The sequence below is a fragment of the Streptopelia decaocto genome (genome assembly GCF_964273445.1).
Source record: "Streptopelia decaocto genome assembly, chromosome: 1".
NCBI classification, from domain to species: domain Eukaryota; kingdom Metazoa; phylum Chordata; class Aves; order Columbiformes; family Columbidae; genus Streptopelia; species Streptopelia decaocto.
In genome coordinates this window covers 76,182,258-76,326,436 of record NC_138663.1, presented here as the reverse complement: position 1 = coordinate 76,326,436, position 144,179 = coordinate 76,182,258, and the positions used below count along the sequence as shown (strand labels likewise).

Below are 144,179 nucleotides of genomic sequence, written 5' to 3'. Positions count from 1 at the left end.
TTGCTGGACCTGTGGTGCTGGCATCCTTGTGCCCAGCCTCATCCTGCCTTGCTGTCGAGGGTTAAGATTGCGGGGTGACAATAAAACCCTAGCAGATGTATTGTTAACCCCCTCTCCCCCCCACTTCCCCCTTTTGCCCCACCCTCTCCCCCCTTCCCACTAAGGACAGGCGATCGGGAGGGAAAGAAGGACAGAGAGAAGAGAGTTGGAAAAATTAAAGATGTTTTACTAATGCTACTAATAAGAATAGAGAAAATAATACAAAATATACAAAACCAATCTTGAAAGTCTCAGCAACTGCAGAGCTGGCACCCAAAGTCCTGGATTGGACTCTGCAGCCAACCGGAGCTGGATTCAGTCTGTCACTAGGCCTCAGTTCTCAGGGACGACTGGCAAGATCCTCTCCTAATGTCGGCCATAAGCAGAAGGGAAAAAGGGAAGAGATCCTCGTGATCTCCCACTTTTATATGAAGTATTCACATGAATGGAATGTTATACACAGTTGGTCAGTTTCCTTGTCACTTGTTTCTCGTCGCCCCTCTCGCGAGATGTCCATCCATGCTTATCAATAAGTTTGCATTCCATTGCTAGGTTTACCAAAACATATGTCTGGTTCTCCAGGAAAATGCAGTTAATATGAAGGCTTTAGCTGACAGGCAAAATTCACTGAAAGAGAAACTTGTTTTTAACAAAACCAGGACACTTGCAGACTGGGCTTCCCAAAAAGCCCCAGACCTATGCTATAGGTAGCCTTATTGCCAGTCTTGTTTCTGACTCTGTTTCCTGGATAATTCTTGTAGCAACACTCCAGGCAGCTCCACCTCTGGTCAGGTCTACTACTGTTCCTGACTGGACTCTACTGGACATATCCCAGACCTCATGTACATCCATCAATGGAGCCTCCCATTGTCATTTCCCCTGGGCTCTGGGGAAAGAGGGCCTTGCATGGCCTGTGCTGGCACCACCCTTGGTCACAGCTCATCACCCCCATGTAGGGTAGCCCCTATCAGGCTGTCACATCACATAAGATTGAGATTAAAAAACCCAAGAATTTGCATTCTGACCTGAATAACAAGATCATGTAGAATATCCAAAAAGAAACATCTTTCCTCTTGATCTACTTGCATGTTATGTATGGACAGCCCATCCTGACTGGACACAGTTAATACTGCAGCAAGGCAAATATTGCTCATTCCAAACATGCAAAAGAAGAGATCAAAGGCTTGCTTCAAAACACTTAACTGTGGTTTTCAAAGGCTTGCAGTCAGGAAACAGTAAGTACTGCAGGCAGAAAGGCAGGTAGGACACAGGTTGTGGAAGTTCAAAACTGAATTCTAACCACTGACTGCTACCACTACTTACAGATAGATGAACAGGACAACCCGAGATACACAGAAAGCCCACTGGAAAGTACCAGAATACTTGGAACTAAGGGAACAGCAAAGTTGTTAGAGTGGAGGAAAAAAAAAATTAAAAGGGGCTGATGTCTCAAAATATCTTCAGATGGTCAATTATTCATATGCACTAATGGAGAGGACAGATAGCAATATTTCCAGTTCAGCATCAGCATATACTTAAGGTGCTGTGAAAAAGCACCAGAGATGTGAAACAGCTGTCAGTCATATTGCAAAAGGCCAAGATTAAACTCCCCTCTCAACCAGCAGTTTTACTCTAAGGATAACAATCATGAATCAGTCATTCAAAGCCCACAGAGGGATTGTTCCTGGAAACCGCCCTTAAAAAAGGGCCAAGATGGTTTCAAAACACATACAGACAAAACCACATGAACAATCTGCCCACAAACAGATATTAATAATCTGCAGACTATACATACATAGAAAGACTGCTCCAAGCCACACTGGGTGTGGGGCAATGAGCATATCCTCCTATTCTGTTTTCTCCAGATGAGTGGCAGAGGATCTCACTAACGTAGGAAATGGATAGGAAGGTAACCTCCTCATACCTCATCACAAAGGGCAAGTCCCAGAAAAGTAGGGATTTATTTACAGTCTTCTAAAGTCCCTGACTGACAGATGGTCCTTTAGGGCTCCTCAGTCTGGCACAGCTCAGAGCAGCATTAACACTTCCCAGAGCTGGGCTGACCCCACAGCAGGAAGGAACCAGGGAGTTGTATCAAGTGCCAATGACAAGATGACACCATGCTGTATGAGGTACAGATGACCTCATTTTCTGCTGAAGGTGGCATTAAGGGAGCAGTGTTGGTTTGTTTTGTTTTCCCAGAAGTGGGATAATGAAGAAGGTTACTTTTTCCACCCTCCCTCTCCTAAAAACAAAATAATCCTGGGAAGTACTCTTCAAGAGGATATACTAGACAGAAACCTAAATAACTACCTTTTGTTCTTCTGGAAATACCTTCCTCCACCCTTAGCAACCAAACCAGGACCCCATATTGCCATTCTAAGTTAAACATGGGCCCTATTGACTCTTGGGAGGCCAAGATTTAAACCTCTCTGTTTTCATAAAGCAAAACATACATGCTTGCAGAAATCACTCTCATCTGATTCATTTCCTCTGGCATTGTATTGTTAAGTTGTTTAAACAAAATGTTCAGTTTTCTCCGCATCCTCCCCCTCTCCTCTAGGGCCACTTTTTTTCCCCCAGCTGGGAGAAAGTCTGACTTTCTTAATAAGCCGTTACTGTAGCTAATAGCCTAGAGGGAGAAAAGCCCCCTTGTCAACCCTGAAAATACCATGTATTAGCTCTTGTAAAGTAGACAAATGAAAGCAGGAACACATGTTATACATTAGAGGCTCAAACTTTGATGGTAGGCTGCTGCAGCGTACTCTTGAATTAGTTTCACCCCTACTTCATGGGCTTCTCAAACTTTCTGAACTTTAGCCATTAAATCTGGGTTTATATCATTCAGTTTCTGAAGTTTTCCTTCTAAGTGGAGGGAAAGAGCTTCTGACCACAGAAGCCCCACTCTCATCTGCTGTGTTCTCTAGTATTTTGCAAGATGAGAGATGAATTGAGACAGTCTTAGGAACAAGTTGTAGAAAACTAGTCCACCATAACCATATAGCTTTTATTACCACAACCCCACACACACACCTCACTGCAGCCATGCATCTGCTGAAAGAAGCCAGTTATCTGACTGCAAAGCCCCATTTTAAGGGAGTAACCTATATTATGCCTATGGTCCTTGTCAGACTCAATTAGAGACTACTGTTGGCAAGAGGGCAGAAAGCAGGAGAAGACAAAAAAATTCAGCAGAAAATATAGTATTTACTATACTTTTCAAGTCAACAGAAGACAAATGTTTCAGTTGCAACCTACTGCTTCCCAAGGACCGAATACATACATTAAAAGTAATATAAAACTGTTCAGGCCGTACCTTTCAGCTAATCATTTATAAAGGTCAATAGTAGGCTTTAACCCCAAGTAATGAAAACATGGCTTAAAAATGCTTTTATCATCATGGCCAGATTCCCCATAGCCCTGTCCTATGCAGCATCTCTTGCTTTTCAAAGTGAGGAATGACTTGTCACCACAGACATGCCAGGCCACATTAGCCTTAATAACTTGAGGCTTTTAAAAATAATAGATCACACCCCATATCACACCATGATCTTGGTGCAAAGCTGCAAATTACAGGACAAGCCCGTGGTCTTCTTTCCACAATACATTGTGATAACACATCAGGGAAAGAAAAAAGAACAACAACAAGATTTGGGATTGAATTCAAAAAGGGGGAGGGAGGGCAATTGGGAGCTCTTGGATAAACTTTCTTTCATATGTAAAAGCATCTTTGCTTATGCAACAATACCAGATATTAATTCTCCAAGAAACATCTTTCAATAACAAGCTCCAGTTACTTGTTTTACATTGAAAAACCCCGTGTGATACTTCTTGTTGCTGAAGAGCTGAAATGCTACTCCACTGAAAAGCAATTTTATTCATTATTATTACACACAAATACATGTGATATGAATTACATTGAGTAGCTGGTCAAGTGAATCATTGCTTTTTCTAGTTGCCTCAAAGCTTTATTTGCAACAGCTAATAGTTTTTGCTTCAGATGCAATCACTCTTCTGGAGTGACAGTAAGCGCTAGCAGAGATTCAGACAGACGGCCCAAGTGCCCTGTGTACAGAGACAGAAGCTGATCCCATCTCTGCAGGGAAGGGGCAAGGGAGATATAGCAGTCAGTGTCAGAGAGGGGGAATGCTCAGACTCCCTGGCTGATGAGATTCACAGAGCTCTTTAGCACGCGTTGCGCAGTTACATCATACATATCACTCTGGTTCCAGCAGTCTGCTTAACGCATCAAGAGCTGCTGTGGGGGAAGAGGAGCGAGCAAACTCCTCATCAGAGTGACCTCAGTCAGTGTTGCAGCCAAGCCTGTGAGGTCTGGATCCAGAACACCTCCTCCCAGCATCCAGATCTAGAGCCTCAGTTACTGCCGTTACAGAATGAGGGGCCAACAGGGACAATAAATAAATAAAAATCAAGCTTCAGCTGTGGCCATCTCCCTCATGCACAAAGCCTAATATGCTTTGATCTGTGTCCATCTGTCTTTAGTACAAGAACAGTCCAGCCAGCAACAGAGATCTTTCCCTTCATGCCAGGGAAAACACTTCTTGCTTTTGGTATTTCTCCCCCACACCTTCATTAACCTCACTTCATGCTTGAAAATAAAAACAAGAGGGAAGAAAAAAAATCATTCAATAACAGCAACGTCAGTTCAGCAGGGAAAACAACAAAGGCAGTGGAACACAGGGAGGAAAAGTTTACATATGCGTAGGAACAGCCAAGAAAACCAACTAATGAAAAAACAGAAAATAAGCAAATCTCATTCTGCCCTACTCACCCGCTCCCCAGCTGCAAACCAGCCAGGACTTTGTGTCAACGTGGCGCAGGTGCCAAAATGTCCCACTGGCAACTATCCAGGCAGCCTGGGTTTTTTGCTCCCCCCTCCCAGGCAGAGGGAAGCAGACATTTGGCTTGGGCAGTGGAATAGCCTGGATGGTGACAATATCCATACCCTGCTATTTGCTTTGCTTGTGGTCCATGAGGCTCCCTGCTAATGAAAACCACAGAGGGAGATGTCCCAGTGGATGAGGCTGCTCTTCCCACGACATGGGTGAGCAGGAGGCAAGAGCGGGCAGTGGAAAAGGAAGGGCAGTAATTGCCGACTGATAGGCTGTCCTTCTGCCCCAGCTGCAGGAGGAGGTGACAGCAAGCTCATACCTCCTTCGTGCCTGTGAGTACTCATGCCATCTAAGTGCTGCCCTAAGCCTCATGGAAGGGGCAGCCAACTCACAGCCTGTCCCTAATACATTCTTCCAAAGTGTTTTTTGTTTTTTTCTATCACTAGAGAACCTTTCATTTCTCATTGCTCCTTTCTACTCTAAGGGCTTTATCGTACTCTATGTACAGTAAGCACCTTGGATTAGGAGTGCCTCACACTGGGCAATAACTGTCACAAGGCAACCACATAGCATCTCACCATTGACAGCCATTTAAGTGTGGTGGCAACAACTTTCTGCAACAGCATTCTAGCAGTAAGTAATCCATAGCTGGTGACAGCTTCAATTAATAGACTCAGGAACTGATTCTTGCTCAGATAAGGCAAATCCCCAACTGCCATCAACTCAGGCTGACCTCCACTAATGAAACCACCTCATATCCATCCAGGCTTTGAGATCTCCCTCACTACCCTGAATAATTCTACTGGGAAAAGCTAAAACACCTGAACAGGTCATAAACAGCGGACTTTGTCCACTCATAACTAAACCTCTGCCTCCACACAGTGACACAGAGGCTCCAGGGAGGAAGCCCTGCTTTTGTGCTGTAATACAGAAACTCCAACAGGGTGGAAGAGGAGGGGAAAGAGGCAGAAGCCCATATGGCCTATACTAGCTATGCAGGAAACCTTCTACCCATGCCATAGTCAGCTCTTACTCAGGTCTACAAGATAAGGTGGGGGGGAGGGAGGAGGCAGAGGAAAAACACTCAAACAAAAGCCGTTGCACCCAAAAAATCCCACAGTTTTCTGTGTTCCACTTTCCTCTGGAAGCAGACAGCCACACAGTGTGTTGCAAGGGACTGGCCACATTTTGTCTACCTGTTTGCAACCCTAGAGTGTTCGGAAGCAGCTCTTTCTGTCAGAGATGTTTCTTTTTCACTCTGCACACAGGCTGAAATCATGTTCTTGTTGCTGTTTCTACCCCTGAATGTACCTGGGGTCAGATCAGTTACTGAGGAGCACTGGGCTTTACCACAGAAGATATGAAAGACTAAAATAAAGGCATAATGCACTCAGGCTTGCAGCAATTTCCCAGAAGGTATGCAGGATTATTCAAAGTCACGTTCAGGACAGGACTGAGCAACAGAAGACACTCTTGTTTCCTCTGTCTGAAGAAGACTCCAGTTGTCTTCTGTTAGCTTCTTCATTCTATGTACCTTTAATACTACTGGTATTTGCACAAGATATTAAAACCAGCAAATGCCTTCGTTGCTCCCATTCAGATAATTAGCTTAAAGTGAACAATCCTGCTTTTGGCACTAGCACGTACCCTGTGCCTCCGAGGCAAGGTTGAAGGCTTCTTACTGTGCATTAGCTCCTTTGCAATGTGCATACAGAACAGGAATTCCTTTCTGGCCAATGCTAGAAAGCAACAGGTTCCCTAACCAACAGGTTTAGCTCTCATCTCACCTTGTGCAGCTCTGTGTTCTGGTGCATAGAGTGATCCCACACAAAACAAACCCCACATGAAAGGCTCAGAAAAAAACTCTAACCCTAAGCAGTTATTGGCATGAGTCTTACACTGTTTCCGTAGAGTCTCTTCTCAAAGTGAATGGCTGTATAAATGAAAATAAATTAAGGAAATAGTGTGTAGACTATGCCAGTGTAAGCTTAAAAGGTAAGTGAAGTTAGTTACTTTAAAAATAAAAGGCCTTCCCTGGGGTAAGACAATCCTGATAAATATTCTCACATTTTCTTCCCACTTTCCAAAAGGCTGTGCAACTCCAGCAGCCTCTTGTCCGCCTGTGCATGGAACCCAAGCGACAACCGTTCAAGCAGCCTGTTTTAGCCAAAAACCATCTAAGGCAGGGAGTATCTTGCTTTTAGACAGAAAACACATAGATGCACTAAATATAGGACACAAGCATTTACAATCGACCTGTCCCCAACCTAAGCCAGTCTGGGTTAAACATCTAGGCACAAGGGATGGACAGAGCCATAGCTGAATATCTGTCCTGGAGACATCGGTGGCATTAAAGATGGCTTATGAAAGGCTTGTGTGAGGATTCAGGCCTACATGGCTTTCCACAAGCTTATTTTTTTGCAGAAGCCACCAATATTGATGTACCTCATGGCCTCATAATTGGCTTTTCCCCACCCAGCCGTGCTCTGAAGCTGTTCTTGCTTGCCTAAGGGTAAAGAGATGGAGAGAACGACTCACTCAGGTCTCTAGAGTACAAAGCCATAAGCCTAAACATAGAACCACTCCTTTTCCTTTTGTTGAACTTTCATTGTCAGTGTCATGAGTGTCATTATGGATCAGCAAGGTGACTACCAAAACACACAAAGGGCTTTTTGTCTTGTGACTTTGACGCCATTCTCTCAAGTGTTTCTGTCATACAAATGCTAATGCATGCTTTGCTTGTTCTTTTTAAATTCATGCACAGGAAAGATTTCTGTTGCCAAATTGTTATTTTAGTAGTTTCATCAGAAAACAAAAGCAGACTAAACAGAAAAATTAACCCTGAGGTTTCAGGAGGAAGCTTGGAAAACATGAACCTGGCAATACTGAGCACAACTAACAATTTTAGGAATACTATTTTTAGCATAGTATCTGCAGTTTGACTTACTGACATTTCAAGAACTTCTCTTTCACTTTCCTTTGGCCTCAGAATTTCATTCTTGGGTGTATTTTCTTTCCAAAAGGAAACAAAAACGATCACAAGTGATCTCAGCTGTCTTCTCCATCCCCTTCCATTGTTCCTCCCCCACTAGCTCCTGTGCCTCAGCTGTGGTAAGTTAACTGACCAGAACCAAAAATCATCATCTCGGCAGGGAAGAAGTTCTGCTCATTTACAAGATGGATAGAGGCAGTTCCAGAACTAATAAGAGATTAAACACCCCTCGATCCTGCTGGGGTGGGAAACCATCAGTCCAGGTGGAAGTGTTCCCATGATGCTCACCAGGAACAAGATTTAATATTAAAACACATTTTAATAATCTAAGTGCTGACAGACCCTTTAATGAAACAGCTCTAGCACTCAGTTAATAGCACGTTAAATAATAATCTAGCCCTCTAAGCTTACAGCACAAGACCATTAGTAAAATCTACATCTCTCAAGTAACTTCTTCATGGAATTTAAAAACACTTAGCAAATATTAACGAATTAAGCATCACATCATCTTTTAAACTAAATGACTGAAATCACCATGATAAGTATTGGCTCTTCCTGCCTGTACTTCAGGTTATTCAAACAGTTTGCTTTCTCATCATTCTCCTCAGATACAACACCCGCTCTTCCCTTAGCAACCAACACAGTTGAACCCACTATAGATGCAGAAGCACGCAGACATTTTGAATCAATGAAGTTAAAAGGGTTTTTTCACCTTTTACAAGCTCAGTCATTGCAAAGTCCAGTATTATCTTCCCCACCATCAGCAGGTGGGCCCCAGAGAAGTAAGATTGCACGCTGGCCATGAAGGTCAATCTATATTGGATGTTGTTAGAACAGAAGATATGCTCCAGAAAAGCAGACTTCCCAGCAGCCCCACTCACTGTGCTTTGGTTGATAAAACAGGGAGGCTGAAAGCCCATAGAGCAGACTGCTTTCAAGTGAAACTAAACAGAATGATCAGCTCCATTTGCTAATGGATATTTAGTCAGTGTATGAAGCTAAGAATAGCCCAAAATACATATACTGTAGATACCAGGTCCTAAGCAACAGTTATTTTGTGCTACAAGTCAGTTCCTATTGGGCTACTCAGTTTATTAATAGAGATATAACCAAAAACAACCTGCTCCTCGGAAGAAGTAAGTGCTGAGACTCTCTAAATTCACAGCTTATCAGGGTAGGAAAGTCAAAGCATCAGAATGGAGTTTTCAGTTTCTTTCACACAGCAATTTGCAGATTAAAAAAAAGCTTGCTATAACTCACACAGAGGTAGAGCTGGTTGCCTAGGGCAGCCAGCAGCTGATGGAGCCATGGCTTTCTTAGCACTTTGAGAACTCCAGAGAGCCAGCTAGAGTAATGCCCTTGGAGAAAAGGGCCTAGATCTATAGGGTAACACCTCCTCCAGCCCTGACAATTTTCTCTCTTTCCTGCATTAAGAGAGCACTTGTACCCCCAGCAAATTTAAGTTCTACATATAATGCTGGGAAGTCTTGAGCCACATCTACTCAAAAGATATTTAGTCCTCTTGTAGAGGACCTGTGACAAGTTATCAATAAACAAAATTAAGACGTGAAATGGAGCAGAGCTGGCACACATAATCTGACACTAAGCAATAGCCATCATCTAGTCACTAGACAAACATACCTCTGCAGGTATAAGTAAGAGCAACCATACATTCAGGCAAAGTCGTTCAGTGTCTTATACCACAAGAGTTACCTGAAGTCTAATGGAAGACAACACTGGCCAAATACAAGGCAAGAAAAAAAAAGTCTCTGCCTGGAAGCATCAGCAGCTGTCACTGATGCAGCAACGAGGCACACAGGCTTAATTTGGCACAATCAGTACCAAAGATAGTTTAATGAGTCCTAGTAATGCAGAGATCCAGCTGACAAAAATTGTGAGAAAGCCTAGAGCTAGTACAAAATTGTGCACTGTAGGGAATTTCTTGCACTGTAGCATTTAAGAATGTGGCCATTTAAATGCACTCTTACACCAGTGCTGCAGTTCAGTTGCATTAATCTGTGCTAATATGTTGTTGAAGGAAAGTCAGCTCTGTGGGAATAACAGCATAATTAAGAGGCACTGAAAATGCATGTTCTAAGGGCAAGGTTATTTTTCTCACCTGCAAACAATCTTGCCTTTGAACTTGCAGTTGCTGTTGGCATCGCAGTACCTGGTTCTGTAATATCAGTCACTGGAAAAACTCATTCTTGTGCCGAATGTTTGGGGGCATAAGGAGGAATAAGCTGATGTTGGTTTTGTTTGGGTTTGTGTGTGTGGTTTGTTGTTTTGTTTGGTTTTGTTCTTTGTTTGTGGGTTTTGTTGGGGGGTTGTGTGCTTGTTTGTTTGCTGGTTGGGGTTTGTTTTTTTGTTTGGGTTTGTTTTTTGTTTTTCGGTGAATCAATTCCAGTGAATACTGTTGTGAAAGCATAAATCACTAGCATGGGGAGACAGGGATAGAGAAGGCATTGAAATTTTGTGTGACCAGTGTTGCTTTTTCTCTCAGATACCCTAATTTGGGTCTGTTGAGTAGCAGCCATGGTAGCAAGGAGGCAGAGCCATCGGAACAAACATGCTCTCTGGTCACCTTCCTGCATCCCTGCTTCTCCTGGTGCCTTTTGCAGCATGTGCCACTGATCTCGGTGAAAGCAGGATTTCACTCAGTGAAGCTTTCCAGAACAGAACTTTCAACCTTTAGGGGGTCAGCATGCCCAAGTACAGGTCTGCTAGCCTGTAGGTTAGATTTATAGATGTCATAGAAAGGCAGAAGTTTTTGTTGTTCTTTTAAAATGCACCCATTTGACCATACAAAGAGAACCAAGTGGGTGTCAACAGACTTACTCAGATCCTCCTTTCTTTGTTTCTTAACAAGTCAGTTGGAAGCCGCTGCTTGGCTGAGAGGAAAACAGTTATTTCCATTAGGACCCTCTTAGTCACCGCTTCTTTGCTCTGAACAGACCATCAACCATTGTTTTCCTCCTCACTTTGAAACTAGTGCTAGGGGCCACTTTTCCTGAAGTGACTGTGGAGGAGGATTTTGACTTCCTGGCTCAACTTCTGGCAAGGCTTCCTGCAGGGTGGTAGCCTCAGGTAGATACCAGCGTAAACTTCGCGTAGATAAGAGATGCAATTACAGTGAACCCTAATTCAGCAAGAACTTTGAGAGTCCTCCATTACCAGACATAAACTGTTCTTTCTGGGAGCCATAGAGGGACAGAGAGTAAACAAATCACACATTGTCACTGAAGAAGATTAAAACCGGCTGCTTGTTTATTTTTAATGAGTGGAAACTTAAAAAAAAAAAAAAAAAAAAAAAAAAAAAACAAACCACCAACAACTATGTAAAACATTAGCCTGAGGAGCACAGAATTTGGCCCAAGATCTTTCCGAATTTCACTGGCATGGTTGAATACACGCTGCAAAAAGACAACTGTGTCATATAACATAACCCATTGCTATATAGAATATGTATCTAAAGGAATGATTCAGTTGCTGAAGGCACTACAGAGGCAAATAAAGTTCACTAGGTAGAGTTTGCTTAAATCTTGATTATGCTTCTTTCTCAGAAGGCATCTGGTTTCTCCAAACTTGTTTGGAAAAAAAAAAAATCTGCTTTATAATAATCAGAATTTTTCTTCCACTGAGCTGTATTGTAAGAGAACTTGTTTCTAGCCTTGTTCTTGAATTGCTGTTTGGATTGTCTTCGAACATGACTTGTGGCCTTGCTTTTCCTTGAGGTTCACCGGACTGGGGACAGGACCTGTTGTTATCCCTGCCCTTGCTCTGGTCACAAAGCTCAGATCCGGTGGGTCTGTGCCCAGTGGCACAGGGAGCTCATGGTTCTGGGGTCACCCTCGTTCTCTGCTTGCCCTCCTTGCACAGAGCAGGCTCCTTGGGCTGCTCCCTGATGCTGTTTAGCTCACTAGTGCCCTTTTCTTGGTCTAGGAATTTTCATGCTGTTGTTTGTTTGTCGTATAACCAAGATGTTGCACAGTTGTGCAGTAGGTTTCTCACTGGTAATATGAAGGCAGAATACTTAGCAGAAGGGCTGGTCACCTCAAGAGGTTACAGCAAAGAATTCAGAATTCTTGATTTCTGTTATTCATGACACTGTATTCATACTAAACTAAATTCCTTGTTTTCCTCGTACTTCACACTTACTGTTTCCTGGTAGGAGTAACACTACTTATCTACTCGTTGGCTTGTCAAAAAGATTAAATATATTTTACATTTTTTCAAAGTTTCTAGATGAAACAAAACATCACCATTGTGAAAATATACATTTATTCTTGCACTGCCGTCACAGAGTCAAGTTGCTGTTATTATACACAAACACCAGGGTATATTCACATCTGATGTCTACACAGAATTGAGGATGTGTAGAAACGCCTGGGGTTATGCTGACACTGGATACTTCAACACCCTGCTCTATGGTCTTGAAGTCCCAGGACATTCAGCAAACAGTGATACCTCCAAGAAACTCCTGATGGCTTGTTGGCAAGGAGAAGAGTTATGAGTTTCATGAGGCTTTTGCTCTTTTTTTTTTTTTTTTTTTTTTTTAAATAAGTGTACAAAGAACAAAAAGCCAAGCTGTGAGAATTTACCTAGAGATGCATAATAGCTCCAAGGCAACTCCAAGCCAAGACTGCTGTTGCCCCAGTTCACATGATGGATGAGTGACATTTTGTAGCACACCAGTGCTGTTGATTCAACAGGAGCTAAGCTGAAATCTCCGTGTGTCACTCAGAATAAATGTCCCCTGACCGGAGAGCAAAACCTGCCTGATCAGTGCCCGAAGGATGCAGTCCTGAAGTACACACTTCACTGCTATTGCTCATTAATTGAGAATACCATCCCCATCACTGGCTGTTTCTTCTGTATTGTTATTAACCTTTATAGGTTTTCCTGGTGCCTAGAAGGCTTAATTGAGTTTGGAGAGACCATATGCTAGGCAAAGTATCAGTAAAGAGACAGCATCTGTCTCCAGGAGTCAAAGGGCAATACCTCTAGGAGCAGGGAAAAGAATAATATGCAAGTCCTTTCACTTTCTGCCCTGGGACCTATCCATCAGGATGCATTATCTTCCCCAACTCAACCCAAAAATCAAGGTGACTAGCTTTACCTCCCTCTGTTTAACATGGAAACTGCTAAGGTCATCAAAGTCCAGACTGCTACAGTCACAGAAGATATTTCTTAGCCAAACTGGTTCTACAACATATGCAATAGACAAAAATGCTTCTTGGTGTTCCAAGACAGAAAAGACAAAAAGTCACAAATAAAAGGGGAAATGGGTGTAGTAAATTGCCACATTGCTAAAACCTCTTTTTCAAGATTTTGCTTCTAGCCCTGGAGAACTGCTAGGTTGCTTTCCAATGCAGTGTTTTCCTTGGTGTTTTGCTTTCCTGTCAACAGGTGTTTAACTGGCTAGTCTTCATGCTTGCCTCTCACACAACAATCTTGGATCTTTGAAGAAATAATACATGCACTCAGATGTTGCACAAATAACCATGTCGTGTTTGCCAATTATATTCTGCTTGTCTGTTGTTAACAAAGCATGCAATTTCTATTTTCCTGTAATAAATTCAAGCATAATTATCTTGTAATCTTACAGGTATAAATGTAATTAAACCCGAGAAACATAGTAATAATTACTAGGTAGATACCAAAGACACTGTGTTGATCCTAAATGCTTCTGCATGATGCTAATCATGCTATATGGTATTTGTATTTCTTTGATACTTTCCATAATATCTTTGAGAAGAGCCACATGAAACTGATTATCTTGTACATTATTAACTGGGGACTTCAATTTAAATTGACTTTCCAGCTTGCGAGGCAAATCACAAATCTTACATGGGACAGCGATATGACAATTTCATTCCTAGATAAGAATGCAAATGTGAGACTAAGCTATGAATAACAATTGTAGTCACTCACGCCAAAGTAGTTTCATGTTAAATTGCATTGCTTGGTGATTTTTTTGAGATAGCAGATATTCCTATGCCCTGCATCTACTTCCTGACAGGAAATGTCATCTGTCAAACTTCCTGCTTGCCACAGTGGGGAAGAAGAAGACAATAAACATGTTCTTTACCAGGGCCGTTGCATGACATGAAACATTTGTGGGGAACCACTCCCAGGTGGGCAGGAAGAACAGTGAACAAACAGCAAAAAGTGTTGAGAAGAGACACGTACAGCAAGGAGGACAAGGTCAAAATACATGGGACAATCTCTGAAAAAAGTTCACCTGGACACCCCTTCATTTTCTAACACAGTATGAAGTTGAGACCAGCATGATTTTATGGGTGTTCCTGTACTTTCTGAAGACATAGCACAGTTCAAAAACAGCAGTTTTTAAAGCCCACAGAAGTACTCATGTTTTAGCAGGAAAAATAAGGACTTCTCAAACATATCCTAAGGTACAGTCTTCCTAATAGGAAAAGCCAAAAGGTCAGAGTTGTTAGGTCACCTACACCTCTCTATAGAGGAAGGACAGGAGGTGAAGGCCCAGTGCATCAAAAAGACATTTCTCATGCAAATGCACACATGAAGGCAGCAGTTTTATTTAACTGTTAACAGAAAGTCTGCTGGTTTTTCATCTCCCTGGGGCTCATTCCCACTTCAACTGCTAATATAGCAATTTATATTGAATTGATTCTCATCAAAGTTTGCTGATCAGCATCTAGACGTTCAAGCCGGCAGCAAGTCTTGAGTATGGATTTGTCACAGTCAAAAGCAAGGCTGGGATATTTTGAATAAGCATGCACGGCCCATTTGTCATCTGAATATGAGAAGTGTAGTTACGGGTAGCAAATGCCAGAACGCTGAAAGGTTGGAGACTCCTGAGAACCCTCCCATGAGTCAGCTCCCCTATCCTGTGAGCCTAGGCAAAGCAAAAGAGAAAAAAACTCTGGATGGTATTTGCATTTCAAAAGCATTTACATTTAATTTAATAATATTTGTAATGCATTCAGTGAATAAGCTGCAGCAAATTTCAACAAACTCTTTTATACTTAAGCAAACCTGAGCTCCCAAAGGGGCTGCCGACTTGAGTTAAAGGCCCAAGCAAAGCAGAGGTTTACATGAGACAACAGAGCACTGGGGGCAACGGCACGGTCCTGCTGCCTACTGCTTGCAATGCCAGGCTGTTGACCGCTGCTGCCCACATCAAAAGCAGACCCCAAATGAACTGGGCAGCTGTAACTGCTGTCTAGGGAGAGTCAGAGGAGGTGTATTCCTTCTTCAGGAAAAGCAGTCACCCTCTCATCCTCCCAGGGTGAGAAGGAAGAGCAAACCGGCTTTTATTTGCATCCTTTCCTGTCTCTGTACCCCACAGTGGCTTTGTTGACCCCCCCTCCCAGGCCATGTCCTCTTGCCTCCTGGACAGCAGAATTCACTGCTACCTGAACAGCCATAGAGGAGGATGTCTTTTTAAAGGTCAAACACCCCCACACTGGCATAGGTGCCATTTCCATACTGTACAAATAACATTGAGCCTATACAGTCGGTGAAGAGCACATTAGGCCAGCTGTTTTTTAGGGGCAGTGGATGATGCCACAGCAGCATGGTTGACACAGGCTGTGGGGCAAGGGCAGAAACAGGGTTCTTTAGCTAGCCAGTGTTTCTTCTTCTCTTTTGGTGCTGATGAGCCACTACCTGAATGCTGGCCAGACCCCAACACATGTGTAAGCACCAGCCACAGAAAGATGTCTCTGTGAGCCATGGGTGTAAAGGATCCATCCTCACCCAGAGCCAGGCATGGGAATCCCTTCTACCCTGATGGCAGTGAGCAAGCAGTAATTTATGCCCAAGGCTATTGCCAAATTTGGGTGGTGCAGAGCACACACAACAGGAGGCTGAACACCTCACACGTGATGGCACCTTGCCCATTAGCAGCTTTCTGTAAACACCCCAGACAAAAGGAACCTGTGTGCCTCCTTCTGAAAACCCAGCTTCATTTCTTACCTACTTCAAGGCATCACGATGTGCACGTTTTGCTGCCTAAGCTCTTTCCTGGCAAGACTCAGTGACATTGAGGGTTCCCTTCAGGCCCTCATCCTGCACGGGTTTACCCTCCTTCAACATTGAGGGCAATGGCAGGCACCCCACCTCTTCATGGCTCACCAGAAATTCAGTGCTGACCTCCTGCCCTCTGTATATGCACAAAAACCAGCTTTGCCTAGTAATGAGTTAGGATTTTTCTCAGGTGTAGGGACACCAAAAGAAAAAGCAAGCAAAAAAACCAAACAAATAAACAAAAACCACCTGTTCCCTGAGAGCTGCCGTTTACCTGGGGCTCTTGCCCCAGGCCTGACCAGAGCCATGCTGCAGCCACATTGCAGGCAGACCCCTGCCCAGCCCCATGTCCACTGGTTGGGACATGCCCCTGTTCCTGCCCTGCATATGGGCCTTGTCTGAGCCCCTTACAGCCCAGGGTGCCCCCTCACCTTATGGGGCTGTGGTCCTGGTGTAGGTCAGGGGGGATCTGCCCTCATCATTGCTCTGCTTAGCTAAGAGAAGTGACTTCTCCTTGAGGGGTGGGGAAGTGACTTTCCTTAGGAAAATGGCTTATCTTCTATACAAGGCAGAAGAGAACAAAACTGGTTTGGTACATTAAGTCCTCCAGGGTTTTGTTGTTGCTGCTAATCACTTTTCTTCTCTTGATGCTTGCCACAGGTAACTGCTTCTTGTCAGGATCAGCAACTGTCTCATCTTCTAAATGGCAAGCACTAGATAAAGGATTCATCTGCCTGAGGAAAGTGAGAATATGTGACCATTCATCAATCCTAGAAGACAACTTAGCAAAGGCAGGCTACCAAGCTATCAACTGTTGCTTTCACAGAGCCTCAGACCTGACTCTTCAGTGACAAGTCTCTCTGACTGATGGTGTATAAGATTTAGTTCCCCTTTATCTCCTGATATCTGAACTATACAAACTCTAAAATTTTATCTTCTGTTGCATCACCTTATAGAATCATAGAATCTTTTAGGTTGGAAAAGACCTTTAAGATCTGCCAAGTCCATCATGAAACCATGTCCCCAGGCATCATATCCACATGCCTTTTAAACATCTCCAGGTATGATGACTCAAACACTTCCCTGGGCAACCTGTTCTAATGTGTGACAACCCTTTCCATGAAGAAATTTTTCCTAATATCCTATCTAAACATCCCCCAGCACAACTTAAAGCTATTTCCTCTTGTCCTATCTCTTGTTACTTGGGAGAAGAGACCAACGCCCTCCATGCTACAACCTCCTTTCAGGTAGTTGTAGAGAGTAATAAGGTCTCCCTTCAGCCTCCTTTTCTCCAGGCTAAACAGCCCCAGTTCCCTCAGCTGCTCCTCATCAGACTTGTGCTCTAAGCCCTTCAGCAGCTTCACTGCCCTCCTTTGGACACACTTGCTTTGGATACACTTTGCTGCAGCCTTCATCTCTTTGGCTCAAAACAGTCATATGCCCCCTGATCCAAGACTGCAAACTGGTCTGTCACCTCGATTCAGGATGAGAGACCGTGTAACTCAGCTCAGAGACTTCTGTGATATCCCCAGAGAGATCTGTTCTTCTTTTTCCTTCCCATGTCAGGAAATGCTAGGTCTCCCCAACACTTCAAAAGCTCATTTATTAAGCTCATTCAACAAGCACAGCACAAAGCCTGCAATATGTACTTTCAGTAACATAACGCAATCATTTCTGCAGTAACTAGCCATTCCTAAAGCACATCATGTTCCCCACAATCATCAAGCAAGAACAGCTCCCAGCTGCAAGGTAGAGTCTTGTTTCGCTTTGAACAAAATCCTACATCACTTCTAATATAAGACTCCAGAGCAAAGAAGGCAGAGATTTTTCTGACGTAGCACAGCTGCTCCAACTCATTGATCCACGTGGGACACTCAGAAACCCACACAATGGTGCTTTGTTACTGATACTGAGACTGTTAAAAGCAGTTGCAACACAACATTAGCACCTCAAAGCATCTACAGAGAACCAGGGCAGTGTAGCGAGCAGGCTGGTAAAATACACATTAAGAGATAAACTCTTCTCCGAACAAATGACAAACTAAACATGCAAGGAAGTCATTGTATGGAGTTATTTTGATGTTTAACTGGAGGACACCTGAGGTAGAGTGAAGAAAGGTTTTCCACAGGAACACACAAATGAATTTGGTTGAATGGAGCCGAGTCTTTAGTTAATGTACACTGATGCAGCTCTTGTGAGTTAGATGAAAGATGCAAGCCTACTTTCACCTGAAAAGGAAGTATATGGAACAAAACATATGTCTTTAAGCACTGTTACTGAGTGTTGCTACCCTGATATCTCTGACTTAAGCAGTACAGCAAGCATGGGTGACCCACAAATAACTGATGCCACTGTTTCATGTATATGCAAAGAGGGTGAAATTCACCCTTAAGTAGGAAGGTCTAGGTATCACATCTCAGTTAAGCCTTCAAAAGACATTTTAGCTGATACACAGATGTCACGAATTAATTCCATCCCAAGACAACAGTGTTACAGGACCAGGCTCTTGATCTAATAACTTCATACCTCCAAAGGAACCCCAAAACTCAAGATGTCAAGAAGCAGCTCTTATTCTTGGCTAGGTGTAGCTGTGAGCATTAAAAGATGATGACAAATCTAAATCCTGATGAAAAACTGCCAGAAGCCCAGAAAGCTGCCAAAGTAGAGTAGTCAGGCTTTCACATAATTGCAAGTCGTCCTTTCTCAAATGCCCAACCTGATTGACCAATTAAAGTGTTTAATTCTCTGAGAAAGAGTCTATCATTAACTGTAATTTGTTCTAGTCTCACCGGTCCTTTCATGCCTGCCTCTGGTGAAAGAACCATTATGTAAGATCTCAATCTCCATATTATAATGTGAAATTTTTGATAGTTTGCTATAAATAGGAATTGATTCATAAGGAGAATAATGAATTCATTGCCAGTCCTTTAGCAACTACTTAATGACTGTCAAGATACATTAAACATCCTTTGCCCTATGCTGAGGCCTGAGCTTTTTCTTGGCTAACATATCTGGCTATATTCTGCACTCAGTGCATTAATGCTAAGTGAAAAATAGTCTCAGTGACTATGAATAAATTTTAGAGTGCTTTATTTTGTCATAAATGATCATTATAAATGGTCATTATAACTGAACATTATAAATTACTTCCAAAAGAGTTGATCATATTGACTAGATAATATATCATCATTGAATATAAAGAAAAAAAAAAAAAAAAAAACAAATAACAAAACAAAACAAATCCAGGGCAGCATATAATATTCTCACCAGGTTCTCCTGATTATTCTCAACTAAAAGAGCATGTCACTGTACTAGACCCCATACAAGTTAAAGGCACTTTTTAAGCTGTACTTTATTTAGGCTAGCTGATTAGTGAGATAATATCAATTCATTTGTATCTTTACCTTCCTGAAACCTCACTTTCAACCCATGTCCATGTGTCAGTGTAACTGCCAAAGTGTATTGACCACTTCCTTTAATTTCAGAATACACCAGGTCTTGCTCAAAGGTCACAGACCATATCCTCTGCTCTTGCCCAGCCTCTCCTTTTGGAATCAATTGCAAAGATTGAGCCCAGGGTCTGAGAGGACACACAAACTCCTTGATCTTCTTTGCTATCCAGGTGCTGCTTTATGGCAGGCTCATGTGTCCCCAGGGAAAGGTGCTGTGAAGATGTCCAAACAAAGCCTAAGATCTGGCCATGGGGAGAAGGACAGCCAAAGAGACAGGAAGAACTTTGTTGAAGGTTGTGCGTATCACACCAGTGTTCAGTTCCAGCTCTTGCATTTACACAGTCCAAGGAGGATTATCTGTTATGCTAGAAGAACATACATCCATAGTATGTATTTTTAAAGAAAACTGAGTAGAGCTAGGCAATATGGTCTGCAGGGAAGGTCTTTGATGTACAATTACACTACAGAACATTAGCCTGCATAATATATGTTGGTACTGGGAACAACCTGGAGGCTTCTCTGTGATCATTTATGAATTCAGCATAAGACATCATTATTTGTTATGTGCACTGGGTACATACAGTGTGTTAATTCAATAGCATGTTACCAAGAAGTGCAGGGAGGATGGATGACTACAGTCCAGATTATCGTCTCTCAGTACACCTCCAGGATTACTAGGTTGCTACCTTTTCTTTTTCATTTCTCCAATTACTTTAAATAAGCTGAGAAAGCACTGAAGAATTTTAAAGTTTGTGGATAGCCTCAAAGACATTTCCTAAGAGAAAAGGGAATAAACCCAGACTTTAGAGTCCAGACCAAATAGGAAGTCAGAGCTAGCTAAAGAAGCCACCCTCAGAAAGGAGAAAATAGTGAAAATTGACCTGTGCCTCCTTTGCTGAGAGCCAACCATTTGCCCAGTTCCTAACATCAAGTTACCTGGTTCCTCACATTTCTTCTAAGGTCTCACCTCATTAGGTATTGACAGCACCAGATCTGGGCTAAGAAAAACATCTGTTTGCAACTTTCATATACTCATGCTAATCCCTGCAATACTTTTTCTCTCATGGTACCTAGTCGCCCACTGATCTGATCAAAGTCAAATTAAACTTGTCCTTGCAATTGTTAATGAAATTCATCCATGATATTTGAGCATGTATAGACACTTGAAACTTTACTTCGCTCAGTTCTTCTATAAATCATGAAGACACGGAAATAACAAGCCTTGCAAGATGGAGAAAAAATATATGGGGATTACCAATCAAAGAGAGAGGGAAGTCTTTAGTCAATATTCTTGAAGCAAAAGCATTAAAAATATGTATGACATTCTATATATTGTATTACATACAATAAGGAGCTGATACACCTTGCAGGCAAGTAACAGTAAAAACATATATGTTAAGCACTACTGCCTCAGTTTATTGAAGCACTCACCTTTCTCTAGAAGCATTCACTAATCAGTGACAATTCAATAATATAATCCTAGTAAATTAACACTATTTGCTAAATTGGATAGTATCACATTCAAAATATGTTATTTTCTGGCTATAACAGGCCCCATGTCCTACAAAAGATGCTTGCATCTAATAGCAGCACAAATAGGAAGAGAAGATGGAAAATCCAATTATTTAAATCCTCGTTGAAATGAGATTGAGGGAGCCACAGTAAAAAATCGTTTCAAAGCACAAAATATACCTCTATGGAAAATCTGGAGTAGTAGGTAAAGAAGCAGCTGACAGTGTGAAAATAAACCCTTCTTGGTGCCCCCAAAGCAGAAATTTATACAATGGACAGATGTAGTCTAATTCTCACACAGGTACTGAAGCATGACGTATTCCAACTAAGGCCAACCACTGTTTCAAATGTGCAGTGACTGTTAGCATAGCAAAGACTCTGATTGCTAAGTGCCATTTATCTGACAGGGGGATATGTAGGCTTCACTAACATGATTTACATTTCCCTCTCCTTTGTATTGCTTCTTAAAGGAAATGTTCAGCAGAGAGTAGCAAAAGAAAGATGTGTGACACTAAATAATATTCCTTGCAGTCACAATGCCTCAGTCTGCAGCAGAGTCTTTTCAGAGGATGTTTAAATCCAAATAATGACAGCATTTATCAGCAGATATACTATTATCAGGCCAGTTCGCTATTCTGAGACTAAGGACTATTCCAAATATTAGAGCTGCCTCATGAACACTGATGAATGTCTTTCTTCCTGCAGAGGGGTGGGAATGGAGAGCAGGCTCAAGCATGGGAGTAGATGTCAAGGAACATCTTTTGGGCTCTGCCACCAGCCTACTGGGGCACCCAGGGCAAATCACTTCATCTGTCTGAGCCTCAGATGCCTCAATGATGTGACAGAGGTAAGAATTAGATCTGCCTGAAGGCTTATGAAGCCAAAAAGAAGCCTTGAGTAGGACAGATGTTGTTTGCAAAAAAATTCCTATTTTTGTATAAATGTTGTGGCTGTTTGTAATAAAAAATCACACAAGCCAGATTCTTTTTTTTCCTCCTCATTTTTGGCAATGAAAATCTAAAGCTTGGCAATGAAAATCTAAAGCTTTTCAATGAAGTCCAAGAGAAAAAGAAAAACTATTTTTCTTCCCTAAAACCTTATTTTAGTTCTGTGAATAAAAATGACAACAATAAGAAAGTAAATCTTTGACTAGTCCCAATGAATCTTACTCATCATAGAAGAACACTTTTGCTGAAAGACAGCATATAGGAACCAAATACTGTCACAGATCAACTCTCTCTTGATAGCAGTTACGTTCAAGTCATAGTCCAGCTGACAGAATCTTGACTTTCACAGGTAAGGTTGGTCACACAGGTGGAGACAAGGTCAAGTTGTGTTGAAAGCACCTTAAAGTCCCATGCTGAAGCATTTGTTCCCACTTACACAGACACGATTATACTGAGCTGTGTTCAGGTTAAATCACTATTTTGTTTGAGCCAGTGACCCAGACATTAAATAAAATGGAGAGCTGATGGTACCTAAAACCTCTTTTTCATGATGGCCAAGGAAACCACGCCAAACCCCTGCTTATTCAACCCTTGTTTAAACATAGTTGTCACTAGCTTCAGTTTCAGGCACAGTAAAGGCTCTGAAGAGAGTGAGGAACCCAGAGCTGCCTTAATATTAAAAACAGACAAACATAATCACATTTTAAACTGCTTTCTTATTCCAACACAGAAAAGTAGCCTTACTAAATGAAAGGTCACAGCAAAGGCTACAACTACACAACAATAAGAACATACAGTGTCTGCATGTTCAGACACCCAGCACCACTGAAAACCTATTAGCCATGTTGGGAAGGAGAGGCAAAGGGATCTTCAGAACACAAACACATTTATTTCGTAGCACTTCCCCAAAATAGTTTTAATGGATGTGGTGGTCAGATGTTCTCCTTCCCCAGGGATTTCATTTGGATTGCCCAGGGTAAATGATTCTGATAATGTTGCCTCTGCTTTCTGTGGCTTGAAATAGAGTTATTTCCAAATGGACTTCCCAAGTAACAGTGGAGATGAGAGCCCATCAAGCAAACATCTATCTAAGCCTTCAGGATGCTAACCGGAAATGCTGTCAGAGGCATTGTCTGAATACACAGTCAAGAAAACACTCCTTTTGATGAATGTGTACAGACATTAGTCTCAATCATAATTTCCTTCCAAAACAAAGACCTTAGAAATGAAGCACTTGAACTCAGCTGTATACACTGCTTTGGACATGTTCATAATGTCTCTTTCAAAACAGATCTTGCTGGGCTACTTTCCTTGACCTGTCAGAAGAATAGACAATAAACTGAAGTATCCTAAATGCAGCTAATTGCTCTAAACTGTGTCTAAGCACAGAACAGAAATAAAAGGTATTTTTCTTTCCCAGCAGAAATCAGCTACAGGAATTATTCATGTGGAGGAGAAAAGAGTGTTGGTCATTTGACATAAATCAGTTCCCTTTGATGTTTGCAAAACAGAGCAAGATCATAACACATGAGCAGACTGAAATTACAGCTGCTTAAATTTATAGACTTGTTTTCATGCACTTAAAAATGAGATTGTAATGTCTAAAAGCAATCAACTGATGGTTTCGACCCACTTCTGCCTAATCACTGCTTCAGTGATGCATCTCCTAAAAATACTTGAAAATGAAACCATCAGATGTTAACAGTAACACTTCTGCATTAGATAATATCCAATCAGTGATTATGGGCAGCAGTGAAGCTTCTTAATTCAATGACTACTCGCCACCTATCTTTCCCATTTTGCTGACTGAAGATCCAGCTGTTTCTGGTTTGTATCAATGCACTTATAAGATTGGCAAGTATAGCTATAAAACTAAAAATAGGAACACGCTGCATCCCGTATCAGTCACTCTTTTGTAGAACAAGAATTTCAGAATGTTCTTGAATGGGACATAAAGGCAGAGTGGGATTTATTTTTAATAAGCAGCAGACACTCACACTAGCAATCATAGCTCTGCATTTTCTCCAAGTAACAAAAAAATGACACCCTTATTGGTGGATGGGTTGACTCCTGGACTGCTTGGCTTCCAAAATAATTGTCCTATACGGGAGTCTTTTTGATACTGCTGCATCAGTCTTCAAGCCAATACCTGCCTGCAAAGTGCCTTGGGTTGTGATCCATGGAAACAAACAGTTTGACTGGTCCTTCTTCCTCTGTGTCACAGCTTCTTCTGGGAGGCTAGGTTCACTGTAAAAGTTTAAACTAATAAAGTACATGGGAAACTCAAATCAGAGACAGCAGATTCACCCTGAATGATACTGGGATTTGTGCCTTTCTTGATGTGAAAGGCAGTGACATATACTACATCAAAGCTCAGGCAATAATTTCTGTAACCAAAGAGTGTTCCCACTCTACGGATCTCACTCGTGAGACTGCATAATGATGAGTTAGTACATGTAGATGTAGATGTCGAGATCACCATACAGCAAAATCAACTCACAATTAGGTAGGCCTGCTTTGAAGACAAAGAATGCTATTAACTTTAAAATCTTCTAAAGAAGTATCTAACCACTGACTTCCAACAGCTGAGAACTGTTTTATCTGTGGTGTGTGCATGAGAACCCTGGACACTCTGTTAACTCAAAGTAGTTTTTTTAATCACTGCTATTTTTAGATGTCTGTAAATAGGGCTACTTGAAGCTGTGACTGTGATTGCTTCATGTATTCAGGGTTCGTGCAGTATGCTGAGCTCTGTTGGCACATGTGCTCCTAAGTCATTGAGGCTCCTCCATGAATATTCACCACAGAATATTTGTATTAGTACATAAGTCCAGTTACAATGAATACAAACCTGAGGGCATGCCCAGATCAATTTCTGTCAGGTCCCAGAGGGCATTGCCTGCTATAACTGCTCCTGCCCAGTGCTCCCGTCACCCTGCCCATGGCTCAGGACCACATTTCAGCCCAGCCTGAGGCCATCAGTCTACCCAGCAGTGCCACCAACCTGTGCCACCTCCGGCAGTTCTGCACTGGGGAGTTTTGATGCTGTCAAAAGGAGGGCACACAATATCATAGGCAATACTCCAGACCATGCTCCTCAACATAGGGACTGCAGGAGGCACAGCATCAGAGAGCAAGAGGGCAGTATCGATACCTCTTTCACTTTTCAGAGTAGAGATGCTCCTCTAGATCTATTTGTACATAAAAGAAGCTGCTCTGATTTATGGCACACTCACCTGGCTGCCATCAGCTTTTCTGGAATACTGATTTCTGGTATGTAGTGTGCACAGGACATTTCTTTTTCTCCCAGCCCTTCCATGCTGCCCATGCAGTGAGCAAGCAGAGTGGAAAGCCTGTGATGCACTTTCGGCTGGGAAGATCCCCTCAGGTCCTCCCAGCTTCCTTTCTGCTATGAACAGAGACCAAAAGGGCTGCAGTCTAGCCTAAGGTACTTTATCTGACTTGTGTCTAATAAATACCACAGTCCCAATAGCAAATTATTGCAGAGAACTATTTATGGTCAGTTCACAGCCCGAAGAATAAATACCATTACAGAATTAAAATGCTTTTGAATTACAAAGCTGAAGAAATTGTGTTCTACTTTCAGGGAGACCACAGGGGAAAAAAAAAAAAAAAAAAAAAAAAGCTGACTTCATCGCAAGACCTTTACTTGCAAATTCTTGTAAGGAAGGAGAAGCAAAAGCAACACCAGCACCGCCTCCGGGGATCTGCTACAGGGTCTGCCAGGTCAGCGGGGTCTATAGGGCCCCCATAGCCTGTCCAGGAGCATTATACTTCCTAGAACTGGTTTCAGTCATTTCTGTGCCTGTTGTCTGTCTCTTGTGGCTGGTTTTCCTTCTTCCATCCCTGCTGGGTGTGGATTTACTACCAGGAGCCATAGTATTGAGCAAGGAATGCAGCCCAACCCTTTATTGTATTGTGTGTATCTGTGCACACAGATGCACGTTGGCCCAATACCCTTTTATTTGCATCAGTTTCCCAACATGGGAACTCAGTATATGATTTAGGTAGGACTACCACACATATGTCTGCATTTCGTGGATGTGGCCAGATTTTCTACACAGAAGTTTTATCTGAGAGGTTAAAAGGGGAGTTCAGACATATTCGTAGGATCTCTTTACATTTCCAGGAACTGAGTCACAACAGTATTTCTGTCCAGACAGACTAATATTTGACTACGCTGCATACTTGCTTACTCCATACATACAGACACTCTACAACACACTCCTAGTAGGTCCTACACATCTTGATTGAATCAGAATTACCGTGTATGCACAAACCCTCTGTGTAATGGATGTGCAGTGCCTTCAGCATTTCTACAACATGCTGGACCCTCCACATGTGTGCAACCCAGCACAAATGGTTATTAATGCATACTTATTCAGAAAATACCAGAAAATAACCTGGGAGCCCCAAAATAAAGGAGAATAAATTCAAAATATATTTAAACCCATCTGAATGCAAACCACAGGTATGGATTTATATTCCCCTTTAAATCTAGCAATTTTTGTGCATTGTGTATTCATCTAGCACATTGGCACTCAGAAGGCTAACAGGACCTGCCTACTAGTCTCTGTCCCAAGGGCTGCATGGTCTGCAGAAATATGGGACAAACCAGCACTGAAACTGGGCTGTCCAAAACATGGCAGTTTCAATTCAGAGAGATTTGCATGGCCTCTTCATTATTGACTCAAAACTGTGGTAAAAAGAGAGTTGAAATAACTCAGTTTACCTAGTTGCCATGGCATGGCCAGAGGACTAATCCCATGGATAAGTTATATTGCAGGCATAAAGTTCTCCCACGTGAAGTAAAGCCATGTTTACTTGCTCTGGAAACAGATGAGTTCTCCGTACTAGGGCAACCAAATGTGAAATTGGTATTCCCCGAATTGGATAGGAGGGTTAAAGCTGATTTAGCTCTGCCTGCTTCCTTGTAGACCTTTTACAACAAAGTCCCTCCATCCTAAGCTCAAGTTTTCCCTAGGTCCATGACACTGATCAGTCCAGGTCTAGATGCTAGATGCATGGTCTAGATCTGCTAGACACAACTGGGTTTTCTCCATTCCAGCCATATTTGGAGCCTTTACATGGAACCATATGGAGCTTCGTGTGCTCACAAATTATCCTTTGCTCAAATGAGATTTTCCTCAATTATCAAATATCCTTCCCTTTTCCCCTCCCTCTTTGATTCTTTTCTATCTTTATGCTCTAGGGAGATTTTCAGACATCCTGTGTGAGGATTACAAAGGCAATAAGCGCATTATGGAAAAGGAGCTTTTTGATGTACCCAGCGTAATACAAATTAGGATTACTTATAACTTTATTCTCTTACGGGTTATTACCGTGTGTATGCTGATGTACTCCGAGGTCTCTAAATAAACCAAGAGGGCTGAAGGTAATGGTATTATTTCAATTGGCACATTGAGGAATGCACTTCCCAAAGAAGAGATCATGTTTACAATACTGCTAATAAGCAAAGTTTGTCTTATTATTAGAAGAATTTCTAGCAAAAGGAGTTATCTTATGGAGAAGGACATGGGGCTTCTGCAGGTCTAATTTCTCTGTCTGTGCAAAGAGGGCTGTCCCTGACTTTGATGACTCTCTGATCTCTTTAGGTTTTAAAGTCCTCAAGGCAAGAAATGCCTTCTCATCTAGCCCAGAAGAACGAGATTCTGAGCTTGATGGAGACCTCAAAACGTTCATCTAGTGTTAATTTAGAACAATATTGTTTAAAATTTCTGTCTTTATCTGCTGGAAAATCTAGTGTATATACTATATGGTGAATCTAATTAACAACAAAAATTCTCTATCCTATCACCAGGAAGTCTGAAGAATGCAAAGCTGGATATTTTATTTTAGGCTCTTCTACTTCTCCTTTTGGTTCTGCATCACCTGCTATGTTCAGGAAGGATGTTGGTGCCCAGACCTACTAAATGATAGACCAGATGCTCAGGTAGCAGAACCTATGCAGTTCCTCTGGCTTCAGGCATTCCTATATCTTTCAGACAGGTGTAACAAGATAGTGTGTGGGGGGAGAAGTTAAAAATTAATTGCTCTATCAATGGAATGAAAATATCCTCTGACATTTTATTGTCCAGCAGAAGTGTTCAGGCAGTTATTCTGCAGCAGTGTTTGTGTTGCTAAGAAATGTCAATAACAAGGTGCAGTGTGCTGCAATGTACTTTTGCTAACAAATTGATGAAAGGAGAGAATTATTTTTAGACTGTGAATATGTGTGGGAATGCAAGCTCTAAAAATCTTCGGAGGGAAAAAGATTCCGCTGTTTTCAGGTTTACTAGTACTGAATGCCATTCTCCTATCTCCTGATAAAAAAATACAAGTGTAAATGTCAAGCCAAGCCAGTGATGACCTCTAACTCCTTTGAAAATGCCATGATTCTTTCAAAAGAGCACTAGGAGAACAGGCTGAATGACTAACTGGTAGATTGTGCCCTCTGGAAAATCCCAAAGATCATGTTGAAATTGCTGAACTTCCCCAAAGGCAGGATGAGTTGTACTGAACAGAGATGCTGCGATCTGCATAACAACAGCTCTGCCTCCCTCCAACACCACAACAGGCTCCTTCCCCACATCTGGTGCTCAAGAAAGGAAAGGAATGAAGAGAAATCTTCCCCTTCCATTTTTTCTCCTTTGAAACCTGAGCCAATTTTGAAATGTATGACCATGTTTTCCTTTCTTTTCCCCTTCACCTGTTCCCAAAGGCATAGATGTTAGCACCAGGGCAGCTGCTGAAATTCACACTGCCCTGACCCAGGAAAACATTTTGAGTTGGGAGAGTCAGAACCTATAATCCCTCTGCTGACATCCAGCCTCAGAGACCTCTGCACTTTTATTAGAGCCTCTCTGTGGGAGGCAGCGACTGGTCCACAGACAAGGCTTACAAATGAATGTAATTCTGTGTGCTTTCCTGTGCATCATAGTCTTGCAGCTCATGCTGTCTCATTTCACTGTGGTGTGAAGGGGCAGAATGTGTTCCTAGGTGAGACTGGAGATAGTATGCACACAAGTCGAGGACCACCTGGTAGAGAGAGTCATATATGGTTTCTCAATACAACTAGCACACACACCTATGTATATATATATACTATAAATAGATATGTATCTCTTCCTCTATCAAGGTATTTAAGGTTTTGTGTAACAAGTTAGCAATAATAACATTAAAATATACTATAATTCAGGCTATTAGAAAAGCTGACTGTGACCTTTCAATTCCTGCTGATTTTCAACCAGAAGAAACCTTGCTGAGGACTGCAAGGCAGGCTGTCCAGTGTCATTTTTAGCATGCCCTTTCCCCACAACAACTGAGGCAGACACCTCAAATGAGGAACCCCTTGGTCTTTAGTTTCCAAACTGGCTTAAGGTCTCTTTCTGCTCTAAGCGACCATGACTGGGGTGCAGCCAAGCTGGAGGAGACTCCTATCACACCCTGCAGACATTACTTAATACTTATTTTGTTTCTGGAAGCACTTACAGGTTGAGTCTTCCCGATGCCAGGAATTCTCAGCTGAAGAACATCAACGCACCAATAACCACATGCTCTCCATCCCTGTGGCTAACTCAGGCAGATTTGTTGGTGGTTGCTAAAGGCAACTAGTTCTGATTGATGGCTTCCATGAACTTTCCATTAGCAGGGTGGGGTCTGGGCTCTGCAGAGGGGGAGAAGCAGTAGGAGAAGAACAGGGAAACTGGAAAACCATAAAGGTACCTGACCTGATTGTTCAGACTTTACTGAGGGTGGCTTGTAACCACAGTAACATAGGGTGGCAAAGGCTCTATGTGAGAGTTTGCAAGTGATACTCGTTGCACATCTTATAAAATAAAGTAAAACAAAACAAAACAGTTTGTAAAGCTCTTTCTAATGCCTCAATATAAAACCCCTGCTCTTTTCACTTTCTCATATTAAAGTCATCCTGGTAAGACAAATCTCTTTTTAAATATTTATCAGAAGAAAAGCAAAACAGCATGAAAGAGATTTGCACAAAACTTGTTTATCAGTCTTGGGCGTGTGAGCCCATCTATCAGCCCTTTTGTGACTCTTGGTGTAGTTTTCTCTGTCTAGCTCATATACTTCAGATGATATGAAAGGATTTCAATGTGCACTTGAAACATTTTTCTCCAGATTTATTCTACCAGTATTTTTCTTTAACATGCTTATTTGTCTCTTTTAAGGTCTGCTTTACATTACATAGTCTCTTTTTTATTTTCTGCAGATGAAAAGCACAGGCATTTCCACTCCTCCCTCATTACAACACTACTTTTTGAATAAAAGCACGTCATGTGTTCTAAAAAAATGCTGTTATTACAAAGTTTTCAAAAACCTGTTGATGACTCATTGGGAAATAGTGAACAACATAATTTTCCCAGCTTTGCCTTATACCCATTCAATCTTAGATCTTTCTGCCAGAAGGATGCAAACCACTTGTAGGTGGGGCTGGTAGCTCTGTCGTTAAGATTGCTTAAGTACATTTACCAAATGTTAGATATTTTAGCAAAAATTTCCAAGCTGAATATTTCCCTAAACATGAATTACAAGGGGAAACTCTTAGTCAGAAGTTTCTCTTATCTCTAAAACCAGGGCTAAGGTATATTTTGCCTTGTCAAAATATATTGGTAATCTTTCTCAGAGAGGCCTTAATGCCCCTGCCCTTTGAAAAAGCAACATGAAATTTGCCTTTGTGAAAAACTGCCCAGTTTGACCACATTACAAGGCTTTGAAAAAAATGTAGGCAGCACCATCTGACCAGATGCAGAGCCTGCATCTCTCTGATAAGCTAAGCTTGTCAAGGGGCTCTAGGCTAACAGAATGGCGAGGTCCCTGTCCTGTCCCTTCTCCTGGCCAGATTGTCTCAGTTCCTTCCACGTGTCACTTCTCACACTCACCAGGCCCCTCTGTGGGCTCCCCTAATTCACTAATCCCACAGAAAGTGGCGGGATTAGTTTCCTGACAGTGATCAGAAGTAGGTCTGAGATACAAGTGCTGGTGAAAGATAAAGGGTGGTAGCAGGCCCTCAGGAAGAGGAGGTAGGGAGACCTCACCCTTGCTGACACTGAGCTGTTAGGCCAGCACACCTGTTCTTGTAAAAACTGAGCCTCAATAAAGCTCCACAGCTTGGTTTTCTAAAGATTTGCTGAAACCCATCTGCACTATGCACCTGTCATCCTAGGGGTGAGCAGGACTTTCATTTTAGTTGCAATTCTGGCTCCTCTAGTCCATGGATTGGGGCACCAAAGGAAAGAGCAGGTGTTCGTTCCCTCCTTCTCTCCCAGGATTTTCCTCCTCCTGAACATACCCCATGGAGAAGGAAGCTACCAGAAATGTATGGCAGTGTGAGAAGTAAGGTGGGGAACAAGAGAAGATCAGACTCTGAGACAATACCTGAGGCAAAGGACAGAGACTTGAGGTTTACAGAGGCTGGACTGGATGCCTGGGGTAGCAAGAGGTAGGCTGGGCACGACATGGGAGTCAGGTCGTGAGACTGGAGTCTGGTCGTCCAAGAGACTAAGAGTTGGGGAGAAAAAAAGATGTTGACACTGGACGGCAAGTCAAGGAAGGACTAGTAAGGATGAATGTTGGTGTCCTGGGGAGAGGGGGCTACGCCTGCACTGAGTATGTGGAGGAGAAAGCTGTCTAGCTGAGTGAGGAGAATTGCAGTGAGGAAGAGATAGAACTAGGTGTATGTATATACTGAACATACTGTTTCCATTGCCATTGCTGCAGGTATACCAAACCTACCTTAAATCTAACTGCTAACTGTAGCTGTGGGCCCTGGGAACTCACATGGTTTGCAAAACCCACCTAAGATGGTGGGTGAATGCCCAGGCAGCACAGTAGCATCCCAACAATGAGAAGGAGAGACAGGCAAGATGGTGCTTCAAAGAGCCAGGCAGAAGACTGTGCCCCTTAAAGCACATCCCTGTCTGGAGCCTGCAGAGAAAATCAGGAGTCCACTGGTTTTCTGCTATCAGCAAATACTTTGCAAAACCTGGCTCCAAAGTGTGTCATGCCTCCCCAGTTGCAAGTTCATGGTCATTCTTGGCTTTTCATTAGCCCAAAAATTCTGCTTGAGCAGAAGAGAGGATCCCCCTCCTGCTGCCAGTCACTCTGGACAACTGCATGACCTCCCATAAACAAGGCTTGGAGGGGTAGGAAAAATGATAATCCAGTGTAAGAACAGGTACTTGAAACTCGGAAAACTCCAGTTGTCAATAGATATAATCTTACTTCATTCTTTATGCATATCACAAGGTTCATTAGAGCAATAGCTTTTTATTTCTGTCCTTGTGATGCTTAGTACACAGAATGAGTGTGCAATAGGGACCAGTTTGGTCAGGTTTATTTAATGAGGCCATTGCTTTTCTACAGAAAGAGAAAAGTACAAGGTCATGGAAGTGAAGATGTGTTCAAAGTGGCTCTGAACAAGGGACCGGATAAAGGTTTCAGTGACCGTGTAGGCATGGCCTCTCCTGGCACTTAAGAAATTGTCTTTTCAGAGTAGAAATGATCTTTTCATGGTTTGTTTAGTGTTTGTGCTCAGTCATACTGTTATGCCATACTGCCATATAACCAGTCCCCAAAGGTATAAAAGCAAATTTGACCCCAAAACTGCCATGTTGGCCACAAGTTCCCAAGATTTCCCTTAACTTACCAGCCATGAAAGGCTGTTTGAACTAAACCATGGGACTAACCACTGAAACAAATGAACAGATGAAACAAGTGCTCATATGACCCATTCTAGCAGTTCTGCTTACATTGCTATATTTCAGATGTGAGCACCTCAGCATGGCTGAGGACTAGATTAATGCAATCACTTTAAAAACTGATCACGTTGGTGCAAATCAAAGGAAGGAGGAAGCTAAGCTAGCTTCATGTGGGCTACCAAGCTTTTTTCAAGAAGTAGCAACTTTGGATATACCTCATTTGGATTTGGTTTTAATCTGTGATTCAAAATTGAAAGTCTCTGTTTCATATTATTAACATCCTCAGATATTTAACCTCAGAGAAGTCTGTTTTTCCAAACTGCAACCATTAACAATTTCTTTCCAATGCCAAAATGTGTATGTATGCTTGTCTTTCTACCCACCAAACCAGGCAATGAACACTGCAGCCACTCCAATTAATAATGTCTTCAGTTAAGTCCTTATTTAGAGGAATCAAACCAAAACAAACAGTGACCGAAACCATTAGACAATCATCCAGGTCAGGCCCTTCGTGTCAGGCACTACCAATCCTTGGTGAGACTGAGGCCAAGGGAGAAAGCTGTTTCAATACACAGATGAACCTCAGTTTCTTTTGAAGACCCCTGCCAGACTGGCCATAGTTTAGATCAAACACAAAAATCATGCCACTCACTTGCTTCTCAGCCCCTGTGTGCTACCTCATTTCAGACGAAGCCTTGCTGCTTTCCCTAGTCCCTAAAATCCTGTCACTGTCTAGGTATCAGATGTTACTGCAGTATGTAGGGATGGTGACAGTGGCCCTGGTGTGGTCAAGCTTTCTGTGGTAGAGTGACAACTCTTGACCTGTGATGTTTGGTTCCTATTGTATCCAGTGGGATGTATTACAGTTTTGAAGATATTTTTTGTGGTGTTCTGTCTCTTTGCATCAAACAGATCATCATGACTTCCATCTGCTGCTCTTTACAGTCCAACAAGGACCATTTCTCTTATGACCATATCAAACACAGATTTTTCAAGCCAAAGCCATCAGCTGCAGTTACCTGTCAGACCTCAAAAAGGCTAAAACCTTCAGCCTTTGCCCTGGACTGCCTCCCTTCATCACATAACTCACAGAATCCTTCCTTCATGTTTTTCTCAGCAGCTCGATGACTGCTCAGTGTGTCGTCAAAGCCTTTTTCATGTTGTGTTTTATTAGATAATATATTATCCTGTAGCTATAATATGTAAAGTAGGATTTCACTGCATAATTTCAAAACTGGATGCATTCCTCATTTCCCCAGTCAGGTCAGAAAGCTCCTCTGCTTGGTTGATTAGAGTCAAGAAGTTTATTATAAGACAAATGACACACTAAGGTAAAAGCTATAAACACAAAGCAAATCACTTATGGCCATTGTTTCTGGTAGCAAGAGTAATACAACCTTTAAAGCTGTTTGATGGCCTGTTCCTGGCTCTGTCTTGGCCTCCTCAGGTTTTAATCCTTGTAGGGTTTAATAATGACTAGAGATGAGTTCAAATCTGCTAGAACAGAGTTTATCCCAGAAGCAAACATGGATCTGGATATGAAGTTTGCATATGTCACTATATAATTTTATGTTATATTTTGATGGTTCTGGACAGATTGCTTCCCCAGGTTTTCTAAGATACTCAGCAGAAAACAAGCAGGACAATCCTCCCCCCCCCCATATTTCAATATGAGACTTTTTTTAATGTTGGTCTTATAACACCTAGAAGACCAAAATAAAGCATGTAATATCACGGAAATGTCAGGAATATATCATTACCAGCATCGAACATTCGAAAATTGTAAGCTAGAGCTCAGAAATAATGAAATTTGCTTTCAAATAAAAACATTTAAATACTAAACATTTAAAGTTGATGTTTTTCAGCTTTTTTCTAAACGCAAGGACTAGATTCTGCCTTTTGTGTAGTGTTTGAATATACTGGGACAGAGTGTTCTAGAGAAAACAAATATTTTGAGCTATGTCAGAGTTACAGTTTTTAACCTGCAATCTGTGTTCAAAGAGTGTTTTTAAGGGGTCTGCAGAGGGTAACTAAGAAAAGCAAACCTATTTTCTGCAGTATTAAATCACTGTACAGGAACTGACACTTCCACTGTAGAAAAAAAAAAAAAAAAAAAAAGGAAAAAAGTTTAAAGGTGCTGCAAATTGTAAAAGGTTGAAAAACATGTTTCTGGCAATTCTGACTTGAGCTTTCAATTATTTAAGCGATATGAGGGCCCCAGTTCTACCAAAGTTAACCAGGATTTGTTCTAAATCCCACAGGTACTTTGGAAAGTTCAAAACAGAGTTTCTGGATGAGTGGTTCCAACTATGTACAATGTGCAGAGCTCTAAACTTTTTTTCTTTTTCTTTTTTCTTTTTATTTTTTTTGTTCAGTGGTGGTGTAAATCCATGCATGTAGAATTTAAGGCAATGCATAGTGAGCTGGCATTTTTTTATTACCTTCTGCAGACCCTTTCATGATAGTCCGTGAGCCTTGGCATTTCCAATTATACTGGCTGCCCGAGCTTTTAGTGACTTGCTCCTGTCCTTCAGCTAATATTTCTGGAAGAGATTTCAATGCTCTTTTTTGGCTTGGGACTAAGTTAGTTAAACTGTCAAGGAAATGATGAATGGAATCTGCACCCATGTGTTACCACAAAGATGCCTTGCAGACATTTCCTCAGATTTTAAGGCATCTGGCTAGAACGTTCTTACGTCACCAAATACAATAGAAGAATAGTAATGATTAGCAGTTGTATAACAGTATGCTTCTCCAAGGCCTTTTCACTTGGATGTTTATAAAGCTCTGCTGGAAGAAAAACAATAATTCACAGATGGGAAACTAGGGAAGAGGTGAAGTTGAAGTTCCTTCTTTAAGCCTCAGATCCACCTCCAGTTGGAGCCCAGAGCACAGTTCAGATTCTGTGCTCAGATCAAACCTTCACAATGAAGACAATTTTTATTCGAAATTAGGAAAACAGATTTTCAGCTTCAAAACCCCAAAGTTTTCTTGACAATAACACTGAAAAAATATATCCAGTTCCTCTGAAAGCTATCTTACAGTTCAGGACCTATAAGCATTAATTTTCCCATGTGTCTTTCTCACATTAAAAGCTGCTAAATACCAGAAGATGAGCACGTGAAACAATCAGGGTCATCCTTAAAAAGCAAATTTGTGCAAAAGGAAAGCAAGCAATTCCCAAATACAAATTATTACTTGGTGTTCCTTTTTGGCTCCTACGCCTAAGGCCAAAATCACTCCTTTCAAGGAAATATCTACAGGAAGGGCAAGGTTGCTCACACTCCGAGTCAGGCTCTGTCACTGGGTTGCTGCTGGCTGGCTGCCTGAATCCTGCCTCTCTGCTCCTCCCGCTCCTCGATGGAGCAGGAGGAAGCTGTGTATTACTCATGGTATGGGATGCTGATAGCCTAGAGTATGTCTTGCAGGAAAATATCTTTGCTCTGGCCTCTGGGACGTGCCTTTGCTGCTCCACAGCATTCCAGCTCTCAGTTCTCAGTGATGACTCCCTGTGAGTTAGGGAAAAGCAGATAATATCGGAGCTTCCCAGACCCTCTCAAGGGTTAAAAACAGAGAATGCTTGGGGAAACGGCTTGTGCTGATGGAGCATGTTACAAGCCAAAGATCTGGAAATTATTTGTGGTCTCAAAACAGTGGACATCAGGTAGGCCACTTAGGGCTGAACTTCAACCGTGTTATTTTAAAATTTTTAGGACTGGCTTAGAATTGCAATAATTAGTACAATAATTTCAGCATAAAGTGTGTTTTCTTCATATTCTTTATCTCAGCCCTCTCCCTCTCGCCCAGTTTGGCATTCACATAAGGGAAATGGTATGGATTACCCACACGTAAGAGAAACTCAGCTGTTGTAGCAATGCCATCCCTACCAGTCTCGGGCTCCCAGCCCCAGAGTGAGACACTGGCAGGAATTTCCTCACTCACACAATCTTGCTGACACAGAGGCCAAGTTTGAGCTGAAACAAACTTCCAGAGCCTCTCACGCTGCTGTCTCATATCATCAGCCTTTGCTCTTCCCTCCTCACTCTTAGCCATAGGTTTTCCACCATGATACACTGAAGCATCTCACACCCCAACCAAGTTATTAGCCTCAGTGGCTCCTCTTCTCGCTGATGGAGGTTGTGTAGCCTCCAGGTTTGACTTCCGAAATTGCTGCTCACGCATTTTCTTCGCTGATGTCACACAGGCTGGGAACACAGTCATACTACCTCCACCTCAGCCACTGTGATCTGGGCCCTTACCCTCATGGGGTCATTTTAAGTCCGAAGATCTACCAAGAGAGACCTTAGGAAGGGGTTATTTTCAGTGCAAACCTTCTTCAAATCTCCTGACAGTCTAGTTACTTCATGGGGCATCCACACTGGCTTTTTGCACATTGTGACTGTGAAATCTCTTTGGTACAGGAGCTTTTTATTTGCACATGGCTGGACAGTATTTGGCACATGCTAAGTGAAGTTAGCAGCTGCTTCTGTGATGTGTTGCAGCACTACCCAGTAAATAAGGTTTGATGCATTTGCTTTTTTCTGAGTAGGCTCCACTGCTGTGTCTCACCATGCTGCCTTCCCAAACGATTATTGCCGCTGCACTGCATTCGTTTTCCTTCATACACAGGCAGCTCCATTAATGCAGCTGTCTCACTGTATGCCGTTATCAGCTTGACTCATCACAGCAAGACCTCTAAAGCTTCCCTGGAATTTCTGGCAGATATTATCTCCTCCTAGATATAATACATTACCTTTTAATAAATTAGTATGTGCCTAACTTTAATGACCCAGGAAAATGTAATCTTTAAATTGATGGTACCCTTTTCAAAGAATTTAACCAAAGATATGTCTTTTGTAAATCGCACAGTGTATTGTAGTTATAGCCACCTTGAAATGACTGAATGATGTGATCTCCCTACAACTTAAAAGAAATTTACCTTTTTTAAAGGTATAGCATAGAGAACAACAGATCAAACCTTCCCCTCCGATTGCTTCATACAACGTAAAGGGTATTCAGGTTCACCTTCCCTTTCTGGGCTATTTTGCTGCTACGTAGTTAGAAAATGTAATTTTGGAGTTATGCACTGTAAATTCACTTAGCCATTCTTACTGCTGCATAAACAGTGCTGCCCATTTAAGGGCCATAAAAGTGCCCTCAGTCACAGGGTGGGACTCACGTGGCTCCTGCTTCTGGCACTGTTTGGCCCTGAGCATGTTACCGGTTGCAGGAAATTCGTAACAAATCCCATTTTGTGTACTGATGTGAATTTCTCAACCAGTAACTGGTATAATGGTGTTTAAGGAACATACCGTTCTTTTGTTAGGCCTGTTTAGTTTGCTGGAGTCTATGAAGGAGTTTAATTTTTCATACCCTTCATTAAAAGAGACCACAAGGAGGAGAAATCATGAGTAAGCAGAGCCATAAATACATTGCAGATGTGTGGAGTGTTCTTCGGGGACTCTAGTCAGAAATCATTTGGCCGGAGCTGCTTGACACTCCCACCAGTTTCCTGTGTTGTAGCTGTTACACAGAGGGATTTCTCTGTTACACAGAGGTAAGGTCACAAAGGGTGCACGCAGAAGGCAGGTACAAAAGGTACCTGATTGTACCAGCAGACTTTGCCAGTACCAGAGGAAAATAGGTATTTTCTTAGAATGGCTTTGAAACTTAATGCTGATCTGGGGGATTTCCGTATCTACATGAACTAGGAAGATGCAAACATATAACTTCACTCCATAGAAAGCACAGTGTTTTGCTGACACTCTAGGAATTTTCATGATATTGAGTAAGAAACATTTCTTTAACATCCCAGATGATGCCCTGCATTAGCCTGCCATGTAGCAAAACAAATCATCACATGCTTGGGCTCTGAAACTACTGCCAGATCCTGAAGAAAGCGTAGAGAAGGTGAAATTTGCCCTTTTTTCCCCCAAAGGCTAATGTGGTAACAATACACTACCTTAGCCCGCAGATAACAAGGCCTCTCAAGTCTCACATATTGAACACAGGGCTTGCAGAACAGGCCACAGCTTCACAACCCTCATCCCCTTGGCTTCCCTCTTGCACATTTATACCATAGCTCCTTGGCCTCTCTTCTTCTGTGGGACCATGCCAGGCATAGCTGTTTGTCCTGATGTATTATATCAACCCTCGCGTGGCTGTGCCTGGTCCAAGGGGCCATGAATGGGGGAATGCCTGGGGCAATGAGCTGCAGGACACGTTCCAGGGTTTCACAGGGACAACAGCCCTGCTCCAAGGCACGCTCCTCAGTTGTAGCCTATCTGTGCAGGCATCTCCCAGGGAATGATCAATAGCAGCATTCTTTCACCCACTTGGAAAGCAAATACTGACCATGAGAAAGTGGATTAAAAAGGAATACAGGCCTAGATATGCAACCTGTCCTCCCTGTCAGTGAAGGCCCGTAGTACAACACATAAAATGATAGTCTTCTGAGAACTCTTTAGATTCCATTATTTTTCATGAAAGAGAAGACAGAGTAGCCCTGAGGACACTGAGTCTTGTGGGTGTTTACAAATTGCTTGTGCTGGGGGGAGCAAACAAAAAACAAAAGAAAAAGCAAAGCAAAATAAGAATTAAAAAAAAAAAACCAAACCAAACTATTTCAGATGTATCATTGTATCATTTCTGAAATAAAGCATTGTTTTTTTCAAAGCAACATTGCTTTTATAATTTTTTTCAAGGTTATTATTCCTATGAAGTTTACAAATACTTAAAACTAGAATAGAGAAAACCACCCCTCATTTGTCCTAGAATTATTTAGATCCTAGTTTTAATGATGAGTCTCTTTGACATGGCTTGTGAAAGATAAAATATTCACATAGTTCTAGGCATAAATAAGTGTATGACTTTGCTGAACTTTCCCCAACAGTTTAGTGTGAAAAAGGGATGGGAACATTGTTTTAGGAAGAGTGCCTTCAGGTGAAAAGTCCTCAGAAAACAAAAGTAGTTTCACACAAGATCATCCTTGTAACCCGCTCACTGCTAAGAAACAAAATTCTGTCTAAACCTAATCGCCTTATAGTCAGCCTGCCTCTCTATATGTGTTCCAAGTTCTTGTTTTCTGTCATTTTACAGCCTACAGGAACTATTCTTGCTTGCCCCAAGTGTCTCCAATTTCAGTGCCAGTCTGCATAAAGGAAGATGAGATGGAGCAGACCCCCAGCTCCTATAGTTAGAGGCAGCCAAGAAGGTTTTGATCAACAGTAAAGACTGGGGGGTTGTGTCAGAAAATGTCTATTAGTGAGTTTTAAGACTTCTGTCAGGAACGTTCCTCAGATGTCGCATGCTTAAAACCATAGAAGAACCCCAAAGAGATCAAGAAGCCAAATGGTGGGGATTCAGAGTGAAGTTAAACTGTCCTCACTCAAAGGGCAGAAGCGACATGCAGCATTGGCTCCTCGATGTCCCTCTCACTGATGAGAGCCATCAAACAAAGGCAGAGTGAGGTGAGAGGGAACTAACTGCATCCCTGCAGAAAGATGATAGGTTCCGTGTGGCATTCCTGCTCTGAAACAAAAATTTTAATCCACCTTTCTCTTTTCCTTTTCTGAAGAGTGGGGATGCTCACCCCAGTACTCACATGTTATACATTTCACTAAACTGTAGGAGAATAAGTCTGTGGACATTTCTAAAATATTCACTGGGCCATCTGTAACACCATTGCCAACTTGAATCTAGGGAGAAGCCTCTTTTAAATCTTGGCAGATCAGCGCAGCATTTCAGAGAGATGCCTGGATCAGTTGTGTTATCTAACTGCAAAGTGTTTATTATCACTTTACGAGCAGTGTTTGTACAGCACAGATAAACTGAATCATAGGATGATAAAATCATAGAATCATGGAATACCAGGTTGGAAGGAACCACAAGGATCATCCAGCCCAACCTTTCTCGGCAAAAGAATTATTATCTTGTAGCAGCTTGACTCTTCATTTCTGTCTTTGGTTGAAAGGCTGGCTAATTAGTTAAGAAAGCCTTTTCTGCTACAATACCTAAAAATAAGTTAATCTCATTCGAGACCTTCTGGTTTTCCGCTTTCCTTAGTATTATGATCCTTATAACTCTGCCATCTGCAAGTACAGCTCATAGAAAACAAATTAAAAGTGATCAAGAACAAAAGACCATTCCATCTTTTTATTTAGGCATGACACCAACTGTGTGACATGAAAAAGCAAACTAATAGCAGAAGTAGTCACGGACAGGTCAGAAAAACAGGGAGCGTACAGGTTGCTTGCTATTGCTTGAAAGAATAAAAATTCGCCTAAATCAATTTACTGTGTGTTTACTGGTTTCTTGCTTGGCACGCTCTTTGCCTTTACTAACTGACCAGACCCTTGAAAGCAGCTTGGAGCTGTGATTCTTCAGCAATGGAGAAGAATACATCCACTATTGATCCAGACAGCATTAGAGGGCTGTGATTGCACTACTTTCACCTCCTGTCCTTACATTTTAATAGAAAGTTTAAGTGCACAAATGAAATATGTCTTCGTGTTGGAAATTTCTACTCTGAATTTTTACCATGTCACATAACAGATTCCTTTTGCAGCTGAGTGTTTCAGAAAAACATCAACAATTTAACAGAACTATTTTGCTGGTTTTTGACCACCTATACTTAATACTAATTTTCTTTCTGCCATTTAGCATTACAGTTCTTGTTCTGCTTTTACACCCCTCTCATTATTTATTGAGGAACTGAGCTGGTGGGCTGTCTGACATAGAAGATATAATAAAAAAAATGTACATCAATAATCAGATTTCAAGGAAATTCACTTACATAGCAGACTACCAGGCAAATGTAGGTACTTAAAAAAAAACAGAGCCATTCTCTCTGAAGCTATTACTTTCTCTCTTCCTCTGCTTCCTCTAATAAGAAATTAAAATCTATCATGTTCAGGACATTGGAATATTCATCATTCTGTTCACTGATGGTTGTGCTTCAGGCTATAAGGAACAATGGAGAAAAAACCTTAAACCAGTGGTCCTTTTCACTTTACTACAGACCAGATCCTCATTTAGTATAAAATGTTATGGGCCTTTTTGAAGCAAGGCTGACAATATGGCCCTGAACCCAAAATTAAAATCACCCTTCTCCAGGCATTATGGTTACATGCATGAACATTTTCGGAGGTTTTGTAGTTATATTTTCACATATGAGCATAATATTTCTCTTGGAAAAAAAAAGAATATTCATAGAATCATAGAATGTACTGAGTTGGAAGGGACCGACAAGGATCATCGAGTCCAGCTCCTGTCCCTGCACAGGACAACCCCACAGTTCACACCATGTGTCTGAGGGCCTTGTCCAGTCTCTTCTTGAACACTGTCAGGCTTGGGGCCGTGACACCTCCCTGGGGAGCCTGTTCCAGTGCTCCACCACCCTCTGGGGGAAGAACCTTTTCCCAATGTCCAACCTAAACCTCCCCTGGCACATCTTTCTGACATTCCCTTGAGTTCTGTGACTGGTCACTAAAGAGAAGAATTTGGTGCCTGCCCCGCCTCTTCCCCTTGTGAGGAAGCTGTAGACCACGATGAGGTCTCCCCTCAGTCTTCTCCAGACTATATTATTGTTGATCTGAGCTCTCCTGTAGATTTACAGTCAGGAGAAGGTGCCACTTGCCTTTAACCACCAGCAGATGGTCTCAGAAAGAGAGTTCTCTCCTACCAGGACTCTGTTCTTCTGTCCAATGAGGACGCGCACATACCTGTAAATACAAGTGTAATTGCGGATGGACCCTCATACAGGCACAGAAGGCTTTTGAAGATTTTGGACTTAAAAAGGCATGTAAAAGGAAGAGATGAGGGGACAAGAAAAACAGCAGGAAGAAAACTTTAATCCAAATCATAACCAGTTTATAATGCACATGTCTAAAATCTTCTCACAAACCTGCTTTTGCTATTTTCTTTGCTCTTTTTCAGTTGTGTCTGAAGTAGACCAAAAATGAAACCTCTCAAAAACAAAGTGCTCAATGAGAGGCAACAACAGGTAAAGCCAGGAAAGAGGTTTTCACAGCTCTGATTTCCAATAACTTACTTGTAAGGCATTGAACTACCCAATTATCCTAAAATAGTCATCCAATTTGTTTCTCTGTGGGGAAGCCTGGTGCACTCAGGTCATAAGGATCAGGAAATTAGTTCTTTGTTGAAACCACATATCTTGCCCTCTCATGTTTCCCAACTGACAGATGACAAAAGCAAGGAATGAAACTGAGAAAAAGACTTTACAAAACAACAGGGAAACTGGTTTCAACAAAGAAATTAATCTGCTGGATTCAAGTTAAATACAGACCTTGCAAAGCAAAGCACTGTTTTCTGCTGAAACAGATTTGCTAGGATGACCTAAAACATCTATTACAAAGCTTTGAAGATCTGTTGTACAGTGATGTTTTAGTGTTTATTCCCAAGCTTTTCCAGAAATCCACAATAAAACCCCTTTTTTTTTCCCATGCAAACTTCTTAATATGGAAACCTCAGCAACAATACTTTGTTCTGTTGTTTTTCCTTCTCCATTTTGATGTGCGCTTTTGAAAGCCCTCTGGGCATCTATTTGCATTTTCCAAAAGCTTTGGAAATCTGGCCCTAACTTACTTATGAAAATGGGACTTAAGCTCTGGAATTACTAAAGTGTTTGTGAAATTTTGCACTCTGTGTATTTTAAAGTATAGTAGACTTGATTTTGCGGTTTCAGGGGACAGTTAATTCCCATCATTTTCGATGAAGTACTGTATATTAGGAAAAAAAAAGAGGTTCTAGAATTTATTGACAAGGGCAAAATATGAAAAGGGTTTAGTGTTTCTTTTTATGTGAGTGATAGAAATCTGTGAATAATAAAAAAGAAAGCAAGTTTTTGGCATACTTTTGCCACCTTTATGGATGAACAACAAAACTGATTTATAAACTGAAAGTGAATATAGTTATATATTTATTTAAATGTATTTAAATATATTAATCATAGAGCCATATCTTACACTGGAAATTATAACTGTGCTAAATCATAAGCAATAGTACCATGACAGGCCCACCAGGTACTGCTGGTTTGTGAGCTTCATGGGGGGATATCCTAGTATCTTAAAGCTTTGTATCATACCTTGAGAGGGGATTCCTCTGTGTTTTACAGGAAAACAAACAAACAAACAAACTTAGAATCACAAAGATTTTACAGCCTTTCTGTGTATTATAAGAGAATATTCTTGTCTAAATGTCCTTGATCAGAGAAGGGCACAGATTTCCAGACATCAAGCCAATTAATTCCTACATTAAATATCATACCTGCTTCAAGTGCACGTTTCCAGGCTTCCAAATTAAAATATTGTTCTTCTCATACGTTCCTAGACAAGTCAACTATTTTTGTCCCCACCACTGGCATTTTTTTAATGTATGAGTTTTTTTCTATACTAAACCAGCTCTTCAACAGAAGACTCATTTTGCTCAGTGTGATCTTCAGATGGTTTCCGAGTCCTTGGTTAGTGTAGTGGTACTGTCACCATTTAGCTCCCCTAGCTATGGATATGAAGTGCCATAGGGATGTTTATTTCTTTTAAGTGGTGTCTGCCCATACTTTATCAGAGCTTTAGTGAGTCATTTTCTCTCTTCTAAATTGCTTGAGATTTATACTGATACATCTTGCCAGGATTTGGCTAAGAGACGATACAAAGTACTTTTCATAAAACTTAATAGGCAAAGCATTTTGTTGTCACTAACTAATATTGGTAACTTCTCCCCCCATATCATATGACATTCAGATTTCCACTTATTTGCATTTTGGTTTTGAAACTGCCAAGATTCACACCTTTCTTGCTTTTATTTGTAACCATGACAACTACAAACATACTGTTTTTCTAATAAAAGCCAAGACTCTTGTGCAACAATCTATGGAAGACAGAACTTCAAGAAAAATACTTTTGAAATTATGGTTTGCAACTGAACATGCCAGATAACTATTGATTCAAACAGGCCAGTGAAAACTTTTAAACCTGGTTCATAGGTATTCATCCGGATCTTATAATTTTATGGCTAATGCAGAGGGGTGAGATCTGCTAGTAATGTTTCACCCCTCTGAAACACCCTCCCCTCTAGATTTCAACATATTCCTCCCCTCTAGATTTCAACATATTCAACATACAAATTACAGTGAACTGAACTCCCTCTGATGGAATATGACTTTCTATTAATCAAGCAAAAACAGAGGAAAAGAGCCATTTATTAATTAACAGATAGAACCAGACTTACCTGATTCCCATTCCTGTGCATTAAACAGAAGAGCCACACATGTGAGTAATGAGTATCTTTCCTGCCAGAAGTGTAACTATCCCTGAATATATTCATACTGTGCTTAGGCTGGAATGATGACTTGGGAGAGTTACCAGGTACTACTGGTCGTACTCACAACAAAATTAAGAGTATAGGATCACTCTGGTTACTTACTCAAGGCTAGTCCCCTAATTAATGTGAGTTAATGTATGTGGCCAGGTCAGGAAGAACGAGGAGGGATTTGGATTAGATTTGTTTGTTTATATGAGCTGATTTTTATTTCTTCCATGGAACTGAGTCTTGAAACCTGCAAGTCCCTGGGAGCATCCAGAATCTGCTGTGTGAAATGAAAATGTAACATATTTCGCATCTTGGAATATCAGTCATTTGGATTTCAATGGTTTTAAGGCAGAGGTTGCATTTTTCTGTATATCTAATACAGCACATCACTCATATTCAATAAACAGCAAATAAAAAGGCAAGATCTAGAAAACACGGAGAAGAAACAACCAGAAATTATTGTTCTTCAGGTTCCAAGAAATAAATATCAACTGAAGAGAATAACAAAAGTAAGAAGAAAAAGCTTGAAGAGTGCACTTAACTTAAATTCTAATCTGATGGTTGTTTGCTTCCCCTGAATTTCAGACACCAGCTCTATAAAAAAAAAAAAAATAAAAAAATAAAAAATCAGCCTCTTGAAACGTTCATTTTACAGTTAAGCAAATACACTGCAGGACGTAAATTAACCCCACTCCAAATTAGCTTGTTTTTCTGCTTGTTGAAGATCAATTCAGATTTATTTGCTATGGACAAAATTCAACAAAGTACTTAAGCACATGCATAACTTTGATCATGCAAGCAGTCCCGTTGAGACTATTTAGATGCTTAAATATATGTACACAGTTAAATAATTTGCTGAATCCAAACCTACTTTATTTTTTCTCAAGAAGGTGTTTGCAGAGACAGAGTTGTTTTATTCCAAAAAGAGTTTACTGCAAATACATGATACTGAAAGCTGCGTTGATTACTTGTAACTGGTCACACAGAGCTGTTTCTGTTCTCAATGAGCCTGATTTTATAGTCTGGATTAAATTTAAGAGCTCTCTGAGACACTGTATTTCTCAAGGTGAAATGACAGTTGAAAGGGTAGAGGTAGCTGAAGATCAAATCAAGGAGAGGAGGAAATTAAGGAACCTCAGAAACATTGTCTTCCTGGTTTTGGTCAAAAAGGCATAATTCTTGGAAAACTTACATAACCAAAAGGCATGTGGGCCTATTTTCTCCTTTTTGTCCTCATTAAGAGCATATGCGTAGGACTCTGTGTGTGTGTGGCTGTGTGGTGTAAGGAATTCCCTGTGCAACGCCCAGCGCTGGCATCAAAAGGGCATCTTACTCCTTCCCTTCTTTGGATACTTTAATTACCTCTTTGGCAAAAACGAAGCAGGATCTTCATGGGGAATCTGCCTCCCAAAACTTCAACCAGTGATACAGACCATAAGAGGTCTCTGGTTAGATCCTTGGGATTTCCACACAAATGCAAGAATGTGCTTAAATGTTTTACTGAATTAGAGTCCCTACCCTTTTCCAACAATGTGTGAAGGAAGGATTGGCTGATGCTGAATGAAATACAAAGTATTTAGGATTACACATAATGTAACTAAATTAGGAAGTGATTGGGGTGGGCACTGAGAGAAAGGAACTGTCACAGCAGATGTATCCTAGAAGGGCACAAAGTTGTGTCCTTGCGTGGTACAACTTAGCATGACTCCATAACATCTTCCTAACCATTTTTCTGGTGAAGCAAAGCATCTTGTTCTTTCAATATAGCTCAAAGAGAAAACAAGCTGCTATGTTACATGGGGGGTGGGATTTGTAAAAATTTACCCTTATTTTATGGCTGGATTTGAGCATAATTTCCCCTTTTTTTTCTTAAACGACCATTGTCATCATCCCTGTTGGAGATAGCCTTGGTCAAATTCTACATGTTTATGCAATCCCAGCAACATAGAGATTTTATTTTCTCTTTTTGCCACCACTTCACCTTCACAAAGAGTTCAATTTTTTTATGTGAAAAATCACTCTTAAAAATGTATTTGACGCCCTACTGGCCTATCAATCTGTGCAAAAATTACTCTGAAAATTTCACTAACATTATTTTGAAGTAGCAGAGATGTGTTATCTTTGGTGCCTTCACAAATAAATTACAAAAAGGAAAAAGAAGGCTTTAGAATACTGAAAATGCCACTGTGCTTTCTAGCTGGCTATAAAGGCTGTCACTGCCAGCAAGTGAAATACCATGCCAATACCAAGCATAAACATTTTATGTCTTGTTATGCATGTTCTGAACACCCAGAAATCTCCTAATCATGGCCATTAATTTATCTTCTGTAATAGGGTGATTTTCATTCACTAATGTAAAGTTTCTAATAGGAAATTATGTAGCAAGTGAATAAAAATTATTTGTTGGGTTTAAGAAACTTATTGCCAAGCTAGCTTTCAACAGAAAATGTGATGTTTGATATTCTGGCCCCAAGTTCTGCTGAACACCTGGAATGGTAAATGATACAAACACAATGACTTATCAAGTACTTGTTTTCAGTAAACCATTAACTCCTTGAAAATGGCTTTTCTCCTTCTAACAACAATTTCCCAGGTCATACAGTTTCAATAGTTTCCCAGATCACTTTCCTTTCTTTGTATGAGTCCCTGAAAGCCTGGATTTTGAGAAAAGATCTTCCATGAGTTTTGTAGCTCTTGGTATATTTACAGGCTTCATGAAAAAAGGAAGCAGTGGTATTCTGAGCACAGTACTTATCGGGATTTTTACAGGAATATTTGGTTAAATATTTGCAACAAGCTACCTGGAAAACACATATTTTTTTCCTGCTTGTAAACTGTCTGTTGACACTCTTGAAAGTCACAGTAGAAAACACTATGTGCAAACAAATCTCATCCAGTAGATCACAGCAGAACTGGTCATTGACAACACTCCTGTCTCCTGGGGTATTCCTCCTTTCTTTTCCTTTTCTTAAGGCAAAGGGGTGTGTGTGTGTAGCTGATCATGTAAACCACATGCTCCACAACAAATTCAACTAATCTTTCCGATTTCTTCCTAACCATACCTAATTTCATGTTGTGCTTAAGGTCTTTTTCACAGGCTGCTTAGCACTTCTGCCTGTCTAAAAGAGCACAAAAAGGCATAGACGACCTTCTGTGTCCAGAAGACTTCTTACATCTTGCCAGGTGTGCTTACAAGATGATGCTCGATGGTACAAAGCCATGAAGGAAGACGTGGTCATAACCCAAGATCCAGACCTACTAGAAATATCTGTTGAAACATCCTCAAACCTAAATCTTGCAAATATTTATAAGCTCACATTCAAATTGAAGCATGTGTATGCTGTTGAAAATGTTATCCATGTAGCATCAACACAGGGTCATGTGGAAGCAAAATCCTGCTCTCACCTAGAGGATGAGGACCTAAAAAACCGAACAAACAAACAAACAAAACCCCCACCAAAACAGAAAAATAAGAAAAGAAAGTGTGCTACACTCAAAAGCCCACAGAGGAATGGTGTGGGAATATTATTAAAAAGGTGATAACAAGCAACAACAAAAGTTCCCTTGAGGACACTCTTCTTTAAAATGACCAGCATGTCCTGATCTTTGAACATGGTGCACAGGCAGCTTTGAAAGGGCCACCAGCCCAGGTAAGAGCTTGGAATGACCACTGGCCACTTTGCTGCTGGTGGCCGAGCAGATCCAGGGCGAACGTTAATTGACAGCGAAAAAGATCTGTGAATCACAGCTCTGAAGTTCATTTTCAAGCAGGTTTGGTGGGTTTTTTTAAGAAAACGGTCACTTTTCCTATTCCAAGTTGCATAAACAAAAAACTGATTATCTTCTTATTCAAAACTTTCTGCCCAAAATAGCCGCCTGCTTAGGAGCCTTTGGTGCTCTGAGCCGTTGTTTGATTTTTTTTTTTTCCCGAGGAATTTTCCATTATCAAAACCCAACGCAGAAACAATTGACAACACTGACTGCTGGCTTTCCACATTTCAGTTCAAAATAAGCACGAAAGGCATTATTCTTTCTTCCAGAAACAATAGGGGAAAAAAAAAATCTCCGGGAAAACAAAAATAAACCCAAGCCTATGCCTCAGCCAGAGCTCCCAGCAGCGTTTCTTGTTTGGGACCGGAGCTCTCCCTCTTGCGGGATCCCCCGCCCCGGCTTAGGTGGGTGCGGGCAGCCCCGCTCGCCCCGAACTGCCCCCGCCGGCACCCGCTGCCCCGGCACGCTGTACCGGCCGGTCTCAGGGCCCCTGCCGGGGGGTTATTTTTAGGTAGGGCTGTAGCGCCTCTCCTTTAAAAGGCTGCTGCCGCTGCCTGCACCGCTGCTTGCGGCGGCGGGGGAGGAGGACGCGGGGCGGACGCGCCCTCGCCCGGGCCGGCGGCGGGGAGCAGCGGCGGCGCTGGTGGCGGGGGGCAGCGGGCGGCTGCGGCTTTAAGAGCTCCCACAATGCCGTGCTGGCGTCCCAGTTCCGTTACATGTCTCTCCCGGTGAAGGGGAGCGAGGGGAGAGGCAGGAAGGAGGCGCGGGTGGCTGCTCCCGGCGGAGAACACCTACGCGTGGCTGGGGGAGAAGTGGCGGCGGCGGCCGCTCGGCGGGGCCGGGGGAGGAGCGGGGCGCCCCGGAGGGCCGGGCCGAGCCGAGCCCCCGGGCGCTGCGCCGTGGGTCGGCCGCGCCGCCCCCTCCCCCCCCGCGGGGCGCGAGGCGGAGCCGGCGGCCGTTGGGGCCGTTGGCGCTGCCGGGGGAGCCGCCGCGGGACGGGCGCGGAGCCGCCGCCGGCCGAGCGGTAAGTGCGCGGCCAACTCCGGCGCGGTGCCGTCCCGCCGGAGCCCGCCCTCCTCCCCTGCTCCCGCTGCCCTGCTCGCTCGCTCCCGCAGCCCACCCGGCTCCGCGTCCCGCCCCGGTCTCTTCTCCTCCCCGGCGTCTTTCGGCTCGTCCCCACTGCGGGGTTTGTGACTGTTCCCGGCCGCCTCTTCCCCGCTGTCCCCTTCTCTGCTCTGCCTGCGCTCACCAACTTTCCCGTCCGTGTTTCCCTCTTCCCCTCGGATTCTCTTTTTTATTTCTTTTTCTTTTGCATTTTCGGCTCTCCCGTTTTCCCTTACGCGTCTCGCCTGCCCGCTCGCACTCATTTCTGTCCTTTCGCTTCTTCCTTCGCTACTTCCCCACCCAGCTCCCTCCAGCTTTTCCTCTCTGCTGGCATGTTGTCTTTCGCCTTCCTTCGGGCATCGTGTGGAAAAGTAAAGGATATTTCTCTGTGTTCTTGGGAAGGAAGTTCAGAAACTACTTATTTTATCAGGGGAAATCTCGGTAGTAGGTTGTTTTTTGTTTTTTGTTTTTTTTTCACCTTCCCTCTTACTGTCCTCGAAAAGAACATTAAATCCGAACTTTTTTTTTTTTTTTTGACGTGGACCGTTGTGGTTTGTTTTTTTGGTTGTTGTGGGTTTCCTCCCCCCACCCCGCGTTCTGCTCCTCCAGACAGTGCCGTTCTGTTTCACGATTAATCTCTCTTATTCCAGCCCCAACACCTCTCTCTCTTTCTCTCCCCCACTAAGAAAAAAACGATTGAAAGAAAATCTGTTTTGACACCAGGGATGTATGAGATTTTTCTTTTTTTTTTTTTTGTGGAGACGAGTGGGAGAGTATTGATGAGAAGAAACTTAAGCAAATACAGTACAGTAGGACAATACAGAGGCATGGACTTTAAAGGGTAAGAAAATGGATTCTTCTCCTTGATTTGTGCAGCTGTAAACTATTGCTGGGAACGTCTGGTCCAGATTCTGGTTTGGGGCTGTAGTAGTCTGGCATGTGCCAACCTACTTTCTGTTCAGCAAAGCAGCGTTTTAATATGCCGACAGAGCAGTGTGCTAAATTGCAGTTCAGTATTGCTCGTGGGTCTCATCAGCGTGGAAAATCCGAAGTGGGGGGAAGGTGACAGATTTCAGTGTCCCCTTTAGAGTTACACCTGTCATGCATTCCATCCCAAAACTGCAGAGATGTCAGAGGTTGACATATTAAGAAAATTTCTGGAAACTGCTTACATCCATGTCAAAAAGTGCTGCTGTGTGGCTTATGAAATCTGGTTTGGACCTCACAAGCTTCTGCCTCTGCTCTAGTCAGCATTACATGTTAAAATTAAGAATGTGCTGGGCTGTGGAGAGCAAGTAAATCAATTGCCTAACGATTTCTGCAAAGACACCTGTTTCAGGTTTTTCAGTCTCCCAGTTAATTGTGTTTGGTAGTGGTGTGATTGTGTTAAGTGTTGTAAAACTAAAAAGTGATGTCTTTTTCAGTAAAGAATACATAGTTCATGAAAGTCAACTTTTCAGGTCAGAGGGAAACAATGTGGATCTTGGTTGTGTTATGTTACCTGTTTTGATAGATACCATTCCAGAATACCACAGGGTTATGTGGCTAAATTGCAGATTAAGCAAGCCCTACCTTTTTTCCTCTCTCTTTAAAGACAAGAGAAAATACCATTTCAGATTGAATTTTATTTGATGGTATCTAATTAGAAAGTGGGCTAGACATTGAACTAAAAGTACTTCTCTTTGTGTATTAAAGCAAAAAATGATTTCATATATGAGCTGCTGAGGGAACTGAAATGTCTGCTTGGCATTCATAGTGTTTAGTTGTATGCCCTTTAGAGCAACTGAGAGAGTTAAGGTAGTTCACTTCTTACACTTAATCTCTCCATCCTTCTCCTTCCCCACCCTGACAAGCTCAACAGAATCTGATCAGTTGTTTGAATTAATCTTATTTTTTATCTTTTCTGGAGATGAAAAACTTTGGGATGCTGGGAAATAGAAAAATAACAAATTAACTCATTTAAGTATTTCAAAACTGTTCCTTGGACAGTTTCTGGAAACACCACCAATAATTCTAAAGAGACAAATTAAGTTGATAAGTAGTACTTTTAAAAATCCTTTTGAGGGAGGCTCTGAAAAGGAGCATGTTAGATAGAAAGAAGGAGATGGAGTTGGTGAAGTGCAGAGCTGAGTGCTGGGGATGGTGGGTTCTGTTCCTGCTTCTGCCATCGCATGGCAGTGTGACCTCTGCCTCAGCTGCTTGCCTGCACCTCATAGGATGTGGAGGCTTTCCTGAATCTCTGTCATGTGCTTTTACACATTATTTTAAGAATAATTACATGTAAATGTATTACTCCTAGTTGTGGTTTTGAATGCTGGTCAGGTGGCAGCTTTGCTTGTGCTAGTATTCATTCTTTGAAAGTTGTGAAGTAGAACTCTTGATCATCGCCACTTATTTTGAGAGCAGCATGAGATTTTTTGCATTGCTGTAATGGTTTTGAGACTAGAGTTATTTTTATCCCCTGTATATCTCTGACAATATTGGTGCATGCTGCTTCTGTGGTACCTTAACAGTCTGCCTCAAGCTGAATTTGAAGGGCACTGTACACCTCTCCAGAAAGAAGCTCTATTAAATTGAATTGCTGGCTGGAAAAGTGTCTTGTGGGGACTGGGCTGAGGACCCTCCTCAGCGTGATGCATGCAGTCCTTTTTTGTATTGTAGAGTTTGTTGTTGTTGTGTGTGGTGGTGGTTGGTTGATTTTTGTGGGTGGTTTTTTGTGTGTGTGAGCTCTATAATTATGAGATTGGCTTAGTATTCGTGGGTTTTCTTGTTTGCTTTCTAATTTTAGTTTTTTGCTGGGTTTTGAAGTCTTTAAGATCTCTATCTTGAAATAAAATGTAAATGTTGTGTGGTTTTCTAGGGCTTTTTGAAAGCTCAGATTTTTTTGTAATTTTTTTATGCTGGGGTTGGGACTTTACAGTGTAATGGGACACATTATAATCTCAATGCCTACCTTCCTGTAATGTTTGAGACTCTAACTTTGTAAATACATGGCTCTACCCTGTTGCAGGTAGTTCTTTCTCCTTAGTGAAGATGAGAGACGTGATTCTGTAGAAACTTGCTATTAGGCAGCTGCATCAGCTTTGGGTTATAACTTACTGTCCTCTTGTGTATGTACATAGCTAGTTCTGTGCTTCTGAATCTGGACAGTTAGTCTAGTTTTAAATGCGGTTTCATAAATAACTAATTCTTTTTATCCTTCCTAACTCACTTCAAAGTGTGTGGTGATCTTGCAGCTTTGGCAAGAATAGTTTTCCTGGCTAATGAGAGGATGTTTGTGTTACTTTCGCATGTTTCTATTCTGAGGACTGTATGTCATCTTTTTCTTTATTGGTAAAATACGGGAGGGGGGAACCTGGCCAGTGTGTGCCAAGCGATGCCGTGCTGCTGCAGCTTCTCTCTCCAGTTCATTACCCATGAAGTTGAGATCACAGAACTTGTCCTGCTTGGGAAAGGAACATGGGTTTGAGCTGTAGCTTATAGGGGCTTGTCACATCTGCCACAGGGACTGCTGTTATTTCCCTTTGTGATAACGTAAGTACAGAGAACATTGCATATGTCTGAGAGGACTTGAGATAGCCACTATAAGCTTTCAGATGGGAGACACTTGAGAAATCCTCTTAATTCACCTTTCTACTTTTGAATTACACCTTAAAGGAGGGAGGAATCTGTTTACTTTCTTGTTGTGTTTGGAAAAAGCGCTCACCCACAACAAAGGCATTGTAATGCTTTCTATAGTCCAGGATTATTGAACAAAAGCATCTTGCTGTGCAATATTGTTGCTGTGCTCAGTGTTGTATGATAACATGTTTCTCAGCTGTTGTTGATTCCTCAGTGGCACAGACTTCAAAGGAATGTGCTGAAAGAGAGCCATGGCAAGAGAAAAAAACAAGTTTTGTTCCAGTGGCCTGTACCATCCATCTGTTTAAATACTTTGCTGAACTATTCCAGAGTGTTCAGGCATCCAGTTAGGACTGACAAGCAATTACAGCTGGGAATGGAGCCTACTGCAAAGAGACCACCTAGTGAAGGCTTAAACCCTACCTCCCTGCCAAGGGTCAGAGCCCCCCTGCTGCCCCAGCCAGCAAGAAGAGATAAGGCTCATCATTTAGGATATCTTTCAACATGACATTGTCTAATTCCTAATGCTATTGAGGATTTATTTATTTTTACTCTCTATGCTATCTTTAGCATGAGAAGGGAAGAATGGTAATGAGGACAGGTCATCTCTCTAGTCTTTGTATGTAACACACTAGGTCTGTAATTTAAATGGATAAATACATATAAAGAAATTTACTTCTTTTTTCCCTGAAACACGTATCTAACAGATCACTCAGTAGCAATATATATTACTGAATTAGTTTTGAAACATTTTGATAAAGTTAAAACCGAAGCCAGTTATGTTGTGCTCTTTCAGATTGAGTTTGGGAAAATATTTGGGGAAATATTCCACAGCTCAGTCCACGGTAACAAATTAACAAAACCTGTGTACTTGTGCATTATGATACACTAAGATGCTGCCAATTCCAACTATTATAATTTGTTTTTACTTAAATTCTGATATTGGAGTCCACTGTACAAGACAAGTCTCGATGCAGTTGCCAACTGAATCTTCATATTGTAAGCTCTGTGCTCTCTATAGTCCCAGATACTGGAGCTTAGAGGGGAATATTAACAGAGAGACTACATGTAAACTATTGGTAACCTGTAAAGATCCTTGAAGCTTTTCTGCGTGGCACTGACGTTAATTTTGAGGATTTGGGATGCATACTGTAGGTAATGTGTGTTTCAGTTAAGAGGGTTTAACCTTCCTTATGAATGGAAAATGATTATGCAGATGCACTAAGAGGATATTTGAGCTTTGAAAAATTGTGAGGCACTCCAGAATTTGTTTCTCACCTGCAAACAAGCAGCAAAACTCTAAAGGTAAGCTTGAACGTTGTCCTATGCTGTAGTATTACTCCTGCCTTTATACTGTGATGTGACCTTTATGCCTCTGAAAGGATAGTTACTTCTCCCAGTGTCGGGAGTTGTGATGGTGTTTTGAGATGTTGGATTTTAATGCCTTAGTACCCATTTGAAAGTAAAGGGGAGGGAAACTTCTAGAAATGTGTAATGTGACTGACTTCCATCCAGCTTCTGCCCTTGCTCCAGAGCTGATGTTGTAGTTTGAATTTCCTTACTCACTTTGAAAGCTGTACTAGGTGTAACCTTGCATCGTATTTCCCTTATTGCAACAGTACCTGATGTGTTTCCAGCATGTGCCTTGCTGTGTCTGTAAATCATCTAGGTTTAAAATGGTGAGGCAGTATTGATGCTTTCTTTTTTATTGTATACTTCCTAATGTTAAAAGAGCTGTAACTTCCTTTTGTTTCAACTGAATTGGAAGTTTTTTGCTAAAAGATTTTTTTTTTGACTCCTGAAGTGTTTGTCAATGTTTTCAAGCTGTTATTTAAAAGGGGGGTTGGAGTTTCCAGAGCAACCTTTTGAAACTTTGTTTTATCATCAGTCAGCAGTTTCATGAGCACGGATAAGGAAAGGCTGCAATTCCACTGAGCGGCCAGATGTTTTATGTCTGTGCCAAAGTGGGGAGAGAGTGTGGCTTTAGGAGTTGGAGGGTCTGTTGTTCTTGTCACTGAACTGTTGGGGGATCTTCAACAGATCATATCTGCTTTCTCTCCCTTCCCCTCCCTCCTGCCATGCCTGTACTGATAGTGATCACCTCCTTTTAAGTAAACTGAGATTGAGTGAAAAGTGTTTTTTGTTCTTTCTAAAAAGTAGATAGTTTTGTTGTCAGTTTGTGTTTCTTTAATATTACGCTTAAAACCATAGAAAAGCTGCATGTAATTTGGCGGTTAGTTAATTTATGGCCATTGTCCAGCAGATTAATGCTAATATTAACTCTGACTAGCGTGGCATTAAGTGAACAATATCAAAAAAGCAGGTTTTGATGCAGATAGATGGGGGAGTAACCTTAGACTCAAATTCCCCAGTTCTGTACTAAATTGCACCTTTGTTTGGCCCATACTTCTTAAAGACATGTGAGATCTTGATTCTGCTTCAATGTGATGTGAAGGAAAGAAAGACTGTAAGGAACTCATCAGGTGTCTGCACATGTCAAACTCTTCCTTGAGAAGTAGGAAGATGCCACAGCTAATATTTGGAAGTCGGTATTGGGAATCAAGATACCAAATACTTAAATGTGCCTTTACAGCTGTATGGCCAGCAACATTAACTAGCCCTCCTACTTGGAATAACTGGCATATGGAGAAAAGCGTATGGCAGTGGTGGAATACCCTTGTCCTTGCCCATCAGAAAGTGATTGTGTTGCCTTTTAAAACACGTTCTCAGTCATCAGAACTGTTCCCTCTGTGTGTATGCTTGCTCTGGGCTTTATCCATGGCTCCAAGTCAATCAAAGCCTTTGCACTGGTTTCATTGGGAACAAGGACAGAAACTTCCAATGAATAAGCTGTGTGTTTGAGACGATGTATTTCAAGTAGTGGAATTGGCACTGATGAGCAACAGGACTAACGCTGAATACAATTCAGTGCTTTCATGCTGTTAATGGGATAGGAATTGGTAACCTGATACTACAAAGAGATAACAAAGGCTATTTATCATACAAGGGAACATTGTTGGTTTGTGTGTTTTTTTTTTTTTTTTAAGGAGTTGGTAAATAGCATAGTAAAATCTTTTATCAGAACTCATTCTAGTGAACAAGATCTGTCAGAAAATGACTGATTTAACAAGAATTTATGAAATAGTCTGCATAGAAAAGTAATTTTCTGTCTTATAACTGGTGTTCTTTCACTGAAGTCCTGTATTTGCTTACCAGTTTACTTTATGTCCTGAGAATTTATCTGCTTTCAAACTGAGATATAAATAAAAAGTGTTTAAGCTTTTCTTCTTCTTCCAAGAATGGAAGACTTGAGGAGATGACAAAATGAAATATGTGCAAAGTTGACATAACAGATATGGTATGTGACTATTCCATGTTTCCCAAGTACAGATCAGGATGCAACTAATTGGTATAGAATAAAGCAGCAGTACATGGGATTAAGCTATTCTGTGGGAGACTGTGGAGAACTCTTTTTAGAGGCCTTTAATACAAATAGGACGGACATCTGCAAGGGTGATCGGGTGCAAGAAAACTCAGTCTGACCTTGTAACTCAAGATAATATTTTACCTTGGGCCTGCTGCTTACTTAGCCACTTGTCTCCTTTGTGTTTTTACTGAGCGCAGGAACTTGCAGTCCCTGCAGGCAAGGCTAGAACAGAAATGGAGCACAGCTTCAAGAGGTGGTATGTGCTGTGAAAAGAGACTTGACTATGAGTTTGCTGTTAGTGAACTGAAGTTCTGTGCATTTTGGGTCATGTTTTGTAGCAGAAGTTAAGGGAAGAGGCTCACCTTTCTTAGGTGGGGTGGGAGGGAGCTGGGCTCTCAGCAGCAAAGTATCACACTTTTAAAAGTACCCAAGTGGTGGTTTTGGTTTACTTAAACTTCTAGCAAGACAGAAGGGGTTTTTTTTGGGTATTTGGTTTCCTAGGACTTGCTGATCTTATGTTTGTGATGTGTTGCAAAGCGACTCCTCAGTAATGGTTTATTCAAGGCCTCTGAATACTACAGTAATGAGATCCTGACCTCTACTGCTCAGCCCTATGTGAGTGCTGGTGAGATGGGCACTCCCTTCCCGGTACCTGCTGTTATTCTGTGAACGCTTTCAATTAGTTAATCATTCATGTGCTCCGTCTGACAGCACTACCGATTCTTTCTGCTCTGCTATAAGGCTTCCTAAATATTGATTCATGAACTAGTGGCTTTCGAGGTGGTTGTTTAATTGCAGTGCAGCACTTGCTTTTTGATGGGGGAGAAGGATACTGGGATTTTCTCTTCGACACTTGCAGCTGCAGATAGAGGCATTCCTCTATTCAATTCCTCTGCTGCTGAGCTGTTTGGAGCCAGGGTTGGGGACACTTGCTTTGCTGTTTCCTTGTCCCCGAGTTCGGTTTAATTTAGAGCACCTGTCCTGTTGTGATCCTGACATCCTGTCAGTACTCATTCCCCCTGCTCCCTAGGAGAGAGCATGTTTGTTGCTGGCAGCTCTCTGCATTACCCTTATAGGAAACCCAAGCCAAGAATTTTCTAGAATTCTTCCCCTCCATCCCCTTGTCCTTCACTGACCTCTAACCACATTTTTATCTTTCTTGACAAGATTCTTAGTTTCACTTATCTGCTGCTTTTCCCTTCACTCTTCAACTTTGATTATTTTTTAGGAGCTGCTTGGAAACATTGACCATAACAGATGTGTAGGCTGTCAAATACAGTCAAATTACTTAGTGGTTTTTTTTTTTTTTAGCTAGACTTTAAAACTAAAATGCTTATGGCAGGTAAATATTTTCTGTGTACACTACTTGTCAGGACAAAAATATCTATCCTCAGAAGAGGGTAAGGAACTGCAGTGGCTGTATTTCCATATTACAATATACCAATATCACCTGTTGTAAGAGCCCTATGTTTCCTTCCCTGAGCACAAACCACTACTGTAGTAAGGGCACATAAGTTCAAGCTTTGTTTTGTGTACAAAATTTTAATGACTTTTAAAATATATTTTTGTGCTATAAGATAAAAATCTACCATAAATAGAAGAAAATAGGAAATATACTTTTCTGTTTTAGGCTTATGGTTTCCTGAGAAATGCTCTGTCACCTCTAGATTGAATTAAGAGCAAAATAATACTGCTTTTGTAAAAACATATTTGCTTTAATTCTGGGTAGCAGAGAAGAGGGTGACTGGATTTATTTAAATATATGCTGGAACATTTATTTTTTCCTTTTTTTAAGTGCACTTCGTGCTTGTCATTCTAAATGCATATGCAAAAGCCTAAATAATTAGAAATCTATATGCTTTCTGACCACGATTTACTTTAACAGTCTGTAATGATCTCTGGACAAACTGTATTTTACTTTGCAAGACAGCATTTCAAATTAACCTCCATTATTGTCAGTTTTGCTAATATGAGTGAGGACAGCATTCAGTGTAAACACCCTCTTTAAGAGTACCGTTTTTCTTCCTCTCGTGGACATCAAGCATGTGGTAGGCAGAAGACAGTTCTGCTATAACAAAGTGCAAACCGCAACACAAGGGAAGATTGTGCTGTAGCATCTGAAATGTCCTCCCTCCATTCCTGCTGTAAAATGCTTTGACCTGAGAAATGTACTTAATGTCTTCCCAGCTTTCCATCAGATGTTATATATCTCATCATCCCCTCGTTTTCAGAATGGATCCTATTGCTCAGAGTAACATGGGCAGGTGGCTTCTGTGAATAGATAATGACTTCTTTCACTATGCACCATGACCCATGTGGAGTCGCAGGTTCAGTGGGACTTATCAGCTCTGGAGCTTGCAGGAAGAGATTGGTTTCTGAGCCCTGCAATTAGGAAATGGCACTAATTGAACTTTGGTCACTATCTCAAACTGGGATCTCATGGAAAAAAAAGATGACTTTTTAGATCAGTAGATAGTATTATTTGAATCCCTGGTGATGATCATAAAGTGTTATGTCATGATGCATAGCAGTAATGTTAAGCCTCTCTTACTTGCTGGGATTTCAAGTTACTGCACAGTTGAGAATGATTTTAATATTGAGAAGGGAGCTATCTGAGATGCCTCATTCATAGTATGAACCTTAGTACGAGATTACAGGAGAAACTTCCTTTGGATATCCAACTACTATTTATCAGTGGCTTTTTTTCATAAAAATTTAAAAGGTTTAGCTACTGGATGACTAATTAGACCTGTCCCATCCTGAGCCAGAGAGACTGTTGGCGATCCCAGCAAGACAACACTGTAATGAAGTCCTGCTTTGCAGACAAGTAGTTGATTAACTAGTGTCAACATGAGCATTTCTGTCAGTATTCTGAAATGCTTAACAGCAGGATGCTATTCTAAGCCTTCAAAGGCACAGATGTGAAGTTACAATGGACAAGAAAGAGGTCATTTATGAACCTCCGTGTAATTAACAGTACCTGTGTGTTGTGGCTGTCACCTAGGCCAGGGGAAACTTCTGTAGAAGATGTTAAGCTAACCTGATTCACCTAGCACGTTGAGTGGGATAACAGCATACACATAGCTAAACTACAGCATCTCTGCTGGTGGAGAAGCTCAAGCAAAGAGAAATCTAAAAACATTCTCATGGCATACTTAACAACAGTATTTTATGAAAGATCTTTTAAGGAACAAGTGTCAAAGGAAAGGTTCATCTTGTAAGTGGACACGAGTATGTCAAAAGTGCTAACTAGAAGAGTATGTTTATGGTATAAACTTGTTAATTGGTTTCAGAGGCAGTGTGTACCTATAGTGTAATCTGAGACTTGTTACATAGATAGTGTAGCAAATAATAAACTACTGGCTACTCTTACAGCAGCTTTTCCTGCAACTTCAGCTTTTCCTACAAAGCATCAACTATAATGACCAGTGCTCTAATACTGTTAGAGCATACAGAGCTTTTTTTATGAGGGTTTGTCTGTTCTTATGCCTGATGAAACTTCAAAATAATATTCTTGTATGTCCAGTGTTGTCATCTTGCTCTGTGGTATGTTCCATGTCTTACTGACTTCTGCAACCAGTTTTAATACAGCTGTTGTAGTGTCATTGGAAAAATGGAAATAGCTGTATAGCCTAAAATGGGTCCTTTCTGCTAAGCTTGATGTTGAAGTGAGACATTAAAGCCAAGGCAAATTTAGTGAGTATTTAAAAACAAAACAAAAAAAAAAAACAACAAACAAAACAAACAAAAAAAACCCCACAAACCTGTCTTGATCACATGATTTCCTGCAATTGATTTATTCCCAATGTTGAGAACTAATACAGATTTTTCAAAGAGCTCACAAAGTAAAGAATGGAAACTCTAATGTTTAAACTTTTACTTCTTTTTAAGTCCATAGAGTAGCAAATTGATCAGAGTATCCTTTGAGAAAATAATTATCATCAGTTTTACAGGAGGAACTTTAGATTCTCTTTTGCCATCCCAATCCCATCATCTGTGTGTCTGACTTGTTACCTTACACTCTCTAGCACTTAAGATGCAAATGGTTTCTGTTCATTTCAAAGGCATTAATCAAACTGAATCCTATAGATGCACTGAGATGTTCTTTCTGTGTTTTATTCATGTTACTTAATTTCATTAAAATGGAGGCCAAGCATGTCTGTAACAGTATTGTTTGCACTGCTAATACTTATTTGCTCAGACCAATTTGACAGTGCGTGAACCTGAGTCAGAGCTTGAACATGTCTGAATTGGTAACTTGTGTCTACATTTGCCTCTTATGCAGATTTCAGATTTTTGGTTCAATATATCAGTCATTTAAAAATTTCTATCACTTTATTAACATGCTTAATTTTATTTAAGAGTTCTCTTCATGATATGGAATACAATACATTAGTCCAAAATAAACTTTCTTTGAGGACTGTAAAGATATGTGGTGAATCTTTGCATATGCTTCAGCAGTGTGAGTTGCCTGGGAAACTTTGAGGAAGAATCATCCTTAGGACTTGAGTGTGGAAGGTTCTTCTGTGGCTAAACTGGATTCCATTACCCAGGGCTTGTCCTTTGTACTTTTTGATAGGAGCACGAGGATCTCTCTACGGTCTCCTGTGCTGTAGCAAGCCCTCAGGAAAGAAGCCAGTCTTCTGACCTTCTGTGCTACCTTTGGAGAACTGTGTGGTACCACATTCCCTGCCTCTTATACTGCTGCTTTTTCTGGTTTGATCTTGAGAGCAGGCTTAGAGGAAGTGCAGTTTGTGATTATGGGCTGACACTTGGATTGATACCCTGCTGGCTGTTTCTTCCTATTTTTTATTAAATTAATTATTGCCAGATTTTGGTCAATGAGTATTGAAACTACCGAACATCTCAAGTCACCTATTGTATCTATCGTATACCTCCTGCAATCTGTATATGAAATGAGCTGCTTTGTACACGTTTAACAGATGTGTGGATTTTATTTGAATAGGAAAAAAAAAACCAAACTTAAAGTATGGATTTATGTAGGCCTGTAAAAATATGTTACTTTGTCAACTTTTGCTATTAAAGAATATGCCATATGTAAGTGTGTTGGTCTTAATGTGAGATGCTCTCACACTCGGTCAATAAATGCTCAAACTTATTTGAATTGAAGCATCAGAAATGCAGTTGTTAGAGAGCAAGGTAAACTGATCTGGTGCAACTCACTTTGAACCATAATCCCCAAACAAATACTGTGACACAAATCACTTTTAAGTTTGCTTTTGTGTTTGCTTTTTCAGGTTTGTGACAACTGATTTGTATTGTATCTTGAACTGGGGGAAAGTGATGCACTTGTGACAGTTCACATTAAACACTAATGTGAAAACCTATTTACATAGGTTATTCATATGAAACTCAAGTTGACTTTTTCCACTATAAAGACACTGGTCCCAGGCTCTGAGACACCCAGTTGCTTGTTTTAATGAGTCAACACTAGTTGACTTCTGAGACTTCAACCCTGCCTGTGTACATCTACCCATGATGCACTTGTAAGTGAACATGACTTGATTACAAATGCATTAAGTATTAGTAACAGGGGATGCTTTTTCACTTCAAGAAAAACTTTTGGAATGTGTGGAAAACTGGAGTAGCTCAGTAGCTCTGAACTTTAATTGTGAAAGTATTTAACAAAGAAAGTGATCAAGATTTGTTACTGACTTAGGGCTTATCTGAGTGTCTGAACTGTGTTCTTGTTAATGATGATACATAAAGAATCTGAGGCTTTCATTTTCTAGGGAAGCATTTTCATTCTTCAAGTCAGTTTTGAAGACCTAGCTGATGAAAGCAGCCTGGTCTGAATTGAGTGTTGGCCTTGCTTTGAGCAGGAGGCTGGGCTCCTGTGAGTTCTTTCAGCCTGAAGAGTTCTGTTTAGTTTATTTTTAAGAGGCTTTTGTACCACACAACCCCCATCAGCTGATACTTCCAGCCATTAAACCAGAGGTGGAAATAGATCCTTGCTCATAAGTGGGTTTTTTGTAACATGTTTTTACTTACCTTTATAGCACTACTACTTCATAAATGCAGAACATCTAGGACTTCTCTGCATCTCTTTTTCTGTCTACTGCAGAATCTTTGTTTGAAGAGGTGTGGAGTAGGGCAAGTTGATGGGACCCTGCTCAAAATTCTAGGGTAAGTTCTCAGCTTTCCAGAAACTGATTTTTTTTTTTTTTTTTTAATATGGAATCTAATGGTTCTGTAGTTGAATTCAGCAGACGAACTGTGTTTTAGGGAGACTTGTCACAGATGTATAATTATTGAAATTCCCTATGTATTATTTAATGAAAAAATAGCTATAAACAAGGTGAACATTAGAGATTATAATGCAAAATGTATTGACTAAGAAGAAAAAAGGTATTAGTCAGGGTACCTCTAACAAAATTTGATTTATCCGTTCGACTGATGAGACCTGTAATGAGTTAAAAATACAGACTTTTTCTATAGGAAAAGAGTAATGAGATCTTTTACTTAATTGGTGTATGTGTGTACTTGAGTAAGGTGCATATGGAGAAAAACATATGTCTGTTAAGGGATCCAGTATTTCAGATCAACTTGCTCACATACTGCTTCCTTTGTGACAGGAATAGTAGAGTGGGTGTTCCTTCATGTATTTAGACTTAGGCAGCCTATGTCACGATAAGCCTGTAATTCACTAATGATAACTCTGAGACTTACAGAAATATCCCACACTGGGCCCAGCTTGATAAATAAAGCTTCAGCTACAAGCTTTGAAGTGGGAACAGAACAACAGTTTTTTAATGAAGAGGAATAATTGATTAATACCCTGTCTTTCACCAGGTGGTATATCACCAGAATTTTTCTTGAAATTAAATCTGTGATCAAACCATTCCCCTGTCACTTTATTTGTACAGGGAAGGGGTTATTTCTGTTCAAGTACTGACATAAAAATTTTACGCTGTTGATAAAATGAATGTTGAAAGCTTATTTTCTTCCTTTCAATTACCTGATTGTTTTACAAAAAAAAAAAAATTCTAGCACATGCTATCAGGAGAAGGGAGGGGAAGTTAATGCTTCACTGTTTTACTTCTAGAGGAAATAACCTTGCAAGAAGGCGATAGTTAAAGTTTCATCCATCTCTATCCCATTTTAGGACTAAGAACACAAAGTCACTAACTGGTCACCTGTACAAAAATACTCTGCAACTGCAGCATCAGTTCTTGGAAAGTTTTGCAAATACCTGAGCATCACAGCATGTATTTAATTACCTATGTCTAGGGACCTGAACTTCAAAATATTAAGTTTCTTCATTTAAAAATCAGTAAATTAAAAATTAATTTAGTGGAACCCATACTATGAATCAGGGGGAGGTTTCAAAGTAAATTTCAGGACAGCGATATATTCTGGCATCCTCTGCTGCTTGTTTAGTCATATGCATCAATAGTTATCAATCCTAACAATAACTTGTTTTCTAAATCAAGATGGCAATTTGGAGTCACTGCAGTGCCTCAGAATTGTTTCTTGAGGATTTTTTGGTATCTCTTGCTTCCTGATTTTGGTCAAAATGTGAGAGTTGATTTAACTACATTCTAGCTTGCGTTGGAAGCTCTTAGTTTAGCTCTGTAGTCTAATCACTAAAAAGCAATATGTTATGAAGTGAAAAGTGACTATTGACGTTTGAGCATGGGACTCTTGAATATGTAGACATTATGCTGATTCCAAAGTCAGTGGACTGATGCCAGTTGAGGTGGGACATGGTGGATCTGAGCCACTGCTCAGTACTTTTGTAGATATGATCATCTGTGCTGTGGAAAGCTGGTGTGCGGTGAACACAGGTTATTGTTCGTGGGAGTAAGAGAACACATAAATTGCTCTATATTGGTGTATTACTGGATTTCAGTGTGAGATTTTCTTGTAGAAGACAGATGGGAATAGAAGAGTTAATTGTAGTAGGCCCTGTGTCTAAAAGGGTGTGTAGTTGCAATGCTTTAATTTGGAGTTGAAATAAACATTGTAGTACTTCAGTGCTACCAGCTTTACAATAATATGCAGCCTCATTGCCAGAGCTGTTGTAAAAGCAGTTGTACCGGCTTTTGTAAGAAGGTCTTGGAGGTCAGTCAAGTGTCTACCAGGGACCAGTAAGCCCTTATTACTGACCAGGTTGTGAAAGTAGGTCATACTACGCCTTTGAGAGACTAGTGTAGTAGTATCAGTTGCAAGCCATTCTATTCATAATTTTGGAGGCAATGTGTGTTGAAATGCACAGTTTTTTAGGTGGAAAATGGTGTTTAATGATCTGGGAACTCTGAGCTTGTCAAAATGTTTCTGTAGCATACTTTGGCCATCTTTTAGCCACTTGTGTCAGTAGTCTGCTGAAACAAATGGCTTCTTGATGGTGTGTTTCTCTTAAAAGGATCAATTGATTAAAGTGTTCATTAAAAGTTCACTAGTCAAGCAGCACCTATAAATCCTGTTTTCTTTTGATGTAACTTCAAATACCAGAGCATTTGTGTGCTTGTATGTATCTTTTTGAAAGGGGAAAAAGAAGCTTCTATGCTTTCACAGCAACACAGAGCTTTCTAGCCATGTCTTTTCACATACGAATTTTACACTTCTTTTACAGTGACAATTTACTGTGGAACAGCATGCTTTATTATTGGCAATCTTCTTAAAAGGGCCTAGATTAAGAACTCTGACCTACAGCTGTTATAAATAGAAGTCTTTTTGTTATATAGCCTTTTAAAATTTCCCTTTTTTGTGTTAATTGATTAAAATATGTACTGTGTTGGCTGGAGTTCCTGTTACTAATTGGGTAAAATGAAACCATAGGCTAGATACAAAAATCAGCAACATAACTCCTTGTTGAGAAGGTTGACTATTATTTTGATGGGCTCTGCCTGTTGAGGGTATGTACATATGAGTGTTTTAGCCCTAAGAACCCTGAGATTGACATGCTACTTTACTAGGTCTGTCTAAATGTTACAGAACAGATGGTTAATTCAAAAACAAGAGTATTAAAGCTGAGTAGCTAAATCTGATCTCTGAAAAATGAAGTTGCCAAAACAAGCTGCTGTATTTGATGGTAGCTGCTGAATGGGTCTTTTGTTTGATACAAAGGCAAACCTCAGTCTAATGCCCAAATGCAAAGAGATTGGTCACTTCAAAGATTTTTTTCAGCTTTTAATTTCTCTCAGAACCTATAGCTTGAAGCAGTAAGTTGCTTATATATTTTAGAGCTCCCAGAAGAGAAAAAGTCTTATTTCAAATCCATTGTCTTTCTTCTGGGTTTATCACTGTTGTCCTGGGGTTTAAAAGTAACCAAGACAAATTGCAGAAGTGGAATAAAGCTGACACCTGACTTTTAACTTGCCATGATATGCCTTTTTCTTCTACTTAGGTGGTCAGTGGAAAGAGAGGAAAAAGTCAGACGATTAGAGGAAAGGATTATTGTGTTTACAGGTAAATTCTTTTTCTTGTCCACAAATAGGATAGATATTTTGAAACAGGTGGTGTGCCACAAGAAACCTTTTGATCATCCAATCTGACCTGCACACCACAGATCAGAGTTATCTCTGAACTAGGGCTAATAGTAAATGAATTTACACACATGTGTACTGATACAAAAGGGATTAAAGCATTTATTTTCTGCATTCATCCTGTTGGGATTATTCCTTAGTGACATAATTTCACACTAACCTACTTTCCTGCTTTCAAACGAAACAGATGAGCAGCCTGATGCTGTTTATCTCAGCCCTTGGGGGTTTAAATACTTATGGATCTTCTGTGAGCTGCTGGAAGTTATAGTCACTTTTTAGGAATCTCTGACCTCACAATCCATTTTTTATGGTGGATTGAGTATTTATCTTAAGAGGAGGTCTGAATGTGACATTTGGGGTGTTATTTTTCAGTTGTGTGATGCTGTAAGATGAGCTATTACATTTTTTGGGAATACTCTATCTTGATTGAAAACATATGACATAAAGGTAGCTTGATCATTGTATAAAACTTGGAGAAAACAGTGAAATTATTTGTGTACACTTCTGCCTTGATAAATGCCTTAAAGTTAGAATTTCAGGCTTTCAAATCTTTATTTGCTTTTGCTAGTTCTTTTCATGTTTAACTGTGTATGAAAGGTGTCAGGCAGACAGGTGGAAACTGAATCCTTCCATCTGTTCAATGTACACCACAAGTATTGCACTCAGAACTGGGCTTGCTGGGTACGAATCTCAAATATTTTTATAGAGTGGATGTTGCTTTGCTTGGCCACGTTTTTAAATGCTCGATGAAATCTTGATTTCCATGGGGCTTTTTGTAGAAGAATGAATTGAGTCTTTTTTAAATTCTCCTTCTCCAAATTGGCCTCAAGACCCTTTTATTTCAGTGACTTTGACAGTTCTGTTGAAGCTATCAGCCATATCTTTAGGTTTCTGGAGGTCATGGTCTTAAGATGGGCGAGTAATTTGAAATACCATCTGTTTTTCTGATGATATGTGATTAAGGCATAGGGCTAGATGTTTCTACCTCAAGGTCTTGCTCACAACTTGAAATGGCCCCTTCAGACCTAGTGAAAGAAGTTCAGGAAGTAGAGAAACCTTGGTGAAGCTTGGAGAAAGCAATACATTAGGGAAGAAATTGGCAGAGGCACCAAAGTGTCTGTGAGCAGACGGAGTGTTGTCATCAGCTGCAAAATCAGTGTAAATACTTCCAGAAAATTACTCTTTCTCTGCTCTTGCCAAACACAAGGAACAGGAGCCATAAATACCCTTGACAAACTGTTGTAGCTGCCAGTGAGCATCCTGCAGTTGTAATCAACAAGTTGGAATTCTCCCTTGCAGCACTGGACAACAGCTGCTGTGGAAGCATTGCATTAGTGGTGATAAAATACACCTTTTTGGTTCTTGCCTAAAGACAATGGATTTTTACAGTTAAAAATTTCACAGTTCTGCTGCTGTGCTTTTCTGGGGGGGTCATATCAACAATATAAATGAGGTGGTTTCTTTTTCACTATATCTGTTATATAAGAGTATAGAAATTATAAATATTCAATATGTAGAGATATATATATCTATATGTGTGTGTATATACTAGATCACTAATGTATATGGCATCTGTGTCTCTCTTGAACTGTTGTTACCTGGGAAAATGAATGTTGGAGTTGAGAGTGTAAGATGGAGAGTGGTTTAAATTCAGAAATCTGTTTGTTCTGATCCAAATTCCATTTCCATGGAAACTGGAAGTTTAGTACTCTCGCTTGTTAACTTAAGCTGCTTGCTGGCTTTGGGGAAACTAAGTTGTTCCCTTACACTAAACCTTTTGGAATCAAGAGTTGTGTTGTTATATTAGCACCACATATTTTGTGGAGATGGAGAAATTAGAATTACTTCATGTATTTAATTTGAGAGATGCGTAGCTTTAACTGCATACAGATCAGATATTTAAGTGTTCAGAGCTCATACCAGGTTATCTAATAATTGAATTTTCATGTACATAATGTATAAGATCATAGTTTCTTTCCTGATGTGGACAATTACTTCATTATGGTGGTGCAGTTTTACAGATTATGAAGCAAACAGTGTTATTTTATTAGCTGACTGTCCGGTAATGCAGGTGTCCTCCCTTGCCTTGTACCAGCCATAGAATGATGTGCATGCGTCAGCTGCAGCAACAACTGACACATACAGACATCATGAGTCTGCACTCAAAGTGACCCTGGGGCTCAACTGCACCAGCTCATTATGAAAATTTAAATTCTGGTTATGCTCTTGCCAGGAAGGCGGAGCTGCCAGGCCCGGTCTGTGTGGAGTTTATTATGGCAGAATGGCTATGCCAAACCCAGTAGGTGAAGACTTAACATTCTAGAAGCAGCCCTGAAGGACCTGGTGGCTCTCCCTGCTTCAAAGTGGAATGGGGTTGTTGAGAAGATCATGGAGAATATGAAGAATGTCCCACTATGTTCAAGATGAGAGTTGACAGGAAAAACTTGCAAACCTTTGGTTAATCAGTAAGTGTTTTGTCTTGTGAGAAGGTAACTTTCCAGTTCTTGAAGCTTTGGCTGCTTAAGTGAAACCTTTTCTTATTAACTTCAATGTCACTTGTCAGTGTTCCACTTTGGCTTACGGCTGTTTTAATCACTGCAATTACTATGTAAAAGCAAGTGCTCTTTATGGATTGGCACTTTTGTATTTTGGTAGCTTGTACCATTCACTTTAATGCATACGAACATGACAAGAGTAAAAGTATATTGAACGTATGGGGAAACAGCATTATGTTAGAGATTCGTAGCCAGAAATGTGTTTACTTTTTCTTTGGTGTGGAATAGGAGTGTAAAATAGTTCTTTAGTAGTGCCTGTGTGGTCTCTGTGGGTGGGTATTTGAGGCTTAAAATATATTCAGTTGTCAGTCAGGGCAGGTGACCTGCTTCCACATAGATGATATATTCTGTGAGCACAACTGGCACGCAGGCTGTCCTGGATGTGTATGAACAGAAACCAAATTGCAGAAAGAGCTCTTCTCAGTTTTTTTGTGTAGTAATGTGGCAGTTTGAAAGATAAGCTGTTTTGGTAGGTAAATAGTACTACTTTTGAAATTAAGAAGTTAAAACTTACAGCTTTTAAAATAAGCTACTGCGAAGTGCCATTTTGATTAAAAAAAAAAAAAAAAAGTAAGGTGGTTCTGAAGCAGTGCCTGAGATCTTGACTTAGCAGGGGTATCTCCCAAATGTTGAAGAAAAAATTGTTTCCTATTGAGAACTTAGATAAAATTTTGTGCGTTTTAGGGTTTCTTTTATCTGACAGGAATATCACTTTGTTCATTGGTATATATTTTTCCTTTGTTATGAGGTTAGTAAACTAAGTAGTCTCAGGAGTGACAAGGGAAAATTGTTTTATTTGGACATACTCTTCTGTCAGGAGCTGAAATCTTTCGGAGGTTTGTCTTCCTGCCTGGATACCCTTTTTAATTCCAGATTTCAGTGTGCTGTCTTGTTTAGATGCAATATAGCAGGCTTGCTTAAGGGGAGGTTGTCTTGGGAACCTGCAGCATTGTTGCTGTGATTACCTTGTCTGTCCACTCTTGAGATAGAAGGTTCCAGGTTTATTCTAAAATATGGGAGACTCTTCCCCGGCTGTGATTGCTGGAATTAAATTGGAATTTACCAATCTAAAACCAGGAGCTGGTAGCAAAAAAAGACATGCAGTTTTCTTAGAACACAGATGCAGGGTTGGGAGAGAGACAGAAATAACCACAGTTGAATAATTCCGTTGCTACCTGCAAAGACTAGGTGTAGCCAAGAAATCTTGTTCGTTTGTGTTAAGAGTTTAGCCTTGTGTTTGAAAGGTGTTGTCATAATGATTTGGCAATCATTTTTTTTTCTGTTCCAGCAGTCAGTCTAAAAGGTGAAGACAAGTTTTAAGAAGGTACATGTACAAGGTAAACTTTTACTTGAGGGGGAAAATGCTCCTCAACTACCTGCAGCTAAATGCAAAAACAATAATTAAATAGAGCTTCTAATCTTTAAAATCTTACTGGAAGTGCTTTAACATACTGAAATCCTTTCCTCCTGCTGGCATTTCTTATCTTGTATGTGAATTTAAATAGTAACTATGCAAACCTCAAGTAAACTCAAGCACAACTTTTCTTTGTGTGTAGCAGGTGTTATTTAAAGGGCCAAGCCAGGATATCTGTGTGCCTGCTCAGGGAATTATTCAGCTGCTGCTTATCTGAGTAAAGAGGTTATTCAGCTGCTTGTTTCATCCCTGATGTTCAGTTCTCCCATGATTACTTGACTTCTCTTATATAGGCTGCAGATTTAAAGGAGAAAAAAAAAGTAACAATGGAAAAGATGAGTATTGTGTAAAAGCCTTGTGTGACTGATTCAAATTCTTGTGAGGCTTTATTCCTCTCACAAATGTAAATGATCTTATGCTGTTTTCACTGAAAACGGTTTTCTGTCCATGTTGTACAATGGTCATGCAGTTTAACAGGTGATGTTTACCAGGGATTTTGTTATTTATGCTTTGTTCAGTGTATGTAGAAAGCTAAGATGCAGGTAAACAACTTGAGAAATGCTGAACTTTTTTCCATTTTTCCACCTCCATGTAATATGTCTAGATAATAGACACAAACTTAATAAACATGATAAATAAAGTAGTTTGGTTTCTGGTGCTATTAGTTGTCGATACCTGTAAGTACCTATCTCCTCCACCCAGAATCTAAGAGCTAAGATTCTCATTCACGTCATTCCTGAACGTAATTTCCTTGCTGTCACACTACTTACATTATACTACTTATTTTTAGAAAGCTCAAGGAGTGATGTTGTAATTGAATTACTGTGAAGAGTGATCTGATCCATTATCTAGCACATACTCAGTCCTGGTCAAATGGCTTTTAATGACATTAAATAATAACCTTATCAGTACTAGGAATATACATGTTTTCCCAGAATCATAGCTTAAGAATGACAAGCGTAGAAAAAATTAGCAGCATCTCAGTCTTGTAACACAGCAGAATGCAAGGAAGGCACTCAAGCTTTCTGGGTCATAAACATCTGGCCATTCTATCCCTAAAGTAGATGGGGGCTTGTATTTGGCTGTGACTGATTTTACTTTGTACGAGGACTTTGTGTAGTATGCTATCAGTGAAAGCAGACAAAATGTAAAAGTTCTTTCATGCCTCTTGTTTCTTCTGAACACATGCAAATATTAGTTGTTGCAGACCTGCAATTATATTTGCTTTCAGAAGATAACGACTTCTAACTCCCATCTTAAAGAAACTAAAAGCTCCTGTTGCTGAAGACAATGAGTTCATTCACACCTTGGATTAAAAAAAACCAACTGTTTTTGTCTTGTTGACTAGCTTGAAATCTTATCACAGAATGGTTTGGGTTAGAAGGAACCTCTGGAGATCAGGTTGGACTAGATGATCCACAGAGGTCCCTTCCAACCCCATGCCCAACCTGCATGTGGATTACTTCTTTCTGCTGCAAAAGGAAATAAAATTTCACTTTCTTCCTTCTTCCAGCAACAACAAAATAGGGTGAATGATGATGAATAGATCCTAATTTGTGCTTTATCCAATGAGCTGCATACCGATAGACACACCTTTATCTTTTTGAGATGGCCAGTGTTTAGAAGAATGGAAAACTGTGCTTTTAGGTGCTGCTCAGTGTTTTGCACGTGGTTTCACTTTAATGATTTATTCTTCATTTTGTTTTGCCTCCAACTCACTTTAACATTTCCTGGAAGGTGTTCCAGAATAGAGTAGCTATGGGGAGGCATATGCGTGCTTGTCAGAGATCCCTGATTTGTGTGGTCTTGAAGACTCAAATTGCTGTCTGTGAAAGGCAACTCTGCAAGTTAAGAATGAGCTGGTTTGCAGTTTCAGTAGTCATGGATATCTGTGTCCAGGTGCTTACCAGGGCTGAGGCATATTTGGTGACAAACATTTCAGTTATGTTTTCCAGCTTTGTCTGTGTTGACTGCTCCAGTAAGAAAATAGCAGCACTCTCCTGTATCTTCCACTTTCTGTGACTTTCTTCAGAATATAGCTACAATTAAATTACACAATATTCCCTGAAAATAAAACAAACAGTTTCAGAACAAATATGAGGCCTTGGTACTTATTTTTAAAATGTTCTTTAAGCTTTAATAGTTGTTTGCTGCTACCCTTATCTACAGTCATGCTGAATAAAGCTATAGCTAAATGGAAAGTTAAATGTATTCAAGAGGTGTAAATGTCTATATCTTATTTGCAGTCTCTCAGACAAAGTAAAAGTAACTATAAATAGTGCTATGGCAGAAACTGGTTTCTTGATGAACAGTGTTGCTTCAGCAGACAATGAACTGGTTCATTCTAAAGTGGTCGCAGTTGTTGACAGCAAAAGACTTTGTATTTGAATGTGGCATGCCTTTTAGTTTATGTGAAAACAAGTTTGAATGTTAAATATTTTCTGATATTTTGGAGTTACTGTTGCTCTTCCCATTTTCTTCAGGTTCTGAGGTGGGGTTTTTTTGGGGGGGTGTAGGTATGTATTATTGCTGTGATTTTAAATGAAAGTAGGTGGTGGCCTACATATATGAGAGGCTTTCTAAACTCTGAATGCTCAGACATTGTGTTTCTTTTTGGATAAAACATGCACAAGAAGATTTCTTTTCTGGATATGTTGTTTTGTTTTGTTGAATGAACTTTCAATTCTAAATGATGCAATAAAAGCAAATATTTTCAAGGGGAAATGATGGGGTAGGTGTGTTTTACCCTTCAGGTTTCCCTGTGAGGCTGTTGTCTATGCCTCAGACTTCATCTATGGCAAACCTCTTGCTATGATCAAGGGCTTTTCTAGGACTAATATGCCACAGTATTAAATATTGTAGAATTTTTATGTACATATAAATTATATTTATAGTTCAGCTATGCAATGATATCCAATGGATGATATACTCTAAGTGACAGCAGTCTTGGTTTTATTGCATTAGTCAAGTAAACCAATTTCAATTAATGTTGGGTAGGAAACAAGTCTGAAACAGAATAACTTTTCAGTTGGATTGCTACCAGCTTGCTATGCTGGCAGTACTACTGCAAAAATGTAATAATCGTTCATCTTTAATGGCAAACTGCCAAGAAAATGCTGATTCTGATTTTAATACATTTCAAAAACTTAATATATTAACAATTACATAACAACCTATTAACAATTACTTATTAATGTTGTAGCTTCAGTAGCTTGGGAGGCTTTGCTATAAACTTTTTTTGTTTTATTTACAAGAATCAAATATTAAGAATGTGGGGTTTGGTTTTGTGGTGCGTTTTGTTGTTTAATTTTTTGTGAGTGTGAATATATGATAGCTTAGTGGAATATTTCTTACCTGTATACTCTTTCTTTATTATAAAGAATTCTTTTGGAGGTGACTGAACCAACATTTTTGTCCTACCTTACTTCCATCCTAAAAATATTTTGTGGGGAGAAAAAATAGTGTAGTGATGCCTACTCACTTTTTATGAAATTGAATAATTGCTCTCATACAGGGTATTATGTCCCATGCAAAGTATGTGCTTTCCTACATCAAATTAATCTCAAGGGCAAGAAGGTCAAAAATGACTGGAGTAGAGAAATAAGATTTATATTTTCAAATGGAGGGAGAAAAAAACCCCCACCAAAACCCAACAACAACACAAAAACCCACAAAACCCACCAAGGAATGTCCTTTCTAAAAGGTATTGAGACATTAAAGGGAATAATAAGGGTGTCTGGACATACTAATGCTGGTGGGATTTGATGTTTTTTCCTCTGCTACACATCAAATATAGATAGTTCTTGTTGTTCCCGATCCTCATCACTGTTTGACATGGCCTTTAAAAATTTAGCTATCTCTTCTAAAGATCTGGACTACTTAAACTTTCATTCCTTTTCCGAAAGTTTTTCTGTTTAAACAAAAAAGTAACATTTCACTCTGCTGTTGCCTGGGTGGCTGCAGATGGTACCTTTTGCCTTCCTAGTGGAAATGACACTGGGTATATGAGCATGAATCCAGTGCAGGGAGAGGATGGGACTCCTGTTGTGTTTTGATAAAGACACAGATTTCAAAAACGTAACTGCTTTCTACCACTCGGAAAGTTGTCCTGGGTTGTATAATGCTTTGCTGTCTCGGTGAAATGTTCTGCTGTAGCCAGGAGTGCATCACTTCCATGCTGTCACTGGTGATGCCTGATGCCACTTGCTGCTTCTATCAGTTTGGTGAATGCTTGAAGAAATGCTATTTTCTGCCCTCTGCAAATATCACTGGCACAGTGAGGTGAGGAGATATCTTAATTTCTGAAGCAGCATGCTTTCCACATGCTATGTGAAACCTTTAAGTTTGGGGTTTTTTTAATGCAGTGGTGTAAAGGCTGTGTGTCAGCTATTAGATTTTTCTGTCAATTGTAGCAGTCTATTACTTGTGGTAAGGGCAGACTTGCTCCTGAAAGTGCTGGTAAAAGGCTGTGCTTTAAGCAGTGAATGCAGTCGTGTTTGATTTCTCTGCAGCACAGGTTTGAAAGCCAGTGGTCTTGAGCTGCATGTGGTTGTTGTTCTTCCCCCCTCATTTCATTTCTGAATGCCTCCTGTGAAAGTTTATAAAATCTTATTGAAGGTTTTGCTGATTACATTTTTCTAGTTCTTTTGCAAGAATTATTAGCTTTCCTGTGATAATTCTATCATAAATACAGAATTATTTGAAAACTACTTACTTAGCCTTTATATCTCTTCTTTTTCTTGTGGTCATGCCTGACTCATAGACCTGGACTAGCACAACTACACTGGTGGTGGAATAGATTTGGCAAAGGAAACCAGTACTGGCCTAAACTGTTAGATTTTTGGGGAGCAAAATGTCTTTTGTGTCAAATGATATATTGTGGTTGCAAGTTTAAAAGTGCTTCTGCCATGCTTTCTTTAGCACAGAGCATCCACTTGGCAAGTCAACATTATTGAAGTGTTGCTGCCCTTGTAGCTGGTTTTAGAACTTGACTCCAAAAAATTAGCAGTAGTTATGGTTAAACTCTTTCTTAGAAATATAGAGAAGTCTCAACACAGGCAGCTGGTGCTATGGCAGAAAACCACCTTTTATTTTACAATGTAGAATTATTTAGTTGTAGTCGATCAGGTGAAAAATCAATACTTTTTTGTGCTTCTGTCTGCAAAGAGAATAATTAGTCGCTGCAGCTGAATGTAATATTGTGTCCAACTGATGTATTGTATTATACAGTGAGCTATAAGTTGATACTTTTATCTTTTGTAGAGCTGAATAAAATTTTCATTCTTATTGATCTATTTCTTCTTTCTAGCTGAAGAGATTGTCTGATCTTCCAGTGATTATAAACAGTAGTAGCTAGTAAAGATGTGTGAATGTTGGTTTTAACTCAGACAATTAAGATGTCATTAATGTATTGAAAAGTGGTGCATTTTCTAGCTGTAAAGTGGTGTTTTTACTTCATATTTAACATTAACCAAAAATTAAGTAATATTTGGTTAATCTTAAAAGCTGTGTAAAAGTACTTTAAAGCTTTTGATAGTTTTAAACTGCAAACATGCTAATACTAAGTCATTAGTTGGTGCATTCTTAACATAGTTACTAAAGATTAAATATTGAGTTGCAGCCAAGTGTTTTTTCACAAAACATTCAGTTAAGGAGGAAGCAGTATAGATTTTTTTCACTCGATGGGACAAGAAAGCACATGGAGAAAAAAAATCCAACAACAACCAACCAAACAAAACCAACCAACAACAATGGACTCTTTGGGGATATCCATTAATCTTTGTTCCCAGTGGAAGTTTAGGTGCTTATATGGCATTTCCATAAGGACCTAATATGTGAAATATTGCCTGCTCAATGGCATTACGGAGGCTCTTTGTGAGTGATACACCACCCTGCTTGATTTGGAAGTGGATGCTATCAATAGGATAGTTACTGTTTTGTGCTGATTTCTTTGGAGGTAGAATTGTTTTATGTCACTGTGGGAATCAGCATAGGGAAGAAGGAACTGAATAAGTTCATGGTCAGTGTGTGTCTTGAGTAAATATAAAAACCTTTATGTGTGAATTTTTTTTTCAGCTCACAGCTACGGAAGATCATAAATTAGAAATTGGGGAGCATTTAAAAGTACAGCAGAACATTGTGATCCAGTGATCTGTGTAAATGATGAAAAGAATGGTGTGGAGGTGGGATAAAAGCATGTGGAACACCTGTGATGCAGAAACACTATAGATGTCTTTGAAAATGGTGTCAATAGCACACACTGCTCCTCTTTTCCTCTTGCAGCATTATAAACTGCTTTAACATTGGAAGAAGTGAGTCTGAATTATCAGTACATATCTACTCATGGGGGAAAAATAGAATGGTATTATAAGAAGAGAGGATAGGTGAAGTATCCTTCAACCAGGGAAGTTATCTTCTTAGAATACAGGGGTAAAGTACCTGTCTCACTACATTATCTTTAACATTTCAAAAGAGACTTGAGACTAAGGACTTTGATATACTGAGTTACAGTAGTTTAACAAGCTAATACCTTTGTGGAGGTTCTTAATGTGTTCTCATTAAAGTTAAAATGCTTTAGTATGAACTTCTTTGCTTCCCTTTTATCTAGTATATTTTACCTCATACTTGCAGATGGCCAAGATTAGTAACCACTAGCTCATCATGGCCTGTTTAGAAGGCTGGTTGGCAGAATCCCTTGGGAGGCACTTCTGAAGGGCAAAGGAGTCCAGGAAGGCTGGTCACTCTTCAAGAGTAATTCATACTATGGTTCCACTGTAAAACTGCTTGTGGTTAAGATGTGAAACTCTTGCTGCAGTGACAACAAGCCTTACTCTGGCCACTGTGTGCAGTGGGATACTAGGTTAGCTGAATATGTGATCTGACCCACAACTAGCTTTTCTTGTGTTGTTATTGGAAAAAGTAAGCAGTAAGTGTGTAAATTAGAGCTCTCCTCCCTTAACTTTTTATTTTGAAACCTTTAGGCTAGAGATAGTTGTAGTACTGTGACTTCAGCCCAGTGCTGGCTGGAACACCATTACTATGCTTAATTGCATATTACCTTTAGCAGGAATTATATTTGTGACGTCAGTTAAATGACTCTCCTGTCAAGTTCTTATTGTCTTCAGTTGGAGCAAGTCTAGCAACTTGTGTACTATGGTGACCATGCAGACAAAATATCAAAGACCCCTTTCTAAAAGGGAGGAGAAAAATTAGGGATGAGTACTTGGAGCAATAGATGGGAGCTGAACAAGGGAACAATGAATTGGATCATTCATGTTGCTGTTAGCCAAAAATGCTTGGAACATATTGAAAGAAGGTATTGACTCCATTTAAAGCAGTAAAGCCAGATAAAATAATTCCCAGCTGATAAATCTATCTTTTTCTCATAATTGTTGGAATCTGCTAGGTTAAGTCCATTTGCAGTGAGGTTTGCCTAGTGGAGTAGTAGACTGGTTAGTTTGTAAGGCAGTATGCAAGCAGGAGCCTTTATCTTTTCCAGTTTGAAGACCTCTGAAGATTTTTCAGTAGAGGTAAGCCCAAGCAATTAAACACTTGCTGAGCTGGTTATAACTGTAGCTGTATGTGTTTTATTCCAGTGGGGGGCATGGGAGGCAAGTTGTTTATTTACCAGTGGTCAAATTCCAAAGTTTTGCAGCACCTAATCCTGGTGTACATCTTGCTTATAATGCAATATTTGAGCTGCCAGTCATGGGAGAGCAATTCTGTCATTGGATAGCTCAGGTCTGTGGTACATTTTCATTCAAGTAATTTCATTAGTTTCCACTTGGTCTCTTAAGATCCTTTTATTAAATCATATGAAGAATAAAGGAGGAAAATACACATTTTTCTCAAATAATTTGCAGAAAGGTAGCACTGTACTGCAGGGTTTGTGAGGAAGAGTTTGGACACTACAGAATTCTTCTACTTATAGTTTGGTTAGTTCTGTGCCATGACCGTCTTGTGTACTCGTAGTGCTACTGTTCTGATGTAGCAGCAAGACAGTATTTTTTAAATGGGTTGGGATTACACTTTTCTAGAAGCAAGCTGTGCATTTATTGTTCTCTGGAAGCCTTTTAACTCTCCCTATGGTCTTTGTCATTTTCAAAGATCAAAACATCCTATTCAGCCTCATTTGTCTCTGATACTTGCTATTTCAAAAACTGTTTCATTGTTTGGGAATGTTGGTTTTGAAAAATATGCACACTTTGCCATATTTGAATGCTTTGTATATGGACGGGTTGCATTTGCCCTTAAGGAAGAAGCTGTCCTAAGGCCTTAATTAGTTGTTTCTTGGCTTTCATTGAAATAATGGAAATTGCAAGGGAGTGCTAATCAGTTTTAGTGTAATCTGAATGGGATCTGGATCAGTGTTAAATAAAAACATGTCTAAGTCTTGGGATAGTAATTTCATTTTTCTTCCCCTGTATTCCTCCCAGCTGTATGCTGGCTGAAGAGTTAGATTTGTAATACCTTATAAAAAATGTTTGCAATTTTGCAAACAAATAACTAGGCTTGGGAAGGAGGAGAAAGGGATTTATTAAACTGTGTCTAGATGTAGTTGAAAAAAGAGCTTTGTTTTGATGAGTTACAACTTTGTCAACCCTTTATGTGTTCCTATCAAACAGACTTATTTTCATACATTAGCAGATCTGGACTGCATATTTTTTTTGGCCACTTATGTTCAGGTTTCCAGTGGCTGAGAAGTACTCTGAAGCTGATGAGGATTTTCAGATCCCAATGCATATTCAGGGTGATATGTGGAACTGCTTCTTTCAGCCCCCTCTAAGGGTCTTCACACTTCTCCTGGGAAGTGGCAAACACCTATTGAAGCTTCATGCCTTCCATGAAGCGTGTTGTTGCAGTGAAAGAATAAAACTTTCCATGTGCTGGTATTTACGTGTTGGCACGCTACCATTGCAGTACATCTTCACAGCATGTTTGCCTCTAGAGTTTGCAGCTTTTTGGCTTTGAGCTGCAGAAGTTTGATTAGCAGCTGTAGTGTGTGTGTGTGTGTGTACCTCCCACGTGTCCTTGCAGCACATGGGACCTTTTCAAAGGGATTTGGGGTTTTGCTGGCTGGTGCTCCTAAATCAAGAGAGAGGTTGCCAAAGAAGTCTGAAAGCAGCATAACAGGCATGATAGTATTTATTGCTGTGTTTCTCTTGATCCTTTTTTTGTTTTGTTCTGCTAATGGCAGCAGGATTTGAATCCTGCTTTTGAACTTTGAAGACAAGCTTTCCATTTTCTCTGGCCTATGTTGAGCACTTAAGTAGTGAGTCTGATGTTCCCCTACAAGAAAAGTAAATAAGCAAATGTTTTTTCAACTGTAAGGAAAGATCTTTGGATGTAAGTGGTGACTTCTACCTTGGTCTGACTGGACTTAATGTGAGGACTCTATTAGTCAGTGAGGAAAAAAAACTAACAAAGAGAGGATTTCCTGACTTGGAGTTTTCATGAAGAAAAGGCTTTGGGGTTATAAAGGCTGTCTCTGTTTCCACTGTTCCAATGTTTGGAGAGTCTGGTTAGCCTGTAGCTTTATGACATTTATTTACCTTTGCTATACAATATACTTTTTAACCAACCCATTATTTTATTTATTGTAACATACCTTTTTTTTGTGGTTATTTTTTTATTTGACTTGGCAATCTTGAACAGTCATCTATGAAAATAGCTTCTCCCATCCCATCCCCTTCATTTACCCAAAAGTGTAAATCCACTGATTTTTACACTTTTCAGAGAATTAAAGTACTGAGTGGTGGGGATCATGTTTATGAAGAAGGCTTGGTTTCTTTTGTTGTTTTAGTATTTTCATTATAACCACCATTAATTAGTTGCATTTCACAACCACAGTGGCTTGAGATGTGAAGCACTGGCCTATACCATAAGCTGAACTGTAGAACATCTTACAGGATAGCAGAAGCAATAAGCTAATAATCTGCCAGGTTCAGTTTTATTTTTTCATAGGGATTAAAACAATTACACAATATGAAGCAACTTGTGAACTGTCTGCTGTTTAAATTAATACCATCTATGTATATTTGGAGTTTTAGTGTCATAGAAATATCTTCAGGGTTGTGTTAATTCCCCTCCACTGTAGGCAGAATATCTTGAGATTTGTCTTATTTTTGCCTTTCTGAGATGAGCAGTCTGACATTTTTCTCTAGCCAGTTAATGAACACATCTGATTTTTCTGTATGTTTGAGTTAGGATCTTTAAAATTAACCCTCTGGTATTGTGGTTGTGTTTTGTTTTGTTTTTCCCTCCCCAGTGTGAGCTAAGATGTAATTGTCATCCTAGGTGATTTAAAGACATAGTCACCCTGTTGAGAACTAGGAACTAAATCCCAAATATGTTTGCATTAGTTGTAAAACTAATGTAATCTTAAACTGTAAAGCGTTGCTTTCTTCTTGGTTAATAGTGGCCTTTTAAATGGTGACTTATGTTGCCAGTGACACAAATTAAGTTTTGTAGTAGGTAAAGCAAAAACTTGCTATTTACCTTGCTATTGATAGAGTGCTATCAAACAAATAAATATCAAAGACTTTAGTCGCATAAATTGTCACTTGAGCATTTCCTGGTAGCTGGGCCTTAGTTGGCACTTATTCTACCAGATAGTAATTACCTACCAGTGAGTGTCTAACCAGAGATAATCATTACTTATGAAACTGTTGTGGGAGTCTTGATTACTTTCTACAAGGGTTCTCTTAAGTTAATGTCCTCTACTAGATAGACTATATGGCTTTACTTACTGTTGTTTGAGATGGAAGTAATGGTTTGTGGTAGAGAACTAATTTTTTCTCAACCTCTCATTTATCTTACACTTGCACCCATGCAAGGTTGAAGCATACTTGAAATGCATTGCACTGGGAGGATTGCTTCCAGAGGGTTGATTAAGCTTCTTTTGAAGGAGTGCAGCAAAATCAGCTGCTTGTCTTTCATTGACTCACTGCTAATTGCAAGGAAAGAAAAATGTAGGTAGTTTGGCTTCTATTGATGACATAATGAAGAAAAATGAAAGCTCTGAAGAAAGAGAAGTCTCTGATTATGTAATAGCAGTAGCTGTTATAAAATGTTTATTCCTTTGATTAGTAACAATTAAGAAATGGTGTATTATGATCCCACTAATAACACTTCCTCACGTACTCAGGAAGGGGGGACATGACAACACAGGACACACAGATGTTGGCTGAAGGTCTGATGGAAGGTGCTCATTTTCAACAAGGACAAATGGCTAGAAATCTGCAAGCTTTAAGCCCTGACTTTGCAGGTGCCATCTGTGACTGTTTTTACAACCATGAAATGCATAACAGCTGTATACTTGAGTATTTTACCTTTTTATTATCTAGTGTGTGCTTTGAGTTAGAAACATTTGAAGTTCATTTTATAGAAGCTGACTATTTGCAGACACAAGTTACCTCAAAGAGTGCTAACTTAATGAACTAGCTGTGTTATTCTTGTACTGAAATTGAGTTACTTTGAGTGTGTTCCAATATATACAACAAAATGACGTGGTGTCTTCCACTTGTCATGTGCATCAGCACAATAAAACCTGAAGTAGTGAGTTTTTTTCAAAACTTCATTGAAATAAAGATCTTTTTACATATTGGTAATAAAGTAAAGTCTCTTTGGTCCCTGAGCACTTTAACTTTTCCTTGTCTGCAAAAGCCCACCAAGGGGTGGGCTTTCCGGTGTCTTTCATGACTGGAAATATTTTGTTTTGGTATAGTCCTTTCCTTGCAGATGACCACATCTGGATTTGGTTCCTAACCCAGTTCACTATAAATTGAGGGGTGTCCATGTGGGACAGGAAGAAATGGAGCAGGTAGGGAGAGTGGTACAATTTTTGGCTGCAGAGTTGACTTGTGCCTTAAAGTGTCAATAGAACTATGTGCATTTGAAATAGGGAAAAGATGTGCTTGTGGAATCAAATGTGAAGGCTGTAGTGCACTGTATGCAAGATGGCAATAATAAAAGAAAGCACTGTAGGCCTTTAGAAAAGGTGCAAGTGTTCTCTCTCTCCCACCAGTTTTTTTGCCACTACTGAACTTAACTTTGTCCTGTGCAATTACAAGAAGGTGGGAATTGGGAGGGTTATCAGGAGTAGCTTAAAAGTCTCTTTGCTAAGTAAGGATAATTGAAGTTAACCTTTAAACCCTTTGGGAAATCATTCTTTTGGATGAGAACCTTCTTGTATCAAAGGGGTTAGTTGAAAATGCAGAGTGATGTTCCTGCTAATGTTAGAGACACAACTGACTTGAAACTGGATTTTTTTTTTTTGTTTGGATTAATGCTAAATCAAACCAATTTGAATTCACAAATAATCTGCAGTGACTGTTTCATTGTAATATCTTAATTATTTTCTGTTCCTGATGTGTATTCTGCGAACTAACTTACCTCAGTCCTCATATGAAAACAGACTAAATCATCAGATAAAGTGATGCTGTGTAAACAACCTATGGAAGCGGAAAAGAATGGTCTTTGCTTGCAAAGATGATGGCAGTCTTTCAGGTTTTTTTTAAAAATAGAACAAGCTCTTCAGAATTGACTGTAAATTGCTCTGATGTGGAAACAGAAAGTGTCTGGCAGTGCCTAAAAAATGAAGAATGGTTTTCTCAAGAATCGTGATGTTGACTGTATAAGTGAACTGAAGGGACTGTTGGATTCCGCCTGTATTGCAAACACGGGCTGCAATGCTAGAGTGCTCCTTTGCCACTAGTTCACTTGTAATGCTGGCTGGGACAGATGCTCAGTGGCAAAGGATGAGAAATCTTACTTTATTCTTTCACTAGTTTTGCATGTGTGTCCTTAACTACACTAATGCAAATAAAACAGAATCCTATTGCAGTTTTTTCTCAGTTACTGTCAACCAGATTTATCATCAAGGAAAGAAATTAAACCAATGCCACATCATTGTGCTACCATTTTTAGATACTACCATGTTTGTTGCCTAAATACATGGATGACTTGTCCAGCTATATTTTTCTGGAGATGTGCATGGTTAATGACATACACATTTTAACTGGAATTGTTCTTTTAAAATGTCTTCCTATGTTTCTAGCCAATAGGATTTATAACAGTGGAAGCTAAATCAGTGCACTTTTTGGCTACCTACAACCCAAACAGGTCAGTGGATATGTGAATACACAGACCTAATAATGATTTCTGCTAAATACCACTTGATTGTATTACCTCAGTCTTTCTCCTTTTAAAAAAAAAGCTTTCCCATACATGCTTTTCTGAGAATCAGTGCAAAATATTTTGTCATCTGTAGGTATGGCAAGAGTTTGATGCTGTGTTTAAAGAACTAAAAGTCAACTGTACAGTTTGTTTCAAATGATAAGGCAGGCAGGTAAAGTGGTGGAGCTGCTCGCTGTCCTTTAAATCTACAGAGCAGACTTTAATCATGAGCAAAAAAGACTATGGGTGAAATTTTTTTTTCCATAACACAAATTCTTGTTATGACGTTACACCTTCTCTACTGTTATGTTGGATTGTGAAGTGAGCCTGCATACATCTAACTACAGCAGTGTGGCCAAAGTAGTGGCTCCTAGCAGAGGTCTCTGATCAGCAGTGTCTAGGAGCCTTAGCAGTTCTAAGCCTGCTGTAGGAAGAAGACAAAAGCATGCCTCCTGTCAGTAAGCATAGTGCTGCAATGCCTGCTGTTCTAGAAACAACTTGCTGACAAGAAGAGAAAATTACTGGTTTCTGTGCTATTACTCTGGTATTCTTCTAAATGGACTTGTGCAGAATGTGAAAAGGGATGAGGGACTAGTGTAGTATGCGCACAGTCTGGGGATGAGTCTTGATGGCTCTCTGTATCAGCGTGCCCTTTTGATCTTGGATTAATTGTTACAGTGAGTTTTAATGATAGGTGTTGCCAAGTAAAATGTTAGTACTTTGGAGGAAAACAATGTACCCTACCTGTGAATATTGTACTTCACATGATGATGTCCTCTTAGTTTACATGTTGGGGTCTATTGGTTATGTTGTTAAAACAAAACAACAGCAACAAAAAATAACTTCCAGTGTTTGTTTTTTCCCTTTTTTTCAACAACTGGAATTCTAAAGGTTTAAAACTGTTTTAAACTAATTCAAGCCTGTTGTTCCTGGAAAAAAAAGTACGGAAAGCAGATGCCCTTCACATACTTGCAGGGAGAAAACTGACAGGCAGAACTCCTAAGATCATCATGAGAACTTTAAAAAAATATATCTATTTTTTTTCACTCTTTTTGTTTTACCTATCAACGTGATGTTTGTAGCACTTGCTCTTCTGCACTTTAGTTGAGCTTAAAGAACTAGGATACCATGTTTGTTTTAGGGTTGGATTTGAAGAGATTGTTGTCCAATTCTTTCCTCTTCCTGAGAAGAGATAAATAGTAAGAAAAAGGCAACCACTTTTCTGACTTATGTAGGAAGGGATGTTAATGCTGTTGCTTCTGCTAACACAGGATATGGCTTAAAAAAAACACACAAAACTACATGGGGATCAGAGACATGAGCTGCTTACTTGCATGTGACCACAGACAGGTGGTAATGTATGCAGGACTTGAGTGCTGTGGTCAAGCTGGCCACAAGCAGACATAGGACAGAATGATGCATTGAAGTCAGCACTTGGATGGTTCCTCTGTCAATTCTGTTTGAGGTGTCAGGTTGCTCTGGGGAAGAGGGAGAATAAGCTTTTTTTGATCTTGCTGTGACTGGCTACCTTCTACAGTCTGTGTGCAGCAAAAACATAAACAAATTGATGCTCCTTTTATATTCTCCTGATAATGTGTCGTATTTCTGGTTTGTATCAGTCTTTTCTGCATAGGTAAGAACGGTAGCCTGGATGGGCTGACACAATACTGTTACTTTGGGAGCATGTGCTGTATATCAGCAGTGTTGGATAGGACAGAAGAGTTGAGCTAGCAGGAGGGAAAGCTACTTTCTGCTCTACGCTGGTGCACCCCTAAATTTTCTCATCAACCTTTCTTATATTCCATCTTGACATTTGATATGCAGGCATGATCACATCTGCAGACCTTCATGCTTTTTCATGAGACTTCACATGAGGATGCTGTGTGCACTAACTGATTTGTGACAGGGAAGGGTTTTTTTTCCTTGCTAGGAGCCGAACACCAATTCCAGATTTATTTTTACATAGGTTATTATATAGCTGCTGAAGGATAACTTTTGATTAACAGTGTGTCGAGGGTTAAGATTGCGGGGTGACAATAAAACCCTGGCAGATGTATTGTTAACCCCCTCTCCCCCCCACTTCCCCCTTTTTGCCCCTCCCTCTCCCCCCTTCCCACTAAGGACAGGCGATCGGGAGGGAAAGAAGGACAGAGAGAAGAGAGTTGGAAAAATTAAAGATGTTTTACTAATGCTACTAATAAGAATAGAGAAAATAATACAAAATATACAAAACCAATCTTGAAAGTCTCAGCAACTGCAGAGCCGGGCCACCAAAGTCCAGGATTAGACTCTGCAGCCAAGTGGAGCTGGATTCAGTCTCTCACTAGGCCTCAGTTCTCAGGGACAACCAGCGAGATCCTCTCCTAAGGTCGGCCATAAGCAGAAGGGAAAAAGGGAAGAGATCCTCGTGATCTCCCACTTTTATATGAAGTATTCACGTGAATGGAATGTTATACACAGTTAGTCAGTTTCTTGGTCACTTGTTTCTCGTCGCCCCTCTCGCGAGATGTCCATCCATGCTTATCAATATGTTTGCATTCCATTGCTAGGTTTACCAAAACATGGGTCTGGTTCTCCAAGAAAATGCAGTTAATAGGAAGGCTTTAGCTGACAGGCAAAATTCACTGAAAGACAAACTTGTTTTTAACAAAACCAGGACACAGTGCTGAGAAGATAATTGGGACCATCTGACCCAGATGTGGTGGAAGGCCTCCCTAGCTTGCAGCACCTGATCTCCCTCACTACTCTGTCCAAAACAAACATACCTTTCACCACTCCCTCAAGGCATTTAGAAATCCATCTGTACTTTGGATATGATGATTGTGACCTTGAGGCTAATAATTTATAGCTGTAGGCTCCATGTGATGTCTGCAGTCTTTCAGAATTGTTGTTACCTTGATAGAAACATAAGCTAATGTTGTGTATCTCTCATTAGCTCAAAAAACTGACCAAAATGTTCTGACCTTGTTAAAACTACAGATATGTCTCCTTGGAGGTAATGACTCAATCTTTTGAGATTACCCTTTCCATATTTTTTCTTTTATGGCTAATCGCTACTTAATTTCAACAAAGCCACTTTAAAGATTTCCTGCTTATGATTAAGGATGCTGCTTTCCTGTATTTAGAAAGGAAAAAAAAATTTGAAAAGCCAGCTTCATTCCTTTTTTTAATGGTGTTTCTCCTTAAGGTGTTTTTCACTGTCAAAGTGCTTAGTGTTTCTCCCAAACTTCATTTGAACAGAGGATTACTTTGTTTCATGTGAACTGGGACATAGTTCAGTAAGCTATAGAACAACATAATGATTTAAGGTAGAAAAGGATTTGTTGCGATGCCAGTCCTATTTTCCTTCCATGTGAGTGGAAGGGTCAGAATTGCTTTAGAAATGTGTGACTGAAAGAGACCTCCTGAATTTGAAAGCGATTTCTTGTTCTTCTAAATCCTCATTCTGCACTGCAGATGAGTTATGAAAGTTTAGTCAGGAAACTTGGGGGTGGAAAAAAAATCAGTGGGAACAAATTCTCAAAAAAAACAAAACAAAACATTTTGTGTTTTCATATTCTCTGAAGTGGTGACTGGCAAGTCAGTCTTGTTCAGTTTGCTTTTGTTGGTAATGCCATCATATATTTGGATGATGAATTGTCTTCGATTCTCCCTTCTTCCATCATCACTAGGAAACCCCTTTCTTCTCTGCTGGGTAGGCTCCAAAGTGTGATGCAAATAGTTGTTTGGGATAGACAGGGATAACAGACACCACATGTGTCTCAAAGCGACATTTGGGCATACAAGAAGGGTCTGTTTGAAAGCTGTTGCAAGCAAAGAAAATTAGGTCTTTGTGTTTCCTCTGTGCTCTTGAATTTTCAGCCTTGTGCCTTCTTTGAGCCTGTTGATCAAATAGGAAGAAAGCAAATGCTTTACTGTACTTTCACTTTACATGTTGCTTGCCCAACAGTGTATATATATTCTTTATGAACAGATTTTTACCCCGCAGCAGTGTAAAGCTGGCATATTGGTGTGCCTGCTGGCACAGAGCAGCAGAACTGGAGCTAAACAGAGTCTCAGGCTTATGTTTGGTTTGCTGAAGTGATGAGCCCGCTTAGGTTTGGTTTTATTTCTCTTCTTTCCTACAGGAGAGGGGGATCTTCCCACCTACAAGAGCTAGAAATCTTATGCTTTTTATGCTTTCTCCCTACCGTAGTTCCTTACATTTGCAGTGTTTATTTTCTCATGATCTTGGAATGGCATGATCACCTGCATGATTTTACTAGTTTGGAGACACCAAACAGATTATGTAGCCTGTTGTGTGGAACTGGTCATCTTGGTTCACCTTGCTAAGAAATTTGGCCTCTGGGTACGTCCTTTATTGTGGCATCTCTTAAAAGAAGCTCTTCCTTTCAGCTGCTTGTGGCCTACTTCTGGCATTTTTGTGTGCATCTCCTCAGAGCCTTGTAGGAATAAAAATGACATTTAATGCCTCTCTAGTTCTACCTACTTCTGTTAATTTTAAAAAAATTAGTTATTTTGTTTCTTGATGCGGTATGCTAGGGAGCCTAGACAGCAATTTATATTGTATCCCTACTAACAGATTCAATAAAGCTAGACCTCTTGTTGGCTTGGCTCACTTCTCCATGTTCCTGTATCTTTTTGCATTTTAACATGTTAGGATTTCCTTCTACAAGTATGTGTTGGAACTGGGGCTCCAGTCTACAAGGCTGCAGTGTGAGAACAAAGACGACTTTAGTACTTTCCTTGGGACTTCCATAAAATTAAATACATGAAAGATCTCCATTAAAATGTCTATATTGATGAAGGGAAGGGAAAAAAAGCCCACCCTTTTCCTCCAACAGTGTCTTGATTAATGGATTTATTGTTTGTACAGATTTTGTCAGGAAGCCATATGGCTTGAGGAAGACAAAAAGGAAGTGGCTGATGTTGAGAATCTGATTTAATAGGGGTCCCTAAGGACAGAATGTGGCTCTTATCCTTACTCCTTCCCACTCAGTTTGTAAAGTGGTCTGAGAAGAGCTTTAGTGCTTCAATAGAGCTAAAGATAATGCAGCCCTGTTTGAGTGGAAGTGTCGGTCCCTGCTGCTGGATCAGCATTGCAGCTACTCCATTCTCAGGTTAAAAGTCTGCTATTCTTTGCCTGTTGTGTGGAGTATTCTGGAGTAGCTAACAAAGAACAGTAACTGAAATGTTTACTGCTTGTATCTTGGCAGCTATCCGTTTGCAATAGATGAGGACAACTTTAGCATCTTGAAGCTGAGCTCTTGTAGTTTGGGGTGAGATGATATTTCTCTTCTTTACCTCCCCCTCCCCCAGCAAAATTCAAGCATATTCATCTCTGGATTAACTGAGTCACCATCTGTATTTTCCTAATCTAGCATGTGTATATGGGGATTGATAAGTAACTGAGGCTCAAGCACTGGTGATTTAACCTATATTGGATTAAATGAATGTTCAGCATTATCTATGACTACATGGTGAGTAAACCCAAGTACAGAATCTGAAGTGATTGATGTTCTATAGTGTAACTGCAAGCAAATACATTAAGGCTGTTTTAATAAGCACTTCTTCCATGTATGAAATTACAGCTTCTCAGCTGGGAGACATAAGCTCACCAGAAACTGGTTAGGGTCATTTTGGAGCTAAAGTAAGAGGCTCATGTGAACCATTAGTAATTGATAGTGGGTGCACAGGGTGGAAAGCATAAAACATCACAAAGACATATTCTGACAACTCAGGAATTTAATGAATATTGGTTTGTGAGTAAAAGCTATATATATTTAGCTGATGGTGGTGAAAATTATTTGATATGTCCCTGAGATTTCTGGAGCTCCTGAATATGAAAACTCTAAAGTTTTTGCCCATAATGAGTAGTTGTTACTCCTGTAGGGCTTTGTGTAGTGTGTGTAGTCTAGTATTTTACAACAGGCCAGTCCTTTCCTTCCAGATCTTTAGGAGGTTTTTGTTGTTTCCTGGACCCTTATGACATGCTTACACTGGAGTTGGTGCTTATTGAATCTTTTCATATAGCTCTGATGGTACTAGGAGAAAAAGAGTTTGTCTGTACAACCACTTGTCTTGACAAAATTTAATGGCTGACAACAGTGAAAGAGGAGACACTAAAAGACTAGAGGAAAGTTTTCCTGATTTAGATCTATTCTTCTATGCTTCTGTCAAGCTGTAAAGTTCTTATTCAGTGTTACGCATAATTCCTATGAAATATTATTCAGAAAGTCTTTGAAGGTTTAAAAATAACCCCTTCTTCTTGGCCATGACATAGTATTAGGCAATGTTTGTAAGTCTGTCAAAATGATGCTGTTAAACATCACTGTAATAGTCACCCCTTCCAAGCTGATTAATATTAGTCTTAATGAGCAGTTTGGGATTTGTTACCCCTTGCCTGGTTTGTTGGCTTCTTATGCGTGCATTGTTCATGATTCACGACTGCAAGAGTGTTGGGGTGTGCAGTTCAAGAGCACTTAGTGGTTTTTATATCTGGAATGCTTCTAGTTTAAGGATTATTTTCCTTAAAAAGGAAATTAGGAAAAAAGATTGTGAAATAATATCCTGTATTTACAATATAGCAGTGGTAGATGCTCGTGACTACATAATACAGTGCTTATTATTTCCTAATCTTCTGGAAAGCTGTTGAAATGTTGTTTACCACACTATTTATAGCAGGAAAATGTCACACCAGGTATAAAAGGTATCAGATGAAGTGCACTATTCCACATTTCTTTTGAACTAACTTTTAAAAACTAAAATACTACTTGTATGCAGCAGGCTGTTATCTATCCATATCTGTAGGTGCTAGGTGAACGCTGATGTTTTCTTTTCCAGAGCATTACAGGGAAGAGGGGAAATAGGACTTTACCCTCAAGAAGGTAGCTTTACTAACATATAATGTTTCATTTTTTTTTCTAGCAACTGAGCTTGTCAGCAGTGTTGACACCTATTCCTGGAGCAGCAGATTGTGCAAAGCCCCCTGTGTAAGCAGACATCTCTATCTTCATCTGCAGGTAAGAACTGACCATTCAAGTGAGAGTTTTCCTTATCTCTTCTGAAAGTACTTGCACATAAAGTATGCCAAGAACTCAAAAGCTTAAAGAACTTCATAAATATACATTCATCACTCCCCCTTTCTTCTTAAGGTTAGAAATCTGAGCAAGTTCCCAGTTCCCCTGTCCTGTGCAACATCTGTTTTCTCAAAACAGTTGTGTTTTAGAGCAGACCTGCAATGGTCCTGCCAAGTTTATCTCAATGTATATGCCCCTTCCAGCTGTGTAAGAGGGAGACCCAACACTATCCTGTTGCTAGGGAGTGTGCCCTGAATGAGAGGAGACTTTCATCCCTGGCTCTTTAGTTGTCAGACCTTCTTGGGCATCAGCTCTCAGTGCCAGATACAGCTGGGAGGTAACTTGTCAGTCAAGCAATCAGCTGTGGCTGCACATGGCTTTGGGGATTTTTTTATTTGAATGAAAATAAAAGTTCTGCAGGAGAAGTACTGTGACTAAAACACACACATCACAGCCCCAACAACCCAGCAGTCCAACTGTTTCCCATTCTTAATGTGAGCATACATTTAAAACACAGTGCTGGATATAAGGAGACATCCTCAGCTTGGGAAGTCAGACATTTCCTGACCTCTCTTTTGGATTTTTGGCAAAAAAAGCAGTAGCAGGAAATCCTGACAATGTGATTAATCTTTGATGTAGTGAAAATACCAGAACTTGGAATTAAACACTATAAAATATATACTGTCAGATTATGCATTGATATTACTTTTAATATTGCTTTGATTTGTTGTTGTTGTTGTAGTTTTGATTCTACTGTTTTATGCTGTAAATGAAGTTAGTGAAGCCAGTGATAGAAACATCACTCTTACAATGTGTTCTGGAGTCCATGAACAGAATGCAGTTCCTTCCCTGGCTTGTCACAGTTTACCTTGCTTAAAGCTAAGTTGTATTATATGTATATGCAGCTTTTAAGTGGTAGACTTCTATACCAATCACACCTTATTCAGTGTTTTCCTGTGTAGAATGCCATTCTACAGTGACTTCTATTGCAAATACAATACTTTGTAGTAGTATTCCACTGATAATTGAAGCAGGTGAGGGACCAGTATAACTAAACAGGACAAAATACTTTGATCACTTACCAAAATGACAGCTTAAGACATGTTTGTGTGTCTGAAGCACAGGCAAGCATAAGGGTACAGCAGCTTTTTCTTACTATGTGAAAGGCTTAAGCACACCATTGTTGGTGGTTCTTCTAGCCCTGTAACAACAGGCAGCAATATTGCATGACTGAAAGTATTTACTTTCGTTGTCCTTAATATAGTGTAAAATGTTCACTAGTAGAAATATATATAGACATATCTAAAATACACTCTGTATACTATGTAGAAGCTGTGCTGAAGTGTGTAGGAAGAGAGGAAGTGGCTTCAAGTTGCACCAAGGGAGGTTTAGATTGGATATTAGGAAAAATGTATTCACTGAAAGGGTTGTCAGACATTGGAACAGGCTGCACAGAGAGGTGATTGAGTCCCCATCCCTGGAGGTATCGATAAGACATGTAAATGTGGCACTTAGGACAAGATTTAGTGGTGGACTTGGCAGTGTTAGGTTTATGGTTGGACCCAATGATCTTAAGGGTCTTTTCCAACCTAAATGATTATGTGTGTGTGTACGCATATATACATATGTACAGCATTAAAATGTTTTATTGTCTTGGAGTCTAGCTTTAGAGGCTGACACAGTCTTAATTTGTCCTGTATTTAGGAGGTCTTTTTGATTATTCGTTAGAGTACTTTCAGTCTCATGTTCTAGGCATGCTGTGTATCTCTGATAGAAATCAGTTGATCTTTTCTAAAGCAGACTTTTCCAGAGTATTGATTGCTGCACACAACTGGCACAATACATTCTTGTTAAAGAATATGATGATTCTGTGTGGTGCAGTAGTACTAGCAATGAAGACAGCCCTGTTGACTGAAACAGAATACATGTAGAATACATAAAAACACAGGTCTTATTTTTCCCAGGTTGCGTTCAGCCAGGGCACGTGTCTATATGTATATATAAATGGGTGTTAACCTGTAACTCCTGGAAACTGAGCATGTGGTGGTATTGAGTCAGGTTTTCTTCTGCCAAGCTAAAATATTTCAGTATTTGTTGTGACCATTATTTGAGTAAATTACTTTCAGTGGAGCAAGTCTGTGGCCAACTGCCAGGTCATTAGAGTGTCACTCCTCTATTTGTCACTTTGAAACAAGCCATGTGATTTAAGCTCTTTGAATTATTTTATTGTGTGAGAACAGGAGGCATGTGCCTGCTGAAAATTCATCAAGGTGGTGCTTGTCTGTCCTCATATGGGCAGAGTTACTTATTTACCTTCACATGTTTTGAATAAACCAAATGTTTTCTTCATAAGCATCACTAATCTGTTGTTATTATGGGTCTTCAGTTTGCTTGTAATACAGGGCTTATTAAAACACTTCTTCCCAGCTGAAATAAGAGCCATAATAGATTTTTGTACTTACAAAAGTGTTGGGTTTTTTCAGTGTCAATTAATAAATAAAATGACAGAAAAAAAGGTTTTGGATAGTCTTTCAGTCTGTTTTCTTGACCTCTGAGAGAAGGCAGTAGAACTGGAAAACAGGACAGTGAGGATAATGAGAGATATGATCAACCTAGCAAGGTAAGAGTTTTCAGTCCAAAAGAAAAGCAGCTTAATGTAGAAGATGAGCCTACAAAATCATGAATGAGAGGAAGGCAAGCAGGACTTACTTCATTCACTCTGGCAGCACAAGAACCAGTGGACATCAAATGAAGCTAATAAGAATGTAGTTCAGAATAAACAAAAAACAAGTAATTTTTTATACTACAAGAATTTAGATCTATGGAACTCCTTGCTATGAAGCTGTGGAGGCTGAAGAATGGAAGAGAAATCCAATTGAGGCTAATAAATGTAAGTCACACCACTGAGTACAGGATCTGAGACCAGTTGGAAGCTAACAGGGCTTTCAGGAGAACTATAAAGTATTCTTGAAGCCTTTTTCTTCTTCTCTGGGCATTTGCTATAACTCCTTGTCCCTTTTATTTTTAGGGGTTAGGAATGTTAATGTCCAATGTATTTATTGTCTTTTAGCTTTCTGAGGCAAGTTCTAAGTATTTTCTGCAACAGCATCAGCAAAGGTTTCAGGTCCTGCTCCCTGTTGTTTGAAGGGGCACTACCCTTCTCACTTGTGGAGTTTCTTCCTGCAGGTCACATAGGACAGCTCTCTTTCTTGTGTTGAAACTTTTTACTTGTGCAAACTGTTTCCTTTTGAATGTCATAGTTGCAGTTGCTTTTCACTGTTTACTGGCAAAGTAAGCTGCTGCTAGTCAGAATACATGTGTTTTATATACCAGATAGTGAAAATCTTGTAAACCCTCAAGGGTGATGGATTTTCCTGTCAGGGGCTTCAAAGATCTACTGTGCAAGGTCAGCATCGGTGACCTGCTTACGGTGATGAATCCATGTTGGAGACAGATTTACAGGGCTGGATGGACATTTAGTCTTCGCCCAGTATTCCTCTTCTTGCTGTCTTCAGGTGTTGTAGATTCTCTGAAATTTTCTTCACAGCTTAGAAAAGCAGTAGTTCAGGATGAGGTTCTTTGTGAATATTAGGTAGTCCAGGACCCCTATACTTCATGAAACTTCTTTCAATCGATGAATTAGAATTTTAGTCACGTCACTGGTTTATTTTGAGAGGAGTGACTTTCTTTGATAAACTTTTTTCCTGCTTCCACACATTAAACTTTTAATATTATTAGCTGACAAAAACTGACCTGCTTAAGAAATATAGACTTATTTTTTCTTTAAAGTTCAGTGTAGGTCTCCAAACTTATTTAACTAGCATTAAGTCTTAAATGCAGTTGACAAAACCTTTGTTTTGAGAGACACTTCAGCGGCTTTTACCAGTAGCACACTACTTCAGTTTTTGGAGTAATAATTCCTTACTGGATCAGTAAGTATATAGCACTGCTTTCTTGAACAGCTTTTTTTCTTCCATTTGTGTGACCTGCAAAAGTTTTCTAACCGGTTATCCACTGTGTGGCTTTCCAAACACAGAAAGGGAGATATTACATTCTCTGGAAAGTTTAATAAGCAAGAAAACCAGACTTTGGTGTTTGAGCAATGAGACTTCATTTGTATTCTCTAGCTGTTAAGGAACTGCTGGAGTCTTTTGTGGCCTGTGTTGTGCATGAAGTAGATGTCTTTGACCCTCCTGAGCTAAGAGGTATCAGCTGGACTAAAAAAAAAAAAGTGAGTGTGCTCCTGTCCAGAGCCACATTTCTCCCATGAAAGCTGGGTGGAATTTCTTTTTCATCTGGATGTCCCAGATCATGAACAGAACTCATTCACTGATCTGGCTGTGATTTCTGCCCCTCCATCTTTGCTTCTAGTATCTACTGAAAGGAATGAAGAGATGGAACAAGTTCCCAGGTGCTTTCTAAAAGCATCTCTGGTTCAGAGGGAGTTTTTCTCTGACAAGTCAAGAAGTTCTGGTTGAGGTGAGAAATGATCTTAAAGGAAACATTCTGACTCTTTGCATTTTCGTTGTTTCACATTCCGTGTTTCAACTCACTGTGTATACCCCTTTCTCATCCTGTATTTGAGTCACTACAGGAAAAAATCCCCCAGATTGCTTTGACAATGTTATCACTGGGATTCTTGAATTTTGCTGCATTCTTTAGATTACCAAAAATGCTTTAATCTTTTCTGTCCCTCCATTCCACAGTCCCAGCCCCAGAGTTGAACACTGCACAATGTAGCTCTTGTTCTCTTGCTATCTGTGGTGCAGCTCTTTAATGACCTTGCACTTGTTCAGACTGGTGGGATAGCATAACTGAGGTTGAAGATACCACAATATGTGAATCTGTTTCATTCGTTTTGCTCACTTGTTCACATTTTTATTACGTTGCTTCTTGCTTTCTCATTTAAGCATTATGTTCCTTCCCCTTCTTATTGTCTTACGTAAATTTGTCCTTACTTAAAACTCAGATCTTGTATCCAGATCTAAATTGTTTGTTTGTAACAACTGTACTTTGAAATTCTGAAATGCATTTAAAGTTGTAATATGTGACTGCTTTTCTGAGGAAATATTCTGGTCTTATGTTTAAAAAAAAAAAAAAGTAATTCTGCCAGTGGTTTTTCCAAATCGGGATTCATTTTCTTGCCAACTGAGGGTAAACAGAAAATGGAATGTCTCTGAAGTGGAGACAGTGTGTCTGGAAACAAAGGCAGAAATATTGATAATAAATGTTAGGAGGGTGATATGTGGAAATGCCACTTAAGTGAAGAGACAGGGAAGCCTAGCTTTTCTGCTTCAAAAATGTTTGATTCATTCTTTTTTACTTGGGACATGGGTCACCACATGCAAGCCCTGTGTGTTGCAGGCAAACCATTTCATACTTTTGTTCGCTAATTCATTGAACTTTGGCAAGGTTTGCATCCGCTCACTGCTGCACTTGCTGGGCTGGCTTTTTCTGTAGAACAGTGAAAAGAATGGGATCATGCATTTCCTGTGGATTCTTAGTGTTAAGCTAGCCTCACTGACCTTTTTGAGATCATAGTTTAGTTTTTATTAATGTATTGATTACTACAGACTTCTGCAATATTCTACTATTTGTAGCAGCAACATGTAGAAGACCTCACCTGATGGATGTTTAATCATACAGAGTTGTTAAACACTTGGAAGGAAAAAATATGTGCATATTACCCAACTTGTGACAACAGCTCAAAGTTTTTCAGCTTGATATTTGTGTAGCAGTAACTAAAAATGGTGTTTTCCCAGCCTGCAACTGCAAAGAAAGTATTGATTTTTGTGCTAATTGCAATGCACATTAGTAATTTCTCTTTCTGGCAGGAAAGAAACTCTGCTTTTTAGAGAGTTGTCATTCTAATACAATCTTTTTATCCTGAAGGTCTGGCAATCCTATAGACTGCTTCCTGCAAAGGATAGCTTCACAATACTTTAAAAGGAGAATTTCTAGGCTGTGAAGAAATAGAAGTTTACCTTTTGAATTTTAGTTGTTAAAGAAACATGCTTTAGTAATTGGTATCTTGAAGTGAGGAAGAAGAAATAGCAGCTAAATGGAGTCAAATTTAAAGTCTATCTTATTTGTCAAATTTTAAAAATCTCACCTACAGATACCTTCAGATCATTCATCACTAAACAGGAAGAGAAACATGAATGCTCGCCTTCACTAAGTCTAGCTTTGTGCTTTTAAGAGTGATTTCAGACTTCTTTTGTATAACCTTTTCTAGGTCTGAGAAGGCTTCTAATCAAAGCCTTTAAGTTTTTCCAGGAAGCTGGAGAACCACACAGTTTGTCACAGAGCTGGTCAAGTCTGGCACCTGTAACAGGGTTATTACATTTTTACATTTGGACAAAGCATCCCTTTGAATTCCATAGCAAGGCTTTGTTTCTTTACCACCCCAACCCCCTGCTGAAAAAAGACTGAAAGCCCATGTGCTTTCAAACAAAACCAAAAGGTTAAGATTCCACCATATTTCTTCTAAAACCAAATATTCTGTGGTTATGTGCATCTCTTCAGGGTAAGGAAATTATTATTTAACTATTATTTTCAGAGTGGACTTTTTCAGCTCACCAGCAAAGTCATTCTTAAAACACCGCCCCCCTCCCTTTTTTTTTGAGCAAAACCAAACTTCTAAGCTTTTTGTTTCATCCCCAGGCTTTCCCATCAGTTCAGATTATTGGAAAGGAAGGGAAGCAAAGGGTTAGACTGCTGGAATTCATTGCATTATATTTTTGTTTAACAAATCAGTGGTAAGCACACTTCTAAATGAGGCTCAAGCCTCTCTCTTGCCAGAGGGCATTTGAACAGGATTTCCTAAACTGAATCTTCTCAGTTTGGTACAGAGACAGTTTGCGCCCCTCTCTCTCCATGGCCATATCTCTGGGAGATTCCTGAGCTTTGAAGTCCTTGTTGCAGGGAACATGTAAGTTCTGCACAGGAAATGAGAGGGTGTCTGGAATGGTTTTCCTCAAAGTTCTGTAGCCTGATGATTAGCACAATTTCTTGGCATAGTTCATCCTCATCTTGTCCTTTATTTAAAAAAATAAAATAAAAAAAATTCTTAAAGCGGGGTGTTGGCAGGGAACTGGTGTATGCACAGTATTTCACTAAGTGAAACTAAGTAGTTTTAGCACAAACACTCAATCTGAAGTCTGAACATAGTTTAGGAGGTTTGTAGCTTTATGTTACTTCTGCTTTGATTTGCACAAAGGTCGTATTTTTAAAGATTTTTTTTTTGTCAGATCCCTGCTTTCAAGGAGCATTATGTGTATGCTTAATTCTCCTGTGAATCTACTAGTATATATGAAGCAAAGCATGCGTTCAAGCCTTTTTAGGCTTGTGGCTCTCTCTTTGTGTTTATGAGTGGAAAATAAGATCTTGTAAACCATGATGGTCTTCATAGATTATGCAGTAAAGATTGTCATCTTTTACTGTATCTGAGAACCTCACTTGCAAAGTACAAACTCCAACACTTATTCTAATTTAGTATCATAATATATAGCACCAGTAGTTTGCTGTTATTAGTTGAAACAGATATTCTAGTGCATGCTTGGACAATAGATGTTTTATTTTGTTGGCAACAGTTTTAATATAAAAAAAGAGTAACTAAAATATGGCTGCTGTGTGTATGCCACTATTTTTCCCCATGCTGGAAAAAGTTATAGGATGTTATTTAGCACCCCATCTATCCAAACAGGAAAACAAATAATTAATTACTCTAGTCAGAGTTTTTAGTAAATGGGGAGAGGAGTGACTGTACAGTGATATTCATTTGTAGATAGATTTGGATTTTTTTTTTCTCTGGAAATAATACTCTTCCACATGTTTTTAACTTGGTTTATGCACATAAGGCTTCAAAAATGCACTTGATTTCAAGAGGCTGAGACAAGGAGGGTCAGATAGCTGTAATAATACTTAAAGATAAAATACTGTTAGTCTGCTTCCTGTAACACAAACAAACAAATTGTTTTGATGAGTGGTTCTGGTCATTTAATTATGTAAACATCAGAAGACTCACATCTGAAGTAGATACACAGTCAGGAAGATGAAACATGTTATTTACTGAGGGTTTTGTAAGGATGAAGCTTATTTATCATTTTCAAGTATTTCCAAGTATAATCTAGAATAGATGGAAGAAGCTTGCTAGAATTTCAAATACAGAAACAAAGGCTTTATTCAAGCAACTTAATGTAGCAATTAATATGGCATTGGCATTTCAGTGTAACCAGTGATGATAATGTGTTTTTCAGATCAGATGTCTTGGAAAAATGGGAGTAGTTCAGTTTTGGGGCTGGGGAGTGCTGTGGCAGCAGCTTGTTTCCCAGCTAGCTGTAAACACTGTATGCAGTATGTGTGGCTTCTTCCTTTCCTCCTTTCCTTGCCACTGAACTCTCCATCCCTTTCTTTGAAGTGAAAGTTATGGCATGCAAGTGAAGGCAAGAACCATAAGCTATATTAAAATATATCTCATTAACTTGTGGTGTCAGTTTAGCTTTCTACTCACTCTCTGTAAACCTGTATGATTTTCTTCAGTAGGAGAGTCATATTAAGGATGAAGCACTGCTCATACTTCTCTGTTGCTGACAACAATCTAGCAGTCCATGTCTAAAGCATGTGTAGGCTGCTTTCTGCCATGCCATGTTACTGATGCATTCAGCTCTTCATTTTTCATGTGTAGACAGTGTAAGCTGGAAGTACAAATAAGTGTACATGATAGTAGAGACTCTGTATCAAAAGGCTTTTTGCAGATTTGTTAGGTATCTTTGCATACTTTATGTGCCTGTTAAGTGTTGTTTCAGCCACATGAGAAGTATCTCTGCCAAAAGGAGTGTTATCAGAGATTTTCAGATGGGCTTGTGTAATTTGTTTATTGATTCTGAAAAAGTAACACAGCATGGGAGTCTTTGTCAGTCATAAATCTTTGCCTACTATTCAGAACAGGCAAGCTGTGCAATTCCCCCTATACCTTTTAAACAGGATCATAGAAAATGTTGGTTGGAAGGGTCCTTGGGAGGTCATGTAGTCCAACATCCTGCCCAAGCAGAACCATCACCAACACAGTATAAAGTCTGCTATGGATTTTGTCTGACCATGTCTTGAAAACCTACAGGTATGGAAGTTTTTGCATCCACCCTGGCTAGCCTGTTCCAGGGCTGCCCTACCATCCCACGAAAGAAGTTTTTCCTAATATCCATTTTGAATCTCTGTGCTATCCCTGGTCTTCACAGCTCCTTGGATGCTGGTTGGAAAGCTCTGTTTTCCTTTACTAGCGTGCTGGGGTCCTGGGGAAGTTAGTATGCTCAAGCTTCAAAACAAGGTGTCTTAAGACCTTTATTTCAACACAGTAATGGCTAAACCAAAATACTAGAAGTAGTGCTGCTAGCCTGGCTTCTGATGAATTTTATATATGTATATAAAACAAAAGCTTTCTGGTAAGATTTAAGACTGCGTCACATCTTAGCATTGAAATCTACTTCAGAATTTGGTGAGGAAAAGTCGTCACCCTTCCTTGTTTATTTTGTATGTGAAAGACTAATGTTGTAGTCAAAAATACAGTGGTTTTATTAAAAGAAAACAAATAAAAGGACATCAGTAGTGTGTTGTGTAGTTGACAGTCTCTAGTTTAATCTCTTCAATATACCCTTAAATAATTTCTTTACAGGGTTGTGGGGGGTTTTTTAGGGGGTGGGGAGTGAATCTTTGCCATTTTCATAGCTAAAGAATCTTATATTTTCTTTACTGAAGGATAGCTCTACAAAATACAAAACTTAAATGTGAATGCAGGGAACCCCTAGAAAAATAACTTTTAAGTAGCAGTAGTTTCCATCTTGCAGCTCGTGTGGCCTGAGATAGGGGAAATATAGGCTTCTGAGAGTAATATTAAACTTTGCATTTTCAATTCCATAGAGGCTATATAAATCTTCCCCTACGTGCAGTTGATGCAAAGGGTATGGTTGTACTGGAAAGATAGCTTTATCTAGTAAAATATAGATGGTAATGCAGTTTTATAGTGGAATCCCAAATGCCTTTACTTTCCTGGGAGATGTGTCAGAAGTACCTACAAAATTACTTTAATCACTAAGTTCTTTTTTCTGTCTCAATGCCAGTAATGTGTTATGGAAGTGCTTTATAGGTACGGGTTTTAAAATAACGTGGAAAGGGACCTGTGTGTCATAGTCTGTCACAAGTGGTTTAGATTTTGTTTTTACTGTGGCATGTGAAGTCTGTTCTGTTAGTCATGGATTCTAAATTGAATTCATCACGTTTGTGTGTTTGATGGTTTTGTGGGTTTTGTTGTTATTGTTTGTTCGTGTTTTTTTGGTTTTGTTGTCTTACTGCAGTTCTGAGATATTCATAGAATTGGCAAAATATGCTCTTGAGATGCAATAGACCCCTTTGCAGGGTTACAAAAAAGGTATAAATGGGTATAAAGATGTGCATACATTATAATAACATAACCTTTTCCTAGGTATGCCAGCAACACTTTACCTGCAAAGCTTGCACAGCAGGTTAAAAATATTGACAAGAAGTGTTTATTAGTCAAATGGGAGTAGTATCCACTCACTTGAAAGCTTCTACAAATGTACAAGATGGTATGATTTTATTTTTTTTATAAAATAAAGTGAAGTAGCAATAGTTCTTCTTAGGCAGATGGCAGTTTTAGAAACACTCCTTTTCTGTATGCAACCACAGAGGTAAACTGGAGGTTGAGCTTGGTGCATGTCTTGTTAAGTCAGGCAAGTGGTTCTGATGCTGAATTCTCTAGTTTTAAGCAAGAAGGATTAGAGCTCTGCTGTGTTCCCTTAGCAGTTCTGTTTGGTTTTCATTACATTCACTTTGCTATTTAACAAAGCTTGTGTGTGCTTTTCAATATTTTATCCCGCACACTGTGCTTTGACGTCTGACATTTGGCCTACTTGGATTGATTCCTCTATTAAGTGAGAGGAAGGTCATGCTTGTTTGATAGTTTAGACAATAAAGCTGCATTGGCAGTGATCTATGCTAAACTGGATTTGAATTGAATTAAGGTTTCCTATTTTTAATTAGGCTTTACATTGTGTTTTAGTGTGGTGCATTTTCTTCAACTTTCTCTTGCTGCAATGACCAAATGCTTGTGCATAATTAGTCTTTATGGCCTGTTAGCTGACTTTTATGTTCTCTCAGAGTCATGCAGGGGATTTGGAGTGTGTGGCTTGGGATTTTTTTGAATGCAAGTGCTGGCTAAATATTGAGACTGTAGACTGACCTCTGCGAGAGATTTCCTGTAGTCTCTACACTAGGCCAGTTTAAGGATCTCTGATCCTGACGCTCAGTCGTCACCTTCACTGGTGCAGTTTTAGTCTCTTTCCACATGTTCTTGCAGTGAGGTGGCAATAATGCCCCAGGACATAAGTAGGTTAAGAAAGTTCTGTGTAGATCTCAAACTCTGTGTTAACAAGAATCTCTTTGTGCTGCACTACTTCAAAAGTTTTGAGGGGAATCTGCCTTTCAGTGAGTGTGGAAATAACATTGTTCTGTGGTAGACGCCCTCTATTTGAGAAAACAAGTGCTTTCTACCTCTGTGTTTGGGCCAAGGCAACATCCTTGGCACTTCTGTCTGACAGAGGCAACTTCAAGGTTAAAACTATGCATAGATTAGATAACTAGGGTGGGCTTCAAGGCAAAATCCTGTTTCATAAAGCACTTGAATAGCAACATGACCTCTACAAGAAAGTTGGGGAAAAAAAACTAGAGCCTGAATATTATCTACCAACTTTTGTACTGCACTCTCCATTTCCTCTCATTTTGAAACATCACAAGGAGAAGAGTCAGCAGAAGCAAGAAATCCTGGTAGTTATCTGTTAGCATTACAGGGTGAAAGGTTTAAATGTTCTGACTGCTCCCTAGATGCTGAAATTGGAACTTAATCAGAGTTTCTGGTCCTGATTCATTCAAACAGTCAGTCTTGATCCATGAGTTAAAATCTGCTTCAGGTAGGCTAAACACTGTTTAACTTCCTGGTTAATATGCATGTGTTTGTATTAACCTGGCCTTATGTGTTGACAAGGCAATAAGAATCATAGAGCCATTTAGGATGGAGAAAACATTCGAGACTGGAATAGATGATCCAGCACTTGTCCAAAGCATGTCTGAAAATGGAGCTGATACATTGTTTTGCTTTGGAGTATGCTTTTTTCAAATTTTGCTGTCCCTGTGATATATAATATTGATAATCTAAAAGATTATCAGTGAATTATATTTTCAGGTTGTTTAGTGTGAAGGTGTGTCTGTCTTCAGGCTTTCTTTCCTCCCTTGGGTTAATGCTTTCAGAATATTAAGTAATTGGGGTTTTTTCCTATTGTTGAATAACTCACGCAGAGATATACATCTGGTCCCAGTTTTAGTCACTGTTGGTCTTTTAGAGTGTTTAAGAGATGGCTTTTGTATTTCCCCCTCTGAAAGTTAATCTAGTATTCACCCAGTGGTACTATTCTGGTGACCCTGGTGTGCACACTTTACTCTCTGTGCTTTGGGAAACGTACAGTGTAAGCTTCCTGAGTTCTCATCTTTGTTGACAGGACTGTGTATGCATTTCTGTGAAAGCAGGGGTTTTTTTAATCCAAAATCTGTAAGCAGTATTAAGGACTGAAAATTATTCCATATCATAAGAATGCCTTTAATTGCCAGGTTCATAGAACTAAAGTCCTTCTTGCTTTTTCCACAGTCTCAAGTATGTTGTTTTTGTTTGGTTGTTGTTGGTTTTTTGGGGGTTGTTTGTGTCGGGGGGGGGCGGGAAGCGTTGGTGTTTTGGGTTTTTTTTGGGGGGCGGGGGGGTGGTGGTGGTTGGGTTTATTGCCTTCATGACAGGAAGAGGAATGATACAGGCAGTCATCTGACATAATACTTGTCTAAAAATAAAAAGATTGGCATTTGGGGCCCTTCAAACAAAGAGAAGTCTAGAAACCTGCTCTCCCACTTCAGGGGCAAATGCTCTGAGCTACTATATATAGTCTCCTTCTCATCCTTGGATCTAGCATTTAAATCCAAAAGAAAGAATGAGGTACTAAAATTCCTGAGGAGGACTCTGAGCTGTGAATGTTCCCCCTCCTCACCCAGCCTGACTGAAGAGCCTGAATGCAAGAGAGATTTGTTTGCAGGTGCATATATCTTGGGGGGGTTGGGCACAATGACACTTGGTGGCTGTCCCCAGTTATTTACCTCTGTCCTTTTGCTGCACCGAGTATGGAGCCCTGGTACTGTAGGTTTTATGAAGTTCATTTGTGGAACCCAGAAAGAATGTAGCAGTGCCCAGCATGCTGTCTGTAAAGATGTCTTGCTCTTGGTTTGTCTTTACCAGAGAATATAACCCTACAGATTTGCTTCCAATCACCCAGCTACTTCCAGTCAATGTCATTCATTGCTGTTTTAAGTACTGCTTTATAAAGCTTTCCTGTCCATTCTGGAAGTTGAAGTACTGTCACCTGCAGTTTGGTTTCAAGCCTGCAACCATGTTGCTCAGATATGTATTCGGGCTCTGTTATTCTAAATAATATTGCTCCAAGTGCTCATGCAGCAGTGTATTTGTGTTCTGCGGTAAAGGCAAGAACTTGTACCTCACTTTGCTTTTGCAGTTCTGCAAGTGTAATGTTTGATGGGTGATGGCATGTGGAAGAAAGCATTTTAGAACTCAAGCAAGGCTAGTATCTGATCTCTTTTCCTGCAGATTTTCTTAGTGTGTTTATCCTTAAAAGTATGTTTTGACAGAGTGCGGCAGTCATTGTGCAGCTGACAGTGGATTACAATATTGTTTGTTTAGGATTCGGAAGCCTAGTATTAGATTGCTTCTTGTCAGCAAAGTGCAGGATATACCACATGGTGTTTGCACATGGAAACAGTATGACCCCAGCCCTAGCAGTGGAATTCAGATAAAGTGATACTGTTCTCTGATTTTTTTTTTTTTATTTCCTCAGTAAAATACATGAAATTGTATGAGTATAGCTTAATGCATTAGTTAAATGCGCCTTAGCATCATGAAAGCAAATATTTCAGAAATAGCTTGGAGGTATTATACTCTATCTCCAGATATACCTAGTATTAACACACTAGTAAAGCGAGAAAGTGTGTTACTAATGTTGAAGTTGGGTTAGTTCAGCCTAAATGTTTCAGCTTCCTGTATCTATGATCCCAATGACCCTTTGCAAGTGGAAGGACTGCAAATAGTTGAACAAGCAGGACTTCAGCTCCAAAGTTGTTTTTAATTAAAGGCTTTCTCTTTGACAGACTACTCCCACATAGAGGGTTGGAAACTCATAAGTTTCCATGCATAGAATTTTTCTTTATTCTCCTGGGAGCACAGCAGACTTGACCACCTACAAAGGATGTAGATATTACAGTGAAAGCAGATTGCTTTCTCTCCAGGCAGAGATTTGCTGGGAATGAAAATAAGAGCTGAAAGTTTTGATTGTACTTCTTGTAATTCATGTGCAACACAATTTCATTTTACAGAGAAATCTAAACTACTACTATCTACTTTTAACTGTGCTGGTTGCATACACATAGATGAGTTCTCAGGAAGTGATAGTAGCTGTTACAGAACAAAGTTTAGGCTGGTCAGAATGTCAAGGATGGAATTGCACTTGAATTCAGGTTATGGTAAAAACACATTAAAAGTGACCTTACTGTGATCTGTAGGTCAGGGGACTGGATCTCTTCCATTGAGAGCAGGTTTAACCCTTTCTTCTCAAACTGTTGCTGAACTACATTGCTTCTAAAAGCAAAAAGAGGAAACCAATCAAAACTTCGTGATGGCAACATTGTGAAGAGCTTGTTCTTTTCTTATCAATATCAGATGTAACTGTCATGGTTCATTTGGATCCCTCATATTTATAGGTCAAATTAAGTGTCATTTTATGAGGTCCCGAGGAAAGAAAACAGACACGCATGACAAACAAGGGCTCAGTCCCATTTGTGCAGACTAGTCTAACATGTGAATTCACTAATTCATCACTTAATTAATGAGGTATCTAACTCACAAGTTCTCTGGTTCACAACTTGCAATTTGTAACTTGTGCGCCTATAAGCAAAACAGTAACACAGCTGATGTCGAGAGTGTTCCTCTTTACTCCTCTGTCATGTTGTAGTCATCCCCTGTGTTGTACCAGGAAACACAAAAGCCTCAGCAGTCCAGCTGTTGTTGGATCTGCTTCAAAAGCTTTTTGCATAGGCTGATGTATTTTTACCTTCCAGCTTAGAAATTTGGTTTATACTGTTTCCATGAGTTAGCAGGTTCTGAAGAAACTACCAGACAACTAGCATGCAGTGATTATGGCTGCAGGAGACAGCAAGCTGCAGATGATAATGGCTGCATAATGACCTTTAGCTCTTTCTTGCCGCCATGTCCTGCCTATGTGCTGCCCTCACTTTGGCCTAATGGTGCTGCTGCCAACACACATCAGGCTTTAGCATGAGCTCTGTATAAGCCAAACTCTGAGCAGGAGGTGAGTGAGCAGCCACACTGGCTTGTAGACAGCTGAGCTGAACTGTCTTTTAGAGGTTCAGGGACAGTCTGCGATCTTCCCATTCCCAATGGAAGGCTGCTGCCTCATGATCCTGACTCCTCTAATGCCTTCCCTTCAGAGATGTGTGACTGCATCTCTACAGAACATGGTATTACCCTTCAAAAACAGCCTTTCAAAGGACTCAAGCATGGGCTACCTTTATGTTCACAACTTACTGTGATTTATGTAAGAACAACCCATTTTAAAATTATAAAGGTTTGAGCAATCCAGTTGTCTTGGTTTTGAATGGATGCAGATAATGTTGAGAAGGAGGACCATGAAATGCAGAGACCTGGCATTGCAAATTCTTTTACAATGTCCAATTTGCCATACTTGGTTTCTAGCAGGTAACCATTAAATTATTGTAACCACCCTAATACATTCCCTGTGTAGTATACAATAGCCTTTAGAATAAAGTTAATCGTAACAACTACATGTCTTGTTTGTACATCTATCAGGCTGCAGGATATGTTTGCTATTATTATGTTGCTTTATTCTGCTATTGTAGAGATTGCTCAACTCTGTCCATACCAATGGCTGCATTATTTACACAGTAGAAGAAAGGAAGAGTAAATGAAGTGAGAAGGTCATGAAGACTTAAGGTTCTGGAACCAACCTTGAGTTGTTGTTTGCATATTGGACTTTGTCACAATGCAATCATTTTGTGAGGAGGAATGGTGACATGAGAAGCTGTTTCTGTAAATGAGATGAGAAGAAGAAAACAGGAGGTGGAAGGTTTGTTAGGTGACTTAATTTCCAGAGGTTCCTTGGAAAACTTGAAGTTCACTCATGTAAAATAAGTACACAAAGATGATTTGCCCTTAGAATAAAAATACGCAGGGAAAACCTTAAAAAGAATAAAAACAGAAGATGGGCATCTTGACAAATGAGATGAAAACTTTGAGTCACTAGAGTACATCTGTTTTGGGCCCCTCCATTTGAGGTGTTTGAAGTGACTGAAGTTGCAGAGCCTGAGGCCTCAGCACTTGCTGGAAATTAGAGCCTGTTGAACTTATGAAACACATAGAAATATGTGCTTTGTGAACAATCTTAATACAGTTGACATTTAAACCACAGGCCTTTATCACCTCTTCAGCAACACAGATGTCCCAAAGACTTGCACTGGTGGTGGGTTTTTGTTTGGTGGTGGTTTTTGTGTTGTTTGTGTGTGTTTGTGGGTTTTTTTTTAAGTTGGCCTGCATTACATGCATTTACTGTAAAACTCAATTGTCTGCTTTTTTTTGCACAGAAAACCAAGAGAACTTGATAAACAACTTTGCTAAACATGTCCAAGCCACAGGGTGTTGAACCGTTCCCTAGAATTGCTAATGCCTAATACCTTTTTTAGAGGAAAGGATACTTTCTTTTTCATAAAGATACTTAGAAGCACATGGTTAATTTGACATCGATGTTTAATGTGGCTTTTCAATTTGTTCATTTACAAAAATAAATAATTTTAAAAACCCAAACACCACTTAAATTCTCTTTTCTGATATATTATACTTACGTGATTTTTTTTTTTAATTTAAATGTAGTGTTTTGGATATCTGGACTCATAAATGTTTTGTATTTTGGATAAATGTAGGTCTTCATTTGCTCACTATCTTGCAAGTAGCAGCAACTTTCTGTAGGCAGTTGCCCTTGAGTTCTTTCCAGGATTTAAATTGCTTGCTAGGTAATTGTGCTTAATAAGTCATACTGGCTTCCTAATGTTGCCACCTGGTATTGTACACTTCCATAGCTACATATCAATAAAGATTAAAAATCCCAGCAACCATTTCTCATTTAAAAGAAAACAGTCTGACATATCTTTTTTTTAAGATATGTCACAAAGTTCTAAATCCTTAACCCTGTCTATTAACTCATTCACTGCTGCTAATGGCTATAGCTCTCCAGACTGCACAGCCTGTCCTCCATGTTTGTATGGAGAGGAGTCCACAGAAGTGGACACTACTGTTTTTTAAAGTTTGGTAAGAAAGAACAGTGAAAACTAAAAATGTCCTGATTGTATTATCTGAGGGTTTTTTTTTTCCTGTTTCGAGAAAGAAATGCAAGCTGAACTTTGTACTCCTTTGTACATAAGGAGTATGGTGGTAGCACAGAAAGTATATCAGCACTTTGGCTCTTATCACAGCATTACTGAGCAGCTGAGATGCTGTTTTGTTTAACTTGGACTCTGTGTTCTTCAGTACCAGTACCTGGCATCCCAGGCATCTCATAATTAAGTTCAGAGACGAATGGTGAAGATCCAGCGTGATAAGATGAATGACACTAAAATTCCTTCTGGTGGGACAAATGTATTCCCAAAAGGCTTGATTAAGTTGCCAATCCTTTGGATGCTTTCCAGCAGCTCTTTAAGCAGGTCACTGTTTGTCCTGGCCACTCTAAAAAGCAACAGAACTCCCTGAAAGAAGGTACAACCTGCCAAAGTTGTTTGTAGGACACATGGAGGTGAGTAGAATAAGATTGGTTAGCATGAAAAGCAGTAGGGTCACAACATGCCACCTGTTGATCCATTGTGTTATGGTAGGCACTGTGCAGAAATAGATTAAGGAAGATGATGAGATTTAACCAGTAACTTGCTAGAGTTTCTCTTCTATGTGCATATCTGAGGCATTTTTTCAAATGAACCATAAAGCTGTCCAGTTCACTTGGAAAAACATATGAGAAATAAGAAGGGTAGGGATAAGTGTGGAAGGATTTCCAGAATGAAAATAAGTAGATCACCTATAATGTACTAGAGAAGGGGGACGGCTACTTTGCACTCTTTTTTGGCAAGTCTGCTGACTCCAGAAAACTGTCCTGACATCATCATTCTGGGCAAGCGGAAAGGATGGGATTGCTATGGGTGTGGTGAAGAGGAAGATGCAGTCATTAAGACTTGAGATGGAAGCCTTGTAACTGCGTGGCCTGTAATGGAAGGCTGTATCTCTGAAGGTGCACAATGTAGACAGTATCTGAAAATAAGACAGTATCTGAAAATATGAGGGGGGAATTGATAACTGGAAAGTGGTGCTGACTTGAAGTTGTTGTAACAGAAAAAGAAGGTAGGGACAGAAAAATAAAAACTTTTTTTCTGTATTGAATTTGAGTGAATATCCATTTTCCAGCAGTATTGCAGTCTGTGATTTATGTTTTGTTGCTGTCATTTTTTTTTTGCATACAATTCTTTTCAGGAACAACAACAAAAAAATCCTCTTCTGGGTCATTCTATGAATGCTATACATGATCTTTCTAAGACTGCTACCCAAGGGCAACTGTGTTTATAGTGATGTTACTCATCTCTACACTACTTGCACCTCCCAGTGAGTTTTGGACTTTTTAAGTGAGTTTTAGCCAAATTAAAAGAAAATTAGTGGTTTTAAAAGTACAAAGTTTGTAACAGTTTCCCTAAAATTATCAGCTGAATAGAGCAGAGATACTTATGTATACTCAGCTCCTGAAGTGATATTGCAGTTCCACATCCATTTTAAGACAGTGTGGCCAGTGGCCAAAGCAATGTAGACTTGGCGTGGAGCTGGCTGTAGCACCACCACCGCACTGAAAGCAGAGCTGGGGGAATTAAGTAATGCAGTTAGAGTATTTTAGTCCATAAGCTATAGCTGTGTATTATGTTTACCTCAGATTTTGCTCTAATAAATAAAATTACCCAAACTTAAAATTGTCTAGAGAGGGGAAAACTTAAGTGATCCAGCTGAGTCCTACAAATAGAGAACAGAAGAAGCAAAAAAGTTCTTTTGTGCTTGGGGAAATATGGAAGTAAGTTTAGCCAAGTGTAACTTTTAGAAAGGGATGGGTTTTCCTGACTCATTTCTCTTACTTGCCTTAACTGTTTAAAGACTCCTTGTAGAGAAATAACGTTCTGTTCTGTCTTGCAGATTTTCCTAGGTTGCCTAGGAAGTGACTAGAGTGACTTGAAACTTCTTAGATAATGTTTAATGAATAATGTAGCCACTCTCTGAATAAAGCTTTGAGATTATAATTTTTTAAAAGTTACTGTTGATAAGTTGAAAGTGCCTCACCTTATTTCTGTTTCAGGAATTTAATTACAGTAAAATTTCTTTTCAGTAGTCATGTAATACCATAGCTTTAGACCATATGCTTCTAAAACTTCAGCTAATTCAAATTTAAGTAGATATTTCAACTGTAAGATGTATTTTATTTCCTGTATCCTTGAGTGGAAGGGACTGGAAGTGGAGAAATGGGCTTATTTACATGCAACTTTCCCAAAAATATAGTGGAAGGAGGTGGTGTGTTTTGGCCCATACCTTGAAACACGGGAAGTACAATTAGGTTTTTGTATGTTTTTCTGAGCTTAATGAAATTTGCCCTTGGTTCACATTTGGAGTCCAAGGAACACCTCACTTTGACAGCTGTGACTCAGTGTGGCTGTAGTCAAATGACAGAGCACAGCAAATGTTGCACGTGGGTTTGACTGAAGTGTAAAGAACAGATTTGGCCTTATAAAACCAAGAGTTAAGCCAGTCCTTGCCAAAATGGAGCAGATGGCCTCATTGCCTTTAGTGTAAATATTAGCAATTGCACACAAATGTCTTCAAGCAATCCCTCAACTGGCTATAAATGTTTGCAGAGGGAAATGTGAATGGGTAGAGCTGTGTCTTCCTTGAAACCAGCTGAGAGAATGACCTATTTTTCTCTCCTTTGAAGCTAGGGCATTTAGAGGCGGAAGGCAACTTTGAAGTAACCTGTGTGTATTGAACTTTCATATAAATATTTCTCCTTCAATGAAATAGCTTGCTTATTCTTCTACTCTTTGTTGTGTTTTCTTTCATTCCCACACAGCATTTAGACCATATTAGAGATGTATGAATGTGACGCCCACTTAATGCTGCTGTTATTAATGAAGTTGTGTTTGCTGTTTTCTGAAGTGTGCTATACATTTGATACTAATGAAGAACAAATACTTAAAGGCTTTTGGAAGATATTGCAGTGTAGTAAATGTATGCCTGTTGACTTGAGATGGTGAATGAGATGTTTATTTATTGGATATGACTCTCTTGAGCTGTTTGTCACAGAATTTATATGTGGTGCAGCCTCCTTTGCTAACATATTTGGAAAAGGATATTCATCTGCCACAGACTAAAATGCATCCCAGATCCCAGCTGATAACTGTCTTAAACTCTGCCACGCTGCTATCAACAGTCCAACCCTTTTGAGAACTGTGGTGAGCAGTGAGGCTTTCTAGGATGGGTCCATTCAGTCCTGCCTCTCTAGCAGGATTGTGATGTTTGATAACTGATTTTGTTAGTAGCTGGGTGACAGAGTGAGGAAACTGTATGAAGTTCAATAAGGGCAAGTACTGGATTTTGCACCTTGGTCACAGAAACACTAGATACAGACTGGGGAATGGTAGAGGCTGGAAAGCAGCTCTGTGGAGAGGGATCTGGGGCTTCTGGTTGATGGCAAGCTGAACATGAGCCAATAGTGTCCCTGGCAGCCAAGAGGGCCAACTGTGTCCTGGGTGCATCCAGCACAGCATTGCCAGCCGGGCCAGGGAGGTGATTGTCCCGCTCTGCTCTGGTGCGGCCTCACCTGGAGCTCTGTGTGCAAGTCTGGGCAACACAGGATAAAAAGGACATAAAGCTGCTGGAAAGTGTCCAGAAGAGGGCTACCAAGTTGGTGAAGGGTTTGGAGCAGAAGCTGTATGGAGGAGCAGCTAAAGTCACTGGGTTTGTTCAGCCTAGAGAAGAGGATCCTGAGGGGAGACCTAATGGCAGCTACAGCTTCCTCACAAGGGGAGGAGGAGGGGCAGGTGCTGATCCCTTCTCTCTGGTGACCAGTGACAGAACCCAAGGGAATGGCAGGAAGATGTGCCAGAGGAGGTTTAGGTTGGACACTGAGAAAAGGTTCTTCCCCCAGAGGGTGTTGGAGCACTGGAACAGGCTCCCCAGGGAGGTGTCACGGCCCCAAGCCTGACAGTGTTCAAGAAGAGACTGGACAAGGCCCTCAGACACATGGTGTGAACTGTGGGGTTGTCCTGTGCAGGAACAGGAACTGGACTCGATGATCCTTGATATCTTCTAACTCAGGATGTTCTATTATTCTATGAAAACTGCCTGCAGATGATACTTCAGTACTAATCTTGAAACAGATTCAAGGTTGGGATTTAGTGATTAAGCCTGCTTGAACTGGATTCAGACTTTTATCAAAATAAATCGTATCTCAAAAGCTGCAAGTAAGTGCTGCATTGGATATTGTTTTGATTTGCTGAAATATATCCTAGATATAATACTTTTAACTCAAGTTTTAAACTTCTGCTTTGGAATTGTCTGGCTGAAATCTACTTAGTAGAAGCAATGATCATTCAGTCTCTCTGACTTGGGTGCTGTCACCATCTCTAAAATGCTGTTGGGTTTTTGTACTTCAAATCTATGTGGAGTTCAGGTGCTTTTTATATCTAATCTTCAAGAAGCGTATTAATTAGAGTTGTTGTTCCTGTTGAATCAATGCAAGTGTGAGGGTGTGAAACTTACTGTTAAAAGTGCAAGGTTATGTTCTTAACAGTGACCAAATAAAAAGAAACTTTAATAAGCCTTGTGTTTCATTAGCTCACCTGTTGATTTTTCTTTCTAACATTTTGTGGTGATTTGAAAATATTCTGGAACACAGCTGGATCAAGCCTTGTGGCTTCAAAGTTGTGGGTCAAGATATGAAGTGTTACAGACTGTGGGATTTGAAAGCATTAGCACTTCAGCCATCAATATATGTTCATGACAGCAGGGTGGAACTTAGTTTTCTGTAAAGACGTGTATTTTAGAGAAAATCTGTGATCATGAAGCTTTCTAGCTGCCTTGTCTCCTGTACTACAGCTCCTAAGCTGGTGATCCCCTTTTGTGCTGCAGTTAAATCATTTCTAAGTGGGATCTTGGATTCCTTCAGTTTGTTTACTTGTAATCGTGACCCAGCCTAATGAAGCAAACTGCTGATAGTGGAGGAGGAGCACTGATGCCCTATTAATGAATTTGGGGATAATCTTGGTATACTGGTGTGGCCTTCAGCTTGCTTGGTTAAGATCAGCAGGGGCAGTAAAGACTTGGAGTAAGCCTCTATTACTTCTTTAACTGGGGTGGGGGGAAAGGGACAGGAGGGGAAGAAACAGGTTGTGCTGAGGCCTTTGAGATGTCATTTGTTTCTGTGTATCTGAAAAGGAAACAAGTTACATATTAGGCAAAGATGGCTTAGAATGGCAAACAATGAAAAATCAAGAGATGCAAGGGTTGAGGTTAGAACATTGTAAGGGAAGAAGATGCCCTGAATGCAAACACACTTCCTGAAGTCAGAGATCAGACTGACAACTAAAATGAAATACTGAAGTTATTTTCAAGGTGGAATATTTTTTATTTTCATTTCAACTAATATCTTACTTGATAGAAGCCATTACCAAATTTATCTTTAAAAGAGACTGCAAAAGGTGTGGATGAATCTTTCACCTTCTGTTTACTCCTCCAGCCCCAAAGGAAAACAGGTTCATAATTCTTTCTGGTCAGTTCTGACAAAGAGAGAGATAAGAGACTTCCAATTTGATTTTTCTGTGCTGTAAAGATTGTAGCTCAAACGGAGTGAGGGATGTTCTGTAATTGAGGAAAAACATATACTGTAGCATCCCCTGCTTCAAAACAGTGTTTCTTTTCCTCGTTTTTCCCCACCATGTTGTTTATTGCATTGCACCAAGAGAAACTGCAAAGAAAGCAACAGCTCCTGGACTAGACAGTTGAGAGTTCTTGGACACAAGTCAACTAGTAATTTATCTGGGAAAATGATTTTGGGACTTCTGGGGAATTCTAGGTTATCTGGAGGCAAGATTTCCAGCAGCCATTGTTGCTAGAAACATCCTCTTGTAGTTCAGAGCTTACACAAACTCATGTGTTGGTGCTGTCCTGTCCTGCCACAGGTACTGTGTATGTACATATAGCTTGTGTGTGTCTTGGATAGCTATTGTAGCACCAGATTTTGGCCTGTTTCATACAGACATGCATTAGACCATCTTTTGGCCAGTCTCCTGTGAAGAAAATTCCTTGCTGCTTACACTCTGACTTGTTCTCAACACTGTCATCTGCATGGTTGTGGTACCTCTGGTTTGCTTGCTTTAAGCAGTGCTTATTATCTCTGAGCATTCTTCTAGAATAGTAAAAGAATAACACTCTACAAGAGGAAATCACTTAATCCCACTAAAAAAAGTTGGATGCCACCTCTGTATAAATACATTATTTTCAAAGTAAATCATACACTGATTTCAAACCCACAACCTGTTCTTTTCTAATATGTTTTTGCGTGCAGAAGATTTACACTTGATATTTTTACTTGAACCTGCTATGAAAGGTTTTTGTGTATTTATTGATGGGAAGCATCCTATTTTGTAGGATGTTTCTCCTTCATTAATCCAAGGGAGGATTTTTGGTGAATAGTAGTTAGCTTGTTTCCAGTAGAAAATAATGTATTTGCAGTCATCTTCATCTGGAAAATGTTATTTGCTTTATACCAGAATTCTTATGGTAAGGAGAATCTGCCAAATTCCCCTGTGTTCATGGGAGGGTACTATCACAGTCTTCTGGATGGCTTATAAGCTCTTTCTGGGTAGCTGAACTGGCTTATTTGTACTTGAGGTGTCTTTGTTATTTGGTGGGGTTCTTTTGTTTTCTTTTTTCAATTAAGCCTCACTTGCCATAACTAACTGTTCTTATTAACAGATTCCAGCCTGGGTGGAACAAGCTGCCTACTTGTCCAGAGCCTCATCTGGTATCGTAATAGAGAAAGGCAAGGAGTGTAACTAGGCCATAGTGCCCAGAGAATGAGAAATAAAGAGAAAGTGCCAAACTCTAGATGATGTTTGGTTATAGCTAATTATGAATGAAAGTATGCTCACTTTAAAGTATACTAAATGACTGATGACTATTTGTTGGGAGAACAGAAAGTAACTGAAGTGGTTGGTCAAAATTCTGCAGTTGGCTTCAGCTGCAGCAGAATTTTAGCCTGGATTTGAGGTACACACTGCTTTTGGATGATGTGAGCCTTCTAAAGATTAGAAATGAGGTGAAATCAACAACTTAATTTTAGCTCTCAGGGTTTCTCATACTTAACACTTATGTCAAGGACAGATAGGTTTTGCAAACATCTGCTTGGAATATCTCTTTTGCTTAAACACAAGAAAAGCCCTTTGCACTTTGTTAGTTCTGTGAAATTGCAGACTTTTTATAGTTTGTAAACTAGCTGTGAAGAGGTAGTCAAACAGTAGCATATATATATGTCTGTATATATGCTGGATATTTCTTTATGCTTAAAAACTGAACAAGTGTTTCAGAGTAAGGTATTATCAGCCAATTAGGATAAAAATAATAACTTAGGGAAAATCTGTTTAGTGCATAGCAAACAATGTAATTGAGGAGGTTTCAGGCAAGGTAGTGGAGAACAGAAAGCACATGAGAGCTGGGGCTACGAAGTAGCTGAGGGATGTCAGCTTTCAGGTGCTTGGTTCCAAGCAGAAATACCTGCCACTATGGAGCTGATCACTGAAGAACTGAGGGGAAGCTGTGATCAGAGGCATGCTTTGGCCTGCGTGCCTCTCCTCAGTAAATTATCTTTGCATTCCTATTCCCAGTTGTTGCTAAAATAAGTTATGCATAAGGTGAACTGCTTTTGAACTTAAGGGCATTGTGAAACTTTGAGTGAGCTTTTTTCTGTGACCCTTTTCGTTTGCTTCAGAGAGAAATTTGTTTGGTATTGGAGGTAAGGGTTATTTTGCCTTCTGTATTGCAAAAGCATGCTGTGCATTTTAGACACAAACAACAGGTTGAAAAATGTATTTGGGGCTGTCAGAATGGCCCTAAGTCAAAAGGCAAAGAAGCTATTAATGGTGCATGAGTTAACCGTCAGCAAATAAAGAACTGAGTGCATATGAAAACCAACTGCTAATAAAAAGGTGTTACGGAGTCGTAACTGGGAAATGGAGGTAGACATAGGGCCAAAAGATTTTTCTGGTTTTCAGATCTCTCTTTAATCTCTGCTGCATAATCCTATCCTAGAAACCAAACCCATCCTAGATTAATTTTTTTGAACTTATGATAGATTAGCTTTGCTTAGAAAGTATATGAGACACAGTGATTTCAGCACATAGATCTTATATTTCTGATGTCTGTGTGTGTTCTGGTTTTAGTGACAGGTCCCTGAAAGAATCCCATTAGTACTTGTAGGACACGTAGTCCTTTAATTCAGCCCTGCATATTGGTCTGACGAAAGCACATACCACAGGCTGCTTTGTTGTTTTGCTGTTGCTATTTAGTCTATTAAAACTATTTGCCCTGTAAGAAATGAATGGGAATATTTACCCTGAGTTCAGGCTGTTTCAATGACACTTTGTTCGAATCATTTGCCACTTTGGTGAATGTTGTTTTCAAAATTGGAAGTGTCAGAAAATATTTCATTATTAAATAATGCCTCTCTTAGTTTTTTTTCTTTTTGCCTTTTTTTTTTTTTTAATAATAATAATAAATATCTATATATATGGTAGGAAAACAGATGACCAAAACTGATATGCACTGAACACAAGACTGTACATTGAGTGCTGACGGGTGGGAAAAATACACTTGCTAGATTGCTAAATTGAGAGAATACTTTGGATGTTGACAGACAGCAAAACAATTAGAGCTGTCGGATGCTTTGCTGACATGTGCATTGTCACATGGAGAGATGGCTTATTTTGTGCCAGTAAATCTGAACTGTTCAACTCTCGGCAAGATATTAAGTGAATTAACAAAGTCCTTATGGCTGGGCTTGGAATGCGAGGTCTGTTTATTTGTGAAGACAACTGGTCCAGGAATAAACAAAAGAGGTCACTGGTGTTTTCATGGTGGCTGTTATATTGCAGGCTAGTAAAAGACTTTCTTCCGCTTAGTTTATTGGCACATTAAAGCAGTGTTACCTGACTGAAGTTTCTCTATTTGTGCACTGTTAATACTTGTGTGGTTAGTAGTTTCCTTTGAAGTATGTCACTTTATGTGAGAAAATGTTTATTTAAACTCTTTGACCTCTCTGGGTTTGTGGGTACTTACTCATGTCTCAAAAGACTGTCTGTATACACTGGTATTCTTAAACACTATCACTTTTTTGTTGATTAATTATACAAGCATATTTGAAATTTATTTTTCTTATACATTTGGGCTTACTAGTGTTTCTTTCATTTTCTAAACCTGGACAGGGGTTTGGGGGTATGTGCTGGCCTGACTTTACTGCTTCTCCACTAACATTTGTCCTATCAATGTGGTGTGACCACTCTGGGCTTTGAGGTCTCCTGCTGCTGGCTGCCATGGCTTGTCAGGTGAAGATCACTGTCTTCTGGGTCATGTGTCAATATTTGTCAGCTGCTGAATGAAGTTGTGCTGTTTTGACTGAAAATGAGTTAATTTTCTTCATGCAGTTAGAAACCTTTCTTTTTCATAGTTAGCAAGGTCATTTTTTGGACTTAGTTTGAGAAGAGAGAACACCCTGGGACAGAGTTAATGTTTTTAATTGTTCTTGTCTGAGAGCCAAGGACACTCAGTGCTCTGCCCACAGGTGTGGGGCAGTGAGAAGGGGGGCACGGATGGGGCAGAGCTTGACTGACATCCAGGCTGAGCAATGAGAGTATTCCATCCCATCAGCATCATGCTTCATATTTAAGGAGTCAGGGCCTTCCAGTTTGTTCTTCCACTCGCTCTTGCTTGCTCTAGGGCACAGCTGAGGGAGTTCTGGTTCAGAACATTTAGTTTGGTCTTTTGCCATTTTGCAGAGGCCTTTGGGCCTTTCTGCCTTTTTCCTCTTTCTTGTCTCTTTGGGATCAGCTGTTGGGACTGGGTTGCTTCCTGGGACTGGCTGCTTGGTGTGGATGGAATTCATTGAGGAATTGCCTTGAGTATCTTTAATTTCTGTTTTACATATACTGTGTTTATCTTGATCCAGGTGTCTCCCTTCCATTTTGATTCTCTCCCCTGGGTGGGGGGGATGAGTGAGCGAATATTGTGGTTGTATTGCTAGCTCAGGTTACACCACGACAGAAGTATTTAGTTGTAGAGAGGAAAACATCTTTCCATTGTATCATGAGAGCTGCACTAGTGTATCTTTCTGATAGAGGGATGTTCAGCAGGAGAAGGCAGTGCTGATTAGACTGTAAAACATGAATTGTACTAAATGTTTGCTTCCTAAGTTTTTTTCTGCATTGTTTCTGTCTCCATGTGCAATTCTGTTAAATCCATCAGCATCATCAGATTCCGTGTTTTTTGTGTAACCCTACCCTATTTGTCTTTAGTAATCTCCTCTAAATAACTTTCAGATTTCTTTCACTCTATTCCTGTAATAGCCATTTTCCTGGTACTTAATTCTTAAAAAATATTGTCTTTAGTTTTATCATTTTATCCATATTGGATTACCTGAATACGTGAGCTTCCTTTATTGTACCAACATGGTTTATTTTTCCTGTATCTGCTTAAATAAACAGTACTCTCATTAGTTTTTGGTTTGGGGCAGAAGGGAGGGTGTGTGTTTCATTTTGAGGGTGCTGTGTGTTTGTTTTAAGAAAAATCACCCTTATTGGTGGTTTGGGTTTTGTTTTGGGGCTGGGATAGGGTTTTTTATTTTTGAGGCAGTTCTTCTTGGAGTTGTTACTCAGAAATTTTTGAAATTCAACATCTCAGCATTTCCAGCTAGAAATTAACTCTTGTAAGCTCTGATGTAAGTGGATTTGTTTATACAGAAGAAAAGCAACTTCTACAAAAGCTGAGCCCATAGCAAAACCACTGGAGTTCAGATCAGTAATTAATCTAGAAGTTAACACTAGATAAACCTTAAGTAGCTTGACTGTCAGTAACAAGACAGCAGACAGCAGATGGCTGATTGCTAAATCCTGACCCACTTCCTAAAGTTTCTAACTTTATTTTTATGCTGCAAAGTTTTTCTGGCGTTTGAGTGCAGAAAGAGATTTTTGAACTCAGGATTTTTTCTGTTTCAGAAAAAAGCAACCCTCTGAACATTTTTTTTTTTTTTCATTTTCAAACTTTGGGAATTTTCTCCTTTGAAATGAGATAGGGAGCTAATACACCATACTAGCTGGTATGACTTGGGTGTTATTTCAGCAAAGGCAGCAGAGCCCATTGCTTTTTGGTTTAGTAGCATTGCAGTGCCTATGGAAAAACCTAGGATAACACTCCAGCCAAAGTCTGCTCCTTTACAGAACCAGCACAGTGCTGACAAGGATTAAACCACCTCCACGACACTTCCCCTCATGCATCTCCTTGTTTTAGAGAAAGAAAGACTGTTAACTTTCCTTTCTGGGTTTTCCAGTGTTGGTACTAAACACACAGGTTTGTTTGGACCAGGAACCTTTGACTGCTTCCATATGGAGAGCAAGGCTGGGCTCTGATGGATGCTGTAGTTAAAGATATTTCCCCATTGTCTTGTTACACCACTAGCTGCTAGGAATTACTGAAGAAATACTGGAAATACCTCTTCGAGTACCTTGAGACATCCAGGCAGTATATAGAGGAAGAGGGGCACCCGTTACTTGAAACTGTTACGAGTTCATTCCGGAGTTGTTTATTTAGTGCTCTTTCTTTTGGTGCTTTTTTGTAATAACTTTGTATATTTCAGGAAATTAACTGTCATGAAACTTCTGGTACATCTACAGAATGGGTAGGCATTGCTAAAGCAAGGGATGTTTGATTCCTGTTACTTTTTTTAAAGAAGCCATGTTGCCTCTTCTACCCAATAGATGTCAAGGTGAATTTGTTAACGTTTAAAATTGGTAATGCTTCACTATATAAACACCAGGTTTTTTCTCTTGTAGCTGCTGAGAGAAGCCTGCTGCATTATCTCTGCTATAGCTGCAAGTATGACTTGACTGATTTGCATTCATGGCTCTTGGATGATCTGGTGAACCATGGAGCTCAAAGTATGGGTGGATGGAGTCCAGAGAATTGTGTGTGGGGTCACCGAAGTCACAACATGCCAGGAAGTTGTAATAGCCCTTGCTCAGGCTATTGGTAAGTAACTCTGTCAGCTGGATGTCTCGCAACTGGGGTGAAGCTTTTTTTTATGAAGCTGAACTGTGATGAGGTGGGGTTTCACTGAGAATCAGTGGAGCAGGAACATATAACGCACACTGGGATAACCTTGCAGTGTCAACTTGCAGCCTTGATTTTTAACCTGCCAGAGGGAGATTAAAAAGAAATACTTCGAAATCTATATACTTTAATCTAGGTCAGTTTTATTCTTTAAATAATAATATGATGCCATATGTTTGAGTAACCAAGAAACATAAAAGCAGTGCAAAATAATTTGTTGGCTTTCACAAGCTAATGGTGTTCATTGAAATTATACACATTGTAAGTATCTCCGGCTATATTTAGAATAGTATAGAACAATGAAATAGATCCTTCAAGTTCTCCTTTTATTCCTGCACCCCACATAACTTGGTACTAATGAAAGGGTTACTTGAAGTCTGTTCAATATTAACTATTTGCTGAACAGTTTAGTGGGGGGGGGGAAAAAACACCTTTCGGGCTCTACTATGAGATCATTCCTTCAGCCTTGTCAGATCTTTCACAGTGATTGAGAGCATCCTGAATAAGCCTCAGGTTCACCCCTCCAGTGCTTCCTATGCTGAATCTTATTCTTTGCTAAAATTTTGTAATTGGCTTTACACACTATTTAAATTTAGGCATTAAAACCTATGTCTTAACCTAAAATTAAATTCATAATTTAAGGGTTAGCTTTTGCATTTGTCAGTATTCTGGTAACTTTGCGAGGTTGTATTAGCATTCTGACTTGATTGCAAAATAATAATTTTCTAATAAATAAGTATGCTCTACCTATATGCATCAAATGCCTTTTGAAGTTTCATTTAAAAATTGTAGGTAGTCAGTCAGTATGTCTCTCAAATCTTATATTCAATGGTAACTGATAAGTGTGCTTTTACTGTTTGTGTTAGTTACAGCTTTTCATTTAGTGCTAATTGATTTATGAATTGCTTGCATCCATATCTCATTTTCTGCCTGCAGGTTTTTTTAAGGCGTAATTATGCTAGTGTGATTACTCCCTAGTGGTGATTAAGAACTGCTACATATTTAGAAAAAAAAAATAAACCGGTTGTGATAGACTTTGGTTCTTTGCTCTCAATATCTCTTTTATCCTGTTTCCTTTGCCTTCTCCTGCAAAACAAAAAACTTCAGACTCCCAGTTCTAGGCAAAAATTTCATGTTCTCCTGTGTAATTTCTCTTTGTTTTTTTTGTATCCTGAGTTATTATCCTGAACTCTGAAAAGACTCCATCAGTCTTGAAGTGCACAGTGTTTTGTCAAGTCAGCAGACTTCCTTTTCTGTAACACATCACCAGTTCATCTGGGACATGTGACTCTTGTTCCATGTGGAGATAAATTTCAGCTGCAACCAGAGCCAAATTAAGATAATCCTTTGGAAACTCCTTCCTGAGACAAATATCCTCTCTAGAAAACACCTAGAGTAATTGCGCTCCAGTTCCTCACCGGGGCTGTTAGGACAATATTAAACACTGTATAAATTACTCTTGCATGTCTTTGGCAGGTAGGGCTTTCCCAGCCCTCCTGTCAGGCTGTTCATCAGAAGAACAACCATATGTCTGCTCCTTTGATTTGGCTATAGGTACCAGCTTACCAGGAATATTTGTCCTTCTAATTTGAATGGGAATCTATTAAAATGTATCCCTTCAGCTCTCACCTGACATTTGGTGGTGGAAAGTAGCCAGACTTAGTTGGCTACCTCCTTGGTTGGCTCTGATCTTATTTTCCACTTTGCAGTCTGGCTCCTTCAGCAGTCACATAGCTTAGCAGGACTCAGTATTATTTTGTCTGTGTTTTGGTCTGTCTGCAAAGTTTTTGAGATGCTCCTTCTGGTTTATTGTGTCTTACAGCTCATTAGGTCCTCAACTTAAAAAAAATTAACACACACACACACACACACACACACACACACACACACACCACACACCCCCCCACATTTCACTGAGCCTGAAATATGAACTGCAAAAGGTATATTACTTGTGCTGAAGCGCAGTGTCTGGAATATCCGCAAATTAACTTTATACAGCCATCTGCACCAAAGAAAGCACAAGCCAATGATACTTGTATTAAGACATCCAGAGTTCAAGAAGCCTCTCATGGACAAACTGAAGCTGCCTCTCTTCTAGAGATCTGAAAAGTAAAGCTTTACAATTTATTTCAGAAATAAGAAAGTAAAAATTATTATAGAATGGGGTGTGGTTGGAAGGCAACTCTGAACATCTTGTAGTCCAACTCTGCTACTCAAAGTACTCAAAGCACTCAAAGCAGAGCCAACAAGAGCAGGTTGCTCAGGATATGTGCAGCTGCATTTTGAATATGGCCAAGTATGCAGACTTTACCTCTCTGGGCCAGCTCTTCTGGTGCTCAGTCACCCTCACAGTCAGACTTTTCTTCATGTTTAAATGGAATTTCTTGTATTTCAAGAAATTTCTTGTCACTTGATGAAAGGCAGAGCCATGTCACCTGATCTCTTGCTGTGATAAGAGCAACAAAAAGGGTTCCATCTCTTTGCTTTCCAACTCTCCCCTGGTGTCGTGGAAATTCAGTAATACCTTCAGGATACAAAAGTATTCTTTTTTTTTTTTTTTCTTTTTCTTTCTTCGCCAAGTGCAAAGACAGGGAGGACTTGTGTTCTAGAGCTGTTATAACCAAACAGAAATAGGTGATCATGCTGGGCTTTGCCTCTTTGTAGGAGGTTCTGTGCTGTACCCCAAGTGTAGCCCAATCCTTTGGCAGTGGAGTCCTGTCACTTAATTTGCCCAGCTGATGCTCCTTGCCCTATTCCTTGCAAACTGGTATCTGGCAGTATTATCTCTTTCAGTGGAAAGGCATGTTTGTGTCTCTTCCATTGAGGCTATACTCCAGATGGATAGCATTTGTGTAAACTGTTCTTGCATTAGGATCTCCATCCTGTGTTGCTCCTTTCTTCATCATTGAGGAATAGGAAACTATTCTCCTCCAAGTTTCTGTACCAACTAAGGGGATTTTAATTTCCATTTGGCTTGAAGTTAAAGAGTTTGAATTAAATCTCAAATAAACCTCATTCTTTAAAACAAAAAAGAAGAGAGAGTTGTCTCCTTTGGTGATCCCAGCAAAACTTGTATCAATTGGATATAATTTTGGATACCATAATGATTGTGTCTCTAACTTAAAAGGAGTTAGGAATGCCTTAGCTGGAGGGAGGGTTGCTGGAATTCTGTTCAAGACAGACACAAAGCTATTGAGTTACTAGTTTCCAGAGAGTCAAATCACCTTCCACTGGGATACTGAAAAATACTCGATATTACTTTTTGAGAGTTTTATCTGGGGCTGTGCCTTTTTTACTGTTGTTTTGTGGGGTTTTTTTTAAACTTAAGCTGCTTGCAAATTACAAAGAGAAAGATCCGGCCTTATAATACAAATAAGAGAAGCGATCATTTAGTCATGAGAAACTAAGACCTCACCAAAATGTAAAAATATACCACAGCACACATTTTAAATGGAGAACCATGAGTCGTTTTAAAAATATTGTTGCCAGGAGAGATGAGCTAGATTTTATCACATCCATCATTGTCTGTTTTAAAAATGTATATTTGACAGCAAATACTGCCTGTTTTTCTGCTTCCACTAACTTTTCTTTGCATTCTGTGAAAATTGTGCCAGAATGGCTTCATGTAAATGCTGCTTGTTATTTTGGTTCCTCCTCTTAATTTGGGCAACTGGAAAACAAGAAAAAAAAAGTCATCGTTACTTTTCAACTATATCTATGGTGAGATGGCTGGTGAATCCAGTCAGAGGTCTGTTTTGCATAATAGTATATGGACTTATACTCAAGCGTGTGTGTGTGTGTGTGTGTAGCGGCTCCTCTCAAAAACTCATTGTAATACTGAGGGAAAAACAGATGGTATGTATCCTAAAAGAAAGTGAGCTTATCTTTTTAGTTAGTAGCTTAGGCAGATGTAGTTTAACTACAGAAGATTTTTTTTTTTACACTGGATTTTACCGGTTGTTTTCCATTCAAATCTAAAAAATAACTCTTCCAAGGGAATATAGCGATGGATAGCGCAGTAACAAATATATTTGCCCTGTTTCTTCAGAAGCATTCTTTTCCCAGTTCCAGCCCCTTTGAGGATTTTTACTGTATTCGTCGTGATTTCCGTTCCCTCTGGAGACTAGAGTGCGTCTTCTGTACTCAGAATGACACGTTTGTTTCCTAGAAAGAGAATATTTCAGCCTGGAGAAGCAAAGCTTGAATTTCTTACCAAAGTGCACTTTTGTTTTCTGCCTTCTCCATAATTTTCTGTGGCAAATAATTGAAATGGCAGACTTGCTTTAAATAGTGCTGTGGATTTTGGCTTTCTGGCTTTAGCACAATATCAGGAGAATATGAGCAACACTTCACTGAACAAGAAGTACAGCTGTCTCTCTTTAAAGTTAAACAAATGCAGCTGTCAATTTTTTTATTGCAGTTGAGTATTTTTCCTCAAAGATAAATGGGGTGTATTTATGAAAATAAAGCAGAGATTTGTTCATGCTGTTTCAAACATGTATTATAGTGTTGTAAGGCTCAGCCAGCATCGTATCTGGAAAAATAAGACCACTTTGTTGTCTCTTCTTACGTTTGTCCCTTCCTCCAGGTAATTTCTGCCAAAGCGAGTGCCAGAGCTGACTCTCAGACACTTTGAGAGAAAGAAAAGAGTCTGAGGTTGAATTGAATTGTAGCCTTGAGTCTGAAGATGATTAGAAAAAGGCAACAATATTTGTTGTGTACAAACTAAAGTTTTAAAACATTGAATGAATCATGTAGTTTACTTCTAAGAATCTGCTAAACTTTTGTTATTTTTGACCCCAAAATTTTATTCTCTGCTACTTCAAATAGCAACATTAAGAGGGATAAGAAGTACAAGAAAGCTGCACGCTGTGGTGGTCGCACGGTGTGATCAAATAAACTTTATGGCTCAGAAATCTAGTGCCAGTCACCTTGCTGAAAGGCATGGTGGTTGGGTGGGATGATTTATAGCAACCTGTAATGATGTGGGATGTCTAGTGTAGCGGTGGCACGGGCAGCTGAGACCTGGGCTGCTTGATCTGCTTTGACACATCTTGCTGTTTGAGCTTGGCCAAACTGCTCCTCTGCATTGTTTTACCTATTTAGGAAACGGGTCTAAAATAAGTGCGGTACTTCAGGGTGCATAGGCGGAAGGCAGTTGGGAGGGTGAAATGATGAGAAATGCTTTGTTTTTGTCAGATTATGATGAAACTCTTGTATATCCTTTTCTTTTCTTTCTTTTTTTTTTTTTTTTTTTTTTTTTTTTTGGGGTGAAAGGATAGTAGTAACAAACTAAGACTTCAGTCCTGATAAAGACACATGGTCACACTATGGGCACAGCTGTACCTAGTGAACAAAGCAAACTGCCCTTCCTGCCATTAGATTTGAGCCTGTCTGTCTCGGTGGGCATGTTTTCTTAGGACTGGACCCCTGCTCTGATTTTTGTTGTTTTCTATGGTATGCATTCATGCATGTGCATAATATGGCATGAATTAAGTAATCTGAGTAACACAAACCCTAACCTCTATTTTAAAGGTTTTTTTGTTCTTAATCTATCTTGGGTGTTTAATGAGTTCTCGTGTAGCTAGAATGGTATTTTTTTAAATTGCTATTGATGTTAACTTAAGTAGCACATAATAAATGAAATGTCAGCTTCATATTTCAAAGACATTGAGTTCAAATCATACTAGGTTTATGACAATTGCCAGCAATTACTTTTCTATCAGTGCTATTAAAGATTCAGGAGTTAATGCTGTTGTCCCTTTGGTAAGACAGATAATTTTTTCCTGTCTGTTTCACATGTTAGAGAGTTCTTACAACATTTTACTCATGTACAATTATTTTTTGCTTTATATTGCCTTGTTAAGGAAGAGAGCATCCTTTAGCTTAGGACTGGAGGGCTACCTCTGGGAAACCAAGTGGATCAGGAAGTTGTATCCAGGCTGGAGAGGGAGTGCATTTGTCAGTGCCCCCAGAGCTCTGGGAAGTCTGGGTTCAGCTGGAGCATATGTTGGCATACCTGGCTTTACCTCCACAGAAACCTGCATGCAGAGAGATTGCTGTGTCTCGCTATGCATTGTTGTGTGGTTGGGCTGCTCAATCAGATTTGGCTCAAGAACAAGACTAGTAGGGCTTCCTTTATAGTTGGCTGTCTTAAAATCTTGCATGCAAGACAGAAGTTGCCTTTTTTCAGACTCTGTCCAGAGTGCCGCCTTGCAGGGAAAGTGTTTGGCACAGCTGCTGTGTGGCAGCAGAGGTGATGAGATCCCTGGCAAAATGGGAGCTAGGAGTCTGCCTGCCAGGAAACTCCCCTGGCACCAGGTGAGCCTGGGGGTCTTGGGGAAAGAGGAGGAACTGGGAGCAATAGCGCATGACCTCTAGTGACAAAGGCCTGCTCTGCTCCTGCCCACCCCAGCTCCTTCCTTAGGGAAGGGGAGGTACTCCCGTATTGTAGACTGGTCATCTAGCCACCTTTCCCTGAAATAATGAGACCAGGGCAATGACTCACCTGCTTGCACTGACTCCCTGCTGCAGGTCTTGTCTGTGAAGCATGGGAGACACAATGAAAAGCCAGCTCTTACTTGGTGCTTGAAGTAAACTTTTGCAGCCTGACTGGAAAGCTAAGGCACACATAGTTTTAGCTGGTGTATCATGCTACCTGAATACAAAAATTGTAGTGCCTGTCCCTGAAATGCTTTGTGTACAGAGGATGATACGATTTTGGGAGGGAGGAAAGGGGGGAATCATTTATGTCCTGAAGAACAATATTGATGACTTCTCAAGTTATAGTCCTGTGAAAAGCATTGCATCAGAAACACATCAACTGCTTCTTGTCTTCAGAAATTAGTTTTTACTTTTGGCAGCAGAAATAGCCACTCATGTCTGCTGTGTCAGCTGCAAATAGTAAAGCATATATAGAAGCTTAAAGTGAATAATAGTTATATGGGTCTTACTACCTTCATGGAGTGCAGTTTAAAATCTATCCCTTGAGAGTAAAAAAAAAAAAAAGAAAAAAAAAAGAAAAAAAGCTCAATTATCTTGTTCCTATATTTCATTAGTTTAATCAACATTCACTGTAATGGAATCTGTGTTTAAACTATCAAGTTACATCAATCCCAAACTAAGACTACAACAGTTGGGCACATGAGGTAGGCACTCAGGTCTGGATCTTGGTGTTTGGCTGTACAGCAGAGTAGTGGCTGTAGTTAACTCTTTAATGTCTTGTTGATGAAGTGATAACTGGTGGTATTAAAGCCAGGTTCAAACAACTCATGACAACTAGTTGCAGGCTATCAGTACATCAGTGTTCTGGAGTCCGTATATTTCCTTTATTTTTTTTTTTTTTAATCTTTCTCACTTTTATATTAAAAGATTGTTTTGAAGATGTTCCTGTAATAATAGAACATGTGATTAATTTGTCTGCTTATGTAGCTGTAGGTATAAACCTGTTAACATTGACACTGGCCTTTTGTGCAGGTGCGGTGTGCTTTATATATGTAAATATATACCTACTTCTGTGAAAGATTGTCACTTGCTGTCTTGCAAAAAAGATATTATTGTGTTGAGATGGTAATATTATATGGTCAGGGGCTCAGCACAGAATATTATTGAGAAGTAGCTAGCCAGTGAATAGGGTGTAGAGGCTTTCTCCAGCCCCTGCATTGCTGTTTTCTGAGGAGGGAAGCATAGAACACAGCCCCAGCTGGTGCTTGTTGGAGGCTCTCTGCTTTGTTTTCTCTACCATTCTCATTAGTATGAGGCTTTAATAGAAGTATTAAAAAAAAAAAAAAAGGTGAAAGTGGTCCAATATGTTTTAGTCATACATGTTCTTAAAGAAAGATTTCAGAAGTTGTAAGGGATCCATTAACAAGGCACATAGCTGTTGTGAACATCAGTACAGTAACTAAAGCTTGAATTGACAACTGCCTGGAAATACTTTAGAAATCTGTATGAGACTCAATGTATTCAGTATGCAGCTGGGAAAACATGATGGTTTAATGAATGCCATACATTGCCCATATAGAATCATTTTGGTTGGAAGAGACCCTCAAGATCACCATAACCTAACTCTAGTACTAAGCCATGTCCCTAAGAACCTCATCTATATGTATTTTAAACACCTCCAGGGATGGTGACTCCACTACTTCCCTGGGCAGCCTGTTCCAGTGCCTAACAACCCTTTCCATGAAGAAATTTTTCCTAATATCCAATCTAAACCTCCCCTGGCGCAACTTGAGGCCATTTCCTCTTGTCTTATCACTTGCTACTTGGGAGAAGAGACCATCTCCTTCCATGCTACAGTCTCCTCTCAGGTAGTTGTAGGCAGCAATGAGGTTTCCCCTTAGCTTCCTTTTCTCCAGGCTTAACAGCCCCAGTTCCCTCAGCTGCTCCTCATCAGACTTGTGCTCCAGGCCCCTCACCAGCTTTCTTGTAATTTTCTGAACTCTCTCCAGCACCTCAATGTCCTTCCTGTAGTGAGGGACCCAAAACTGAACACAGGATTCAAGTTGTGGCCTCACTTCCCTGGTCCTGCTGGCCGCACTATTCTTGATGCACGGGTGCATTATGTTAATACAACAGTAACTAATTTTTTAAATTTTAAGATTTGCGTGAATGAGGTAGGGCTGAGTTCTGCAAGATGCTGTATAAGCACAGAAGCTTATGGACAACGCACAGGACAAGAAGCAGCATGCAGCTGTTTTTTGTCAACAACACAAGTAACCTGCTTTCTCCTTGTCAATGGTGTCTCATCAAAACCAGCAGTTTGTTACAAGGATGCCTGTGTTCTGGAGTGTTCTGTCATTAGTTTTGAACTAACTCATTCACCCTTTCATTTGTGAATTAATCCCTTCTAATACAAGCAAACATCACAGTTGTGGTTGTTCAGGTATTGTTAGGCTGTGTCATACATAGGCTGACTACAGTAAACCTAACTAATGATCTCAGATGAGGGCAGCTTTGCTTTAGACTAGTATTAAACTCCAGGTGTGGTTGTTGAACTGTGTAAGTATTACTCCTACAAAAAACTTTATTTTATAGGGATCTTGAGTGCTGAGTTCATTATTTAGGACTGCGTGTTGATTGGGACCCCTAAGCTAAAATAAAATAGCTCTTGGCAAGTGCCTCACTTAATTCCTTAATTCCTTAATTAACTTTGGTCAAGATTGTTAGCTTTATTCCCCTCCCCCTGTTTGTTGTTGCTTTTTTTTTTCCCCTTCTTGTTATGTTTCTTTGAAGTAATTCATTTAATAGTAAAGTGAATAGAAATAGTAGGCTCCCCTAGTGGTACCTACTGTTGTTTAGTTTCACAACTTACTTGAACTTGGCTGTTTCTAACACAAGAACATTAACAGCATTACCATGATTACAAGCTGAAAGCTTTTAAGATTAGCAAAATAGAGTTGTAAAATGCAAGCTTTGTCCTGGGTTCTGTGGTATGTTTTTACTTCATTTTTCTTCTCTGATTTTATTGTTAGTATGCTATGGCAAATAGCACTAGGTTTATTTTTCCTATAATAACACCGATGCCTACTACAAACTATAAATCTTCATGGATCAATGAACAATATTGTGGGTTGGCAAAAATCTCTGACTTTGTATCTTGACATAGTAAACTTGGTTTTGAAGTACTTTATTATAATAAACTTGAACTCTGTTTCTGAGTGTGTTGGCCAAGCATGTTGGTATGCTGATAGATTCCACCCCTCTCACACCCCCTCCCCCCCCCAAGTGCTTACCTAAAGTCATTTATTTTTAAGGCATTTGAGGGGGTGGATTGCAGTTCCCATGCTGATTGCCTTGTTTTGCCAACTTCTATCAGTCAAATCTTTGCATAGCCTTTCAGCTCTCACTCCTAACTTGGAAGTGAACGTGGACATTTTGGTCTCTTATTTGGCCAGCTAATTACTGCTAGCATGACCCATAAACCAAAGCAGCCTGTTTTCTAGGTGGTGCCTGGGCAGCTGATTTTTGTTGTTGCTATTCCTTGCATCATGAGCTAATTGTGAGAAAGTGAGGTGAGAGGAGCCATTTCCAACACAGTAGCTATATCCTAGAGACCTCTTTATAAGGCTCATCTGACAATACCAGATTTTATGGGGCTGCTTAGTATGTTAATTGCCACAGTGGAAGTTGTCTCCTACAAATTTGAAGTGGAGTGTCTGTGGTGTAAGGAAAGAAAATGCATCAAATGAGTTACTGCTGATAACTACATTTATTCCAACTCCTCCACTCCATAGTTGCATATATAATGGGTACTTCAGGCATTTATGTGCTGAAATAAATCATTTTTTGAATGATGATCTATCATGGAAATGGGTATATGTAGTGCATTAAAATAGCCAATGATGGTTTTAAGGTCAATGGCAATTGTGGTGCTGTTCAGAAGGTCATCAGGATCATATATTTTAAAAGCAGTTGATCTTTCACATCTTTTTGTAAACAGTATCATGGCTTTTAAGTGAAGAGTGTTTAGAAAAAAATTAAAATGGTGGAAAACCTCAAATGCTATATTTTTGTAGCATTCCAAGCGTCGTATAGGGGGTACCAGATGAAAAAGGCTGCTATGCTGAATTAAACTGTGTTTGGCAGCAGCACAAAAGAAGCCATAGACAAAAGTTGTACTTCCCTCTACCCTAAAAGTAAACCATAGCACATTCATTGTACAGCTGGCTGTCAACACAGAGGTTGGAAAACAACACAACAGTTATTAAAGGATTCTAGCTTCTTCCTGAAGGCTTCCCACCCCAGGGAACTTGTGTTGTCCTGTTACGGATGAAAGGTCTGCACAGGGAGCTGGAGTTGCTTGTTTCCAATTCAGGCAGCCTCTGCTGCTCTCGTCCTTGTGTTCTGCTCCATGAAGGTTTGTCATGTCAGCAGCACTGCCACGGCCCATGTGAGCTGGCACAACACTGCTGAGGCCCCCAGGCAGTTTCCCTAGTGTCTGAACTAACTTGGGGGGCACAAGATGGTGAGCTAAGGCTCAGTGCCTCATTAACAGTTGCCTCTCTGATTGATGATATAGTTTAAAAGCAAACACACTGTCTCCAAATTTTGATTTTTCTGCGTGGCTGTATGAAAGATGTTCTAGAACTCTTTCTATTCTTGTTCTCATCCTCTGGAGATGTGTGTTTGTGTTTCTTTGCTAGATACCAGCATCGCTAGGTCACTTGCTTCAATTTTAGTGCCTTAAAATGTGAAGGAAGCCACAGGGACTTGTGCGGCTTCACTTGTGTTGTACAGTGTAAACTGGTACTCACTTCTTTAGTTACTGCTCTTTGTGGAGAGGATCTTCCCGAGATAATTTACAGTTCAAGTAAGTAGTGTGTAGACACTGTGCTTATCCCAGTGAATGGAGGAGCGTTTACTGTAACGCACCAGGAACAGTCGGTGGCTGCTCCCTCTGTGGGCAGGCAGCGCCTGCGGGCACAGACACTTCTGGGGTGACTCCGCAGAGCAGCGCCAGGGTCCTGCCTGCCCGGTTTACACACACCCTCCACCCTTCCCCCGCCCAAATCCCTTTCCCCCGTTTTCCCCTCGAACGTGGGGTGCCCGCTTGAGAGCGGCGCCGGAGAGCCGCTTGCTGTCCGGCAGCGCCCCCTGGCGGGCCGAGCCGCTGACAGCTGTGCTTGCCTTGCAGGTCGCACCGGCAGGTACACGCTGATCGAGAAATGGCGGGACACGGAGCGGCACCTGGCGCCCCACGAAAACCCCATCGTGTCGCTGAACAAGTGGGGCCAGTACGCGAGCGACGTGCAGCTCATCCTACGCCGCACCGGGCCTTCGCTGAGCGAGCGGCCGACTTCAGACAGCGTGGCTCGCATCCCTGAGAGGACTCTGTACCGACAAAGCTTACCACCCCTGGCCAAGCTGAGGCCTCCCAGTGACAAATCCATGAAGAGGAGGGAGCCGAAAAGGAAATCCCTCACCTTCACCGGAGGGGCCAAAGGGTTAATGGACATCTTTGGGAAAAGCAAAGAATCTGAGTTCAAGCAAAAGGTGCTCAACAACTGTAAAACAACAGCGGATGAGTTGAAGAAATTGATCCACCTGCAAACAGAGAAACTTCAGTGCATTGAGAAACAGCTGGAGTCCAATGAAGTTGAGATCCGCTACTGGGAACAAAAGTATAACTCTAGCCTGGAAGAAGAAATCCTCAAATTAGAGCAGAAGATCAAAAGGAACGAAGTGGAGATTGAAGAAGAAGAGTTCTGGGAAAATGAGCTGCAGATCGAGCAGGAAAATGAAAAACAGCTGAAGGAGCAGCTGCAGGAGATGAGGCAGAGGATCATGGAGTGTGAGAACAAGCTGAAGGACTACATGTCTCAAATCCACAACATGGAAAGTGGCCTTGAAGCAGAGAAGTTGCAGCGGGAAGTTCAAGAGTCCCAAGTGAATGAAGAAGAGGTCAAGGAAAAGATCGAGAAGGTGAAGGGTGAAATTGATATTCAGGGCCAGCAGAGTCTCAGATTGGAAAATGGCATTAAAGCTGTAGAAAGGTCTTTGGGCCAAGCTACCAAACGGTTGCAGGTAAGACGTCCGTTTTATCCGTTGCTAAGGAACAGTCAAAGACTTGACTGTAACTAGTTTCTCTTATACAGATTTGGAGCCCATGAAAGAAAACGCAAGCAAGTTTCCACAGTGAAGTGGGTAAAAGGAAGAAAGTATCACTTTAATTTACAAATGGTGTTTCAGATTTTTTTTTTTTTAAGAGCAGACAGTTGTCATTTCACCTGTGTCTATTTTACTCATTCAAACCATCTGAAAAGAAAAACAGGATTTAGTTATTTGTCTCGGGATAAACCAGCAGATATTTCGGTGCTTGTGTTCCTGGCTATTTGGAAGGCCTGAGTGGCCTGCAGGGTTAACACTGAGCACCACAACACCTTTCATTTATTCACGTGCTGTGGCTCACTTTCTTCCCCAGCAATTCCAGCTTGGTTTGCTACCATTCCCTCACTGCCTGGTGACCTTTGAGAAATCACTTGAAGCATATTTTCACTGTGCAGTTGTCCATGATAGAGAAACACCAGAGCTAATATCAGCCAAACTGGCAGAGGGCAGTCTGGCTGTCCCCATGGCAATACATCTGGCCACCTTGTCCTGCTTAGAGGGAGAGCTCGCTGGCTCCAGCAAGGTGCTGCTCTGCTGGTGGGTCTGGGCACCTCAGACAAATAATAGCTCCTTGAGGAGCAAGAGCACATTTAGGGCTGGTGGGGGATTGTTGTACTGCTGGATACTAAATGGGACCATAGTGCTCTCAGGCTAATGCCTTTAAAAGTTTAAGTCTTCAAACCTCTGTTGATTTGGGATTAGGTATCTTGAGGATTTAGGTCCTAGGTCTTGGCAACTCAGTCACTTATATTGTTAAAATTCATGGAAATTTGCGCTATCACAGCCTTTTCTGAGGCTAAACTTCTGGTTGTTTTCTAGGTCTGTCTGCCACAGATGAATTCAGATGAACAGTTCAAAAGCAGCACATGGATAGACGGATGTAGAGCTAAAATAGCTGTTAGCTTATAGAGCCTTTGTTTTAAAGAATAGCATCTCCAATTTCCTGCCTGATGTGCTGGTGTTCAGAATTTTGCTTTCTCTCCACCTCAGGTGTTTGCAGCACGTGTCACAGGAAAACCCAGTCTCTGCTTCCTTGCAGTTAATGATATCACCTGGAACTTGGTAGAGCAGGAAAGAATAAATATAAATGGAAATCCAGCTGCTAGCTGGATGAGGTGAAGGAGAGATTGTGGCTCCTGGGATTTTAGTGTGCAACATAAGATAGGACAGAGGCACTGCACATCAGTTTGAGTTGCAATTCTTGCCGCATACCTGGGATTCACAGTTACTATATTACACAGTGCTGCAGTTGCAGTGAAGGTGATTCTGCTGTGAATATGTAAAGGGATTTTGCATCCTTACTCCTGAGCACCCCAAACCATTTCAATATAAGCTGTTTTTACTAAATGAAGGGGGGTAAAAAATGTAATATTTTCCTCCAAAGCAAAATGTATATATTTTACCAATCCTTAGTAATACCTACTGAGGCTATGATTGAGTTAAAATCTTCTTTGCTTTTTTTTTCCATAAGCTAGGGTTTCATTTTCTGAGGCGAGTTCCTATTAAATACAGATCTTCCAAGCTTATTCTAAACCTAAAGATGCACTAATTCAGAAGTTCAGAAGAAAATACACTCAGTTTTATGTTATGTTACACACTTCTGGATGGAAGGAATAGAGAAATATTTTCTTGAATGCTTCAAGTTTGTAACACTCATAGAATTGCCGATTTGAAGCTATAAAAGTTGGGGTTTTTTATAAACCTTTCAATAAGGAAGGAAAGAAAATATTGATTCACTAAATTTTAAGTGATAAGAACAGGAAGGTGGCAATGTTTCATAGGATGAGAGAATTTCTAGTAATTTGTCCTGCCTCTTCTATTTCATTCATTTTCTCTGGCCACACCAGTAAAATTACTTTTCAACAAGATGAGGCTGTGTTCAGTGAAGGCTCAGATGCAGCACTCTTTGCTTCCCTGTTTCTAGAGAAAGATGTTAAATTCCAAGCCCTGCCTGCCCTGCCTCCACCCCACCTCCCATCCCACCCTTCTTCAAGTAAAAGCTCTCACTAAAGTTTCACATTTAAGTACTAAAATAAGAGCTTAAACTAATAAGATTTGGGGTGATAGTTAGCATTTCTACTTTTTTCCTGCGAAAGTTGAGAAATGTCGTTAATAAGTTATTTATTATGTTAGTTTTGTTAACCTGTGTATTTCAGTGATTTCTCTTCAGTGGCAACTTTGTTACAATATCGTTAAAATATGGAGCTGCAGAATTAACATTGTAGTAAGTAAAGACAGTTGAGAATTTCCTGTCTCCCAGCTGCCCAGTTATAGTCTAACAGGACCAAAATAAATTGAAGAATATTTTTGTAGAATTGTTTTAAAATTTGGAGATGGCTTGGTTTCTGTTTCTCAGAGAAACCTCATAGCAAATGAATGGAAACACAAGTCTAGCATGGGAAACTGAGACAAACAACATGACATGCATTGTCTGAACAGATCAAGCAAACACATGAGTGACAAAACAATTGACATCAAAAAGGTCCTAATTTAGACATCAGGTCAGTTGTGTTAAGTTTTTTGCTAACTCTTACATTCGGCCTCAGCTGTGACCTTACTGCAAGTTTAAAATGAAGAAGGGCTCTGCTGTTTGCGACCGTTCCTAGAACAGATCCACAAAACCATTTTACCCCAATCCTTCTCTGGAGCTCATGGATAATTCTGCTCACATGAGATACTTAGGGAAAAGAGCATTGACCCAACCTCCATCTCTTGCCACAATGAAGATGTAGCAGTATGCGCTGTGTGGAAATGCCGACAGACGGGGCCCATGCTCGCTGTGGAAGAGCACCGCATGCAGCTGTCAGCTAATGAAGCTGAATCTGGGGTGCCAACAGGGAATAATTGTAGTCTGAGACTGTCATAATCTCTTGGAGCTGTAGGTTCTGTATAACATGTGAGAATGACACAGTATTGAGGAAGATCTTAAGTTATCATCTTCTGTGCTTATGAAGGGGTGGTGAACCAGCCAGGATTGGGCCTTGTTGCATAAAACCCAGTATGCTTGCAGAGTGCGAGAGTTCTGTCAGTAAAAATCTACACTCTGAACAGAAAATGCAAAGAACAAGAAAAGAAAGGCGTTATTGTCCTTTTAGGAACAGAAGAACTAAATGAGATATCCAAGTCATGCTGGACACTTCTGGCAGAGCTAAGATTTAATGCCAGACTGATGCTCAGTTGATGTATTTTTCTCAGGTGATGTGAGAACCATCTGCTAGTCATCCAAGAAGCATTATAAAGAGACCAGTAGTAACCCCTAATGAGTAATAGCTAGTGTTGATTTGCTTTCTAAATTACGAGAGTGTTTTAACCTTCAGCTCTTCCATTTGAGTTCAAAAGTCAGATGCTTTCTCATAAAAAGTCAAGCATTAGTTGCCCATTTGCAAATAGAGTTCTTGAAATGCTGCTTTTTGCTCGCTACTGCTCAGCAGATGTTTTCTCTTTCCTGGCAGGACAGGGAACAAGAACTGGAGCAACTGACAAAGGAGCTGCGACAGGTCAATCTCCAACAGTTCATCCAGCAAACGGGAACGAAGGTCACGGTGCTGCCAGCAGACCCTGTTGAGGTGGAGGCCCCACATGCGGAGCTTGAGAGAGGTGCAGCACTCAGAATGCTTGTTGGGGGGTGGGAGAAGGGGATGGCAGTGCATTTACCTGCTGCATTAGCGCTAGCACTCACGCATGAAGTGAATGTTAGTGAAGAAGTTAGCAAAATATTAAAACAGCAAAGTGTCAAATATTCCTCTTCATTCCAAGGGCTTAGCAAGCTGTAAATAAAGTGCAGTATGTAGATAACTTCTCTCCCACTGTGCCTATGCATGTGTTTGTCCCATCAGTAACCCATTAGGCTAGCACCTTTTAAGTGTGGCCACCATGGCTGCAGGCATGTAAGCTGGCACGCAACCTGATTGCATGTCTGACATGGCTGCTCATCTGGGTTCTTCCTCTTCTGATGGGATGTGTTGTCAATGTGGAAAAAGGAATGTCTGGATCTCAAGCAATCCCAGACAGCAGCTGCATGGGAAGAGGAGCTAATCCCATTGGGCTGCCAGCCATCCAGAAGTTCTGCACGGGTGGCTCTTATGACATGTGCAAATTGAGATCAGTGCATTCTCCACATGCCCACATCTGAATCCAGCATTTCCTAGACAGAGACATGTGAGTGTTTCTGTGTGTCAGAACCATGGCACAAGCAGAAACTCCTCTGCTGTGGCTCAGCCTCTGCTGGGGTGTGCTTCACCCTGCTTGCAAGGGGCCTGTTTATCTCAGCATTCTCCTTAGCTGGTTCTGTCGTTCCCCTCAGAAATCTTTCTTACCAAAAGGCATTGGGAGGGTAGGGAAGTGGGGAGAGAAGACCAACCAGGCCTTAAATGTCAGCACTTGTATGAAGCTTCTCGATTAAGTGGGCTGGAAGCTGAAGCTTTGAGTTGTGTAGGTACAACCACTTTCTGCATATTACTGTATAAGTGTATTGCATGTATCCCTGTGTGCATTCCTTGTGGGAGGGTAATTATATTGAGCAGGTATATCTTTGTGGTTTGAAATGAGTAGGAAGTGGGAACCTTAGATCTCGTAACTTCCTAGCCAAGCATTTCATTTTTTTGTGGTATGTGGTATTAGTATTTCTGTACTGCGCTAAGCAGGAAGGGGAGAGGTATTCTACGGACATCACCCTTGATTATGACCTTTCTAACTGCCCTTTTTCTCTTGCAGAGCCAACATTTCAGTCTGGGTCACTCAAGCGCCCTGGGTCATCAAGGCAACTCCCCAGTAACCTTCGGATTCTACAGAATCCCCTGTCGTCTGGTTTTAACCCAGAGGGCATTTATGTATGACAGTACATACCTCTTCTGGAGAGGACCTAGCAAGGTACCCTGGACAAGATACACTTTTGTTTTTTTTTCTGCCAATGTGAATGGAAGAAGAATTTTTTTTTTTTTTTTTTTTTTTTTTTTTTTTGGTTAAGCCTACGTATTTTTTTCTTCTTCCTCCAACACACCCCTTGGAGCCATACCCTGTGCACTGATGCTAAAGAGACAGAAACTGTCCTGATTCATAATTGTCAAGGATGAACTTGCTATCAGCACAACTAGAGTGCAAAAACTTTCATTTGTTTTTGCTACTTCAGAAGTATTTGGGAAAGTATTGTTCCATGTATAGGCATAAATAAAAGACTGAGGCTGAAGGAAACCATGTATGCAACTTAAATGAGGTTTAATTTATTCCCTTTAATCAATGGACGTGTGAATGTTGACCTTTTATATTTTTATTTTTAACTTGTGAATAATCACGTATGGCTGTATGTCAGTCTGACAAGGTGACTTTAATTTGCGTGTACACCCATCCACCATTTGATCAAGTACAACAACATGCAATGCAGAGTTCTGTGGAGTGCCGAACCATTAAAATGGTTTCTCACCACTGACGCTGTTCATTTCTGTTGTGGGTCATAGTATGTCATTGCTACCTTTTAAGGCTTGAAAAGTGAGCTTGTGGGATTCACTTGCTGTTGAATCTGCCTTGAATGAAGCACCTAGTGTTTGAAAGATTTATGGAATTTAAAACTCAGCTTGGTAAAAGTATTTCCAGCATATGATTGAGGATGCACTAGTTAGATGATATTTTATTATATAGAATGTATATTTGAAATATTTTGACACATTGTATATGCCTTTTAAGAAAAGAACAATGTAAGAAGTTGTCTTCATATATCTTACCAAAAGAGAGTAGGAGGCTTTCACTGTGTGTGATTCTGTACTTTATTTTTTTCCACTAGCCATTACAGTGTTCTTGTTTTGTGGTCAATCTTGCTGGTGGGGAAGAAGAATAATTTTTTAAAAAATATATTCTCTTCCAGCCTTCCAAAATTCACTCAAGTTTTGTGGTGGGAAGAAACCTGGCAGAGTCCCATAAGTCAATAGCAGAGCTTCTACTGACTTGAGTGGGGCCAGGATTTCATTCCAGGTCCCCAGTGTTAAATGGTGGACTTTCAGCCCCTTTAAAAGATGTATTGCTGCTCAGTCACTTACAGAATATAAAGCTTACAAACAGGAAATTTCACATTTTTTGTAAAAAATGACTACCAAATGTGTGAAAGATAACATTATCATATCTTGGTGTCACTCTAATGCAATCAGAGCTAAGCAAGGATTAGACAGAACAGCTTCCCTGCAGAAAGTGAGACAGTGAGACCCTACCACGTAGCATGTTTGTTACAGGCAGTGAAACTAGATTGCTAAAGTCAATGCCAAGTTTGCAGAGACAGTGACTGGCATCGGTGGAACACGTTGTACGCATTCGGAGGCTGGCCTCATGGATGAGTTAAAGAAGGGATGGGTGTTACCTCGTTGCGTTTGGATTTCGTGTTCTAACAGCAACTCATATTGTCATCCCCAACTTTGAGAGCCCTTTGACATGAGAGGGGGTCACTGCGCTTTTGCTGCAGTACTGAATACCTGGACTTCAGACAGTGGCAAAATGCCAGAACTCCTGATGCCTTTGGAAGGGTCAGGATTTTACCACTGATGGGAAACTCCAAGCTTTTTGCCATAGAAAATACTTAAGAATTCTTAACGCCTAGCATCCTCTTGTGTCGATTTACTGATGTGCAGATAAATGTTAAGTTTCCTTTTTTAAAAAAGGACCTTCCTGATCATACTGATAAATGGAAGTTTTGTAAGATGTAGTACAAGATGAAGGACTCTTGAGTCTTTAATGCATTTTTTTTCTCCCTTTCCACTTACTAATGGCATCATATATTCTAAAAATGCTGCTGTATTTAGACTAACAGCAACAGATAAGGCTGTGAATATATAAAGGCCCTTTCCAAATGGATTCTGAATTTTTACTGTTTAACTTAACAGGTCTTTTTTTTTCCTTGTGAGCAAACTGGAAAAAGAGATGTTCCTACCTGAGGAATCTTTGCAGCACTCACAGATTTTACTGTTGGTTTATCACAGTTCCATGCTCATGTTTACTGTGCCCATAACTTTGTATTAAAAAAAAGTGTGCATATATATATATATATATATTCAAAAAGTGTAAAATATATATAGTTTGGGGACAATATCTGTCCAAGGTACTTGAGCATATATGCCTTACATTCTGGGTTCAATTTACAGAAATAAAATGGCCCTCTCCAGTGGATATCTTGCATCTTCAGCACCTCTTGATGTTACGAGACCTGAGGCACTCAGCACCTTGCAAAGTCTGGCCCAAATTATGCTGCACAGGGGTGGGGAGAAACACAAGGAAAAGCCTGTTGCAATTTCAGTCTTGTACTGAGATAAAATATTTAAGGCAGGTCAGCATACTTACCAGTTAATGTTATTGTCATAATTTGTGACTGGTCCATTTCCCACAGATGTCAGTTTGAGCTGAATTGGACTCTTGCATCATAAAAATTGCACTCTTTTTCTGCCAGGTTATTTAAGGTAGAGGGAGGAGAAACAGGATTATAGGATGAGAAAGAGCAGCTTTGGAGGGCTTGAGTTATGGCTTTGTAATAGAATCAAGGGAGGAATTTGCCATTTAAGTTACAAAATAGCATCTGCTGATTGCAGCAGCTGTTTGACAGAGGGGCCAGCCTGGAGCTGGCTGAGGAGCAGCCACTGCATCAGCACTGAGTGGACCCTCCTTGTCAGGGCTTTAATACATGTGGCAAGATGATCTGAAAAACTTTTACAGTTTCAGCCACTGTTGTGGCAAAGGAGAGGCTTTAGTATCCAAACCTGTCATTTGTGAGACACTGACAAATTCCCCTGCCACAACCATACTCCTCTTGCTTCTTGAATTCCACCCGGTTAAAGTTCTGTAGCATTTTCACCCTCTCTGTAAATAAACCAAAAAGAAATGGCATGCCCTTGCATTAAATGTGACTTGAACAATGTATTACAGTTACAAAAATTCCTTATGTTATGGCATTAGGAGTTTTGCTTCTAATCAACTGCAGAACCTCACTCTTTTTTTTACAAATGTAGAAAAATTCCTTTTCAGAAGTGTTTCAAACCTCCTTACGGGGCATTAGCAGAAAGGAAGCTACACATATTAGTTTTAACAAGTGCCATATTATTTATTGGCCAGCATGATAAAAATGGGGTTTTTTGCTTGTGTTAAATAGTTGAATACACAAGCACTATTTTCCAGTGCACAGGGAATTTATATGGAGAACTCCTGTAATTTATTACTAATAGAAATTAACTGTGTTACCTCTCTCATCCATGAGGATACAGTTTATTTTTGCTGGTGATGCTATGTTGTATGGGGAAAAGGGAGGGAGTGGGGTGACTATTTGAAAAGCCAGTAGGTTAAGGCCAAGGTGAACATTCTGAATGCCTGAGCAAGGGAGAAACCCAAGTCCCACTCCGAAAAATCATCCAGGAACCTGCCTCCTGTTATCTTTCTGTGGGACTTAGGTTCCCAAGTGCCTGAATTGCTTCTGGAAATGGTATGTGAGCTTGGAGATGACTTGCTTTTCTAAATCCTAGCAAGTTGGAAGGAAATTCTGGAAGGAGAGAACTACCACTAGCATTAGCACTATGCAAACATGCTGTCATTGTGAGGTAAGAGGGAAAAGACCCTTTAGTGAAATAAGTATCTTATCTTGGGGCAATTATTGCCTTGTTTTTAGCATGAAGAGTATTGCATTATTTTAGTGAACTGGGATCATATAAGTATGAGCAAACAAATTGATCTTGTACTTTTTAGTGAGTTATCTTGAAGCATATAAATTCCTGATGTGCATTAACTTGAGTGAATTGGGCCTTAATGATCCATGTAAATAACAAAATCGTATTCAGATATTTTTTTCAGAAAATAGTCTCTACTGGTCTGTACTGTATTAAAATAAGTGTCAAAGTGTTACTTTTATATTACACTTTTTTTTTTTTAAGAACATTGAAACATGCATGTTTATTCTATTTGCTACAGTATTTTAATGTTTTGGATGAAGGCCATCAGTTGTATGGAGATGACAAAACAATCATTCTGTCTATTTATTCAGTATTGCTGCTTCAAGTTTTCAAAATAAAGCTTTCAATGCCAATATAGTGACTGATTGAAAGCTGTTCTAGCTCTCTTCAGGTGTTTTTTTCTATGTTTATAGAAAACTAAATAAGTGAAACTTGGTATATAAACTGTTATACCAGCAAAGAATTATTGCAATAATATTGTGGGGAGGGTTGGGGGGGTTGGTAGTATGTATGTAAATTATGCATGCAGCGAATGCATTTAGGTCTCAAGTAAATGGAGTGCTGAAGAATGTTGAAATCCTTTGTGGTCTTGCAAGCAAGTTACACATGCAATCAAATGCTGATTAGTGCATCGTGCCAGCATGCCGTGCTTGCGATGGGCAAGACAAGCTGAGGTGGTCACGAAGGATCAACTCGGAGCCCTTTGAGCCAACTGGGATTTAAGCACATTCTTGAGTATTCCATAGATGTGTTTCCGAATTGGGCCTGAAAGCATGTTCTGATACAAAAATATTTCAGTTGCAGCAAGGATGCCTTGTTTCAAGCGTAGCTGGTACCTCTGAAAATCTGAGTAGTTCTGGGATGGATCAAGCATGCCTGCTCTATTTGTAAAGGGTACAAAAATGCAGAGAATGTTCAACCTCATGATCACCCCATGAAACTACTAACGAGGGGTTCTGACTGGAAGATTTGAGTTGCTGATGCTTTAACCTAGAGAAGCAACGCAAACTAACTGTGAAAACACAAGTGATCATTTTATTCCTGCTCTGCTTCAATGCAAGATGAAAATCTGTATTATATGTAACTATATTTTTTGTCATTTAAAAAGCTTCTATTTTTTATTATTCTCATGAATGGTTGACAAAAGATATTGGATATGCTCCCATACAATAAATTCCCCTCTGAAACTTTGGGTCTTTACAGTTCGTGGTTTGCTGGAATTGCAGTGTACATCTCGCGCACATGTCGTGATACAGCTACTGGAACTCTCAGAGAAAGAACACTTAGCCTGAAAGCCGGCCAAGGTAACGCTCACTGTGTCTAGAGTTCAAATTTTTTCTAAAATGGCCATGTGTTGAGCATTAGGACAAAATGAACACCCCTAAATGGCCTTTTATTTGGAGGTGTGGTACATACAACTGGTTGGTGTGGAGACTCTGTGGAAGACAAGAGACATCCTCTACCATAAAGCGTGCACATGCTGCATTTTAATCAAATACAGCCCAGAAACTCTTAAGAGATTGGAGCAGCTCGTTTCAACTAAGGAACTGTTACTAAGATTAATATTAATCCTGAAAAGATAGACTTGGTCAGCGACTGCTGACTTAAGCGACTGGTTAAGTTATAAGCAAGTATAACTTAAAGCAAAGAGGCAGAGGTTTGTTTGGAGATGATCAGGGAGAGGAATGTACAGAATCTTCACATGACAAATAAGAGGTGCACAGATGCTTCAGGGGGCAGGAAGGAATTAAGCTTTGAACAAGACACTGAAGACCCAGTTCAGGCTTAGTCCTTGTGCTGAAGACTGGAGGGCCTGTGAAGATTGCTTAGAATCATTTGAGCTAATCAAGACAGGGAACTTGCTACAGCTGAGGACTTCTGATTTTAGCCATCCAAACACAGTCCTTAGTCTAGTATCCCAACAAATGGCTTTTCCTAAGCCAGCTGGAGCCTGATCTCATTAGATGTGAGGAGAAACGAGCTAACAGTAGTAGCACTGTTGACTGGCAATAAGACAAAGAATGTCATGAGCTGTGCTGAAACCTAGCATGTGGGGTTCATATTGGCAGGACTCTGCTCCCTAAAGGTCCCCTTTTCTGCTTCTGTGTGAGTCAGCTGGCTGGGGTTTGTGGTAACTAAGGTTTCCCAGCATGCTTAGTAGGGCCTGGGGTACAGCTAATGGTTCTGATCTTTTGCTTTGCCTTTAAAGAATAAAGTGGTATATTTGTGTGTGGCTGCTGCAGCACTAAGTAGCTCAGTATAACTGGACCTCTAATGAGTTGCAATACCAGACCGGATCAATGGTCCATTTCATTTAGAAGCTCTACTGGGTTCTGCCTGTCACATTTTTGTCAGCTAGGTGGTATTTCTTTATAATCCTAATTTTTAATGATTGTTTCAACTAAGTTGTTTAGTGTCTGAAGTAGGGTACAATGAGCAATGGGCCCCATTATTGCCTTTCTTGAAAATAATATATTTGCTACATTTTGCATTGTAGCTAGTATTAATGAGCGAGTGTTTTCTAGGTCAGCCACTGCTTCATCATTAACTTTTTCCAGAAATGTTGCATGGAGACAATCTCAACTGGTCTGGTTTGTTCCCTTTCTCCGGGTGGGGATACAGTGTATTTTTCCCATTCTTTGCAGCAAGTTCCCTGTTCCATGTGCTGTCAGGTCAGCAAACTCTGGGGCTGAT

At 40.1% G+C, this 144,179-nt stretch overlaps 1 protein-coding gene across 7 annotated transcripts; it reads left to right on the top strand.

Annotated features, from left to right (window-relative positions):
* Nucleotides 1-49,440: 49,440 nt before the first annotated feature.
* Nucleotides 49,441-141,681, top strand: RASSF8 (Ras association domain family member 8). Of its 7 annotated transcripts, XM_082043735.1 has the most exons (7): nucleotides 62,906-62,944; nucleotides 66,168-66,229; nucleotides 90,379-90,473; nucleotides 119,907-120,102; nucleotides 131,822-132,711; nucleotides 136,248-136,392; nucleotides 137,509-141,681. In XM_082043735.1, the coding sequence occupies exons 4-7, from the start codon at nucleotides 120,000-120,002 to the stop codon at nucleotides 137,628-137,630; spliced, it is 1,260 nt and encodes a 419-aa protein (XP_081899861.1). In that variant the 5' UTR covers nucleotides 62,906-62,944; nucleotides 66,168-66,229; nucleotides 90,379-90,473; nucleotides 119,907-119,999; the 3' UTR covers nucleotides 137,631-141,681. The 7 variants fall into 7 exon arrangements, with proteins under 7 accessions (XP_081899859.1, XP_081899864.1, XP_081899862.1 ...); XM_082043733.1 differs by lacking the exons at nucleotides 62,906-62,944; nucleotides 66,168-66,229 and adding an exon at nucleotides 49,441-49,669; XM_082043738.1 differs by lacking the exons at nucleotides 62,906-62,944; nucleotides 66,168-66,229 and adding an exon at nucleotides 50,167-50,193.
* Nucleotides 141,682-144,179: the final 2,498 nt, after the last annotated feature.

Bases quoted from the DNA above. Each gene is read 5' to 3' on its own strand.
- RASSF8 (XM_082043733.1), top strand. From the start codon at position 120,000: ATGGAGCTCAAAGTATGGGTGGATGGAGTCCAGAGAATTGTGTGTGGG. The intron at 120,103-131,821 runs GTAAGTAACTCT...CTTGCCTTGCAG, and splicing joins AGCCCTTGCTCAGGCTATTG to GTCGCACCGGCAGGTACACG. The intron at 132,712-136,247 runs GTAAGACGTCCG...CTTTCCTGGCAG, and splicing joins AAGCTACCAAACGGTTGCAG to GACAGGGAACAAGAACTGGA.